The sequence below is a fragment of the Zeus faber genome (genome assembly GCF_960531495.2).
Source record: "Zeus faber genome assembly, chromosome: 2".
Taxonomy (NCBI): Eukaryota; Metazoa; Chordata; class Actinopteri; order Zeiformes; family Zeidae; genus Zeus; species Zeus faber.
In genome coordinates this window covers 27,899,169-28,043,347 of record NC_137189.1, presented here as the reverse complement: position 1 = coordinate 28,043,347, position 144,179 = coordinate 27,899,169, and the positions used below count along the sequence as shown (strand labels likewise).

Below are 144,179 nucleotides of genomic sequence, written 5' to 3'. Positions count from 1 at the left end.
CTGTTAAATAAAGGCTTTTTTTCAAAAACAAAATTAGTTGTGTGTTGTTGAGCTGTTCGTGATTGTCCCATTCAACATTATGTTAAGTAGCCATGAGGCTTTGTTTGTCCGCCAACCCCATTTGCATTGTGGGAGCTGGCTGAATGAAGCTGGTGTGGGTAAAACTTTTGAGGTGATTATCTCAGAAACAGGGTTTGCCACACCCTTGTCATTAACAAGTCATAGCTTTAAAAATATTAACTTGATTTGCACAAGTGACACCTTGTTTGGAAGCTTTGATTCTCCTCTTTTAAATGATGTAAAAAAAATCTCGAAAGCTAAAGCACGCGGTGGGTCACATACTGTACTTGGATAAATGAATGAATGAATGGATGAATGTTAACCTGAATGAATGAATGAATGCATGCACATGTGAATTAATGAATGAATGTTTGAATGAATGTTTGAATTAATGTATGAATTAATTCATTCATTAATGGACGGTGATCATGTGAATGAATGAATGGATGAATGTTTGCGTGAATGAATGGATGGATGGATGAATGAATGAATGCATGAATGAATGAATGAATGGATGACGGAATTAATTAATGGCCAAATGTTCATCTGAATGAATGGATGAAGGGTGAATTAATTATTTAATTCATTAATGCTCACCTGAATGGAGTACATGATGATGTGGAAGCAGCGAACAGCGAAGCGCTGTTCTTCCCAAAGACTGTGAGAGTCCAAGTGCCTGAACACAACACACAGTACACAATATACACACATTACAGAAAAATGTGTGTGTGTGTGTGTGTGTGTGTGTGTGTGTGTGTGTGTGTGTGTGTGTGTGTGTGTGTGTGTGTGTGTGTGTTACTTACATTAGCACAGGTCTGATGGCGTTGGTGATGTGTCCGTATGCAGCTCGACCCAGAAGTTCTCTAAAGCATCTTTCAGTCTGTTCCACAGGACTGTCCTTGTCACTGCCACACACACACACAGACGAACGCACACACGCACACACACACACACACACACACACACACACACACACACACACACACACACTGAAGTCCCCGAAAACCTATTACAAGGATCCTATATACATATATTGCTATACTTGTTTGTATTGCTATACTTGGGAGGACCAGTGTCAGTGGTCAGTGACCTTTTGTGACCATTGTGACCTTTTGAGTGAGGACATTCTGAGGAGATAGGACATGGGAATTTGGGTCCTTATACACAATCCTACACACACACATTGCTATACTTGTTTGTATTGCTATACCTGGCGAGTGATGGCATTGTGGGAAGTGAGGACATTTTGGAAAACTAGGACATTTTGGGTAGTGAGGACATTTTGGCCTGTCCTCACTTTTTTCATGAACAGTGTTATGATAATGTTCACCTTGTGTTCTTTGTAGAAAAGTTCTTCCTCTGTTTGAAGTAGTATACTTCCTACACACCGTTTGAAACACACTTCGTAACACGTCGTACAATGCCAGAGCCTTAACACACACAGACACACACACACACACACACACACACACACACACACACACACACACACACACACACACACACACACACACACACACACACACACACACACACACACACACACACACACACACACACACGTACACTGCTGACCTGTCAGTGTGTGTGTCGTCCAGCAAGTTGAAGAGTAGTGATGGGATGATCTGGTCCATGTGGGCCGCCTCCCAGATGTTGACCTGAAGCTCATCGTTCACCGTTTTCCTGACCACGCCCTGAAGTCCCCGAATTCCTGCCAGTCGGATCCTACACACACACACACACACACACACACACACACACACACAGACCCTAATGTCCCCGAATACCTGTTGAATCGATATTACTCACACACTCCTACACATGATTGTGATATATAGTTGTGTTGTGTGTGTGTGTGCGTGTGTGCGTGTGTGTATTTATGTGTGTGTGTGTATGTCTGCATGTGTGTTTGTTTACCTATACTTGTCCCAGAATTGAATCTTGTTTTGGTTTAGAAGTGTACCAGAAACATGGATCCTCAGTTACCAGGTGTATTTACTCAGACATCACTTTTATACACAAGAGTGTACAATAATGTGTGTGTGGATGTGTGTGTAGATGTGTGTGCTGTGTGTGGGCGTGTGTGTGCTCACTGCGTTCGCACGCTCAGCTCCTCGTGGTTCGACTGACACATCTGACTGAAGCGTGACACGAAGAAATCATAACTACGGTGATAAGACGCCGTGTCCTCCTCAATGTTGGCAAACTTCACAAACTAGACACACAGACACACACACAAACACAGAGAAACAACACAAACACACACACATATTAATTTCATAATAACAATTTGTTATTATTAAAATAATGAATAACAAATTAGTCACATTAGCCACGAATTACAGTTTTCCGAGTTGCCATGAAACACAGCATCACTTCTTATCCAGCTTAAATAGAATTTCCAAATAGAGTTTCCATGGAATACAGCATCAGTTCTAACTTATTTTCCGAGTTCCACGTCATCCCGACTCGGGGCAAATCCTGCAAGAAGCAACCACTACACACCAATAGGGTCTTCACCGTGCACCCCGTCCTGTGCCAAAGCTCCCCCAGAGCCACACTCTGCACATATACAGTCTAAAAAATTGGATGATGATGTCACAAAGTCCCCTGTTCGACCACCCCTGCCCGCCCCGCTCTGCAGGCTGGATCCCTCAAAATAATAATAGCTGCGATAAATAATATTATATCGACAGACATATACGTATATGTATATATTTTTATCTGTGTTCAGCTACTACTGACTGATGCTGGTATATATTGTATTGTGCGCGGCTCGTACTGACAGGGTGTTCGATGACACACTGTATCGGTGCTGGTTTAGTACTGACTGAGTTGGTCCCCAGGATCTGCAGGTTGGGGCGCTCGGACTCCAGCAGCTTTCGCACCATGGTGAGGAAGCTCTCCACGAACAGGTTGATGCTCTGGCAGTGACATGCCATCAGCAGCTGGTCCAGCGCTTCCATGGCGATACACACCGAGCTGCACACACACACACACACACACACACACACACACACACACACACACACACACACACACACACACACACACACACACACACACACACACACACACACACACACACACGTGCACAAATTATAACATTGTCCTTTAAACGTAAACCCACTAATCAACTGCAAATGAAATATGGTGTGTGTGTGTGTGTTTGTATTGTAATACTAGTGAGGACATTTGGGCTGGTCCTCACTTTCTTCTCATTTGTGTGTGTGTGTGTGGGGGGGGGGGGGTTTGATATACATCACTTGGGAGGACTATTGTGAGTTTTTAAACCGGTTGAGTGAGGACATTTTGGGCATTTTAACCAGTCCTCATTTTTTTTTCCATTTTATGTGTGTGTGTGTGTGTGTGTGTGTGTGTGTGTGTGTGTGTGTGTGTGTGTGTCTGTGTGTGTGTGTGTGTGTGTGTTGTGAGAGAAAAATGATTACGATCAACTATTTTGAATGAGGACAAAGGCCTCTACCTCCAAAAGGGGGTTTTAAAACATTTGTCTCTGTCTCCCCAGGAATCCCCCCAGAGTTCATGTGAAGAGAAATGTTTTTGCTCCTACAATCTCAATTCTAATATGAAAGAATCAGATGACACTTGGCCCTGTTTTGGAGATGAGGGACACTCAACAGGAGAGCCTAGAAGTGCATTGTCATGCAACCATCATTCTGCCAGGTCAAGTTTGCAAGTACTTGTCCCTTGTCTAGGGGGGGAACCCAGGAAGACAGTTGGAGGGGGGGCGCAGACTTTCTTTGAGACCTCTGACCCAAACCACACCCTGTTTTTCCTGTATAAAGCCTCCTGTCTTTTTTTGTGTTATCAGATTGATCCAAGCCCTGCTTTGGAGCAGTACTGAATCTTTCTCTTTATTCTGCAGAATAAATAATCTTGGATACTCTCAGTTTTGTTTGCTTGTAGCGGGCAGATTAACCTCACCGATCATTGCGGAAGAATTTCTTCCACAGTGTGTGTGTGTGTGTGTGTGTGTGTGTGTGTGTGTGTGTGTGTGTGTGTGTGTGTGTGTGTGTGTGTGTGTGTGTGTGTGTGTGTGTGTGTGTGTGTGTGTGTGTGTGTGTGTGTTTGTGTGTGCGCGGGTGTGTGCGTGTGTGTGTTTGTATTGCTTGTATTGCTATAATTGTGAGGACCAGTGTGAGGTTTATCCTCCTCAGGGAAGACATGATGAGCAGTGAGAACATTTTGGTCAGGCCTCACTTTTCTTTCGCATCTGTGCGTGTGTGTATGAGTGTGTGTGTTTGTAATGCTATAGTTTTGAGGATGAGTATGAGCTTTAAAGCTTTTAACATTTTATGAAGTGAGGCCATTGTGTATGTTTGTGTGTGCCTGCGTGCGTTTGTGTGTACATACTTGTAGCGGTGTCGCGCTACATCCCTCGCTAGCCGCTCAGAGAGGTACGCTCCGATTCTATCCAGTTTCTCTGGAGCAGACAGCGCGTAGAATGTTAGCTTCTCCATGTTGGACCTGACCAACCCCTCCTACACGCACAAACACGCACAAACACGCTCGCACGCACGCACACACACACACACACACACACACACACACACACACACACACACACACACACACACACACACACACACACACACAGGTAAAAGTGTTTTTTGGGGACATCTAGAACAAAATTTGAAAACAAGATGAGTTTGTATTATGTAGACTTAAAACAGCACTATAACATTTTAATTAACTAAATTAAACAAAATTATGAAGACACTAACTTATAAGATTAATAAATACATGTCTCCTGATGATCCAACTGTCCAATTGACAGGAAGTAATGTGTAGCTGACAAGAATGACTGTTTATTTGTATATATAGTTGATATAAATCCCCCATATTTTATTTTGTTTTCATTTATTTGACAACATTGTTATTTTATTATATTATATGTATGTATTCTGTAAAAGTTATTGTATGTTCTTAAATGTCTTCAATAACAAAAAAAAAAAACATGTGTCGCTGATAGGAAGTAATAAGTAGTTGACAGGAAGTGATGTGTACTGTATTGACAGGAAGTGATGTGTACTGACAGGAATTTGATGTGTGGCTGACAGGAAGTGATTTTAACTGACAGGAAGTTGATGTGTAGCTGACAGGAAGTGATTTGAACTGACAGGAAGTTGATGTGTAGCTGACAGGAAGGGATTTGTACTGACAGGAAGTTAATGAGTAGCTGATAGACACTTGATATGTAGCTGAGAGGAAGTGATTTGTACTGACAGAAAGTTGCTGTGTAGCTGACAGGAAGTGATTTGAACTGACAGGAAGTTGATGTGTAGCTGACAGGAAGTGATTTGTACTGACAGAAAGTTGCTGTGTAGCTGACAGAAATTGATGTGTGCTGACAGGAGTGATGTATACCTCTGGGTTTTCGGGGAAGATGTTGTCCACCAGCCTTTTGTAGCGAGGCCTGAAAGCCCCGCAACACCCACACAGAGCTGGAGTGAGGGAGGGAGACAAGAGAGACAAGAGGGAGATGAAGAGAGAGGGGAGAGAGGGAGACATGGTAAAATGTATAATTCGATGTTAAAACATCACAGTTATTAATCTATCCATCTATCCATCTATTCATCTCTCTCTCTCTCTCTCTCTCTCTCGCTCTCTCTCTCCCTCCCTCCCTAACCAAGTATATTTATTCTTTATCTCATCACCCTATCTCCCTCTCTCTTCCTCCCTCCATCTCTCCATGACAGGTGGTAGTTGTGGATTATGACCGGGGTTATGACTCCGTACCAGGAAATAAACATCCCATAATAAACACACACACACACACACATACATGCAGCGTTAAGCCCTGGCTGCGTTGGATGTGGATTTTATCAAAACATTTCTACTTCTGCCTCTGTTCTGCCACATTAATATGAATATAAATATAATATAAATATATATAATATAATATCAATGACATAAATTTAAACTAAATATATGTTCAATAATAATAATAATAATAAACTTTATTAATATATGACCTTTCAAAATAAAGTTTTAGAGTGCTTCACAAGGAATAAAATATAAAATGTGGACAACAATAATAAAAAACATATAAAGCAGTTTAAAGGTTATACAACACTGGGAAGGAAATATAGGAGCATTGGCGCTATATATGAGAAAGAGTATAAGTAAAATAAAACATTCAATAAAAATGTTTTATATAATTATTTAATGTTTTGCATATGTTTTAAAAAGTGGCTTAAAAGGTGAAAGTGAAATCACAGCACAAGCCCTGAGAAAGCACACGTATAAAAAGATGTGTTTAAGAGAGATTCAAAAGAGGATAAGGAGCTCACCGGTCTGTTCTCCGCAGGGAGGTTGTTCCAGAGAGTGGGGGCCCTAACAGAAGTGGCCCGGCCACCCTTGGTCCTCAGCCAAGATTGTGGAATGGCCAGCAGAGCCTTGGCAGAGGACCTCAGGTTGCGACCGTGCACAAGGCACTAACCCTAAAGTTTACCAGAAGCCAATGAATAGAAGCTAAAATTGGAGTAACGCGCTCTCTTTTCTTGGTTTTGGTGAGGAGTCTGGCTGCTGCATTTTGGACAAGCTGTAATTTTATGTAGACTCTATTGGCTCAGACATGTGTAGAGAGAGTTACAACAGTCCAAACGAGAGGAAATAAAAGCGTGTATGACAGTTAAAGATTTCTCCTGGATAAAATTGAACTGATCCTGGAGAGTCTCCTGAATTGAAAAAAAGGCTTTGACATGCTTGTTGAAGCTGAGGTGGTTATCAAAGTTGACACCGAGATTTTTTTGCAGTTTTGGCCTATGTTTTGGGACAGAGAGCCCAGATGTTTTGACGTATGACCCCTGGGTCACACCTGAAGCGACATGTCAGAGTCACAAAAGCGGCACGGCAACGCTTCAGATACGTTGCCATTTGAATCGAAGTGGAAGGTCACACTGAGCAGACGTGTCAGCATCGTGAAAGCGGCACGACGCGAGGCTCCTAAACCCCTCACATTTTTTCGGACTCAGCTCTACCTTTCCATGCGCAAAGCGTTAACTGGAGCGGAGATTCCCATAGAGGTCCATTCAAAACATGTATTTGGTGAAAATATTAAGTTACCAAGCCTAGTATGCACCAACTACACACACACACACACACACACACACACACACACACACATATACACACACACACACACACACACACACACACACACACACACACACAGACACAGACATATATCTATATATCTCGCTGATGTGCGGTTCATACATTTTCTCCCACAACAAATTAAACCTCACTTATTTAAATAAAATATTATCATTCCAGCAGGATAACAAATAACAGGCCCACGAATAGACTTGAGATTTTACTTGGGAAGTAGTCTCATAAACTAGTGGTCTGGTATACCGTACCCGTTGGCAACACTAAGGACAGTAGAAGTGAACGGTCTCCTTGCTGCTTGGAGTCACTACGCGTAATCTCTAGTCAAACTGACTTGTCAAGCAATAGATTGTTGTCGTAGAAAAATCTGTCAATTCATTTACAAGGTATTATAGAGCTTTTAATATGTTTTATCAAATGTCGCAGAATGTCTAGCCAAGATGGACCCGGATGAAGTTGACAAAACATAAAATGGCGCAACGTATTCGTGTTGCTGACGTGATGCTGACGGGGTCCCTTCTGGTATGGCCCGGGGGTAAGGATTAGCTGTTCCAGGGTCAGTAATAATTTACCTCAGCTTTATGAATTTTTAGAAGCAGAAATTCTGGGCCATCTAGCTTTTAAGGTCGAGGATGCAGTCCATGAGTGTGTTAATTTGATAAAAATCATTGGGGTTAAAAGAGAGGTACAATTGAGTGTCATCCACATAGGAATGGAAGCTCACATTATGCCTGTGGATGACATGCCCCAGGGGTAACATGTAGAGAGAGAGCAGTAATGGTCCAACGACAGAACCCTGAGGTACCCCGCAGGTCATCTTCACAGAGGATGACCGTGACTTGCCTATGGCTACACAAAAAAAAATCTATCTTGTAAATACGAATAAAACCATTTTAAAACCGAACCGGAGATGCCAACACAGTGTTGGAGACGTTTCAATAAAATAGAATGATCAACAGTGTCGAATGCAGCACTTAGATCTTGCAGAACTAAAACTGAAGATTTGCCCTAAATCCCGACTGAAATGTCTCAAATAGTCAGTTTCTGTTTAAGAAAGCAGTCAGTTGTTCAGCCACAACTAACTGTAAAACCTTGGAGAGAGAAGGCAGTTTGGAAATTGGTCTAACGTTTTCCAGGGAGTTAGCGTCTAAAGAGAGTTATTTCAGGAGGGTTGAACAATTGCATTCTTAAAATAAACAGGAACATCACCAGACAATAGAGATATGTTAATTATGGAGAGAATAAATGGGCTGACAGATCCATATACTTCTATTAGAAATTGCACATGCGGGATGTCAATATGTAAAATAATGTAAAAAATTATGTAATTCTAAATAATCATTCTGTCATAATAAATTTGAAATATGACATAAAACATTAAGATTTCTAAATCATAATGAATGTATTTAAAGATGAATAATATATAATAAAGAAATTATAATATATATAATACAGTATATCCTGTTATAATAATAAATTATCATAAAATATAATGAATATAATGAATATAAAAGTAATGAAGTTAAATATTTGTTTTATGTTGAAATATAATAAATAATAAATAAACAAATAATAAAACAAAAAATTACAACAACAACAACAACATAATAAATATAGCTGCAGGAAACAATACACAGGGTCCAGGATAGTCGGACCTTCGTTAAAGTTCTATGAACGAGTGTGCTTTGTGCCTGCAGGAGCTCATTTGTTCCAGCCTGGTTACAGTGTAATTTTATGATCAGGTGGTGTTTGTGGCTGTGGGTGGGTTTTCTATAGCGCAACTAACGGCTGTTATTATTCTGAAGTAAGGTTACATTATTATGGCTGAAATTGTGAATTCAAATCACATATACAATAAATACATATTCCTTGTATTATGTCATTGCTTGTCGTTATTGTTACCAGTAATTCTAATTCAGGAAGTTTGTATACATTGTTATCCATGGAATGTCTTTTAATTCTCACAGTGATGTTATAGAATCTGGTGCATGGCAGTTGTCCTCAGAAGGGATATATTTATGATGTATGTGTATGTATATATATTTATCTATGATTTATGATGTTTAATACACTGCGCTTTATTGAATCCAATTGTCTTCTGGTAAAACTTACTTACTTACTTACTGGTAAAAAACTGAATTTCTTCTAAACACAATAAAGGTTGATAGTAATTAAATAATACCTGTCACTTTGTATGGTTAAGAGTTAGTATCTTATATTGCTTTTGTTAAAGTCCAACCACGACTATATCTGTGTGTCACTACACTGCAGTATTATCACGTGGTTTATGTACTCCGTCTACTTGCGCATGCGCACTGTGCGTGGCGCCATCTTGGTGAGGTGGCAATTGTTGATCACAAAGTTCTTCCATGAACTGGAAGAACAACACCATGTTGGAACAGCCCCAAATACACATCTTATTCAGTTTGTCTATTGGTTCGTTGGATCCATGACATCTACAAAGTTCTGAGATGAGTGAGATCTGCACGTGCCGCTATCATGGTGATGCCCGATTGTTTCCGACGAATCACTAGACTGCAATGCTGTCATGTGACCTCTGTGCACTATCATTTACACATGCGCGCACGCTGCTGTGCTGATAAAAAATACAGTTTTTAACTAATTATTACACAATAATGGACCGATCTGGATCAAACTTGGACAACAGCATGTTGGGACTGCCCCAATACATATTTTATTCATCTTGTCTGTGAGTGCGGCGGATCCATGACATCCATAGACTACTGACGTCAGCTTTTCATTAACAAAAGCAATAGGGGGGGGTGCCCCGGTGGCTCACCAGGTAGAAAGTATCATATATAAGGTGGAATCCTTACTGCAGCCGCCTGGGTTCAATTCTGGCACAAGGCCATTTGCTGCATGTTATCCCTCTCTCTGCCCCCTGCCCTCCCTGCATTGTCTCTATCAAATAAAGCATGAAAATGCCCCAAAAAAATATATCTTATAAAAGCAATAATAAATGTTTTAGAGGCAAACACACAACAACACACTTCAACAGTCATGTGATTTAACATTTTTAACACACTTCTGGCTAACTGCGGTTAGTGATTATTGATCAGAAAATTATAATCTAATACTATTAATATAATATTATAATTTAACAACTTTTTTTCTAATCATATTTGTCAAAAATATTGATAGACTATTTTATAAAATAATTATGATGTTACACACATACACACAGATATTGCTCTTACCGTACATGGAGTCGTTCCAAACCAGCGCTAATCTACACACTGCAATACGTGCACACAAACACACACACGCACACACACACACACACACACACACACACACACACACCACACATACACCCCTTTTCGCTCACTGGCCGTGTGACCTTGACACGACAGAGGAAATCAATTAAACACAATCACACCAAAACAGAGGGATGAACCATAGACAGGGAGGGTGAGAGGGAGAGAGAAAGAGAGATTTTATTCCATGATCTCAATTTGTGTGGGGGGGGGGGTAGAGAGTGAGGAAGGTAGGATAGAGGGAGGGAGGGAGATGGCAGACACACAGTGGTATTTTATCCCATGATCTCAATGATGGGGGGGGGGGGGGGTGTAGACAGACCGGCATTTTATCCCATGATCTCAGTGAGAGAGCAAGGGAGAGAGGAGAGGGGGGGTATGAGACTGAGAGGGAGGGGGAGGGAGGGAGAGAGGAGCAAGAGGGAGGAAGGGAGAGAGAGGAGAGAGAGGGAGGGAGAGGGTAGAGAGAGGAGATAGAGAGGGAGAGCGTGAAAGATATTGTAGACTAGTATTTCCTCCCATGATCTCAATGAAAGAAAGGGACGGAGGTAGGGAGATGAAGGTAGGATGGATGGAGAGAGGGATGGAGAAAGAGATAGGGATGGTTCAAGACACATTGTGATATTTAATCCCATGATCTTAATGAGCGACAGAGAAGGAGCGAGGGAGAGAGAAAGTAAGAGAAGGAGGGGAAAGGAGAGAGAGAAAGAGGAAGAAGGGTGGGTGGCTGACAGACAATAAAGAGAGAGACATATATTGGACATCTCACAGAAAGAAAGAGATCTCTCATCCTTCCATCCATCATCCATCAATCCATTCATTCATCAACTCATCCATCTATCCCACCATTCATCTAACCATCCTCCCATCCATCCCCCCCTCCCTACATCATCTATCCATCTATCTATCTATCTATCTATCTATCTATCTATCTATCTATCTATCTATCTATCTATTCATCCATTTCTACCTCCATCAGATTAGGTCTACTTTAACGACAGCTCCAGTTTTTCCCATGTCTCTTCCTTCTGAATCTCAGCACATGAAAGACATTCTGGGTAATAATTACAACAATGTCTTCCTGTCACTGTCATCATAAACCATGCCGTACCATGCACGTGCATTTAGCAGCATGGATGTGTTCGTTCGTGCACACCGTGATCCGGTCCATGCGTCAGGGCTCAGCGCTCTAATCTGACCCCAGTGCAGATTAGAGGGATTAGCGTTGTCCGAACAGCAGGATTCGGTGTAAGGCACCAATATGCAGAGTGCAGCCACAACTTCTCTCCCTCTGATATGAATCCATATCTGGATCCATTAAGCACTCATAAATAGTGGGTTGTTATATAATTGCTGATATAATAAAGACCGTCAATAGCTGTAAATGTTTTTCTATCTATCTATCTATCTATCTATCTATCTATCTATCTATCCTAATCTGTCATTTTTGGATTATTGTTATTATTGGGGGTCCAGCCTGCAGGGCTCGAGGAAGAACACTCCTCCGTCAAGCCAGCACTCTCCGTCCGTGGGGAACTACCAATCCGGTTCCTTCGGGCAGATTTTTTCGGTCCCCTCTCCTCTGCTGCCGCCACGGATGCGGACCTGATGGAAGGCATGGGCGTGCGCACGTCAGGAGCAGACGGTGGAACCGATGGTTCCTGCTATGCCCTCCCTCGACCTCTACTGACCGACCCCTTGTGAGGTCTGCACTCTGGTGTCCTCCGACACCCACTACATCATGAACGTTGTGGTATTCCAGCAGCAGTGGATAGGCATCCCACGCCTCGAGGAGTCGCTGGTACACTATTTCCTTCCAACCTCAATGGAATCTTGGACATCCAAGAAACCACTGTTGCCACCAGCGAAGGATGAGTTCACGGCCTTGCTGGCCAATAGGATTAATAAGATGTATCTCTTAAGATATCTTATCAACCCAGCAGTGGTGGCAACGTCCAATAAAGCAACTCTGGCCACCAGCATCAAAGCGATGACGGCCTCCACGGTAATGGAAGTCCCCGAGGCCTGAACATGACGATGCGCGAGTCAGAAAAGACAGCTCCGCTCAACGTCCCTATCTTGGAGGTGGGACTCTTTGGCACCGCTTTAGCCGAAAACACTGAGCGCCTCAAGAGGAAGGAGGAGGAAAAACAACAGCTCTCCCTGCACCTGCCGCTCGCAGGAAGGAGTAAGAGTCTTGTTCTGCTGATGGTCAGGGCTTTTCCCTCTCTGCTTCTCTTCCGCACGCTGTGTATACATATCCAGGTGGGCCACTCGGTGATGGCACTGACTATCATGAAGCTGCTCCGGCTGTTGGCGGTAGCCCCAGGGTGGTGCCATTGTTCCTCTTACACATGCGCAATATCAAGCGATGGTTGGAGCACTCCACTTGGACCCGGTACACCACTAATTACGGGTTATGGTGGTACCATGGTCCCTCAGCAAGGATCTGGCCCTTTGGAAAAGTCTACTTTTAGGCACAGGTCTTCACGGACGCCTCCCTGACGAGATGGGGCAGGACTTGACACGGTCAGGCAGTAGGGGGCGTATGGTATGAATATTTACTGCCAGCTTTGGCTGATGGCAGTGAACTGAACTCACGTGAAGCCACAAAATCCTAAAATACTATCCACTCCACTCTAATTATGGAGGATGCATCCATCATTTTGTGGCCTTGGCTAACTTGGAATGGCCCACATATCCCAGCATGTATTTCAACAACAACACCACAATAAAGGGAAACCCAGCCAACCAAGTTCATCCTTCCCAAGAACAAACCTTAATTCCTTCATTTTAGATAGCACAAGAACCAATGGATAATCAATTAACTTTCTGTGGCGGACCAAGGGGGCATGGTCAAGCCGCCGCTGCAGACAGCGGCGCCATCCCGGGGCTGCTCAGCTGCTGCAGATCGGGCGAATCAACAGAGGGACTCTGCTGATTCGTCCGATCCCAAACACAGGAAATAATAAATGTTTGGTTGTCCCCGCAGTGAGGATCAGCATGCTTGCGGGACATCTGGGACTGGGTGAGTCAAGCCCGACACACAAGCCGCCAGACAAGACAGAGTGGGAGCTCACTAAAGCGCTGAAGCACATGGACTATTTTCATATTGGCCTGCGAGCCCATGAGTTACCATTTTGGCCCACGAGCCACATTTTTATTGCTTGGTCACAAAGACTGAGCAACAAATACACGCCAACTGGCGCTGTTTCGCCTTCGCCTGCCTCCTCTTCCTCATTCCCTGGCCCTGCACCAAAACACACCTCCACACTTTCTGTCAGGAGGCGGAGCTTAAGTCAAGGTGCCAAGTGCTCAAACACACTCACTAAAGAGATACAATGAAGGGAACCCAACCGACCAAATTTATCCTTCACAAGGGCAAACCTTAATTGCTTGATACCTAATTATTTGGGTCCATTCTACCAGAACTTGGTGTCAAAGAACAAACCCCCTCAGCATATATTTGTGTTCAAGGTCTGGAGGCGAAGCTCACCTCCAGGTGTCCGGTGCTCAAACACACTCATACAATCCCGGAGCAGCGCTGCAAAGTGAAACCCAACTCACCAAGTTTGTCCTTCCCAACAGCAAACCTTAATAAATGAATTGTTGATGGTATAAGAACAAGGGTTTGGACCTGTGCTACCAGAACTTGGTATTGATGCACAACCCAACTAGCTTATACTGTAGGTTTAGCTTTATAGGTCTGGAGGCAGAGCTTACCTCCAAGTGCCTGGTGATCAAACACACTCGTAAATCCCCGAAGCAGTCTCCGCGGACCCTCAGGCACTGTTGGCATGGTGATGCCCCTGGGTAAAGACAATTCCCTGGGCAGGTTCAGAACCCTGGGCAAGCTGGGCATGGTCAACCCCCTGGGAAGACTTGGGAAGGTCACCCCCCTGGGCAGGCTGGGTATGTTTATCGTCCTGGGGAGGTTGGGTCTTGGGAGTCTTGGAAGCGTTCCTGGCATTTTCACAGCAGACTGTGGAGCTCCGGTCACAACAGGAGAGGATGTATCTGAGGAGGAGGAGGATCTGAACATGAAGGACAGATGCAGCAGCAAAGAGAAGAGAGAAAGAGAGAGAGAGAGAGAGAGAGAGAGAGAGACTTCTGAGAGAGAGACCCTCTGTGGAGGGTTTGAGGTATTTGGCTCTGTTCACCTCCCTCCTCCTTATTTACCACATTCTTCTAACACTTAGTGACTTAATAGCCTCACAGCCTCTTGTTCTCTCTCTCTCTCTCCCTCCCTCTCCATTCTCTCCCTGTCCCTCTCCTCCTCTCTCCCTCTCTTCAGGCCTTACCTTCTTGGTCCCGTAGCCGTTGTTGTGTAGTTGGGACAAGACTCCCAGTCTGGAATCCCAGTGTTTATGTAACACCTGCTGTGCTCATTGAAAACACTCGTACTCTGCGGTGCAGTTAGCTTCTAATCAATAACTGATTGATCGGTCGCCTCTGACACAACACATTCTGCCGCTCTGTCGTCACTCTTGGAGCAAGGCACTAAGACTGCGTTAAGGGTTAGGGGGTCTATTACCTGGGTAGCATGGGTGGTAGCCTATGTCAATTTGATCCAAACACTCTTCGAAAAATATTTAAGAATGTTACAAATACAAGCTATGTATGCTGAGCCGTTTACTGGCTGGTAGATCACTATGACTCTGTGTTTTATAATAAAGTAGCTATGCCAATTGATATAGGAATTAAGAAATCACTGTTCAATATTAATGATGCTTGTTTATTAACTATTTCTGGTAGTACATGTGATATTTTCAAACAGGGGTCCTGATATGTAATTCTTGATTCACACCCAAGAAGCAGGGGCTGCATGACTATGCCTCACCGAGGAATTCTGTAGCTTACTACAACAACATTGAATCTGTCTGTTGTAATTTCTGGAGTAGTAATGATTCATTCTGCCAAACTATAATTGCTAATTGCAACCTCCAGACTACAGGCGGATGTTATTGACACACAACGATGACAACAAGTAAGTAAATACTGCAAAGCGTCCAATAGTAAAAACATAAAGACATGGATTCCACCCCACAGAATTGAAAGATAAACATCATAATTCAAGTGTTGTGCCAGAAACTGTGACAAAGACGTGCGACAATATAAGAAGTCACTCACTTACTGTCACTACCGAAAATGTTTTAGACAATGAAGAAATGCAGAATAAACATCAAAGTAAAGCTACTGAAATTAAATACAGTGTGTTATGAAGAACCACAACAACCAAATGATAATTTGAGAACAAATTCATAAATGTGTTAATACTTACAATATTGCTGACAGCACTGAAGATGAAACTAATTTAAATTCAACTGAGGTAATTTTAGTCAATGAATCTGACAGTACAAACTTACAATTCCTGCCTTTGACAATATATAAGCAAAAGAGACTTTGTTTAAAATGTAACATCTGTCATTCAAATAACAATTTTAGAATAGATAAAGTTATAGTTATGAGTGACCCTTGTGAAACAAAATTCAGTGTGGCCGATGGTAACTCCCTCTTTAGGGCTGAGATAAGACATAGAATTTGCAGAGAACTAAACTGACATGAAACTGCCAGTGGGGGAACTGTTAGAAATAGTGGACATAATAGTATCTAATAGTTTGAAAAACAAACATGGATGCATCAAGTGTGGGGGGAGTCATGAAAGTTTCAACACTGACCACGACAACCACACTTGCCAAGGTTGTAATAGATTCCAACTCAAGGGTAAATACAACTGCAACATTAGTGGCACTCTGGAAATTACAAATGATGCAGTGCAACCTAACCTGGATGTTACAGTAACTATTACAATGTCTGTCATACACCGTTTCTTGGTAAAATACACAATTTCCAACTTAATGACAGACATTTCAGCCACCCAACGACAATTTGTTACAGGTAGCTACTTCCGAGTCACCTACACCAACAACAATATGGTGCCCGATATTACCAAGTTAGAGAAAATGGTAAAAAAGTAAAATGAAAGTGAATCATTTCTTTATTTACCTTTGTTAAGATGGTTTCGTTTTTGTAATACATACATTATATTAAAAATGTCAAAAACCTCGTTATAAAAATGTGCTTCCCAAACATTGCCTTTTTTTGTTAAACGACTAAATATAACACAATGTTTATAAACACTGTTTTATTTGACAACTTAGTACAAGTTGTCTATTTTCTTTTTCTTTTTATATTTTTTATTTCTTCTTAATATTTCCATTTTAATAATATACAGCTGTTATTTGTCTTGTAATCTTTAGAAATACTGTGATATTAAGTTGGATTATTTTGTCCAATTTTTTAATAAAACAATTATTTGACCTGTCTTGTCATTTCTTGTTCAAATTTCCAAATGCAATCTATTTTACAAAATATAAACACAATAACAGCTGTTTGCTCAGTTCACAGCAGATTCAAGATTCAAGAGGTTATTTGTCACATACATATACAAACGGTCATACATATATATGCAGTGAAATGTCATGACACCTGATGATTACGCACAATAAGCTCTAAAGTTACTCATAATTGTTATTTATAACTGACCTATCTGAGATTTTCTGTCGTAAAAATTGTCATTGAAATGGGAACATTTCATATGTGTTGTCGTCCAAGTTTGATTCACACCAATCTACATTTGTATCAAGAAATATAAATAAAACTTAACAAACTCAGTGAAAATTTAAGAAAACTGTCATTATATTGAGAACACAGTCACTTTATAACATATGAACCAATGCTATATAAATCCACGGTTTGTCCCTGAGTGGTTGTAAAACTCAAGAAATTTTAACTCGTGCTACAATGCACGGAATCCAGAGAAATGTATTACGTATCTTAAACTGGACCCTGTGTATTGCAGCTCGAGACAGACCGCTTGAGTCGGGGTGTGTTTAAAGGAAACCCAGAAAACTGTAGCTCGCGCTGTTTTACCAAACCCCCGAAACTACAATCTTTCAAAGAAGATGTCACACCGCAGGATGTTCTAAGACCTTTGGAGGAACCGGCCCTTTTCTTTTTTGTCCACAACTCGTCATCCGATCGTTATTGTTAAAACACCGTTCTTGAGGGATATTTAATCTGAACGCCAGAAGAGCAACAAAAACTGTAACATGTATCTAAAACAACTTAACTGGACCCTGTGCATTGCCGCCTGCAGCTATATTTATTATAATAATAATAATAATAATAATAATAATAATAATAATAATAATAATAATAATAATTATTATTATTATTATTATTATTATTATTATTATTATTATTATTATTATTATGTCTTTTTTTTTATTACAGTATTTAAAAAAACATGGAATATTGATTAACGTTACCACAATTAACAATCGCATTAAACATGAAAAACAAAAATGAAATATTTATCGGAAAAAAATCTCATCGGGACGTTTGCTGTGAAAAGTGGTACCGGACGTGACGGTCGCGACCCGGAAGTGTTTTTCATACCCGCGGTGTGCGGCTTTCAAACCCTTCCTAATCCATTGTAGCACATTGTATGCGTGAAAAGACCATATTGACGGTAGTATTATGAATATATTTTGTTTTATTTGTGACTTGAAGTTAATGTCTTGTGTGTGAGATCAGTGGAATTATATATTAGTCGGGTTGAAATAGACAGTTTAGAAGTCTTTGACGAAGAGCTGCAGCTTTTTTTTTACTCGTCCTGTTAGTAGAGCCATAGTTTCAATGTTTTGAGTTTACTTTTTAATTTTAATTAATAACTATTATTGGTAATAGTAGTAGTATTAGTAATAGTGTTATTGTTATAAGTATTATTATTGATATTATTAAACAATAAAATAAAATAGCGCGCTCCGCCTCAATTAAATATGAGATATTTGAGAGTTTGTCCACGAGAGGATTATTTAGGATTTAGTTGTGTTCTTAGTTCCACATCACCGTAACCCTGGATGAACGACCTGCTGCCGACTCATCTGGACGTGGACGTGGACCTCCAGGGCCGACATGGCTCACATCACCATAAACCAGTATCTGCAGCAGGTACCACGCTTAAAGGACATTCACTCATGTATGTGTCGTCAGTGCTGGCTCTATTATGCTATAAAAGCTGTTATAAGCTAGTTGGAACATAGCAATAATTATTTTTTATAATTTAGACCCCATATACCTACCCCTACATACCATAACGATCATTTATCCTGTGCATAGCATAACATTTTGTATATTCTGTATATTTGTACATGTTATGTTATGTTTTAAGCTATTTGGAAAAATTAGGCTATTTTTTATTTCATTTCATTTCTTCATGTCTTTATTTTTTATGATAATGCCCTGGCGTAAAAAACTGATTCTGATTCAAAACACACAAAAATATTTGGCTTACGGGTGAAATTTTTGGAAAATGTAAAAAGTTCACGCTACAATGATATTATATCATGAAAGTAGGGCTTTCATGATATAATGAAAGTAGAAGCATGCAATGGAGATTTCCTCATCTCAAACAATTGATTGAAACAAAAGCCAACAACAGGGGTGGGTATACCACAACAAAGAATGTCTCAATAACTTGTCATGTGCCCTTGAGCATCAATTACAGCTTGACAACCACGTCTCATGCTGTTCACAAGTCGACTCATTGTCTGCTGAGGCCTGGCCCCCCACTCTTCTTGAAGGGCGGCCCTCAGGTCATTGAGGTTCTGGGGTACAGAGTTACGAGCCTCTACACGGCGACTCAGCTGATCCCATAGGTTTTCTGTGGGATTCAGGTCTGGAGAAAGTGCAGGCCACTATATTTGAGGTACTCCAGTCTCCAGCAGCCGTTCCCTAATGATGCGACCTCAATGAGCTGGAGCATTGTCGTCCATGAAGATGAACTTAGGCCTGTGTTGTTCATGCAGGGGCACAATGACTGGATTAATGATGTTATTCAGGTAGTATGGGCTTGTCACTGTACCATTCACAAAGTGTAGGGCAGTTCTGTATTGACTAGACACACCTGCCCACACTGTAACACCACCACCACCAAAGGCTCGTCTGGTGACAACAGTGGCTGATGTGTAGCGCCCTCCTTGACGTCTCCAACATCGTTAGCGGCCATCATTTCTGCTCAACGTGAATCGACATTCATTAGATAAGAGCACTGAGGCCACTGGTCCCTCGTTAAGCGAGGATTCCAGTTTTTAATCACTTACCTTCTATGTGACTTGAATAAAACTGTTCTAATAACGGTTCATAGAATAATCTAGTTCGTAACCTGCCCTGTTTTCGACAAAATACTTTCCTCTCTCTACCAAATATATAGTACTTAGATTTAGAACTACCAGCAAAACCTTGTCCACAACTCAGTCTTTACATTTAGAATTTGTCTTACAATGTCTTGCAAACAATGTCTTACAAATAATTCTGATAAATTATTGTTGTTGTCAATTTTATACCTTTTATAATAGAAGCAGAAAATAAAACTTGTGATAACACATTTCTACCTTTATTGGAATTGAAGATTGGAAAAGTTTGAAAATAGAAATGTGAGCAGACAGGTTAATTTTCGTCAACATAACTGATGGAAACTCAGGTCATTCACATTCAATTTATTGTGACGTTCCTAAAGTTGGCTTCAAGTTCCTCTTCGTATCGTAATGATTGTGGAATCTTAACGATTTTACAAAAAGATCGCAATCTGCTCAAATAATTGCAATCTGGCGATTTTGTGATATTTGTTACAGCTGTTCGTTTTTTTTTTTTGTTTTTTTTTTCTTCATTCCAGGTGTATGAGGCGATCGACAACCACGAGGGATCGTTCTGTGCCGAGCTGCTCTCCTTTAAACACCCCCACGTCGCAAACCCCCGTCTGCAGGTAGAGCCCACAGGAACAGCTGGGCGATATATCATTGTTTTATGGATATTGAATTATGAGACTAGATATTGTCTGGGATACTAGTTACTGTGATTGTAGTCAATATAGTATTAATATTACGATAATGCTTATGGTCTGTACTGGTGTGCCCCAAACATTGGTGCTTGAGACCAGATATTGGTCTCATATCACTATAATATCTATATTAAAACAATATATTGATATATTTGATACGATATTGATATAATATTGTTAGTCTCATATCACAGTCTCATCACAATATCGGTGTTGTGATATGAGACTAGATATTGCCTGGGATTCTGGTTATCATGATATGAACTTCATCTGAACTTTGTGTGTGTGTGTGTGTGTGTGTGTGTGTGTGTGTGTGTGTGTGTGTGTGTGTGTGTGTGTGTGTGTGTGTGTGTGTGTGTGTGTGTGTGTGTGTGTGTGTGTGTGTGTGTGTGTTAAGGAGCGTTACTGTAAACTGAGAACCAAAATCCCAGACAATATCTGGTCTCATGTTATCAATATCAATATTATGTTGATATCTTGCCTCATATCACAATATCCATATAATATCAATTGTGATATCGATTAAATATCGATATCGTGATATATTGTTACATCTTACTGATGTTGATTCTGCGATATTTCTTATGGATAACTATCTTATGGAAGCACCAATAGTCCTCCCCCAAAATATGGTCCAATTACCGGTTGTTCTTCGGGGTGTTTTCCAGTTGGCCAGTCCCGAGGAGAAATGCCAGCAGGTCCTGGAGCCTCCTTATGACGAGATGGTGGCAGCTCACCTCAGGTTAGACTCTGGTACCCTCTGCTGGCTCGTGCTGCAATTGTTGACTATCACGCAATGCACTGCAGTTCAATTAATACAGTGGGATTTTATGGTTATAATTTTAAAGTATAAAAACAGAACAAACATTGCAAAACGCTGTAAAAACACTGTATTACAAAATCCACTTATAATATTACTATATTACAAATCATTGTATTAGACTATTACTGCATGACAAAGTACTTTATTACAAATTACACTATTACTGCTGTTATCTTGAGAATTGTAATTTGGAAAATAAAGAATCGAGAACACTGTACAATGAATTATAAAAAGGTCAAATTATTTAAACTTTTGTGTGTGTGCAGGTGCACCTATGCAGTGGCCAATCACGACTTTGTGGAAGCCTACAAGTTCCAAACCCTTGTGGTCCAATATCCTTTTAGTTTTTACAAATCTAAGTATTTTCCTCCACTGTTATTATGTATTTAGTATTGATTGCTTGGTTGGTTGATTGATGTGTACTTGGTGGGTGGTTTGTCTTTAACCCGCCACATCGTTCCTGAGGGCATTCCAAGCTCATAAAGAGGAGAACTGGTAAGCTGTTGAATAATAATAATAATAATGATAATAATAATACAATTAGTTATTGTTATAATACTACTAATAATAGTAATTTATTTTTATATGAGAGTTTAATAAAACAAGTATTATTGTTAATAATAATACTAATAATAATTATTAATACATAATTATTATCATAATAGTTGTATTTGTCTAATTTAAAAATGAAATACTTTGACAACAATTAAATGAGTACTTGTACTCAGTACTTGTTTACCCTTTTGCAAGTTATTGCAAAATCTGGACATTATTATTACTAACAGTGAAATGTCTCACATTTAGGCAAATTATTACTAAATATTTACATTACATAATAAAAAATGTTGAATTGATATATATGTAGTGGCAAGTTATTACAAACTGGTTGTGTGCTTTTTTCAGGGCGCTTCCTGTGATGTTTGCCGTCACCTTGGACCTCCGAATATTCGCCAACAACGTAAGAACTTTAACACTGGACTTCTAATTGCATTTAAGGTGTTTCTGAGGCCCGTTCTTATGACAACTGCTGTCTCACGGTGACTTCTGACCTGTGGTGACCTCTGACCTGTGGTGCTCTGTGGTGACCTCTGACCATGTGGTGTGATGGATGGTCACCTGTGACCTGTGGTGACTGCTGACCTGTGGTGATGTTGACCTGTGGTGGCCTCTGGCCTGTGGTGACCCCTGATTACCTCTGACCTGTGGGGATTTCTGACCCCTGGTGACCTCTGACCCCCAGGCGGAGCAGCAGCACCAGAAGAGGAGTAAAGGTCAGCCTGGGGAGATGCTGGAGAAAGCAGCAGAGCAGCTGATGAGCTGCTTCAGAGTGTGCGCCAGCGACAAGTCAGTGCACGTGCACACACACACACACACACACACTGGATCACATGTTACACCAATTAATACTTAAACGCAAATAACACTGAACTACAAATGTGGTTCCTCTCTCTCCTCCCCTCGGTTCTCTCGCCTCTCTTCCACTCCTCTTCTTTCCCTCCTTTCGCTCTCGCTCTCCTCCAGTCGTGCAGGTATTGATGACTCTAAAAAGTGGGGGATGCTGTTTTTGATCAACCAGCTTTTTAAGATCTACTTTAAGGTAAAACGTATATTTAATTTGTTAAAGTCCCTGTAAAGCAAAAATAAATGTGTTCTGTGTTTGTCACCCCACAGAAAAATGTGTTATTAACCACACAGGCAAATTGGAATGGTTAAAAAAAATTAAAGTATATAAATTAGGTTTCAAAATTGTGAATAAACAAAAGGCAATTCCTTCTGCTCTAAGACAGAGTTTTGTTTGGGATGCGGTTTATCCAGTCATGTTCAGCAAAGCAAAGCAGTATTTCACCTATCAATGGTATGAGAGTAACCCAATTATTTTTTTATCCAATGAACAGCAAGCTACTTTCTATCACTATAGCGCTGATGTGGTGTAAGCATGCTACCTGCAGCATGGCTCATAAATGGCCACGCAGCTTATGAAACCTGGCAAAGATACGGCCTGAGCTGAGAAAGGATTCAAGGACAAATGGTGCTGGGCATGGATAGAGGAAACTGGGGAACACCGTTTGGCACTTGGTGCCACAAATGAAGGGAGCAGGACACTTGTTTCTGCACGGTGTGTTCCATGAAGCTATTGTACGGCAATAACGAAAAGAAAGTGCTCATTAGTCTCATTAGTGCTCATTAGATCGCTGTGCGATCCAAAAATATGTGTGTGCACGTTCATTGCAGTACCTGATGTTATTCTTCACAATTGCTCAGCCACTGATCAATCTGTAAAAAGCTATCCGAAGACAGAAATGTCCTTGAAAAAACTGTCCGTTTTAAATCAACATGCCAGCTATTTAAATACCCATGGCATTGCCCCAGAGTTCAGGCAATGTTTACCTGAGAAGCTCAAAAAAAGGAATGTTTTCACTGAATGCTGATGAAGCTACTAGCCTGAGCATGGGCAAAGTTCTCAATGTCCTCATTGGCTTTTATGATGATGATCCGGTGATCTGTCCCAAGTTTCAACACATCTAGCAACCAGGACAGTAAATATTGCCAGTGCATCAGCCCTTGTGCTGGAGCAAAAAGATATCCTGGAGTCTTAACAGTCTTGACTGGAAATAAGTCATCAGTATTCGGAAGCGGGGGCTTCTTCATCTCAGAATACAGTTAATGCCTTCAAAAGGAGGGGCTTGGATCAGTTGCAGGACTTTGTTAACAATCCCATCTCAATTTCACTAGTTTACCGGTCCTTTAAGGACATAAATGTTACTGTATTTATATCATTCTTCATTATTTATTTTCTAATATTTAATTATGTTTTTTTCCGAAGGAAGCACTTCAAAGTTGCTTATTGTTAACGTGTCACTTTAAAGTTACAGTATTGCAATATTGTATACCGTTTTAATTCAGTATGCAAAGCACATACTGTTGTAGGGAAATAAATCTGTGCATTTCTTCACCCCCCCCCCCCACATTTCCAGCAATGACTTTCTAACATGTATAATGTGTTTCGAAACAAATCACTGAATTCACTTTACAGGGACTTTGGTCAATTAGTCAAGTTATAATACAAAGTTTAATTTCATGTTGTGTGTTCCTCAGATCAATAAGCTGCACCTGTGCAAGCCGCTGATCAGAGCCATCGACAGCTCCAACCTGAAGAATGACTACAGCATGGCCCAGCGTGTCACCTACAAGTATTACGTGGGCCGCAAGGCCATGTTCGACAGCGACTTCAAGCCAGGTAGTCCCTGGATCATGTCCAGGTCTGACCAGGTCCACTGTTTAGACCAGATCCAGTTATATCAATCCAGAATAGGGATGTGACAGTACGAAATTTCACATTGCAGTACGGTATCTACCAAAATACCGCAGTATTAATTTTCCCCTTTACTTTCTGTGTAATAAATTCATAAATAGTTGATATTGACTAGAAAAACACACGGTAAAGCCTCTGACGCGGTGCAGCACGGGAAGGTGCTTGTCTTTCAAATTCACAGGAGAGGCAAAATAAGCGACATACAGTATACATCAAAATCTGACTTATTTGCAAAATTAAAGATGTAAACTTTAATTTACCTCAACTTATGTTACCGCCGCACAGTAGCAGATGGTTAAATGCTGTAATAATTCATACAATGAGTAATTTCCGGAAGCTCCGTTCCGTCATCTTCTTTCTGCTCTCATTTTCCCCCTCTCCACTCATTCATTCTCTCTCTCTCTCTCTCTCTCTCTCGCTCTCTCTCTAGCGGAGGAGTGCCTCTCCTTCTCCTTTGAGCACTGCCATCGTTCCAGTCAGAAGAACAAGAGGCTGATTCTCATCTACCTGCTTCCTGTCAAGATGCTGCTGGTCACTGACGCTTCTATATAGAGCTACACTTATTACCTCTTACCTATATAAAGTTTTACATACATTACCTCTATATAGTCACACATCCACAGTACCTCTATATAAGTACACACACCCTCTATATAGTTTCACACCTACATTATCTGTATGTATGCGTAAGACACCCCAAAATAACCCTTATATGAAGTTACAAACACCTACATTACCTCTAAGGATTTACACACCTACCACACCTTTATAACATAGATGCAAATGCACCTGGCGAAATAAAACCGATTCTGATTTATGGACTTACACACACCTACATTACCTGTTATAGTTACACACACTACATTACCCCAATATGGAGGTATACACCTACATTACCTCCATGTAGTTACATCTCTACATTACCTCTGTCAAGACTTAACCACCTTCATTACCTCTATATAGTTTCACACACATACATGCCCACTGCTCCTAGATACGTCAGTTACAAGGATGGGTAAAATGCAGAGAAATGCTTTTTGTTGCCTCACTCACCTCGTTGCCTCACTCTGTACAATGACAATTAGTTCACACAGCTATATTGCCTCTATTGTATACCAAGTAACAAGCACCTACATTACCTCTATATGGAGTTACACACACATTACTTCCATATACACACACTTACTCACCTACTCTACCTCTATATAGAGTTAAACACTCCTGAGTTACTGCTATACATATGTAGTTACACACCTAAATTGCCTCTACATGGAGTTAAACACATAATAATAATTAATAATAATAATAATAATAATAATAATAGTTGTGTATATGTAATGCAATGTGTCCTTGATGTGATGGGACAGGGCCACATGCCGACCCACCAGCTCCTCAGGAAGTACGACCTGGTGCAGTTTGCTGACATCACCAAGGCTGTCAGGTGAGATGAGAAATAATATACTATATTAATATAATAATACTATATTATATATATAATATACTATAATATAATATATTTAATGTCTTAGATGATATTGTGACTCTAATGTGCCTTTGTGTTGTGAATTCCTGCACTTCCTGTCCAGCGAGGGCAACTTCCTGCTGCTGAACGAGGCTCTTGCCAAGCATGAGACCTTCTTCATCCGCTACGGTATCTTCCTCATCCTGGAGAAGCTCAAGATCATCACCTACCGCAACCTCTTCAAGAAAGTGTGAGTTTTTTTGTCCCGCCGCCTACGTGCACTTTTAGGAGGCTGTGATGACGTGCTAATTTGAGCATAAATGCTACTGGAATACCAGGTATCACCTGCTGCGTACTCACCAGCTCCCCCTGGAGGCCTTCCTCGTCGCTCTGAGGATGATGAAGGTAGACGAATTGGACTTGGATGAAGTGCAGTGTATCCTGGCCAACCTCATCTACATGGTGAGTACCGTTTGAATTCCACGAGTTCTCTACAATATTATTATTATATTATCTTATTATTTTATTTATATATATATATATATATATATATAGATCGATATAGATATAGATAGATAGATATAGGTGTGTGTGTGTGTGTGTTTTTTTGGGGTTTTTTTTTGCTGGTTATTATATAGCACTTCCTGTTAACAAGGCTGGGTTGCTCGGTTATGGTGAAAATGCCATTAAATGCAATTTGATCTAGAGTATTTAAAGTTCTGTTCTCAGTAATCAAATCATATAACTCAGTAACACTGTGCACTGATTTTTGAATGGAAAAATATTTATTTGGGGTCAAATTTGCGTATATTTACAAATTGTGATTAATCGCAAATGTCATGCGCTTAATTGCGATTCATTATTTTAATCATTTGACAGCCCTAGCAGAAACCAAAGAGTTTTATTCTGACTAAATACGAAACATGAAGAAATAAGAATAAACAAGCTCTCTCTCCCCCTCCCCCAGGGCCATATTAAAGGTTACATTTCCCATCAGCACCAGAAGCTCGTGGTCAGTAAACAGAATCCCTTCCCCCCGCTCTCCTCTGTGTCCTGATTTCAAATACCGACACGCCCTCCTGCTGTCCTCCGGGTCCTAAACTACATTACCCACAATCCTCCTCACTCTCCTCCGTGTCCTGTAATTGTGATTTTTTTTTTTTTTTTTTTTTTAATTATTATTTTTATTTTTTTCAAATTTTTAATGCAGCAACTATGGAATAAAGTAAATAATGTTCCCAACAGTGTTGTAACTGATTTGTCAGAATTGAACCTCTTTTAATGCTTTAATGTTTTATTAGGAATGTGGAAAGTGAGAATTGATTAGATTAGCAGAACAGTCTGAAGTTCAGAAAACTGCATTACTTTTCCTTGCTCCAGCCCCATGCTACACCATGCTCCTTAAAGACAATATTTACAAATATTACTGTCATACCAGAACCAAAATCTCAGACATTATCTCGTCTCATATCATGTTATCGATGTAACAATATAAAAACTGTACTTTAGGTCTGATATCATACTTGAAATTAACCTACTGTTCAACGTGATTCTGAGCAATGATATCTAGAGGCAGATTTGGTGATTTATCCTTATTTTTTGATCATTGGGAGTTTACCAGCACGATCTGCATTGGAATCTTTTAAATTGATCCATTATGGATCAGTAAGGGTTAATGTGCAGCCAGTGGGCTTATTACACGGATACTTACTGAATAAAATAAGTTTGTAAATGAAATTAGTATGCCAAAGTATTTACTGTTATTAAGTTTAAATTGTATCCTCATTCATCTCTTCAAGTCTTCATTGTAGTTTCTATGTAGTGTCACCAGATAGTGCCACTAGTAAGCATTAGCATGTGGACCACTATTGCCCAATCAAGATAGAGTAGTCCACAGAGCTGTGGAATTATGCCATGCAATAGAGCAATCTTGACCATGTTCTATGGTGCTGGTTGAAGTTATTCAAACTGGATCAATGTAACAGATTCTGATGCCAATCACTCCCAATCATGAAATATAAGGTTCAAAAAATGCTCGTGTGACCCTGACAGAATACTGGGGTGTGTTGGGGGCAGGTCAGTGTACTGTCTGATCTGGAAGGTTATTTGGTGTACTGGGGTGGTCTAAGGTTACTGTGATCCAGGGGGTTATTTGGGGGTACGGGGGGCGGTCAGGGTACTGTCTGAACTGGGGGTTATTTGGGGTACTGGAGGGTCAGGGTACTCTATAATCTGGACAGTCATTTTGGGTACTGATGGGTCAGGGTACTGTCTCATCTGGGGGATTATTTTAAGTACTGGAGGTTCAGGGTACTCCATGACCTGGGCAGGTTTTTTGGGTACTGTTGGGTCAGGGTACTGTCTGAACTCGGGGATGAGATCGGGTACTGGAGGGTGGTTTTGGGGGTCAGGGTTCCTGGGGATATCAGGGTCTCTTTGGTCCTTCTTGGAGAGTGCCGCTCGCTGTCTGATCCAGGGAAGGTAGCGAGAAAGTTTGGTGAAGACCAGCGCTCCGCAGCGCCCCTGCTGGGAAGCCATCAGCCCTGTGAGGAATGCCGCCCCCTGCTGAATGGAGGCTGTGGGTGTCCCCCGCTGCAGGCCACACCCACCCACCAACCCTGTCTGCCCTCCGCCATGTTGGCTCTCTGTTCCAGGCACCCCCTCAATAATGGTCCTTATGCAGAACATCTTGTTGCTGATCAGGTGGGAGACGTTCAGCCGGCGGCAATCGTCCAGCGACAGGTGAGTGAAGCTCCGCCCTCCCCCCATAAGCCCGACCCTCCCAGCATGCATCAGGACGTTCTCACTGAAGTCCTTGGTGGGCAGGCAGAGATTAAAGAGGGTGGGGCCAAAAACCAATGGTTTGGCCAAGTGGAGGAGGGCCAGGTCGTTGTCGTAGCGACCGGTCTGAAAGCGGCCGTGGGTGGAGGCGGCCTGGACGGCTGTTTTCTGAGTGGAGGAGCGCTGGCCTTGGGAGGGAGGAGTACGGGGACAGGGTCAAAATTGAAACAAATAATAATAAATAAAATAATCTGATCTTGGGGTCCACAACATATAGAATATCAGATATTAAATAAAAGTGACGTGATTTCTCGTTTTTTTTAGTCGCTCCAGCAATTACCATTGCAATAAGCAACTGATCTCGCTGAGAGCTTCCAGCTTTGTCCAATTGTTGCATATTTACATATATACATTACGTGTGTATGTATGTATGTATGTGTGTGTGTGTGTGTGTGTGTATATACGTATATATATATACGTATATATATACACACACACACACACACACGTAATGTATATATGTGACTATTGCATCAAACACTTGTGTGATGGACTAAGTTTTCTGAACCAAGTCCTAATATTTTGTCAAAAATATGATTTTTAAATTTTATCATAAGTATTCTGCAAAACGCATTGCAAATTATGAGTAAATTCGCTGCAAATTCAGGCATTTTGGACAACGATCATCCCAAAGAAACTGCAAGATCCTGGTGGGATAATTAGGCTCCTGTTACTGATAGTATTCTTAGTTATTTGCTTGTGTTGGACCTGCAAGAACGTGAAGGCTGGAAGCCTGAATCTGAGTTCCGTTCGCCATAAACAGACACTGGGCGGAGGTCAAGACGGATCGATGGCTGAGGACCACGCCCTGACAGAGCTCCACCCCTCCACCGTCCACCAGCGACACCTAGAGGACCGCAACAAATGCACATGTTGGGTCTTTAACTTAAAATGTAAAATGGAACCAAAAAGTTGGTAAATAGAGGTTCTCGTCCCTCTGACATTTTGCCCATCTTTTCAGAGTTATTACATCACATTTAAGTGTAGACATTCTCAAGGTGCGTCTCAAAATGTATCAAGATTCAAGATGATAAGATCAATCAAGATTGATCTTATCAGTTACATAACTGATTAGACTGCCCGCCTATAAAGGTTGCCCAGTTGCTCCGTGTAGAGCCCCGATTAGGGCCATTGTCAACAATCCTGTGTGGTCTGTTTGCCTTATATTATGATTATTTTCACTCGATTATGAAGTGATTACACTTCGGCAACCGTTTTGGATCCACAGAGACTTGGATCAGTGGAAAAAACTCTTCTAACGCCTTCTAATCCTGACCTCGTTATCAACCCAAAACTCTTCATAATGTATGTTAGTCAAATTGTCTGTGGGTTGATTGCTGCTGACAGGGTTCTTAGATATGTACTTGTGCCTAAAATTGCTTTTCTTACTTCAGTCACCTATAGGTGGTGGTCATATGTCTTCACTTTACTTTATTTCAGGTTAATGTCAAAGACTTGATCGAAATTCCAGCAACGTACAGCTTTATGTTGGAAAACCACCTATTGACATCAGTACCCGGGTTCCTTTGAGCTTCAGCACCAACATTGAAGTGACATTGGGGGAGCCAGAGCTTCTTGTTGGACCGTAGTTCAAAGGGTTAAAACAAGTGGCAAACTTCCATCTGCAACATGTTGAGGTTCTAGGTTCAAACCTTGACTCGCAAGTTGGTTTTTTTCTTGGTTGCCTCCTGCGAAAGTCTCAAGGCTCAGAGGGTTTCCAGAGAAATGAGCTGCAGCTGCAGACAGATGAGAAGTATTGGAACTTCTCATGCAAGGAGACTCCACTGAAGATCACTTCAGAGAAGCTGTGACTCAGCAGGACTCTGTGGCGCGATGGGTTCAGAGACTGACTGTATAGAGCTTGTGCATAATCACCGGGTGTCATGACATTTCACTACATATATGTACGACCGTATGTGTATGCATGTGACAAATAATCTCTTGAACTTGTACTTGAACTAAATGTTCCTGTTTTAGTGTAAAATCCAGACTTTACAGACAGACCTTTAACCAGAGGACTGGAAGACTCCACCGCAGCTGAGATGACCTGGCGGCTCAGAGAGATGAACCGGTACAAGGTTAAAATCCTAGTCAGCGTTTAAAACGGTCCAAGGGCGTCTTAAAAAGCTCCTGGAAAACAGGGCCCTTCGCGAGGGACCTGGAGGCACGACAGAGTTGTTGGATATGTCTGCAGACATGGTTCTACTCTCTCTCTGCCCCAGCGGTCCGACCAACGAGAAAACCAAATCAGGCTCAGGGTGGTCGGGGGGGGCCCTTGACAAGCCAGTGTCTGAACCCATCACTCCACAGAGCCCTGCGGGGTCAGAGTTTCTCTGAGATGTTCTTCAGTGTCTTGTGACATGAGTCTTGAATTTTATTAAAAACAGTATGTTGTTCAGAGGTAGTTGAACCAGCCACCCCATGGCCAAAGACATATCCAACAACTCCTTCCGGCCACCAGGTCCTTCACACACAACCCTGTTCTCCTGGAGCTTTTAAAGACGACCTGAGACCGTTGGCTTCAAAACACTGACTAGGATTTAAACCTTGCACCCTCTGACTGAAGGAACCTTATTGCGCTTCATCTCTCTGAGCCACCACTGTGGTGTTGTCTTCCAGTCACCTGGTTAAAGGAACCGCGGAAGAGAATTTAAACTCTGGACAGGAACCTACAACAACAGTAATTTGAGTCACTCTCATCACTTTACAGAGTCCTGCTGGGTCGGGTCAGATGATCCTCAATGGAGTCTTCTTACATGAGATGTTGTACTACTTGGCATCCGTGTGCAGCTGATGTTCTGTACTTGTCACTATTGTAGTTTAAAATCCAGACTTGCTCTCGTAGAGTTTCCTGGAAGCCCTCTGAGCCTCAAGCCATTCTCAAGAGGAAATGGGAAAAAAAACAGGGAGTCAGGGTTCTAACCTACAACCTCAAAAGGTTGAAAATAGATGTTTTCCACTTGTTTCATCCATTTGAGGTGGTGTCCCACATGAAGCTCTGGCTCCTTTGGCCCCTCACTTGAAGGTTCGGTTCGTGCTGATGCTCAAAAGAAAAGGCAGCTATGGCCTCGAACATGAAACCAGTTTGGTGTTATATATAATTATATGTTTTTATATATACATGTATATGTGTGTGTGTGTATGTATATGTATATATATATATATGCATGTATGTATATGTACATACAGTATATATGTATATATATGAATATACAGATATATGTGTATATATATATATATATATATATATATATATTCAAGATTCAAGAGGTTTATTCGTCACATACATATACATACCTTCATAGATATATGCAGTGAAATGTCAATAATAATAAGTGAGACCCAAAACAGGAAGTAAACTTCTCTTTGTATGGGAACGTCTGGACTCTTTGTGATGGGTATTCCAGCCGTTCAATGCATGCTGGGAGGCTGGCGATAGAGTCAGGGTTGTGATTGGCTGGAAGGACAGGTCATTAACTGTGATTGGCCGGGACAGACATACTTGCCAGGGACAGAGTTCATCAGGACAGCGGTGCGGAGCTTGAGGGGTCTTGTTCAACGTTGCAGCGTCGGGCGATGGAGTCATCCATGTTCCACACGGAAAGTCCACTGAAAACACACACAACTGTCAAATTCACAATTTTATACATACATACAAGTCTACAGGGTTCACTACTCCCTATGTAGTAAAATCTATCTAGTTCACTACTCTCTACTTAATAAAATCTATAAGGTTGACTACTCCCTACTTAGTAAAATCAATATAGTTCACTACTCCCTACTTCGTAAAATTTATATGGTTCACTACTCCCTACTTAGTAAAATTTATATATATATATATATATATATATATATATATATATATATATATATATATATATATATATATATATATATATATATATATATATATATATATAATTCACTTCTCCCTGCATAGTCTATAAATCTATACATTTCACTGCTCCCTACTTAGTAAAATCGATATAGTTCACTACTCTCTATATGGTAAAATCTATATGGTTCACTATTCCCTACTGAGTAAAATCTATGTGGTTCACTACTCACTTCTTAATAAAATCTATATTGTTGTCTGGCACTTGTTTCCTACAGTGCATCAGTGGGCAAGAAACCACTGTTGCCAGGTGATTTTTTTTCAAGCAACTTTCCCAAAAGTAAAAAAAGGTGGAGCTTAAATTGCGTATTCCAAGCCCAGCATAACTGTATTGACCCCAGATATCCCAGCATGCATTTCAACAGCAGTCTGACCCTCAGGCTGACAGGAGCGTCCGTCCGGCTGTAGTTTGTATCCCTCAGCGCAGGAACAAACAAATGTGTTGGGAGAAACCGAACAGAAATGGTGGCACGCCGAGGGACCGTGCACGGCACACTGCACCTCAGCTGGAACACACACACACACACACACACACACACACACACACACACACACACACACACACACACACACACACACACACACACACACACAAGTTAATAATAATTGACTTTGTCGAGTTGGTTTACATGGTGCATTATGAATACACCTCCATTGTCATGTCTCCATATGTTCTCCTCCACCTCTCCTTATCTCCTGTCTTCCTTTTCCACCTCCACCTCTCCTCCCTGCTCCCCTCCCCCCTCCTCCTCCTCACTCTCCTCCCATCCTTTCTTTTTTTTGCCCTCTCCCCACCTCTCTCTCTCTCTCTCTCTCTCTCTCTCTCTCTCTCTCTCTCTCTCTCTCTCTCTCTCTCTCTCTCTCTCTCTCTCTCTCTCTCTCTCTCTCTCTCTCTCTCTCTCTCTCTCTCTCTCTCTCTCTCTCTCTCTCTCCACACACACACACACCTGGTTGATTGTTTAGTGGAGCCGTTGAGGGTCTCTCCCTCTTTCTCTCTGCTGTCCCCAGCTCACAGTTCAGTCCATAGTATGGAGCTCTGCAGCTACACAGGAAACCCCCAACCCGGTCGGTGCAGTTCCCATCATGAAGACAAGGATTGGTGAGACACTGGTCCCCATCTGAGGAGGGGAGAGAGGGAAAGAAAAGTGAGAGAGAGGGCGTTATTTACAGATAGACAGGCAGATATATGGGTGGGTAAAGCTTCTGATCATGGGCACTGCGTGGGAATGTGAGGGCATGTGGGCCTCGCCTGCATACTCGTTTGATGTGTGGCTCTAGTTGGGTGGGAGCATGATGGGTTGGTCCGTCATGGTACCAGGAGGGTATTCCTTAAAGGTTTCTTACACCGTAGGCGAGGCTAAATCCAGCACTTCCAGTATAAGAGGGTTCCTAAGATCCCGCTAGAAATGATCCTATGTTACTACAGCAACATATGCCTTGGAGTTAAAGTAGCCTGGTCAGGAGCAGGCTAGTGTCACTGTTCAGCGTCCGACATGAAACTGACGCTCGACTTAAGTTTCGCATTGTAATTATATTGTGAAAGTGAAAAAATACACATTAAATGTATATATTTTAATTACCTTGTTTAAACATATGCTATTATTGCTCCCTTCCTCACTGAAATTGCCAACATGCCTGTTTTCCCAGTCAATTGAGTATCAATCACATAAATAAGAAACAAATGAAAAGTATGAACGCAATGAAGTATATATATAAAATATATAAATAAATACATGTATATAAGAATATATATATATTATAATATATATATACTCTATATATGTTTTATATATATCTATGACTACAGTATATACTCTATCTATCTATGATTTTAGTGGGGATAAAAAAAAAGTCTGCACACACACAATATGTACACACACATAGAATTATTTTCCACAATTTGTCTCTTTTCTTAAAATGAGAACATGGTTTAAAAAAACAGTTTTAAATTGCAAATTAGTATAGGCTCTGTATCAGTTTCTTATTTTTTTGTATTTTAAGGGAACACAATTTACTGTAAATGGAACATGCAGATCATGTACTTTAGATCAGTTTAAAGGGGACCTATGGCAAATTCACTTTTTGAGTGCTTGTGCACATACTGCACATTTGGGTCTCTGATACTACTAACACACAAACTGTGAAATAACACAACCCAGTCAGGTTATTGTGAGCTGTGAGAAAACATGTTATTCAACAAGCCAGATTTGCAGCCCTTTCCTTTGTCACAGGGTGCCTCAGTAGAATTAAAACCGCCCCCGATGTGAGTAACTCCACACATGGCTGGAGAATAACAAGCATCACTGGAAACTGCTCTGGTGGTTTCACAAACCAGCGCAAATCTTTTAAAAGAAAGAGGAATTAATATCAATTGTCCGTGAAAAAACACAGACGGTGGAAATGTAATAAAAAATGATTCTGCTGTATGTTTCTTTCTAAAAAAATAAATAAAAGTATGCTGTAGATAGACTCTGACGCTGTGTGTTTTATCAAAACAAAACCAATAAAAACGCCATTGGCTCACAGAACCCTGAACTTGTGTTCAAACCCCATTGGCTAACGGAACTACGGGTCCCAGGAGGTTGGCGCCACCCACTACAACAGAGCATACTGGAACAGAACGGTTTAGAGGAAATTTACAATGGCTAGAATGCATAATCTGAGTGGTATTTTCAACAAAAAACTGTTCTGGGGACCTCACAGACCATATGTTAACTTGAAAAGGAGCATGATAGGTCACTTTTAAGTAACATTGTAAATTACGTGTTTATGCGTTTGGTCTGCAGCATCGCCCTTTTTAGTAATCATGGATTTAAATGTTTAAAAATTGTTTAAATATTGTTCCATCAGTAATTCTTGCTCTGTAGATGTGAAGGAAACGTCACGTTCTGTATTGATCCTACATTGAACTTCGTTGCACTGATTGGTTGATCCATCCCGTATTGTCTCCATCTGATCCAGATTTCACTGAGTTAGGCTGCTTTAGCTCCAAGTGGCGTTTAGGGAACCCACTGAGCTCAGACCATCAGTTGCCGCTTACGCAAGCGATGCTATCGTGGCTTACCGCTGCCTCATCCTAGCAACTTTTAGGGAATTCACCCCCAGTTCCAGGATTTCGGTCTTGTAGTTTTGCTGTTTAAGCTTCGGGGTTGCGAACCCATCTTCTGCAAGAGGGGACTGGTTTGTTCGTCTTGGGGGCATGCGTGGATGCTCTTTGGACTCTTGGCTTATTTGTGGATTCAAGGTTGTTCTGCGGCTGCAGCGCTTTGGGCTCAGAGTGTTCTTGCGGCTTCAAGGCTTCTGTGGCACTGCGGAGCCTTTGATTATTAAAGATGGTATAGCAGGTTGGGAATTTGAACTTCACTTGCAGATTAACTTCGTCTTGGATGCAAAGGCATCAAATTCCATTTGTTGTATGGAGCCTGCTGTTGGCATGGGTAAATAAAAAGACTCACCATAGTAGGTGGTCCAGAATGCAATCTGTAAGAGACAAACAGCTGATTACAGAACATCCTGTCCCACTGAGGACATCACTAAGACAACATGATGACTGGTACGCGTACAGTCATGGGAGTATTCTCAAAATACTCCCGAGCCTCCTCGTAGTTGCAGCGCTCCTCGTAGCACTCCCTCTCCAGGTTCCCCTGCAGCATTTCCTCCACGAAGAAAGAGTTTGCTCGTTTGGGTCGCAGGAAGACGCTTCCAGCCCGCCGTGGCACACGCAGCCCTGACAGGAAACAGGAGAAGTGACAGGAGGGAAACTTGAAGTGACAGGAAACAGGAAATGGTGGCTCAGGAAACCGGAAGTGACGGGACAGGAAGACGGAAAGCAGGAAATGATGGGACAGGAAACAGAAGTTAACGGACATGAAACAGGAAGTGAATGTGAGGAAACAGGAAGTGAACCGATAGGAAACAGAAAATTATAGAATTTTGACAGACTCCACACACAAGTTACCGATTGTCATAACAATAAAAAGAATCAACTTTAGAACATGTGTTTGAATGTTATGGCTGAAATACTGTATAAGCCATGCCCCTTTTTTCTCAAAGATTAAATGATAGGTTTATTATCTTTTTCACCCAGGTCTTACAATGTTTGTGAAATGTTAAAATCTTGGTTTCCATCATTTACGGGAGGCGTGCGCGCAATCATGAACCGATTGTCTACAGCCGTTTTGCCTGTGAAACTCGGTATGAGACGCTGGGGTTAAAAGACAGACGGAATTTTGTTGTTGCTGGGGAGCTGCGTCCGACCGTATCCTGTGGACTCACACACTCTTGGGGGAGGTGCATTATGTGCAACCTATCACGTGTGCTGTGCGGAATCTTAAGAGTGCGGTGCTGTTCCGACTGAGTTTGCAGTAGTTAAACTTACTTACTTACTTAAAGGCAGCTGATAGAAACGCCCATGTTAGGTGTCGTTGGGGAATCTATAATTCACATGGTATCCCTCTCATGAATTTTAGGCTTTCTATTGTAATAAAGACATATCTATTTTTCTGTAACATCGAGTTGTGTTGTGTGTTTGTTTGGTCTTCCACAGAGCCCAGAGGTTTATCACAACAGCAACCATCACTGAACACTTGAACACATCATTTCTACATTGCAATATTAAGAATCAGTGAGTACTAGAATTTCCTAACTAAACATTTTAATATATACACATTTTATTCGTGCAATAAATGAACTGTGTGGGAGGTTTAATTATAGATACATTCATACTATTTACATGTTTTATAGTCACTGCACATAAACCTAAAAATATTCACTAGATTTTAATCTAAAAGTATGGAGTGTTTGAAACAGCGCATCTCTGTGGATCTGCAATTGCAGATGCAAAACAAGGAAAAATTGCGTTAAGCAGCAAAACTTAATGGCGGTGTTTGCTCTGGCATATCATTAGCGAAATATATTTGTGGATCGGAAGCTAAGACGGTACAGATAGCGGACACAATTGATGTGCAATTCATGGTGCTATTAATGGCCGCATTTCATTCTTTGTGAATTTGTTCATATATCTTCTTTATGAAAACAAGGAACTCACATTATAGTCACTCAATGTCAGTTTATTTTGAATAACGATAATATAGCATTTAATTTAAAATAGCTTTTGTGTGCATCAAGAGCTTAACGTTGGCTATGGCAGCTTGTCCACAAGAAGCAACGCAGCTTCCTGTTCCTAGTCTCTTATGTCTCCAGTCGCTTAGCCTTAGCATGTAGCCAAAATAGTCAATAAATCCTGGAAAACCTGGTAAAATGCACAATTTGTGACCATTTTTCCTCCTAGTATAACATACTGTGTAATGACTGCCAGACTATAATGTGAATTTCCTGTTTTCTATGAGTAGATTTAATTTGTATTTTTAAGTCTTAATCGTGTGCCTCATTACACTGAGGAGAGCAAGAAAGCAACCACCACCAATTCCTTATTATTTGATATTTAACTTTACAGTTGAATTAGGATCTGAGACCTGAAACCTGGAACCCCCAGGTGAGATGAACGGACTTACCTGGTCCCTGGCTGAGGACCTGAAGGAAGCTTGCCACCACACAGAGGGTGAAAACCCATCTTCGGCTGCTGGACGCCATGGCACTTTGACAAACACACACTCCGGTGCACACACATGTGTACGGGCTCCACACCCACACACACACACACACACACACACACAGTCACAAATATACGCAACCCCAACTGAAACACACATATTGTATCACTTTGTTTCATAATATTTGTATTTTAAATATTATATTTTATTCAACTATGTTATATTATCTGTTATTTGACATCATCCTTTTATTTATTTATTTATTTATTATTATTATTATTATTATTTTTTTATTATTATACATTTTTCATTTTTTATACTTTATCGTATCACATACTTATTATGTTATACTATATTATATAGTATAACATACTATTATATAGTATGTTATATTATAATAATCTAATCTAATATTCCTTTGGGACGTTATTTCATAGTAGCTGCAGACACAGAATTCTGTGTCCTATCCAGTACACAGACACTCATGAACCAGGAAAGAGTCGATGGCTTCATTTTAACAGTTACAACACTACTAAACATCCAAAGTTGGGGTTTCAATGTAAAAGTCCTCTCATGACGCAACAAACAAAACAAACTGTAAACTGACCTTTAATCAGCAAACACACACACACACACACACACACACACACACACACACACACACACATACACACAGACACCAAAACCAACAGAACGCAGTGCACTTTGAAGTCAACAGGATAAATAACTAAAATATTAAATGATTTGTATTTTGATTCAATAATTTTGATATATATGATTATTTTTATATAGAATATATTTTCTACTTTGGTACTACATGTCCCCTGGCTTGTATGGTTTGATATCTCTGATTTTAGATTTTTTATTTATTAATGAAATACACTGGTAAAATATCTGGAAAATTCCATCTGCACATAATCCATTATCAATGTATCCACTGTAGAACCAGTGAACCAATGAAAATTATACTAATAGTCGCACAACAGCAAAGTCACTCAGAGAGTTCTCAGACCACAGGAGGCGGCTTATGCCCACCAAGTTAACGCCTGGATAGAGGACTTTTTCCTGAATAAAGTTTAATATGTTTACGAATTTTGAACAACACTTGCTACATTATATTCAGAACATTTCCAGAAACCTTCCAGCTCTCAAACTGGTGTTCCCTTTTATTCAGCATGACGATGAACACAATAAAATATAAAAATAAAAACATTAAAAAAAAGATAGGAAAACCTTTAAGAAGTTAAAATTAAAATGAAAGGAAGTGAACTCACTGCCCTGATATTTTATTAATTCTTTAATAAATCTTAAAATCTGACTCTTTGTTGACACGACACGAAAAAACATCCAATCAATCTTTTTGTTTTCTTTACTTCATTCCTGTTGAAGCGCTGAGATTTGATCCGGCTCAGACGGACTTAACCCCCAACACCGGGTTTCTGAGAGACCCTTCTGGTCTAGGAATCACATGTGGATGGTTTTGTGGCGGGCCGCGCCGCCGCTCCACCTCCTCTTCCTCCAGCCCGCTGCTGACTCCTGAGGGCCTTCCTTCAGGTCGCCCTTCCCTGCTTTGGGCATCAGTAGCCTCATGCCGTTGCGGATCCAGCGGATGTACTTGGACACCTGGGTGTAGATGCCGTACTTTTCGTCGCGGGCGCACCCCTCGCCCCAGCTGACTACGCCTGTCACAAAGTAAGTGTTGCGGTAGCGCGTCACGTGCGGCCCGCCACTGTCGCCATAGCAGGCATCTTTGCCGGCGGCGGCATAGCCCGCACAGAACATGTGGTTTGAGATTCGGAATTGACTGGAATCCATGCAGGCAGCGCGCTCCACGTAGGGCATGCTGAGCCGCTGCAGCACCGTGGACGGCTGGCGGGTCTCACCCAGCCGACCGAAGCCACTGACCAGACCGGAGGCCTGCTTCATCAGGACCTGGGGGGTTGGAGGGGGAGGGGGTTGAACAGGAAGTGGGAGGGTTGGTTAAAATGGGAAGTAGGCATGTTGACTAAAACGGGAATGTGTGTTTCAAACAGAAAACATTGGTTCAAACAGGAAGTGGAAGTAATTCTCCAGACAGGAAGCGGGAGTGTCGATACAGACCAACCTCGTGTAGCCACACCTCCATGTGAAACTAACGGAGGTGTTGAGAAATTCAAGCAGAATACTTGGTCAGAAAAGGGCGGAGACACTGAGGGTTGTCATCATGCTTCCAACCAATCAAATTGTGCCGGAGCCAGGCACTAGGGGGTGGAGCCTGGCACTGACGCTCACCTGTGTGTTTTCCTACTAGCAACAACCACGTTGCTCCATGCTATTTATTGTCTAGTGAACTGACTAGATAACGATATAATAACTCCTGCAAAATAATTGGATGTTTTGATTTGATTTTAATTGCTTATTTCTGGCAAAACCAAAGGAGGTGTTATGTCATTTTTTTTCGTTGGCATGGCGAAACCTTACATCGGAAAACTGTTTCTACCTGGACAGAAAAACAAACGAGAGGTGCAATTTCCGGGGCATGTGCTTTCAAACTCAGAGCCAATCTAATGGCTGCCTCTGGCTCCAGAAGGTCTCATTATTATTTATTTGGCGGGAAGTTCTCCAGACCTCCGATAGTTTGACTTCAGAGTTCTGGAGATTGGATGCGAACAGGAAGTGTCAATTTAAACAGGAAGTGGAAGGGCTGGTTAAAACTAATCTCCACATGGGAGTGTAGAGAATTTCAAGCATAATAGTTGGTGACAAACAGTTGGTTAACATTTTTTAACGAGAAGTTCTCCAGACCTCCATTAGTTTGACCGTTCAACAAACATTTCAACCATCTCTGTATTTCCTGCTCTGTGACGACGGCACAACACGCTCGGTTTTGTGCCGTCGGATGCAGAAGTTGGAAGACGAAAGGAGTGTCCTGCTTTAAAGAAAACGATGCGCTTGTGTACCTTTTTCAATACAGTGCCACCTAGTGTACAGAAGTGTAATGACACCAGGCTGTGCAGAGCCTTTGCAGACGTACAAATTGCAGGATGTTTTTTTTTTGCAGGCATGTTGTGTCCTTATCAGGTGCGTCAGTTCAGACAGAAAGTGGGTTTGTATTGATTGAAACAGGAAGTGGGTTTATCAGCTCGGACAGGGAGTGGGCGTGTCGGGTCCGGATTATAAATGGGAAGGGCCTCACATTCTCCGCGAATTGGCGCTGGGGCAGGCAGGCGGGCAGGATGTAGCGGCTGAAGGTGATGGGCGTCTGCAGCTTGACGATCGAGATGTCGTTGTGGTAGGTTTTGGGCCGGTAGTGCTTGTGGATCAGAACTGTATCCACGTTGTGGACCGCCTCGTTGCCTTCCTTCACCAGCAGGTCAAACTCACCTGTGGAGGATATGGTAGGAGACGCTCTAGGAGCTGGGAGACAGACTTGGAGGTGGGGACAAACTAGAAGTTAGTCTAGCAGCTAGGGTAGCTACAGTCTAGGAGCTAGGATATGGACTCTGAGCCAATCTAGGAGGAGCTACAGCGGGAGACCAGGTAGGAGCTAGGAGACAGTTTAGGGAACATTCTGGGAGCTAGGAGACAATCTACGGGGAGTCAGGGACCAACTGGTGGACGTACCCAGCACCACGTAGATGGACTGGGATTGGTTCATGCAGTGAGCGGCCGTCAGGATCAGATACTCGTTCAAGATGGTTCCCCCACAAAACCCCCGGTGCTCCTCGTTCATCAGGAGAGCCTGGAGAGAGAGAGAGCGAGAGAAGATGAGTGGAGAGGGGGAGAATGAGAGCAGAAAGAAGAGGGGGGAAGAGCCGAGTGAGGAGAGGAAAGAAAAAAGGATGGGAGGAGAGTGAGGAGGAGGAGAGGAGAGGGGAAAGAAAGCAGAGGAGGGAGGAGGAGGGAGAGAAGAGGGGGAGGAGGGAAGAGAAGAGATAAGGAGAGATGGAGGAGAAGAAAAGGGAGGACAGGGGGGCATGAGGGTGGGGGGAGGAAAAGGAAGGGCAAGGAAGGATGAAAAGAAAAGAGAGGGAGGCGCTTACCTGCCAGGGACACTCCCCCGGGGGACAGTCCTCTCCTCCCACGATGCGGGTGTCCCCCCGGACCTGGGCCAGGATAGGCTCCTCCCACACGGCGTCCTCGAGGTAGTCGGCGTCGTGCTGCCAGGTCATGTTTTCCCGGGGTGGGGGGAGGAGCCAGTCTAGCTCTGACTCCGCCTCCGTCCAGTTCACCGTCCTGTTGGAACGTTCGTAGTGGAACACCGTACGGGTGTCCTTGCTGTGGACCACCCCGCACCTGAAGGTCTCTGGGAAATACCATTTTAGACTAATTTAAGATTAATGTGTAACCTTCTAATGACTTTTAAAGACTAATATTTATACAAGTTGAATTTAAGACCTTTCAATAAATTTTAAGCACTAATAATTTATACAAAAAAAAAATTTAAGACATTTTAATTGGTTTTATGAACTGGTATTTGTTAAAAACTGAATTCAACACTTTTTAAAGGAGGATCTGGAGTTCTTGATATAAACGTTGATTTATCTTCATCCCTCTCGCTCTCACCGTTGGTGTTGCAGGACTTTTCGTCCGAGCCCAGGAAGTATCCGTCAGCGCAGGCGCATTCTACGTTGCCGCCCACCACCTCGCAGAAGTGCTCGCAGCCGCCATTCTTGTTCTCACACAGTTCTGGGATCACTGGAGATACACAACGCCACAGTGCAGGAACTCAGAACATTAAACCTGACCAGGCAGAATGTTCAGGAAAATAAACCAAAAACCACAAGTGCATGAACATTTAAATCCGTGGCGATGTGGCGATAGTGGCGCCGCCCCTAGCGGTCGCCTGCGCCGGCGCTCCGGTTACTTTCTTACTCTTTAGTATTTTTTTCCTTTTTTTATCACGATGTTCGCCAGAAAAACATCAACAATTAACTCATACGGCCGCGATGCACTCATGGATATAAAAATTTCCCTAAACGAACAACTTTGGGACTTTTTATCCGTGGGAGCAGAGTGGCCGGCGGAAATCCTACGCGGGAACACTCGCAACAACAACAAAAATGGAGTCGCTGTTCCACGAGCCGGCCCACGGAGGAAGCACCGAGGTAAACGAGGCGGCATTCGGGTCAGAATGAGGACGCAACCTTACCCTCCACCTCTGCCAAGCATCCTTCTTGCTAACGTCCAGTCCCTGGAGAACAAGATGGATGAACTTCGAGCGAGGATTCAATTCCAGCGTGACACGAGGAACTGTTGCGTCCTCTGCCTGACGGAAACATGGCTGAACCCACTGGTGCCGGATGAAGCCATACGTCCAGCCGAGGCCTTCTCCGTGTTCCGCGGCGACAGAATGGGAGAGTCGGGGAAATCCAAAGGTGGAGGCGTCTGCCTAATGGTAAACAACCGCTGGTGTGACGCCAACAACACCAAATTCCTCTCCCACTCCTGCTCGCCGAACCTGGAACAGCTGACCATACTATGCCGTCCATTTTATCTCCCCCGGGAATTCAGCACGGTCATCATTACAGCCGTTTATATCCCACCGCAAGCGGACACCGACGCAGCTCTGTCGGTTCTGCACGATGTGTTGTGCGGATTTCAGAACAGACATCCCGACGCGGCTGTGGTGGCGACTGGGGACTTTAACAGGGCCAACCTGAAAAAAGTTCTGCCGAATTTCCACCAACACATCACGTGTGCCACCAGGGGAGACAGAACTCTGGACCATTGTTACACTCCTTACAAGAACGGATACAAGCCCGTGTCGCTTCCTGCTTTCGGGAAATCAGATCACGCCGCGATCTCGCTGCTTCCTGTTTACAGGCCTCTGATCGCGCGGGATCTGGTGATGACGAGGGAAGTGAAGCGGTGGACGGACCAATCAGAGGCTGCGCTTCAGGACGCTCTGACTGACGTAGACTGGGACATGTTCCGAGCGAGTTCAAGTGACGTCAGCGAGTTTACGGAGGTTGTAGTGAGTTTTGTGGCTACGCTCGCGGATGAAATCGTTCCCACGGTGAAAGTTCGGATATTTCCAAACCAGAAACCATGGGTTGATAAATCCATCCGCTGCGCTCTGAATGCGCGCACGGCCGCTTACAACGACGGACTTGTATCTGGCAACATGGACAATTACAAAGCGGCGTCGTACAATCTGCGGAGGGCGGTGAGGGACGCCAAACGGACGTACAGAGACACCGGGGAGCTGCAGATGGAGCGGGGGGACACAAGACGCTTGTGGGAGGGGCTGCGAACAATAACAAACTACAAGAGCAGCTCCTCCCCAGCCACGAGTGCGGACGCCTCCCTGGCCAACCAACTGAACTCCTTTTATGCACGGTTCGAGTCTGGCAGCAGCACCGCTAGCTCGCCGGCTAATTGGAGTTACACCGCTGGGGACGAGCGCGCACTCTCAGTGTCCGTGCACGAGGTCAGGAGGGCTCTGATGCGGGTGAACACCAGGAAAGCTGCGGGCCCAGATGGCATATCTGGACGAGTACTGAAGACCTGTGCTAACCAGCTAGCTCCGGTGTTCACCACAATATTCAACATCTCCCTGGCTGAATCAGTGGTCCCATCCTGTTTCAAGAGGTCCACCGTCGTTCCTGTCCCGAAGATCGCCTCTCCAACCTGCCTGAATGACTACCGTCCGGTGGCCCTCACCTCGGTGGTCATGAAGTGTTTCGAGAGGCTGATTAAGGATTACATCTGCGCCTCCCTCCCCCGCACCTTGGACCCGTTGCAGTTCGCGTACCGGCAGAACAGATCCACCGATGACGCGGTCTCCCAGGTACTGCACACCACGCTCACGCACCTGGATGGCCAGAAGGAGGCCTATGTGAGAATGCTGTTCATCGATTATAGTTCAGCTTTCAACACCATAGTCCCCACCAGACTGGCTGTCAAGTTGTTGGAGCTAGGATTGAATGCTCCGCTGTGCACCTGGATCCTGGACTTCCTCACAGGCCGCCCCCAGGTGGTCAAGGTGGGGAAGTACATGTCAAGCTCCCTCACCCTGAATACAGGATCCCCCCAGGGCTGCGTCCTCAGCCCCCTACTGTACTCCCTGTACACACATGACTGTGTGGCCAGGTCCAGCTCCAACACCATCATCAAGTTTGCTGACGACACCGTGGTCGTGGGCCTGATCACCGACTGCGATGAGAAGGCCTACCGCGAGGAGGTGGCTGACCTGTCACTCTGGTGCCAGGACAACAGCCTCCACCTGAACGTCAGCAAAACCAAGGAGCTGATTGTGGACTTTAGGCGTGGATCACAATCGAGGACGCACGCGCCCTTGTGGATTAATGGGACTTCTGTCGATAGGGTGAGCAGCTTCAGATATCTGGGAGTCCACATCACAGAGGACTTAACATGGACTGTTCACACAGACACTCTGGTGAGAAAGGCGAGGCAGCGTCTCTACCACCTCAGGCAGCTGAGGAAATTCCGGGTCTCGGTGAGGATCCTCAAGTCCTTCTACTCTGGAGCAGTGGAGAGCATCCTGACAGGCAACATCACTGCCTGGTTTGGGAACTGTACTGCCCAGGACAGGCGGGCCCTGCAGAGGGTGGTGCGTTCAGCTGAACGTACCACTGGAACTACCCTCCCCCCCTTGCAGGAGTTATACACCAGGAGGTGTAGTAGCAGAGCCCGTAGGATCATGAAGGATCCTCATCACCCCAACAACGGACTGTTTCAGCTGCTGCGGTCAGGCAAGCGCCTCCGCAGTCACGCAGCGAGAACAGAGAGACTGAGACGGAGTTTCTTCCCTCAAGCCATCAGAACTGTCAACGCTGACCTCACCAGGGGTCCTAACTGAGCCATGCACTAGGCTCCACTACCTACTGTACTGTATGTAGCATACTGTACCGCATACTGTGTCACTGTTCAGGGTTGTTCGTGATGCCGTATTGCTGCGCCGTACTGTTGTATACTGTGCTGTATTATCCCAAACACTACCTCACACTATTCACATTCACATGCCACTTTAATTCACATGCCACTTTAAATGCACATATCTGTATATACATAGCCATATTCCTTCAACCTATTCCATTTTATTTCAATCTATTTTTTATTGTATTTTATTCTATATATTTTTTATCTTATTCTATAAGTATTCCACTTACTGTATTACGTTTTAGGAGTCAGTTAGTCGGTATATTAGAAAGGAATTTTCTACTTTTTATTTTATTTTTGTACTTTTTCCTAGGACTTATTGTGTGCTATCACCGGGTGCGTTGCATTACATTTCACTGCATATATGTATGGAAGTATGTATATGTATGTGACAAATAAAAAATCTTGAATCTTGAATCTTGAATCTTGAATCCTTGGCTTCCGGCACTGGAAGTTCCTTCTGTGGCTACGAAGCTACAGAAGCTTGAGATACACCAGTTATCTATACAGACAAACAGACAGACAGGGAGACAGACCTACAGAAATATAGACAGATATACAGACAGACCTACATATATACAGACATACAGTCAAGACCTACAGACATAGTCAGAACTACAGACAGACCTACAGACATACCCACAGAAATATAAACAGACCTACTGTATATCTGATACAGTCGCAACTATAGACAGTGATAGTCAGACCTACAGATATACAGTCAAGACAACAGACAGAACTGCAGATATGCCGATAGAAATACAGACAGACCTACAGATACAGACATCCCTACAGAAATACAGTCAGACCTACAAATATACAGTCAGAACTACAGACAGACAGTCATACCTACAGATATACAGTCAGAAACACAGACAGACCTACAGATACAGACATCCCTACAGAAATATAGACAGACCTACAAAAATACAGTCAGAACTACAGACAGACAGTCATGCCTACAGATATACAGTCAGAATCACAGAGAGACCTATAGATATACAGTCAGAATTACAGACAGACATACTGTACAGTCAGACCTACAGATATACAGTAGGAACTACAGACAGACATACAGTCAGACCCACAGAAATATAAACAGACCTACAGATATACAGTCGTAACTGCAGACAGTGATAGTCAGACCTACAGATATACAGTCAAGACAACAGACAGACCTGCAGATATACAGTCACAACTACAGACAGATATAGAGTCAGAACTATAGACAGACCTACACTTATACAGTCAGAACTACAGACAGACCTACAGATATACAGGCAGAAATGCAGACAGACAGGCAGATATACAGACAGACTTTCAGACAGGTAGACAATGAAAAGATTGAGCAGCACACATGTAACACAGATTCCCAGTCTCTTCTGCACGCACACATAACAGCCGCTGTCCTCGAGGAGCACAAATGTAAAGACGTAAAACAGACCGACGCAGTTTTGTGCTACTCTTGCACTCGCAAGAATGTTTTTTCTTGCAATATTTTGACACAAAAACAAGCATGGATGCCATACAGCGCGCCACCGTGGTTTGAGGCTCTGACACGCACACACCAAAGGATTTTGGAAAGACTGGCCCAAATTCAATCAAACACGATTGATGAATTCTTTACCTGGCCAATTGGGATCGTATTTGCTTCGTATTCACTCACACATATCGATGACGCCGACGACTCTACCATGGACTACCCTGGACGATTCTGGACTCCCACGACTCCACCCGATTTCAAATTGTTGCCAGAAGGGCCTTGAAAATCCCGTAATGTGGCCCTGGCTTGACAGAGCCACAGACAGTCAGTTACCTATCTCACAGTTGTATCCCTGGTAACCAGTAGTGCAGAAGCAGGTGTATCTTCCCAGTCCGTCCTTGCACACGCCGTTGTTAACGCACGGCCTGGCCTCACACGCATCCCCGTCTGCACACACACACACACACACACACACACACACACACACACACACACACACACACACACACACACACACACACACACACACACACACACACTAATTCACTTTGTTATGTAAGTGTAGGCTACTGAATCTTAGCACCAGACTGGATAGTTTCCTAACAACCTGATGTTGCTATGGTGATAAGTGAGGACAATAATTAGGACGTACATCAGATATAAGACTTCATCAAATCATGTCATTTAAATTGGTCAGTATGTTTTATTTATTATCATTATTATGTTTTTTTTTTTATTTATTGTCACCATGTGTTTATTCTTCTCTGTTAGTTTGTTTTTTTGTTGCAGGAAGGAAATCTCACCTTCATATTTGTTCCAGAATTCGGTCTGAAAAGGAAAAATGGAAGGAAAGATAGGAAGAGAAAAGGGAAAGAGAGTGTAATAGAGGCAGGAATCACAGTTATTAAAATATAAAAAATCAGCCGTTCAGTTTTGAAAACTGACCAATAACGTACCCGGTACGTCTTGTTGCAGCTCATTAAACAGTAGGATTATAAAACGTGGGGGCAGCAGATCATACAGGTGCCATTGTGTTGACCTGACAACTAGAGATAAACTTCTATCGACTGTAGTTCGGATTATGTTCTGTGAATAGTTCAAGTTTGATGGGGTTAGTCCAGTTCTGCATGTTAACTGTCTGAGCTCAATGCAGGGCTGCAGAGGAGATCAGCTAGTCCAGCGCCTCGATAATTAGGAAAACACATCCCCAAGAATTCCAATAGAGTAGAGGCTGAGTAGAAGGGGAGGAGTGTTAAGGTAGATTATAGGTGTGGTAAAGGTGGAGTAGAGTTAGAATTTAGTGAGAGTAGAAGTAGAGTAGAGTTACAGTAGAGGTAGAGTAGAAGAGCTGATGTAGAGGTGGAATAGAATTAGAGTAGGGGTGGGGTAAAGTTTGAGTAGAGGCGGCGTAAAGGTAGAATAGAAGAAGATGCTGAGTAGAGGGAGGTGGAGTAGAGGTGGAGGAGAGTTCAAGTAGAGGTAGAGTACAGTTACAGTAGAGGCAGGGTAGAGTAGAGGTAGAGTAGAGGCAGAGTAGAGGGAGGTGGAGTAGAGATTGAGTAGAGTTAGAGTAGAGGTGGAGTACAGTTACAGTAGAGGTGGAGTAGAGGTAGAGTCAGAGTAGAGAGAGGTGGAGTAGAGTTCAAGTATTGGCGGAGTAGAGGTAGAGTAGAGTAGAGTTGGAGTACAGGTAGAGTAGATGTGGAGTAGAGGTAGAGTAGAGTACAGCTAGAGGAAGAGGCAGAGTAGAGGGGGAGTAGAGGTGGAGTAGAGTTAGAATAAAGCGGGAGTAGAGTTAGAGTAGAGGTAGAATAGAGGTGGAGTAGAGGGAAAGTAATGGTGGAGTAGAGGTGGAGTAGAGTAGAGCTAGAGGTAGAGGCACAGTTGAATAGAGGTGGAGTAGAGTTAGGGTAGAAGCGGAGTAGAGGTAGAGATAAAGGTAGAGTACAGGTAGGGGTAGAGAAGAGATGGCATACAGTAGAGGTAGAATAGAGTGGAGGTAGATGCAAAGTAGAGTAGAGGTAGAGTAGTATAGAAGTTGAGGTAGAGGTGGAGTAGAGATTGCATACAGTAGATCTCTACTGTATGCCATCCTGAGTAGAGACAGATGCAGAGTAGAGTAGAGGTGGAGTAGATGTAGAGTGGAGGTTGAGTAGATGTAGTGTAGAGTAGAGGGGAAGGTAGAGTTGAGTTTAAGTAAAGTTGGAGAAGAGGTAGAGTCGAATCGAAGTGGAGTAGCGTAGAAGTAGACTTCAGGGGTAGTAAAGGAGAGCAGAGATGGAGTGGGGGTGTAGTAGTGGCAGAGTAGCACCGTCTGCTCCTCGTTCTCAAAGATCTCCCTGGCCTCCTCACGGTCGCAGCGCTCCTCCACACACTCCCTCTCCATGTTGCCCTTCCACAACTCCTCAAACGGGCTGTTAGCTCGCCTGCTGCGGGAGAGGAGCTGGGTGGCTGAGCGAGCATCCAGGAACACTGAGAGAGAGAGACACACACACACACACACACACACACACACACACACACACACACACACACACCCACACGCACGCCTTCATCATCATTCCCAGTCAGCACACTGAATCGTTTCGAGTTGGATGGGTTGTACGAATTGAATTTGCATTTTGGAGCAAAATCCCAGATATCAAGTTAGAAGTGGCATTCGATGGACCCGGTTCTGGGACACCGTGGGCGAGCCTTGGCCATCGTCAATCCCAGCCTGGCTTTGTGCCAAAGCGATGGGCCCAGATCTGGCAACTCAGAGGGTTGCCAGGTCAAAATCTGCCCGATCTAGCCGACCTGGGTTGCCAGATCTGGGCCCATCGATTCGGAAATAAGTAAAGAAAATCCAAACCAGGAAGTAAAGAACTCCTATCCGGGAACAAGTTTAGAAATAACAACAACAACAACAACAACAACAACAGGAAGTTGTCCTCACACAAAACAAAAACTCTAAGATTCCTGTTTTGTAATGGTAAGCTAATACCAGTTAGGGCTACGCTATGCATGCTCGGAAGCGTAACTATCCATCCTTCTCCAACTCCAAATCAGGAAGTAAACAACTCCAAACCAGGAAGTCAACAACTCCAAACAAGGAAGTGAACAACTCCAAACAAGGGAGTGGTCCGATACAACGAACAGCAAGTTGTACACAAGATAAAACCATAACATAACATTTTGTATTACCAAAGCGCTGCTAAGCATGCTGGGAAAGCGCATCCTAACCGACATAACGTACCCTCCGAGGACACCTGGTGGAGAAGAAGGACCCACAGGCAGGCCTGGGACAGCCCAAACATGGCAGGCGGGACCCCCTGGAGAGGACACTGCATCCAAAATGGAAGGATGGATGGAGGAAGAATAGATCCTAGCGATGAGAAAGAGTTCAGTGAGACAACAAGTCGAGCAGTGAGACAGGTTTTTACGCCAAGGGCTTGCTAACCTGTAGCAGGGAGACGGCTCTAGGTCTAGCTGTCTAGGTGGTTGTGTGGTCAATGAGCTCCGCCCCCTTCCCAGGAGGCCAAGCGGCGGCAGGGTCAGGCAAACGTCCAGTGAGTCCACCAGGCTGAACCAATATTTACCCTCAGATGGAGATGCACTTTGTCCCCATAACTTCCAAAACTTCCCAAAAAGAGAAGCTTCTCCACCTCCTGAACCAGCTGAGATCAGTAATCAATAATACAGGTAGGGGAGGATGAACCTTAACTTAAACTATAAAGACAGTTTTCACTTAAAGTGAAAATTCACAGAATTGATGACTGATGTAAACAACCCTTCCTCCCTCGCTTTTTTTTCTGATAAAAATGTTCTCTCCATCTTTCTACTATTCTGTTTTATGTCCACTTTGTAATTGTACATATCCACTTTGCTTATACTCTCTGTATCTATCTGACTGTGTGTGTTGTCTTTCCGCAGCAACTACAGACTCAAAGACATTCATAGGATTAGTTCGCTACGAACAAATCATTTGCGAGTCATGGGTCTCTGCCATGTAGGATGAACAATTTCAACAAACCTGAACAGTGTGGTACCTTCAAAATAAGAGTTTCATTCAGACTTAGCATGTGTTAGCAGTTAGCAGAATGCTAGTCGTGTGCTAGCAGAATGCTAATTGTGTCTTAGCAGTATGCTAGCTGTGCATGTCACGCAAATTTGTTCTTGGCTTAAATCCTGAAACATGAGAAAAACCACAAAAGAGTCACAATAAGTCTGACTCGCAAACATATTTTATTCAACTTGAAGTAGAAACAGAGTATAAACTAAGCATTTCTGAAGGGGATATTCTCTGACACATCTAAACTCAGACCCCAAATTAATTCTCCGACACCATCACCCTAATATAGCCTGGGTTAATCCAGCTAGCTTGGCATTGGGCGTGTCCCTCATGGTCTCCTGCACCCAGTCCACAAAGTGCTCCATGTTGGCATACACCCCGTAGTAGCCAGGCATCGGGCAGCCCTTCCCCCATCCTACCACACCCAGCAGAAAGGAAGTGGAGCCATAGCGTGTCACCAGCGGGGAGCCGTCGTCACCCGTGCACGCCCCCTGAAGTCCCCCCAGGTACCCCGCGCACAGCATCCGCTCGGTGAAATTGAAGCGGCTATACTGGGTGCATCGGGCGTTTTCGATCAGTGGGACCTGCATGGAGCGCAGTACGGGTGAGATCGGCCGAATGTTGGCGGTTGTGGCGGAGCCCAAGGTCAGGCCGCCGATTGTCCCCCACCCCCACCCCAACACGCTGTGGTAGCGCACGTGCATCAGCTCGTTGCGGGCGAACGCCGCTTGGGGGAGGCAGAGAGGCACGGCGTGGCGCCCCAAGGTGGCGGGTTGCAGCAGGCGGAGCAGGGCCACGTCGCTGTCGGCTGTCGTGGGCGAGTACCCCCAGTGGACGATGGCAGCCATTACAGGGAGAATCTGTTCCGTGCCCTCCTGCACGTTAAGATTGTGCTCCCCTAGAGACAGGAGGTGAGATAGGTGGTGAGACAGGTGTCAGGTTGTAAAGTAATGTTGTACAGTTGTAAAGTTATGTGTAGTGTGTACAAATGTAATGCCAAGTTTTATCATTGTTAAGTTGTAAGTTGTTCATAAAATTGTTTGTAAACTTATGTTATAAAGTTTTGAAAGTTGTGTTTTCAATCTACTCTCATCTTCTTTGATCTCGAAAGTGTGTTGTAAAGTTGTAACTTGTTGTAAAGGTGTGTTTTGTGATGAACTATGAGCTCATTGTTTTGGATGTAACTTTATTGTTTTTAGTCCTGTGTACCAGCCACCACTGTCAGGTCCTGGTGGTTCAGGTCCTGGACGCAGTGGGCTGCCGTCAGCACCCACTCTGCGTGGACCAGGACCCCGCCACAGTGAGGGGCGCCCCGGAGCCGGACCAGAACCTGGAGATGGAGAGAGCTGTGATAGCACTATGCTAGCTGTCTGTTAGCAGAGTATCAGCAGTATGCTAGGTGTGTGTTAGCAGTATGCTAGCAGCATGTTAGCAGTGTGCTAGCTGTGCTACCTGCCAGGGACAGTCTCCTTTGGAACAGTGGTCTCCGCCCACCAGCCGAGTCTCAGGCCGAATTGTCTGGTTCTGATTCTCAGGGACCAAACCACAGGGAAAATCAACTGCGAGAGTACAAATACCATTACTACTAATAGTATTGCAGCATTACACTAGTACTGTAGTAGTACCACTCACCCTGGGGCACACACTGTTTTCCGTCTACTCCCAGGCTGTATCCTGCTGAACAGGAACATTTACTTCCTGTTCCAGAACTTTCACAGAAGTGCTGACATCCACCATTCTGATAAAGACACTTCAGACTGTCCTTATACTCTGGAAGAAACAAATAGAATAAATACAATATAAGTCAGAAGAATAATAATCAATACAATTATTACCAGCCCAACATCCTGGATCAGATATCTGAAGAATCCGATCGGATCCTCCAAAGTGGACTCTATGGTGCAGAGATTTCTAGACACAAGTCTAGGGATGCGTTGACATTTTTCAGCGATAATTCAGTTTGTTGTTACAACCGGAATTGCCTGTTGCTGTGGCAACCAGTGGGATAGCGCTATTGGAACTGGAGCTAAAATATTTCCAATCAAATACAGACCAAGGGGCGGACTGAGGGGCTTGGTTGAGCTGCAGCTGCAGACGGCAAAATGGCTTCCTTCATGTGGCCGCCAGCCTCCCCGAGTCAGGTGAATCAGCACCCGCGCTGCGCTAATGGTCCAATCCAAGGCAGGGAGCCTTCTCAATATTTGCCCATCTTGCAGAGGGGGATCGGCACACAAGCTTGTCAGCCGACTAGGAGCCAGAGTGGAGCGTCATTCCTCCTGCTCCCAGATTAATTGTGATCACTGTTAACTAATCACTATTTATTCTGTGGGCCAGCAAGCCTTTGTTTATTGTTATAATAAAAACTATCGCCATGCTGGCAAACCAGTGCAAGAAAGACTCCATCTCCCTCCCTAAACCCGTACCTGTGGGCAGAGATTCCCACAAGTGGCGCCGGAACAGGGACACGGGAGGGGCAGGATGCCAGTGCCTCAGAGCCAATCCGCTGGCTGCAGAAGTGCCTCGAAAGAGGAAGGGGCGTACCAAGCAGCGGTAAGGCTATGAGGGGGTAGACATCAGACATCAGCAACGCCTGGTTCACCCTCGGGCTTTGGTGGAAGCGTCATGGGGAGAAATTTGTTGTGTACATAGCGTTATTCACATGTATCTGATGGTCCGGCTCCAAATTTGTTACAAGGGGAAAAAGCATAGGGTACAAGCTGTGGTTAGTTCCCGGCTGTCCCACTCCCTGATTTTGGGCACCGATGGCCGGTCACTTCAGTCACGATGAAAAGCAACAGCGGATAATGGCCTGGAAGGCTTTAATAAAAAACGGAAAAACATGATTCAAAAGTTTGTTCACGACAATGGCCATAATTGGCTCAAGTGGCTGGACCCCCTGTTTGCAGTGCGGGAGGTTCCCCCAGCCTCCACGGGATTTTCTCCCTTTGAACTCTTCTTTGGCAGGAGACCTGGGATGCTAGACCAAATTAAAGAAAACTGGGAGGAAGGTCCTAGCACCAGTAAGAATGTGACACACACTGATTTGGCTGTTATCACGGGACAATATGCACAGGGCTCAGGAACGTCAGTGCCTCTTATATGACAGGGGGGCTTGGCTCAGACAATTCACACCTGGAGACAAGGTGTTAGAGTTGCTTCCTATGTCCAGCTCTTATTGCTTGCAAAGTGGCAAGGGCCTTTTTTGTCATCACATAGCCAGTTGGAGAGCTAGATTATGCGGTAGAGCGGTCTGACAGGGATGAGGCGACAGATTCATCACCTGAAGTTCTTAAAAGAATGAAAGGAGGGGGCATCTGTGGCTCTGGCCTCATTGAACGGGACGAGTTGGGGCTGGAGGCTCCAAAGTGGCTGATCATACTGCGGCTCTGTTTAGTAACCATCTCTCTCCGTCCCAGAGGGTGGACGTGGCCGCACTTAAGCGTCGCTTCTGTTTTCTCCTCCAACCCCAGCTTGATAAAACCGCTGCGGTCACAAACACGCCAAGACCCAAGAAAAAGCTAGGCTATAAGAGGTTTGTACCCATCTTTTTGGAGCTAACTAGCCCCTTGTCTGACTTAACTGAAAAGGGTCGGGTACAGTGGTCAAAAGTGCCAGCAGACATTTGCGAAGGTAAAGTCAGCTCTCTGTGGGAAGCCAGTACTGTTTAATCCTAGATTTTCTCTCCCTTTTTGTCTCCAGACTGACACGTCAGTCAAAGGGCTGGGTGCGATCATGTCCCAGGAGGTGGAGGGAGCCGAGTGTCCGGTGCTGTACCTCAGCTGCAAGCTTTCAGAGCAGGAGTTGGTACAGCACAGTGGAGAAGGAGTGTCTGGTGGTCAAGTGGGCCATTAGTTCCCTCTACTATTACCTCATGGTGCGCGCTTTCACTCTCTTTTTGGGTCACATCATGCAGTGGCTCCACCGCATGAAGGACACTAACGCCCGGATCACCCGGTTGTACCTGGCTCTCTAGCCCTTCAACTTCCGGGTGGTCCATAGGCCGGCGGCACAGATGGTGGTCGCTGACTTTCTATCCTGTGGTTGGCTGTCGGCCGGATGGCTTCCCGGTCTAAGTCAGGTGGTGGGTGTATGTGGCGGACCAAGCTGTGGTTGCAGACAGCAGCATGGCTTCCTACCCGCAGCCGCCCAACTGCCCTGAGTCAGCCAAATGAGCACCGGCACAGCTCTGATTAGTCCGATCCGGGGCAGGGAGCTATCTCAATGTTTCTCTGTCTTGCAGTGGCTCGTCAGCCACACAGGTTGGTTCTATCATATGCAATCCCCAAAATATAAAATTAGCAATATGGAGATATTTTACCAATATCACAGTGTAATCCCTCGAAGCCCTCGGGACAGAGGCAGGTGTAAGACCCCACAGCCGGGACGCAGGTGCCATTGTTGCGACAGGCGTTGGCCTGGCAAGGGTCCTGGGCTGAATAGATACAAAATAGTTATCAATACAGCCTGATCAATACAGTGTAATCGAAACAGCCTCGTCAATAGTGTCATCATTACAGCTTAATCAATACAGTGTCATCAATACAACCTTCTCAATACAGTGTATTTAATACATCTAATCAAACAGTGTCCTTAGTCCATCCTAATCAATACAGTGTCTTCAATACAACCTCATCAATAGTTTCATCAATAAGGCCTTATCAATCACACAACCAATCAATCACGGATTCCTCACATCATTATAATTTCAAGATCAGTTATGACAATCATCGATCACAAACACATCAATGCACCCGATCAACATGTTTATTTAATCTGATGGGTTATTGGTCGTCGGTCATCCAGACCCACTTATTACATTACATTACATTACATTTAGCAGACGCTTTTATCCAAAGCGACTTACAATTATTCAAACACCGACGGACGCAGCCATCAGGAGCAATTAGGGGTTAAGTGTCTTGCTCAAGGACACTACAGCATGCTAGCAGGAGGAGCCTGGGATCGAACCAGCAACCTTTAGATTACTAGACGACCAGCTCTACCTCCTTAGCTACCATCCCTTATACTCTTATACATCCCTTTTACTTATAATTTTAATTCAAGTTTTTATATTGTAACATGTTATTTATGGTTTCCAGGTTTCATGTTTTCTTGTGTATTTGTCTATGTAAGGGATAATAGCGTCGAACCAGCCGGTCATTATTATCAAAATAACCTCAGACAGGGTGACCAGGTCTTGGCACTGTGAAGAGGGTTATTTGGTGATTATGACTGGCTGGCTGGCTGGCTGGACATTATCCTGGTTATTACACACTACTTACTAAATAAAATTCACTGAGATGGAATATTGATTAATCCTACGACTACTGTGTTCTGGTTAATTAACCCCCACATGACAAGAAACTGATTACATGTTATACTAAACGACCAATATTCAAGGTAATGTATTAAAAAACCTTTAAAAAATGTATGCTATAAAACCCAAGACTAATGTAAGTAATACAAAAACAGAACTTGGTCTTATGCAAAAGCAGGCCTATACAGAACACCAGCCAAATACAGCTGAAGCAAAGAAACAGGCCAAGGTCATGTCCGACACTAGGAAAAGGTAATATGCCCATACTGTATATGTTAAAATATGGCGCAGGTGTTCCAGGAACCGTGAAAGAAACTCTCTCCAGGAAAGGAAAAAACTCTCCCGTAATAAGACTGTGATTGGTTCACACCCCACAAGACTGATTGGTTCCTTGGGAGCCTGCCCCAAAAGGAGAGGCTCTCCAGTAACAGGACCGTGATTGGTTCACACCCCACAATTGGTTCCCTGCACTGAAAGGGGCAGGGAAGAACTCCCTAGTTACAAGACTATGATTGGTTCCCTGCACTGAAAGGGGCAGGAAAGAACTCCCTAGTTACAATACTATGATTGGTTCCCAGTGCTGAAAGGGGCAGGACATGTAATTGGAGGAGAGAACATCTTGGGTATATAACGAAGTCCGAAAGATCAGTTAGTTAGTCTGGCTCTGGAGCCCCACTCACTGTTTGTTGTTGTACTTGCCGCTCAGATACAAACTTTTTTACATCAGACTCTACTAGGCCAGAACAGATAGAAACGTCGTTCAGAGATCCAGACTAGATTTATTTTTATGACTGGCATGTCTAGTTTTATAACTAGACACATACAGTTCCATTACTAATATGACTAGTTCTATAACCAGTATGCATAGTTCTATATCTAGTATGTCTAGTTGTATAACTCATTTATAACTACTATGTCTGGTTCTATACCTGGTTTATCTAGTTCTACAACCCGTACGTCTGGTTCTACAACCTGTACGTCTGGTTCTATCACTAGCATGCCTGGTTCTATCACTAGCATGCCTGGTTCTATCATTAGCATGTATGGTTCTATGACTAGCATGTCTGGTTCTATAACAAGTGCATATAGTGCTATAACTAATATGTCTGGTTTTATAACTAGTGCATATAGTGCTATAACTAGTATGTCTGGTTCTATAACTAGTATGTCTGGTTCTATAACTAGTGCATATAGTGCTATAACTAGTATGTCTGGTTCTATAACTAGTATGTCTAGTTTTTATAACCAGTATGTATAGTTCTATATCTAGTATGTCTCTTCTATATCTAGTATGTCTGGTTCTATACCTTGTTTGTCTATAATTAGTACGATTTGTTCCATCACTAGAACGTCTAGTTCTATAACTGGTATGTCTAGTTCTATAACTGGTATGTCTAGTTTAAAAGTTTCCACTGAAAAAAAAAATTCCACACGATATCTAACTATTCATCCTAAAAATAAAACATTTACTGTTATTGTCTTCCATTTTGTTTGTATGAAGCATCACCAGATGGGGCCACTAGCATTAGCATGTAGGCGGAGTGAAACATGGGAAATTAAACCAGGTTGAGAAGTGATTTCCTGTGGCAATGGTCAATATTAACAAATCAAGGGTTTGTTCAGAATTAACTGACAGCTGACTGCTGCCATCAACCAATAAGAATACAGTATTCCACAGAGCCTTCTATTTCTATATAGCTTTCAAAAATAAAAAACTATAAGTTACTCACTGTGGTATGTCAGCCAAAACTGTCTCTGGAAAAACATGCACAGACACACAAAAAATGTTATTATAAATAGTTTTTCATTGCTTGCTGTAAGCAGCAAGGCTTATTTTGTTTTTGCAAAGATACAAATCAGGTATAAAACAAACTTCTCCATGACGTACAATAAATAAAACAAATAAAACTATATAACAAACAAGAAGGAAAAAAAGACAAGAAAACACTTTCAGTTTAATTTATGCTCCAATTTTTTATTTTTATTTTTTAATGTCCAATAGTAGCTGAATAAAAATTAAAAGCAGAATCTCAGGTGATATTTGAAAGAAAAAAATAATTTTATGCCAGAATAATGATCTCATGTATAATGATTCAAGATTCAAGAGGTTTATTCGTCACATACATATACATACTTTCATACATATATGCAGTGAAATGTCAAGTGTGTAACTTGGGTCACATATGGTGCTTTGCTAGCAGATAGGCTAATGACGGCGGGGTGTTATTCCTGCAATAACTCACGGTAAGATCGTCGTTCTCAAAGGCCTCTCGCGCCTCCTCGTAGTTGCACACCTCCTCAATGCATTCCCGCTCAATGTTCCCGGGCTTCAGCTCCTCCAGGAAGCCCGTGTTTGCCCGGCGACTGCGCCGCAGGACGCCATGAGCACCCTCTCTGGCCAGGAAGACTAGTGGCGGGGGGGGAAGGAGTCGCAGGGCAGGTGAGCCCCACTGAATCTGACTGAAAATGGGCGTGGGCCTCGAGGGAGGGCGGCCAGCCTCTGGGTCTCGTTTACTTCCCCAGGAGCCATGACCCAGGAGGCAGGCAAAGATGGCACAGAGATGGACGCTCGCTTGTTTGTTTCACTGCAACGTTCTTTACGGGTTATTTTAGCGCTATTTTTCCAGTAAATCTTAAATGTTATTGTTTGTCTTGGGGCTATTTGTATATTGACAAATTTCCCTACCGCTTGGTTAACTTCTAGGTTTACTTAAGTATCAAAAGTAATTATATGGTATTAAATGTATTAAGTATCAAGTAAAAACTAGTATTGTATTCTGTATTTTTCGGTAAGCATAAGAGACACTTAATTTCGTAAGACGCATCATTCTCTCTGACATAAAACATTTTTTGTAAATATGGCCATGGGTATTGGCCTCCATCAGTGGTAGCAGGTGGCAATGCAAGTGTGGCAGCATCACCGCTGGAGGAGGGCGTCGCTGTGGGCGTGGCTCTCCAACACGCCGCTCTAGTTGTGGCTCTCTGGGACACACCTGTGCTAGTTCAGTAGCAATGCCCCCAAAATGAAACTGAACAGGGTTGGAAACCCTGGCAGTGTTGCCCGGTCCCCATGACAAACCCAGAAATCCCCAACCCACACAGGGGGGCCGGGGGTGGACCCGCTTCAGCACTTTAGAAGTTGTCCAATTCCATGGGCAAACAACAGACCTGGCAACTCTAAACACGGGCTTGAGAGTGTTTATTTACACTCAGTTTGCCGCTGATATAACCCTTGATTGTTATATACTGTCATTATATTTTCCTGAGGAATTTCCTTTGCAGTGAAGTCTGAAGTTATTGCAGTGGCGTTTTTAAACCCCGTTCACGCTCAGCCCATTTGGGTTGCCAAGCGAATCGGGTTGCCAGCTTGGCACATAACCCGCCTCCATACAGTCAACATTCCCTTCACATTACAATTCAAATATCTATACATTTTACTCAATTACGTTTCAGATATCTATACTTTTTACTCTGTTACATTTCAAATATGTATATTTTTTATTCTGTTACATTTCAAATGTATATTTTTTACTGTTACATTTCAAATATCTGTATTTTTTACAGTTGAAACTATGCACTTACACTGTTGTATCAGGACGCTGGATACAACAAGTACTTTTACTACTTTATATACATTTAAGAACAAGTGTTTAAATACCTTTCCTTTGAATTCTGTAGGTACATTTATTCCATAGTAAGAAAGTTAAAGACTCACAGGCAGAAGAAACAAGGTTCAGCGAGATCCAGAGAAGGAAGGAAGCTCTGTGCAGCATGACGGAAGTACTGAAAAGCACCAAAAGGTACTTGTACACAGTACTCACAGTAGTAGTGTTCTGTACTACAATACTTCAGAGTGTATGTACAGTACCAGTGTTTCCAGAAGAATGAGGCTGGTTCCAAAAACTGTGCTTCCCTCCCCCTGGTGGGTCAGTGGTTCAGATAAGATCATTGACTATCTAGTTCACTATCCGAATGGAATTCGATCTATATTAGTCAACAATACATGCACGCTCACAAACACAGAGCATACACATACCTGAAAATCTCTACCCTGATTGATCGACTGATCACATAACAAAGGCTAATATTATTATCCTATAATATCCAGATTCTATGTACCTTGGAAGTACTAGGGTGATAATGACACCAAAAACAAAAGTATTCTGTTATCATTTATTTAGGGTCAAGCCCGCGGGGCTATTGAAATGTTTTCCTCAATTTTTTGGGCTAAAACTATCTGGAACAGAACAACGCCCGAGGAACACGGTTGACATCTTGTTTGAACTGATACGTTGCAAACATCACGTGGTTCAAGTTTCATCCAAATGGATCCACATACAGAACAGAAATTAGTGAGAAACCCACCAAATTTGACCCAAAGTATTCACGTGGTCGTGCTTCACCAACATGGCAACATTCGAAAACGAATGGAATGAGATTTAGTGTGAGACGTTTTATGACGTTATACTATTTACTATGAATGGGCAGGATGTGGTTCAGAATGTCCATTCGCATCGTGTCCAGTGTAGACTCCGTTGCTCTGTAGTGGTTAGAGATTACAAACTAGGCGTATGTGTGTATATGTACCATCTTACCTGATTGATCTGTGGATCTGTTCAACTGATATTTTATCTCTTTGGTTCCGATTGCTTTGCCAGATTGATGAAACACGAAAAAAAACATGAATCCACAGAAACTCGAGACCACGTCAAGTTAAGCGCACCCAACTGTGCGAATGAGTGATGTGTTCATGATCTGGGAAGGCGCCAAAAAAATAGAAGCCGTCAGATGATAATTAGTGACAGAAATACGACAACATTTTTGTATTTAATGGAAACATTCTTGAAAATGTAATCCAAGGAAAGGATTCACCACTAAAATTTTGTAAGTTTGATTGCCTTCATAAACCTCCGTAAATATATAAACCTGCGTAAAGATGTCATTGACACGAACAAAACCAAACATCACATGTCAGTCACTGAGACTGCACATGTACTTACATACCAGGTAAGTTATAACAATGACAAGGTTTGGTTTAAAGTCAAACAGGCGGTTGTTTTAAAGAAACTTCATGTTTAAACAGTTTCCTACAGCAAAACATAGCAGACCGGAGATTATGCACAACTTCTAAACTGAACACAATAGCCAACCTAATTACTACCTAGCTTACCTTCTGAACTAACTGATTCCTAAAACGTAAGGCAGTTAGTAAATAGAACATAAAATGAGGCTCAAAGGTAATACTGACTGGGGGAACAAAATAGAAATAAAGGGAATAGACTTATGTATATGGGATAGGCTATTTGTATATACAGATATGTGCAGTAAAGTGGCATGTGAATAAACTGAGGTAGTGTGTGGAGATACACAGTACACAACAGTACGGCACAACAATACAGTAACACCGAACAGACCAGCAATAAAGTGCAGTATGCAGTAACCCAGTGCAGTGATACAGTACAGTATGCCTCATACAGTACAGTAAGGCAGTGGGGCCTATGTGAGTGTCTCAGTGAGGACCCCTGGTGCGTTCAGCATTGACAGTTCTTATGGCTTGTGGGAAGAAACGCCAAGTGCCAAATTAATGTTAATGTTCCATAAATAGTCTGTATTACAATATCGACAAGTAATCTATTAAACTGAATTTTCCAACTGTAGATCGTTAACAGAAAAACACCATGAAATACTAATTAAAACTTACATCGATTAATTAAGTTTATGAAATAACATGTATTTATTATTATGTAAAGTCATTGCAAAGCTTGTGTTTATAATTGTTCGAGATGCCAGAAAATAGCACCAAGTCTATGATAAAGAAGCAATTGTCCAGAAATCCAGCCCTTGAGGTCAGTCATTATATTCTAAAATAAAATACTGAAGAAAAATACTGTGAAAAAACCTTTCAAATTAAAATGAATAATAACAAAAAAATAAACAGATATTGAAATTATGTCTATGAATAAAGTTAATGAAAAAACTTGAAATTTAAGTGTTAATTCACCATACGCCTCAGTGTTAAAAGACTAATTTCATCAGACTGATTCACAGTTTGGAGACTCCAGGATTTAACAATAGTTCTTAAAAACAAGATCCAGATTGTTTGAACATGGACACAAAATGACTTAGACGATGTTTTAATTAAAGGAAATAATCTTTACCATGATATGAAAAAGTCTGGGACAATAATGTTGTCGGAAGAGATAATATTGTAATAACAGAATTGCCAACAAGACAAACTATGTTTGAGCCATTTACTGGCTGTGTCAGGGTTCGCCCGGGTCCTACCAGCATCAGCCACTAGATGCCGCCAGTACTGCCTTTTCAAGGTTGCTCTGCTTCACCTATTTCTGTTCCTGATTACCCTGCCTCATTAGATGATATGTTTCACCTGTGTCTCGTTTGGTCGTCCCTATTTAGACCCTGTCGTTTGTGTCCTCGGGCGCTCAGTCTTGAGTTTGTCTAACCTCATGACAACGCGCTTGTCCCAAGCTCCCGAGACGTCTTATTTGTTTTTGCCCAGTTTTTGTACTTGTTTTGCGTAAACCTCTATTTTTGCCACCTCGCCTCTGCCTTGTTCTCTGCACCTGGGTTCACTCAGCACACCTCCTAACAGGCTGCATTGGTGGAGATCACTTTGACACTGCGTTGTATAATACAGTGGTACCTCGACTTACGACTGTAATTGGTTCTATAAGAATGGTCGTATGTTAAAACAGTCGTATGTCGAAGCAATTTTTCCCATATAAATTATGAAATCATGAAGGGTGAAAATAAACAAAATACACAGCACAAACACAGTTAATATGAAAAAAATATCGATAAGCCACGAACTACGTGCACACGCGATGTAGGTCGCCTGCTGACTGGCCGCCGACGTGCCAACTGCAAATTTCCACAGTTGTATCTTGGAGCAGTCGATCGCAAGTCAATACAAATTTTTCGCGACTATAGCTACTCGTATCTTGGATTAGTCTTAAGTAGATGCAGTCGAAATTCGAGGTACCACTGTATAGCTATGCCAATTGATAGAGCAATTGGGAAATCACTGTTAAATAATAATGATGCATGTTAAACTATTTCTGGTTATACATGTGCAATTATCAAGAGACTATGGATTTGTTTCACGTCACAGGAAAATTATTTTAGGTAAAGCTCCATAGGAAAGTACTGTAAACAATTTGACTTTAGATCCTATTCCACCTGAAATAAAAGACTTAAACTCAGTAAACAGTGTTTATTCATATCTGTTGGGTCCAGGCTACACGCACTCTAGGCTAATGGCACTCATGACTCTTCCCAGGTCAAGCCGGGGCCCTGTATGAAGGTGGCTTCCTCAATTGCTGTCTTGATAAGAAACAGAAAATGAATGGAGCCAACCCATTCAGTAAATTTAGCATCCATTCCTCATCAGCCACAGTGTGTCCCACAAAATTGGGCAGTTAATGCTTTTAACACACTAAATCTAGCTTTATTAAATTAGGTCTTCAGCAGGAATACACTTTTAATGATTTTGTTATCAAGTACAACCTTGATTTGTGGCTGGAACGGGCTAGACCTCGGGAGAGGCGGCCGGGGCTCGGGGACTGGAACGGGCTGGACCTCGAGAGAGGCGGCCGGAGGCTCAGGGACTGGAACGGGCTGGACCTCTGGAGAGGCGGCCCAGGCTCGGGACTGGAATGGGCTAGACCTCGGGAGAGGCGGCCGGAGGCTCGGGGACTGGAACGATAGACTCCGGAGAAAGGGGAGGCAAAGGGACATGGAATTTCTACCGGTTGAATGCCAACATCCGGCATAAGTCAGAATCCTGTCCCCAGAAGACCGCAAGTAGCTGGAGGAATGTGGCTCCTCCCCTTCCAACATCTCCTTCGACACTCACACACACTCACACAAAGTCCTGGCAGGAGAAAGGCAAGGGGGGCAGCGGAGACTGGGGAGCGCCGGGCCGCGGAGACTGGGGAGCGCTGAGCTGCGGAGAGCCGGGGAGCTGGAAACGTGGCAGGCCTCGGGGATCCTTAGGACCGTGTCCTTCCTGGGGGATTTCTGAGTTCCCGAGAAAAAAAAACGCAATGCACGACTCCCAGAAGGGGGACTGCTTGGGATCCTCAGGGGCAGGAACGGGGCAGGCGAGTAACGGCCTAGCCGGCTCGGGCCTGGGGGCTAGGCCAAGGCTCGGCTCCAGGGCCGCAACCCTGTATCTGATTGCCGGGAGTGGGGTCAGGGGGCGAGCAGTCCAGGGTGCCTGGTGGGGACCTCCAGGCTAGGAAGCATGCTGGCGACCAGCAGGCCTACAGCTACCCAGCGAGGCCAGAGATTTGCCCCGGGTGAGGAACCCAATGAACGACATAAAAACCGAGTCCGCTGGGTTCATGTTTGGTCGGATCGTACTGTTAGGGATGTGGTCAGATGAACCCAAACACAGGACACACACGATTTTAGGAGTTCATACAGGGGTTTAATGTGTAGACAGAGAGGGGATCAGGAACAGGCAACAGATGGGGGATCAGGACAGGCAGGGACTTGTGACAGGGAGGCAGGGACTCACAAACAGGCAGGGACTCAGGAACCAGGAACCGGCATGGAATTGGGGCGCAGGGGCCAGCAGGGAGCTAGGGAGGGCTAGAGGGAGACAGAGACAGATAGGCCTAGAGCAGACAGAGGGAGCCAGAGAGGGACAGAGGGAGCCAGAGACAGGGAGACAGGGAATCAAGGCAGGGCAGGATCCTGACACACACATATTATGACGCATGTTAGAAAGAGCTTATCAACGGCAAACAGTTCTCCATTATCAGCCAGGACCTATGCATCGGGCCCCAAGGCATGGCAGCAGCTGTAACACTGCCACCAGAACTACAGGAGTGGTTTCAGGTCCAAAGCGCTTACCCCCACATCACGCTAGTGAATGCCGGGGGACACGAGTCTCACTAGACCCAATGGTAAATGCAGCACTACAGGTGCACGACTGGAAGCCCACTAGCAATAGGGAGATCCATGTCTCTGCTGACAACCAATTCATCAGCATATCAGGGCCAGTCTATGACATAGGACAGGCAGACAGCGTTCCAATGAATGGGCGCGTTCCCATCAGACAGCTTATGGCAGCTGCGTGTTGTGCCTGCACCTGGAGTTTGGTTGTATGTGTGCGTCCCTGGGGTGCGGGGTCTCTTCGTGCTCCCTGGGACTGGGAAATGCTCCTCGGGGCTGGCCGTGGGGGTTGCTCCACGGCCCTCTGGCTTCTCTGGGGGCCCGGGGGTGCTTGGGGCTTTCCTGCAGCCTGCAGTCTACAAGGCTATGGAATTCGGGGAGCTTCGGGGCCCTTTCCACTGCTTGGAGCGCCACGACATAATACCGACCTTCTACAATGGGGATAAGTCATGTACACTCACTGGTGGACATCTTACACACATACACACACACACACACACACACACACATACACACACACACACACGAAAAAAAAAACACAGAAAAAAAAAACTCTCCTTCCAGGAAAAGGAAAGGCCCCCGGTAATAGGACTGTGATTAGTTCCTGTGATTGGTTCACACCCCGCAAGACTGTGATTGGTTCTTTAAGAACCACCCCCAAAAGGAGAAGCTACACAGTAACAGGACTGTGATTGGTTCACACCCCACAAGACTGTGATTCGTTCCCTGGGACACACCCCCAAGACTATGATTGGTTCCCTGCACTGAAAGGAGCAGGGAGGAACTCACTAGTAACAGGACTATGATTAGTTCCCGGCGCTGAAAGGGGCAGGACATGTAATGGGAGGATAGAACTTCTTGGGATATAAGGAGGTTCAAAGGATCAGTTTGTTAGTTGGGCTCTGGAGTCCCTCTCACTGTTTATTGCGGTACATGACTCTCAGATACACCATTAACTTCTTCGCATCAGACTCTCCTCGGTTCTAGTGTTGTTTCATCCAAGTTTTTGAGGCCAAGCAGATAGAAACGTCGTCCAGAGATCCAGACTTTTTACTGGCCCAGTCTGGACCTTTTTGGTCACGACACCGTCTGCAGCTGGCCTCATCAACAAGTCCCAGGACTCCCACTGAAACGGACCCTCCCCCCTCCCCCCATATACACTACACAGGCCGGTACTCCTTGAATTTAATTTATATGTCAATGTGTTACATTAACACATTCTTCATTCTTCTGGACTATTATCCTTGCACACTACACATACTGTTATACTTCATACTCTGAAAATTTGCATATTCCTGCACAAACTGTACAGCTCTTTATTTAAAAAAAAGCCTTATTTTACCTATTCTTTTATATTTACAGATTGTTTTCCTATTGTTCTATTTTACATTAATGTTTACTTTATGCACCGAACACCAAGACAAATTCCTTGAATGTGTTTGATTCTATACTATATGATATACTAGACTTTTACACTATTAATAGATAGTGAACTATTAATCCCTTTGCCATAATTTAATCAATATTCCTCTATAAGATTAATTTTCTACCAAGATTTATTATTACCTTTCAGCTTAATAGTAATACAGTATTGTAGAGTTGCGGGGTAACTGAACGGATCGAAAAGAACGGTGAGGAGACAATGATGCATTCGATAGCTCAACCGAGCCTGGTTTTATTTCCCTACCGCAGCAACAGCTAACCTGAGGTTGAGGTGTCCCCGGTAACAACATGAAACTCGCTGGCTCTCTCCTTGTGTCTCGTCTCTACCCAACTTCCTCCCTCTCATCTCCCTTCTTCCGCCCAGACACACTTCTACTTAATCCCAATTATCCCGTCCCAGAAGAACTTCCAAGGCCATTACCCACTATGGTGAACACCTCCCTCAATAACACATTGCAAAACAACAATAGAAAAACAGGAACTTATACCCAGCGTGACAGTTGTTCCCCGGTACTTGCGTCGTATTGGGTGAGATACTGTTCTTAGCCAGGTACTGCGATGGCCCAGGTAGCGCTGCGGGGTCCTAGCGCCAGTTATGTGCATGCAGGGTTACGTCAGAAGTGGTTGCACCGCAGCTGCATATCCCTCATGTCCTGAGAATGCGTTTGTGAAGAAAGTAAGTGATTAATATGGAACGTATATTTACCATTGTTTATGTGGGATAAAGGTTGTTGGTAGTCTGCATTGTGTTGTATAGAGTATAGTGGCCATGACTTAGGTGTGTTTTCTGAGCTGCCCTGTTGTGTAGGCTGTTGCACTGTGTTTACGTGTGTGTGTATAGGAAGTTAGTTAAGTTAGTTAGTTAAGCTATTCTATTAGCCATTTATGTTTATATATCTCTTTAATAATTATTTTTATATCTTTATTCCGTCTTACATAAACCATTCATTAATGGATACAACTATTCATTCATTCATTGAATCATTCAACTTTACATAAATAACAAGAAGTATTCCCTGTGTCTGCGTCTTCTCTCTGACCAGAGTTGCTGTACTGGATAAAGTGGTCCCAGCATAATATCACAAACTCATTAATTGCAATATTGGTCCTTCAAACCGAAATATACTTCACCCACGACGGTGCCACGGACGCACAGGGAATAGCAGCAACCGAAAGGTGAACACAAGGATGAGGAAGGCTACGACAGCTTCCAGCACACCTGCAAGGCTATAAGGTCAGCTTACAACAGTCCCTCATGCCTTATACTGTCCCCCTCAACGACGACTGCGAGAGCGCCAGTGCACAGGAGCTGCGTTCACTCAGCCTGCAGACCGAGTTTGCCATTACAGGTGACGAGCCAGTTAAATGTGTGTGTGGGGCCCCAATCACCAGCCCCCTCAGAGCAGAGCTGTTACAGTCTGACAGGGCTGAAAGGGCCCAACGGGACAGAATTGATGTTGACCGGCCATTGTAGATTGGTTCCCTAAGCAATTGAGAGACGGCTTCGTGGAACACCCGTAGCCGTCCACACAGCGCTTGGCTGGCCACTTCAGGGTCCAGGTGGTCTCGTGTCTCATGCTACTTCTTGCTACTTCACGTTTCTCAAACTAGCACCAGATGACCTCTACCAACATGGGAGTGAAGGTTGGCGACATACTGCGGTATACCACGCCTAAGGATGCGCCACCACTGAAAGCCACTGCCGAATAATGCCACTGCTCTGAAGCACAGAGCAACCACTGGTAAAAGACCCAGCTAAGGCTAAAGTCTCAGCGTGGAGATCCCTAGGCTCAGTAATGGAAAGTGTGCTACAAAGCTTGGTGCGGAAGAGGTGAATAAGTCCAGCAAGTCACCATCTCGTCTATCACAATGACAAGATTCTCCTGGTTTTCATTGCTCCCTCACTTACTGAAGTCTCTCCCTCTATGAGCAACTCCTCCAACCCTCGTCCAACCCTCGGACCATCGCTCATCGGAGTCCTCCTGCAATTCTGGCAGTACGCTGTCGCCATCAGTGGGGAAATCCAGGCGATGTTCCATCAGGTTCGTCTCATACCTGAGGACCGGCCATTGCTAAGGTTCATCTCGAGAACCGTGCAAAGAGAAGTGTGACCTGACGTCTACCAATGGCAGGTCTTGCCATTCGGTACAACAAGAAGCCCATGCTGGGCAACGCAGAAGCACATCAAAGACAACGTGGAGGAAAACAAAGACATCCTGCAGTCCATGGAACAGTCGTTCTACATGGACAACTGTCTCCAGAGTCTTTTGAAACCCGAGTTCCCACCTCCACAGGAAGACGTTGCTAAACTCAAGCAAAGAATTTTCTGTGGTCTCATACAGACAAGTCTGGCACCTTAAACACCAGACATCACACCGTTTAACAGCTAGACAGACCTGGTCAAAGTCACCCAGCAGCTCTTTCACGCTACGGCTGCTGACCCCTCCTTAACTCAGCCTGACCTTTGTGACGACAAAGTCCTCCTGCTGAAGGCCAGCCAAGTGGACTGTTTCCCAGAAGAAATTAAGCATCTCAGGGCCAGCAAACCAGTACCACCCAGCAGTAAGCTCAGTACGCTCTCACCTGGGATGGATCCTACAATGGGTCTTAACCGTGTTGATGGACACTTTCGTCATCCCATATTTCTCAACCCTTGCCACGCGGTGACAAGACTCCTTATCAAGGACATGGATGCACGCCTACTCCACCTGATAGGGTCTTCTACGAGATCAGGCGCCAGTACTGGGCCCTGGGTGGGAGACAGACCATCAAGCATCATTAGAGGACTTACACTGAATGCAGGAAGTGGAGACAGAAGCTAATAGTTCCAGTGAAGGCTGACCTGCCTCCTGCTCATCTGTGGCTCCTCAGGCCTCTGTTTTTCTCGACAGGAGTGGACTGCTACAGGCCATTACATTACATTACATTTAGTCATTTAGCAGACGCTTTTATCCAAAGCGACTTACAAGGGAGAATAACATTCAAGCTACATTGCGACAGAGATTAGTGTAACAACAACATTCGTGTAACAATAAATACTGCAAGGTGGTGCTAAGTGATTGTAGGTTAGGACAGGAGGTACTCACTGAAGAGCTGGGTCTTCAAGTGCTTCTTAAAGACAGAGAGGGAGGTCTCCGCTCTGGTCATTTTTGGCAGCTCGTTCCACCAACGTGGAACTACAAATGAGAATAGCCTGGATTGCCGTGGCTGTATGGCCGGCAGAGCCAGGCGACGCTCATTTGACAAGCGCAGCATCCGGGGGGCAACATGTGCTCTTACAAGAGCATTTAAGTAGGCGGGAGCATTCCCAGCAATCACTCTGTAGGCCAGCATAAGAGACTTGAACTTGATGCGGGCGGCTACAGGTAACCAGTGGAGCTCGATGAGCAGCGGAGTGACATGTGCCCTCTTTGGCTGGTTGAACACCAGTCGCGCCGCCGCATTCTGTATCATCTGTAGTGGCTTCACCGCACAGGCCGGCAAGCCTGTTAAGAGGGCGTTGCAGTAGTCGAGACGGGACATCACCAAGGTTTGTACCAGCAGTTGAGTGGCATATTGGGTCAGGTACGGCCTGACTTTTCGGATGTTGAGTAGTGCGAAGCGGCAGGACCGGGAGACGGCGGCAACATGGTCCGAGAATGTCAGTTGGTCATTAATAATGACACCAAGATTCCTTGCAGCCTTGGTAGGAACAAGAGATAGAGAGTCAATTTTAATATCAATGTTGTGATAAATACCTTGTTTGGCCGGGAAAACCAGCAGTTCCGTTTTCGCCAGATTGAGTTGAAGATGATAATCCTTCATCCATGTGGATATGTCAGCGAGACAATCCGAGATCCGCGTCGAGACAGTAGGGTCGTCGGGCGGGAAGGACAGATAGAGTTGAGTATCATCCGCATAGCAGTGATATGAAAAGCCATGTGAGCGGATGATCGGGCCCAGTGAGGTGGTGTATATGGCAAAGAGGAGGGGTCCTAGCACCGAGCCTTGGGGCACCCCTGTGGTGAGTTTGTGAGGCACAGACAGCTGGCCTCGCCATGTCACACTGAACGAGCACCCAGTAAGGTAAGATTCGAACCAGGAAAGTGCACTGCCCGTTATGCCCATACTTGAGAGTATGGACAGGAGTATGCAATGATTGACAGTGTCAAAAGCAGCTGATAAGTCTAGCAGAATGAGAACCGAGGATTTGGCAGCAGCTCCAGCAGTTTTTAAGGCCTCTGTCACAGACAACAGGGCTGTTTCGGTGGAGTGACCACTTTTGAAGCCAGATTGAAGTGTATCAAGAAGGTTGTTTCTTGACAGGTACTCTGTAACCTGTCTAGACACCGCCCTCTCTAAGGTTTTGGAAAGGAATGGGAGGAGAGAGACCGGCCGATAGTTTTCTACTTGATTGGGATCGAGTGAGGGTTTTTTGAGCAGTGGTGCGACCCGAGCCGCTTTGAAAGCGGAAGGGAAAGTGCCAGAGTTAGGGAAGAATTAATCACACGTGTGATTGCCGGGGTGATAGTCGGTGATATGGCTTGAAGGAGGTTAGATGGGATCGGATCTAGCGGACAGGCAGTAGGACGGCTACATGTTAGTAGTTTAGATACCTCACTTTCGGCGAGGGGGGTGAAACCAGGGAACGATGAGCCTAGGGCTGGAGAAGACAGGTTGTGAGTAAGTTGTTTAGTGAATTGGCTGCTGATGGCTTCCACTTTGTTAGTAAAAAAGGAGGCAAGGCAGTCAGCAGTGAGGTTAGTAGCTGGGGGAGGTGGTGGAGGGTAAAGCAGAGACTTGAAGGTGGCGAATAACTTACGTGTGTCTGTGGCACCGTTGATCCTATCGTTGAAGAAGGCCTTCTTGGCAGCAGTGATGCTGGAAGAGAAGGAGGACAGCAGTGTCTGGTAGCTTGCAAGATCCTCAATTGTTTTGGATTTGTGCCATTTCCTCTCAGCTGCTCTGAGGTCAGTGCGCGTTGTCCGGAGGGTGTCAGTCAGCCAAGGGTGCGACTGGGTTGATCGATCAGGTCTGGTGGATAGTGGACACAGGCTATCCAGACATGAGCTCAAGGTGGAGCAGAGGGAGTCAGTGGCATCATTAACCTGCAGAGAGGAGAAAGTGCCGTGGGGTGGAAGAGAAGATGAGAGCACAGAGGAGAAGTGGGTGGGAGACAAGTTGCGGAGATTGCTGCGGATAGTAACCATGGGTGGGGAGGTGGGTGGTTGTTTTGGTAGCTGGACATTGAAGTGGATGAAGAAGTGGTCAGAGAGATGAAGAGGAGTGACCCATAGGTTGTCCGCGGTACAGCTCCGAGCAAGAATGAGATCAAGCTCTTTGCCAGCCTTGTGAGTCGGTGGAGTCGGGACCTGTCTTAGGTCGAACGAGCGAACCAAAGACAGGAAGTCAGCCGAGCTCGCACTGTCCAAGTGGATGTTCATGTCTCAGAGGACGAGCATGGGACACTCATGCTCAGGAATTGATGACAGCAGGGTGTCAAGCTCATGTAGGAAGTCACCTAGTTGTCCTGGTGGACGGTAGATGACGACCACATAGGCTTTCACCGGAGCAGTCACAAAGACGGCGTGATATTCAAAGGAGGTATAGTTGTTTAAAGGCAGCAGTGGATTAAATTTCCATGTGTTGGAAATTAGCAGGCCAGTCCCACCACCACGGCCAGATGGTCTGGATGTGTGGGAGAATGTGTAGTTAGTGGAGAGTGCAGCCGGGGTTGCGCTATCTTCCGGTTTAATCCATGTCTCAGTGAGAGCAAGGAGCTCCAAGGAGAGGTGGCTGGCATGACCAGAAATGAAGTCTGCCTTGTTAACTGCAGATCGACAATTCCACAAGCCAACAGAGAAGGAGGTCTTTGCATCGGCGTATGGTATAACGAGGCTTTCTGGGTGACCTTGAAGTTGTAGGGATGCGGTAGTAGCACATTTTGTATGGAGAGAGAAAGAAGGCAGGTTTGCCTTGTTCAGTGTCCTTGCTTCGGTTGACGTGCAGAGGTAGACGTGCGTCTTCACACGAGAGCGACTACAAATGGGCCGCTTGAAGCTAACGTTCAAGGGCAGGACCATAAATAGGTGATAGAATACAGCTGCTCATGTGATTAGGGTTGCACCTGGCTAAGAGCACGCCCACATAAGAGAGGACTTACCTGAATAGGGGGTGTGTCTGGAACACAAGCTTGTTGGCAGATCAGCAAATAGCAGTGAAATGTGCAGAGTCAATCCAGTAGTCCAAGTTGCAATACTACAATACGAGCAGTGATACACTACACAGCAACCTCAGCACTAGAGCTCGACTCAGAGTTCAGTTTGTAGTGCAGGGTATTTATCCCTGAATAGGTGCGTCGTCAAGGTCGGGCGGCGTTGTGAGAAACATTGGGGAGTCATATTTAAATGTCTTACCACTTACGTCTTATGTCTTACGTCCACTTAGATCTGTAGAGTAGCATCGATGGCGGTGCCTTCCTCTTAGCATTGAGGCGATTCATCACCAGGAGAGGCACTCCTTCAGATGTTCTCTTTGATCAGGGAACAAACTTCAGAGGCGCGGAGAGAGTGCTGAAGGAGGTGTTCGCTGCAAACACCTCCATGCCACAAGTGTCCTACGCTCCGGACGCCCTCACCAGGAGACAGTGGGGTCCTTGTCAAATGACGGTGGATCACTTCTGGGTGCAATTCCTCAGAAGCTACTTATTGTCTCTTCAAGTCCTCCAGAAGTGGCGGCAACACACAGATGATCTCCCCCAGAACTCCGTTGTGATGATCGTCAATCCTAAGCTGCCACGCCCTCACTGGCCCCTCAGGAAGGTTGCCAAGCTGAACACGAGTGCTGATAGATGCATTTGGTCAGTTGAGGTCAAAATTGGGGATAAGACTTACCTGCGACCGGTAGCATGCCCTCTCCCGCTGCCCGCTGTTCCGGACGGCGATGCGATCCAGGGACTTCTCTAGCACCTTAGGGAATTTATTTTGTTTACATAATAGCCATGCTATTCACAGGGTGGCTGTTGTAAATTCCCTGTTACTTGCGTTATATTGGGTGAGATACTGTTTTTAGTCAGGCACTTTGGACAGCCCAGGTAACACTGTCCTATCTCTGGTTAGGTGCATGCAGGGTTACATTAGAACCGGTTGCACCGTGGCTGCCTATCCATCACGTACTGAGAATGCGTTTGTGAAGAAAGTAAGTGATTAATATGGAACGTATATTTACCGTTGTTTATTTGGGATAAAGGTTGTAGGTAGCTATTCATTCATTCATTGAATCATTCAACTTTACATAAAAACAGTAAGTATTCCCTGTGTCTGCGTCAGGCTCTCTGACCGGAGTTGCCATACTGGATAAAGTGGTCCCATTATAATATCACAAACTCTGTGATATATATATACATACATACAGTATATATAGTATACTGTCATTACATTTCACTGCATATATGTATGAAAGTATGTATATGTATGTGACGAATAAACATCTTGAATCTTGAATCTAGTAATATAGTAATTTATATATATATATATGAACATATATAACTAAACACTGATGGAAATTGCAATGGAAGGAATATTTACTGAATACAGAAAAAGTAACAGTGAAATATAAAGTCCCTGTATAGCAACACCACAGGAAAATGTGTTATTAACTACCCAGCCAAATTTGAATGATTTAAAAAATTGCAAAGTGTATAAAATAAGGCTTCAAAATCATGGAGAAAAAAGCCCTGCTCACATGCAGCTAATGCTAGCATAAACAAACCCCACACGGTCAAACTAATGGGACGGCTATTTTTTGTTCTGGGCATCCGTGGCAGGAGTTCATGGTCTCCTTGAAGACGTCTTTTACTCCAGGTGTTCCAAAACAGTGATTTATCCCAAACTCCGGGCTGTTAGCTTAGCTTATTTCAGCACTGATGCTCCATTTCCGAACTGGTGTTTATATATTGTCACAGAGTCGTGATTTAGCCCTGCCCAAAAAATCTGAACACAAAAATGGTGAGAAACAGTTTAACGGTCCAACTCCACTTCAGTATTACATCCTCCACAGTCTTTTCGCATGTTTTCAGCAACTACTTTCTAACATTGATAATGTGTTTTGAAACAAATCACTGAATTCACTTTACAGAGACTTTAACTATTCCTCATTTTGCTTGAAACGGGGACCTCTGGAAGGACCACAGGGAGGTCCTGGTCCCCACATTGAGAACCAATTGCTCCATTCAATGCAAAGAAAATTTTTTAATCGTCTACAATCACATCATTGCAACCCACAACCCAAGGATGGCGACCAAACAATGTCAACCCAAGGTCCAACCTACGGACCCAAGGATGGCAACCTGAAGACGCAAGGATGGCAAACCAAGGATGGCAACCAAAGGACCCAAGGATTGCAACTCGAAGACCCAAGGATGGCAACTCGAGGACCCAAGGATTGCAGCTATCCGGGAAGACCTAAGAGTAGAATTGCTATTGAGCAACTTGAGATGGTTCGGTCGTCTGGTGGTCTCCCTTTGAAGGTGCACTGGGCACAGCTAATTGAGAGGAGACCCCACGACCAACCATGAGCCGCTCAAAGAATTATATCTCCCTGCTGGCAAGGGAATGCCTCGAAATTCCCCAGGAAACACTGGAGGAAGTTACTCTGGAAAATGACATCTCGGACCCTGACATGGATAAGCAGCAATATTTTTATGGATTTTTAACCAATTTTAGAAATGTCACAATGAATGTAACATGAATTAGGTTTCCATCAGTTGGGTTGAGGCAAATTAAAGTTCTCCACATTGTGATTTTCCAATGTTTCATGTCAATAAATTTCTCTTTTTCATTAGGTGCTACTGTTATAGGCTTATACTATTACAGTAGCATAAAACAAAGATAATTTGTGTGTTAATCACAATTATTGGTATGACAATTAATCAGCAACTACAATTTGATAATCATGACATTCATACTCAATATAAAACTGATCAGGCAGTCTAGTTCTCCACCATATTTTCAGTCTGGTTCTCCATCACAGTCTCATTAAGGTTCTCCACCAGAGGCCCAGTCTGGTTCTCCATCAGAGTCGCATTAAGGTTCACAATCAGAGACCCAGTCTGCTTTTCCATCAAAGTCGAATTAAGGTTCATCACCAGAGGCCCAGTCTGGTTCTCCACCAGAGTCGCATTCAGGTTCGCCAGCAGAGACCCAGTCTGGTTTTCCATCAGAGTTGCATTAAGGTTTACCACCAGAGGCCCAGTCTGGTTTTCCATCAGAGTCGCATTAAGGTTCGCCACCAGAAGCCCAGTCTGGTTCTCCATCAGCGTCGCATTCAGGTTCTCCACCAGAGGTCCAGTCTGGTTCTCAATCACAGTCTCATACACATTCTCTGTCAGAGGCCGAGTCTGGTTCTTCAACCCATTCTTCAGAATCCCATTGGCCTCCGGTATCTCCACTACTGGCTCGGTCAGTTTCTGGATCCACTCCAGGTAGTTGGAAACCCGGGTGTAAATACCGTAGTTGCCCGGCTGTGCGCAGCCGCGGCCCCAGCTGACGATGCCCAGCAGGAAGGTGGTCTTGCGGTAGTGGGTGACCAGCGGCCCCCCACTGTCACCCTTGCAGGAGTCCTGCAGACCTTCAATGTAGCCAGCGCAGAACATGTTGGGGCTGAGCTGCACGCCGCTCTGCTCCTGGCACTCGGCGGTGCGGATGCGCGGCACCTGCAGCCACCGCAGAAGATGCGATGTGGGGCCGTACTCGGAGCGGCGCCCCCAGCCACTCACTGTGTGCATGTGCACGGCCCACAGGACGCGCTCGGCCTGAGGGCGCGTGGGCAGGCACACAGGCACGGCGTAGGGCGTCAGGGCAATGGGTGTTGCCAGGCGCAGCAGTGCGATGTCGTTGTCTGCCGTGCTTGACTCATAGTGCTCGTGCATGTAGATCTGGGCGACCTGCAGGACCTGCTCAGTGCCCTCCTCCAGCTCAATGTTGTGTTCACCTGAGGAAGAGAGAGAGAAGGTGAGAAAGTGGGGAAAGGAAGAGAGACAATGAGAGAGAGAGGGAGACATTGTGTACCTGCCACCACCTGCAAGTGCTTGGCCTGGGTGTCCTCCAGGCAGTGGGAGGCTGTCAACACCCAGCTGGGCCTGTAGATCACGCCTCCACAGTAACCCTTCCCCTTGGACTTTAGAAGGACCTGAAGGCACAGAGAACACACACACCTGTCAACCCATTCATCCAACTGTTCACCCATTACTCCATTCCCCCGTTCAAACATTAATTCAGACACCTGTTCACCCATTCACCTGTTGACTCAACTGTTTACCTGATCATCCACCAGTTAACCCATTCACCCGTTCACCATTCATCCACCAGTTCACCTGTGGATCAAACCTGCACAGAAACCCTTTCCTTTGGACCTCAGACGGACCTGGCGGGACACAGGGCACACCTACCTGTTCACCTAATTACCAGTTCATCCACCAAACCACTTGTTCACCCGTTCATACCTGCCAGGGACAGTGGCCTTTAGGACACACGGTTCCTCCAACTATCCGGACTTGAGCACTTGGTTCAGTGATTTGCAGGTCCGGTTGAACAGGAACCGTGCCGCAGGAAATTAGTTCTGCAGGAGATAAAATCAAGATTCTTCACTATCTGGTGTATGAGTAGCATTGAGGAGATTCTCTATTGATAGTTGATGTTGTTGCTAGATATCGGAGACCAAGCTCTTTCCAAAACCTCCAAGAACCTTCTGGAACCGCCTGAAACAAACATACTCCACTAGTCAGCATAGTGCTACTCCACTAGTCAGCATAGTGCTACTCCACTAGTCAGCGGAGTCCTACTACGCTAGTCAGCATATTGCCAATCCACTAGTCAGTGTAGAGCTATTCCACGAGTCGGCCTAGTGCCACTCCACTAGTCGGCCTAGTGCCACTCCACTAGTCGGCCTAGTGCCACTACACTAGTCACATACATATACATACGTTCATACATATATGCAGTGAAATGTCTTTGCAACGCACCCAGAGATTATGCACAATAGTTACAAAACTAAACATTATAGCTAACCTAATTCCTACCTAGCTAACTAACTGAAACTAACTGATTACTAAAACGGAATGCAGTTAGTGAATAGAATTATATAAATAAAATAAAATAAAAATAAAATAAGACTCAAAAAGATAATACAGGGTAAGTGAAAAAATGAAAAAATAAGTGAAGAGAATAGAGTTATCTATATGAGATAGGCTATTTGTGTATACAGATATGTGCAGTAAAGTGCATGTGAATAATATGGATGAGATATACAGTACAGTATACAACAGTACGACACAACAATACAGTAACACCGAACAGAATACCAATACAGAGCAGTATGCAGTAACCCAGAACAGTGATACAGTATGCAGTGCAGTATGCTACATACAGTACAGTAAGGCAGTGGGGCCTGTGTGAGTGTCTCAGTGCTTTTTGTGAGGACCCCTGGTGAGTTCAGCATCGACAGTCTTTATGGCTTGCGGGAAGAAACTCCGTCTCACTCTCTCTGTCCTCGCTGTGTGACTGCGCAGGCCCTAGCCCGACCGCAGCAGCTGGAACAATACGTTGTTGGGGTGGTGAGGATCCTTCATGATCCTGCGAGCTCTGCCACTACAGCTCTTGGTGTATAAGTCCTGCAGGGAGGGGAGGGTAGTTCCAGTGGTACGTTCAGCTGAACGCACCACCCTCTGCAGGGCCTGCCTGTCCTGAGCAGTACAGTTCCCAAACCAGGCAGTGATGTTGCCTGTCAGGATGCTCCTCACTGCTCCAGAGTAGAGGGACTTGAGGATCCTCATCGAGACCCTGAATTTCTTCAGCTGCCTGAGGTGGTAAGGACGCTGCCTCGCCTTTCTCACCAGAGTGTCTGTGTGTGTAGTCCACGTTAAATCCTCCGTGATGTGAACTCCCAGGTACTTGGGGGTGGTAGCTCAGGCGGTAGAGCTGGTGGTCTAGTAATCTAAAGGTTGCTGGTTCGATCCCAGGCTCCTCCTGCTAGCATGCTGTAGTGTCCTTGAGCAAGACACTTAACCCCTAATTGCTCCTGATGGCTGCGTCCGTCGGTGTTTGAATAATTGTAAGTCGCTTTGGATAAAAGCGTCTGCTAAATGACTAAATGTAAATGTACTTGATGCTGCTCACCCTGCCAACAGAAGTCCCATTAATCACCAACAGCGCGTGCATCCTTGGTTGTAATCCCCTCCTAAAATCCACAATCAGTTCCTTAGTTTTGCTGACGTTCAGGAGGAGGCTGTTGTCCTGGCACCAGAGTGACAGGTCAGCCACCTCCTCACAGTAGGCCTTATCATCGTCGTCAGTGATCAGGCCCGCCACGACGGTGTCGTTGGCAAACTTGATGATGGTGTTAGAGCTGGACCCAGCCACACAGTCATGTGTGTACAGGGAGTACAGTAGGGGGCTGAAGACGCAGCCCTGGGGGGATCCTGTGTTCAGGGTGAGGGTGCTGAAGGTGTGCCTCCCACCCTAAAGACCTGGGTCCAGGATCCAGGCACACAGCAGAGTGCTCAGTCCTAGCTCCCGCAGCTTGACAGCCAGTCTGGTGGGGACTATGGTATTGAAAGCTGAACTATAGTCGATGAACAGCAATCTCACATAGGCCCCCTTCCGGCCATCCAGGTGCGTGAGCATGGTGTGCAGTACCTGGGAGTGCCGCATCATCCCTGGATCTGTTAGGCTTGTACGCAAACTGCAGTGGGTCCAATGTGCAGGGGGAGGGAGGCGCAGATGTAATCCTTAATCAAGCTCTCGAAGAATTTTATGACCACCGAGGTGAAGGCCACCGTACCGTAGATCAGGTGTAGCTGTAGGTAGTCAGCGTAGAGCTATTCCACTAGTCAGCGTAGTCCCACTCCACTAGTCAGTTTAGAGCTATTCCACTAGTCAGCGTAGTCCCACTCCACTAGTCAGTTTAGAGCTATTCCACTAGTCAGCATACTGCTACTCCACTAGTCGGCGTAGTCCTACTCCACTAGTTGGTGTAGTGCTACACCAATAGTTGCCGTAGTTCTACTCCACTAGTCGACGTAATGCCACTCCACTAGTCGGTTGAGTGCTACTCCAATAGTCGGCGTAGTGCAACTCCTCTAGTCGGCGTGGTGCTACTCCACTAGTCGGCATGGTGCTACTCCACTAGTCGGCATCGTGCTACTCCACTAGTCTGCGTAGTGCTACTCCATAAGTCGGCGTAGTGATACTCCACTAGTCGGCGTAGTGCTACTCCACTAGTCAGCTAGTAGTACTACTCCATGTTAACTTTGTTGATAGATCTTATCTTGTATAGCGTCACACATGAAAATATTGAAGCTGAATAATATAATAATCACACAGATAATTATCCTGAACAAACACATCAGATTTTATTAGTTACTAACATTCATATTGATCTTAATATTGACCTTTTGCCACGCAGCTGTATCCGTCCTCAGACAGAAAGTAGTCGTCTGCACACGAGCACGTCCGACTTCCTGTCGCTTCGTTGCAGAAGTGCTCGCATCCCCCATTGTCATCGAGACAGGTCTGCGGGACCGCCATCTTCTCTGGAAGGGAGAGGACATAGGAGTGTAATATATAATATCAAAACAAATTATAATATAATGGATTACAATATGATTGAGTTGAAAATATTATTAAGTTTTTTCTTATATTTTATTGTTTATCGTTAGGTTTATTGTATATTGCAAATTTTCATTGTTTTTTTTTAGCTTTATTTGATTATTTCCTGTTAACTTTCATTGTTTTTATCTTATTTTTTGTCTATTTATCTATATGTTCTATCTAAATATCTGTTGTTCTATCTATCTAATTCTAATGTATAGTATGTATTTGTGGCGGACAAACAGCCCGCACGGCGCTGATTGGTCTGACTCGAGGCAGCTTGGTGGCCGCGGGAAAGGGGAACCATGCTGTTGTCTGCAGCCGGTGCTTGAGCACGCCCATTTTATAGCATTGTTACTATAGTGCACTATTTTTATAGTATTCATATATGTATTATTCTATTATTTCCATATGTATTACTATAGTTTTTACGTATGTATTATTCTAATATCTAAGTATAGTATTCTCACCCAGATGGCAGAAGGTTCCGCTGAAGGGAGGATTACAGTAGCAGATGAAGGTTGAACCCTGACCAGAGCACATCCCTCCGTTCTGGCATGGAGCAGAGGCACATACATCCGCTGCTGATTACACATATAAACACATCATACACAATCATAATACATTTTTATATATACACAACTGCTGTGTGTGTGCTGGGAACTCACCATTGTACCCTTTCCAGAACTCCTCCTGAGATTAAAAAATAAATAAATAAAAAATAAAAAAAAGGTCACATGTGCAAGAGAAATTATTTTAATAAACGTAAAAAATAGTATTATAGAACCAATATATGGAAATATGAAAGTAGTTGTATATATTTTAATAGTTAGTAGTATATGTTTGCTGGTATTGTACGAATGGTAGCCTTGTAGACCTCAAACACCTCCCTGACCTCCTCATAGGAACACTTCTCTTAGCTAGTAGTATATACTACGACATAATACCGACCTCATACACCAAAACCAATTGGGATAATTGCTGTACACTCACCACCAACACCTGCTTTGAACGCACCTGAGCACCCTCCTAGTTGCATCCCTCTCCTTTCCTCCCTCATTTACTGCCATAACTATGACATGAAGAGGCCACGTTCCCAATTGCTGTTCCAGTGGACCTGATTAACTCTGTTTTTCAATACATGTTGTTGTCCAATGTTTATGTTTTCCGTGTAAATGTTGTTTGGTTCTATGTGTAATTGTTTCAACCGTGGTGAATCTCCCCCTCTTGGAGTAGTGATTAGTTGTTTATAGACCCAAACATGGTAAAATAATTCTCCAAAGAGGGAGATTGGCGGCGGCTCTGTATAACAAAAAACTGTGCTCTTGTCATTCTATATGTCATCCACAGGACAGAGTTATTGCAGCAGTTGTTGATGATTTATGAATTAATGAAGAGTTGCATTGCAGGTTGAGAACTTGAATTCCACTTGCAGACTAACTATGTCCTAGATGCAATAGCATACAAATGCTCTGTGTTGTATGCCTAGAATGCTGACAGCACAGGTTAAATAAATCAATAAAAATAAAGTAGTATATACTTAATAGTAGTATCACTATAGTAGTAGTATAATTGGTGGTGTACTAACAGTGGCCTCAGCGTGCTCGAACACCTCCCTGACCTCCTCGTGGGAGCACTTCTCCTCCAGACACTCCCTCTCAAGATCTCCTTTTTGCAGCTCCTCAAACCAGCCAGAGTTGAACCGACGCCTCCTGATCAGGAGCCCATGAGCCTGGCGGGGCTCCACAAACACTGTAGGAGCATAATACACAAACAATATATATAACAATTAAGCTGCAGGTAGCAATACATGGGGTCCAGGGTAGTCTGCCCTTCATTGAAGTTTAAGGCATGAGTGTGCTTTGGCTCTATGTTTCGGTGTGTTTTGTGACTGCAGAAGTTCATTTGTTCCAGCCTGTTACAGTGTAGTTCTATGTTTGCGGCCGTGGGCGGGTTTCCCACGTCACAACTAACGGCGGATATCATTCTGAAGTAGGGCTGCATGATTATGGCTGAAATGATATACACGATTATTAGTTATTGTGATCACAATTATTTATCACGATTATTAATCCATTTTGGGGAACAGAATTATTTTATGCCACTTTGTAAATCAATGGAAAACTGTCTTCCAATAGTAATGTATTATATAAGCCTATAAATAAATAAACTAAGGTAAGTGGTTTAACTGACTTAAATTGTGGAGGATATATAATAAAATTAATTGTGTGTAGTGGGCCACACCAAAAACACAAAATGAATGAAAATATTTCAAAATACATACACAATAAATACATATTATTGTATTGTGTATTTGATTATGGTAATTGTTACCAGTAATTATAATTCAGAAAGTTTCAGTTTTGCTGTCACTCCCTTCCCTTCACCTGGTGTCTCCTGCCTGCAGCTCATTCCCCCGTTAGTCCCTCAGAATAAATACCAGTCCACTTCCCTTCTGGCTGAATTCTCTAATCTCTATTCTAATTCTCTCCCTCCCTCTCTCCCTTTGCCCTCTCCGACTGATCTCCTGGTTTTGACCCCTTCCTGTTTTTTGGTATAAACCTTGTGGACTTTAAATTCTTACCTGATTGTTTTTGTGTCGTCCTTATGTGTTCACATCCATGAGTCAGTGACCTTAACAAACCTGGTCTGATGAATCTCCATTTCTACTGAGGCTCACAGATGGTAGGGTCCAAATTTGGCGCCAACAGCATCAATTCCATGTACCCAACCTGCCTCGTGTCAACATCCACTCTGGTGGTGGCGGTGTAATGGTGTGGGGAATTTTTTTCTTGGCACACTTTTTATACCAATCGTTTATACCAATCAATCATCGCTTGGATGCCGCAGCCTTTTCAGTATTGTTGCTGACCATGTGCATCCCTTCATTCTCCCAGGTACTGCACACCACGCTCACTGGATCCCGTACTGTTGTATACTGTGCTGTATATCTCAACACACACTACCTCACTTTATTCACATGCCACTTTACTGCACATATCTGTATATACACAATTGTCTATTCCTTTCATTTAAATTGTGTATTTCCACTGAGTATATTACCTTTTTAAAGTCTTGTTTTATTCTATTTAATAACTGAATTACATTTTAGGAATCAGTTTAGTTTAGTAAGTTAGGTAATTAGTTAGTAATTGTGCCAGTTAGTACTTATTGTGCATAATCTCCAGGTGTGTTGCAATGTAATTTCACTATATATATGCATGCTCGTATGTGTATATGTATGTGACAAATATACATCTTGAATCTTGAATCTCGTCTAATGGCTCCTTTGAGCATGATAATGCACCATGTCAAAAAGAAAAAGTTGTCTCAAACTAGTTTCATGAACATGACAATGAGTTCAATGTTCTTCAGTGGCCCTCCCAGTCACCAGATCTGAATCCAATAGCATACCTTTGGAATGTGATAGAACGGGAGATTCGCAGCATCAATGTGCAGCTGACAAATCTGCAGGAATTGCGTGACACAATCATGTCAACATGGACCAGAATCTCAAAGGAGTGTTTCCAACATCTTGTGGAATCCATGCCAAGAACTGAGGCTGTTTTGAGAGCAATGGGAGGCCCTACCCAGTATTAGTATAGTGTTCCTAATAAAGTGCTCAGTGAGTGTGTGTATACAATATATACGTACAAAGACACTGAATAAATACTTGCACAGCCTGAGGCAGGTTGACAGCGGTAAACGTAAGTAAAAAACACAAACACACACACACACACATACAACCACACACACTCACACACACAATAACTTGTACTACCTGAAGCTGGTTGACAGCTGTAGATGCAGTATAAAAGTAGTGCAAAGACTTTTAGCCACATGGTGTCCGATGAACGGTTTAGACACTATGGACAGAAACAGTTTCTGTCCATAGGGTCCGAAGTCTGTTACTGACCCGTCACATGACCAACCCAAAACGCTCACTGATCAAATTGACATCACGCCCCAAAGACAGCAAATAGAGCAAAATATACATAAATATGCCAGACGAACCTCTAACGTCACCACAGGCTGCACTAGGACGATCCTCTAAGACAAGCAGACAACAGTCATCTGCAAATTAAATTACTTTTACAGTGAAATAATACGCTAAACCACTTCCTGTTAACAGGTAAAAAATACTACAAAGCTAAAGAGCTGTGCTTTTCACTTGCCACATTCCATAATGTTATTCTTATGTGAGTGTTTCTTGTGGGAACACTCACAGATTACTACCGACATTCCAGAATTGTATTTTTTTTATTAATTTTATTAATTTCAACCTGTGCTGTCAGCATGCTGGGCATACAGCACAGAGTATTTGTATGCTATTGCATATAGGACAGAGTTAGTCTGCAAGTGGAGTTCAACTACTCAACCTGTAATGCAACTTTTCATTCATTCTTTAATCATCAAGAACTGCTGCAATAACTCTGTCCTGTGGAGGACCTGTAGGATGCCAAGAGAACAGCTTTTTGTTGTACAGAACCACAACCAATCCCTCTCTTTGGAGAACTATCTTACCATGTTTTGGTTTATAAACAACTAATCACTACTCCAAGAGAGGGAGATTCACCACAGGTGAGTCCCGAGCGCCCATCCGGTGTGCTCACCGTGGGGCACCCGGATGTTAGCCGCCCTCCCGCCGATGCCAGCAGGCAGCGAATTATATGGGCCCTCCACCACCCCCGGCCAACCAGGCCCTCACACCGACCCGCCAATGACCCGCCATCCCAGAAACCCCAGTGCTCAATGTGTGCTATTGGCAATTTCAGTTCAAATTGAGGGGTGCGGGGCTGCGAGTATACCCACCATCATCTCTGCTGGACCCTGAGTCTACCAGCGCTAAGCCGTGCACTCCCTCCACTCGGACAGGAACATACCAGCAGTCTCCCACTCAAGGGCACTCGCTTCTTGCTTCTGGGTAGTGTGAGAGAAAAATGCAGATGATAAATTCTTTGAATGATGTTTTACATGTTTTATATAGGCAATAGCCTTTTTGTATGTTATGTAGCTTTAAAACCACATTGCCCTGGGTTTTTTTGATGACCACGGCCATAATCTTGTAAATGGCACCTCACCAATGGCACGCAACCTTTCATCGGTATAAAGCCCTCTTTGACAGAAGCAGAGGTAGATTGATTAAGACCACTGCTTTGAAGCAGCTCTGAATATTTCTCTTAATTCTGCAGAATAAATATATTTAATACTCTGTTTGTTTTCCTGTAGCGAGCAGATTAACCTCACCGACTACGCAGGGAGAATTTCTCCAACAGTAGTGTGTGGACTGTTCATTTTCCTTGTGGAAGTGGTCTCTCTGGCGGGGTAGCGCAACTTGCGACACAGTGTTGGAGGTCCGCAGCCTCCCTTCTAGGTGGACCCCAGGCCGTTTCCCTGAGGCCTGGTCGACTTCGGGCATTGCCTGAGGAGATGGCCAGGCTGGCCACATCCCCAGCAGACTCTTGGACGCAGGCTCCGCCCCCCTTGTGGGGTAATAGCTCGAACAAGTTGAATCCATTCCTCTGCTCAATAAGGTTTTGTTGCGCCTTCTAGTCTGCCTACGGTGGTACCGGACCGGACCAGCTCCCTCTCTATGGCCACTTCTAGAGCTTCCTGCAAGGTTTTTGGGTGGGCCAACTGGGTCTGGGCACGTAGGTCGGCAGGAGACAGTGCTTGGAGGAATTGGTCCCTGGTGAGCTCCCTTTGTATGTCAGGAGGCATGTGTGCGTACGCCCGAGAGCCCGAGTCCCTCAATTTCATTTGCCAATGTCCCTCATCGTGTATTTGGTTGTCTGTGCCGGTTGTTCAGTTCGGAGCGCAGCAGACCCTGTCCCACATATTGGCCAAAATGTCAGCGCAGAGCCCCAACTAAGCCTCATAGTTGTGTCTCTCTTCTGGGCTGAGTAACAGCAGGCACGATAAAGCATCATCAGTTAAGCACATCACCAGCTGAAGTGCTCTCTGTTCATTATTCCACCCCCATGCATGTGCTAACAGTTCAAACTGGGCATGGAAGGCTTCCCAGATGGCTCTACCCGAATAGTTGGGGGTCTTTACTGTTTGTGGGACACTGATGTGGGCAACCTGTGTCCTGGAAGTGCTGAATCCTGCCACAGCCGCCATCTTTGCAGTCATCTTTCTTACTCTCGCTTAATGTTCCCATGGTCCCCCAGGTGTGGCTCTGGGTAGCCGGCCGCTGAATGCTCTGCTCTCACCGTAGCCCCCTGTCTCCTCCTCCTTCGTTACTTTGGGAAAGTCTTCCAAAAACATTTGCCATTCTCTATCTGCACGCACACGGTCCGGCGACAATGGTTTGCAGTTCGCGATCACCACTCAGTACTAAAACTCAAAGGCATTACACTCTTTTTCTTTTTCTTCTGACACCAATATTATGTTCCGGCCGGCAGAAAAAGCCACACGGTGGTTATCACTCACTGGGGTTTGTTCCTTCCAGGTCTTGGCCATAACATGCCCATAGAAACGTACACAGTACTGTACTGTACAGTACTGTACACCTCCAACACTTCTCCCTCTCCCCTCTCTGTCCCCCTTTCTCACGAGATTTGGAACCACCCGCCATAGAAACATTCTAACAACAGTAAGCATATGCAGGGTCATTACAGTCCTCACATAACTTTGGAAACAGTGGAAGGAGACCGACCAAGCAGCTTCAGCTTCAACCTTTATTAACTACCCCCAGGAAGTGATTCCATCATTAAGTATAGTTAACAGACAACGTTAACATTTTATTAGATTGGAGATCCTATTAATCTGCTGAGACAAAACATAATTAATGTTCTGCAAGTTGTTCCTTAAATCCTGAAATCCTGAATTTCCTCTTTGGGATTAATGAAGTTTAAAGTCTGACAGAATTTTATCTTGTCTTGTCTTGTATCTTTAAAAGAACATCTCTCAGCAGCTCTGGGCTGTTGTCGATTAAATCTGATCAAAATGTTTTAAATCACATAAAGCACAACACAGTTACACAGGCAATATGATCTCAGTTTTTTATTAATTCAGAACTCTTATTGTGAAACTTTGATTAATTAATTAATTAATTGGTTTATTTAGTTATTTGTTTGTTTATTTATTTATTTATTTATTTATTTAGATAACAAAATTGTCTTGCACGATAATATGACAAGGCCGGGTTAAAATTTTTATTAATATGTTATAAAAAGTATCGATTCTCTTATACAATTCAATTTTATTGTTTTCATCTTAAATTAAATGCTGCCAGTCAGAAATTAATGTAAATATTTCATTTAATTTCATTAGAATCTGTCCTGTGAAACTGGATAATTTGGAGTAACTCTGCTCTACCTCAGCTCTTCTCCACCTCTACTCCACCTCTAATCTACCTTTACATCACTCAGTTTGTTTTGGTGAAAGCCTGCAGGTTCTGTGTCTCCCTATCCCCCCAAGTCCTCAGCTGGACATGATGCGCTCTATCCAGTCTAGGAACTTGTTGACCCGGGTGTAGACTCCATACAGGTCTTGCTGGGCGCAGCCCTTCCCCCAGCTCACCACCCCGGTCAGGAACCAGGTCCTCTTATAGCGGGTGACCAGCGGACCCCCGCTGTCCCCCTGGCAGGCGTCCTGGCCCCCCGCCCGGAGCCCAGCGCACACCATGTTCCGGGTCAGCGGCAGCTGGGAGTGGTCAGCGCACTCCTGCAGCGGGACCCGGGGGATCTCCAGCCTCTGGAGGAAGCGTGCGGCCGAGCCTGACTGGGAGAGGCGTCCCCAGCCACTGACAGTGGAGAGGCGCACCGTGGCCAGGGTCCGGCTGAAGGTGCCATTGGAGGCAGGCAGGCACACAGGCACCACGAGGGGTCCTAGCACCACAGGCTGCTTTAGCCGCAGCAGGGCCAAGTCCACGTCACTGTTGGTGTGGTTGTACTGCGGGTGGATCAGGACCCGGGAGACCTTTTGGGTCTGCTCGGAACCTTCCTTCACCTCACGGTCATGTTCACCTGCAGATAACACAAATTGACAAAGCCCAGAAAGACAGAATGTTGGAGGGATGACAGATGAGTGACTAGGAAACATGAAGGCAGAGGATTGTTGGAGCCAAATAATTTATGAAGAATACTTTAAGTTTGCTTCATGAATTATGAAGACTTCCTATTCATGAGTTATAGTTGAGAAATATAATGCCTGGTTTGATCACTGTGAGTTGGCTCCCAATTATCAGGGGACACGGAAGAATTCAAGGAAGTGGTTTTTAGTTTGAACTCAATTCGTAGCAGATGTGGGGAGAGATATTGTTTACTAACCACACACAAACAAAGAGTAATTGGTTGATAGAAAGTAGAGAGTGTACACTTTATTGATTGCAGCAGTGACAACATGTGGATACTTTTTTTGTTCATCAAATCTCCAGAATACTACCGCAAACAGCTGATCACCCAAAACAACATGATACAGATGTTTTAAAACTTTATGACTCCACTCATGCTCGTTTTAAACAAGGAACTTTTGATAGCCACTATAGGGACGATGAAACAGAAAGACGAAGAGGTGAAAGTCGCGTTACAGAATGATGGAGAGATGATGGAGGAGTTACAGGGAAAGACATGATGATAAAGGGATTCAAGCGAAGTGACAGAATGATGGAGGGATAATGTTCTCCTACCCACGGTGACCTCCATCAGCCTGATGTTCCTCCTCCACACACAGTGAGCTGCAGTGAGGATCCAGCGAGGGGAGAGGACGATGGCTCCACATTTATACACTGGACCTTCAGAGAGCAGAGCCTGACAAGCAGAGTACAACATGTGAGTAACTCTACTACACCGCTACTCCACCTCTCCTCCACCTCTACTACACTTCCACTCCATACATGGAAAAACACAAACATAGAAACGTAGACAACATGCATCGGCAAAACAGAGTAAATTAAGTCCAGGAAAACTTGAACAGCAATTCGGTACGTGGCCTCTTCAATTAGTTTTGGTGTATGAGGTCAGACAGAATGAAATCGTAGCGCCTCCAAACAACGGGTAAAGGCCCCCCAGCCACCCGAGATGGTTGAAGTCCACCGGACGCGTTGCAGCAGCATATGGGCACAGCTCACAGCGTGGTTTTCCATTGGCTTCACCGCCTACGTGGTGAAGCGTAGCCGGTGAAGCCGGCTCAACATTTATACACTGGACCTTCAGAGAGCAGAGCCTGGCAACCAGAGGACAACGTGTGAGTAACTCTGCTGCACTTCTACTCCACTCGACCTTGACTATACTCAACCTTTACTCTACCTCGATTCTACTTCTAATTCACCTCTCTACTTTACCTCCGCTTCACTCTCTCTCTACTCTAACTCTCCCTCTTTTAATATGAATTTTTTATTTTTATTTTGTTGATATCAGGATCAGAATCTGTTCATTTCCATGTGAGAAATGGAGCTGTTGCGGTTGGGATAATGGAAGTAGGATTGTATGTCATATCGCCACAACACATCCTCATTAAAATACTTGACTAACACTGCTTCTATTACTTTAGTTCCCAGAGTTCCCATTTCATATTGGTGTATTGGTGTAACATTCTACCTGCCATGGACACTGCCCTGGAGGACAGATATGTCCTCTGACGATCCTGGGCTGAAACCGGTCCACTGGTCTGCCACAGGGATACTGCACTGGAGACAGTCAGACGGGAAACAGGAAACAGCCAGATAGGAGACTGTCAAACGACAGTCTCCTATCTGGCAGACAGACAGAGAGGAAATGGTCAGACAGGAAACAGTCAGACAGGAAACAGGAGACAGTCATACAGGAAACAGGAGACAGTCAGACAGGTAACAGGAAGCAGTCAGACAAAACACCAACAAGAAACAGTCAGATGGGAAACAGGAAGAAGTCAGGAGAAAGAAAGGAAACAGTCGGGAGACAAACAGAAGACAGTCAGACAGGAAACAGGAAGGAGAAAGTTAGGAAATTTGAAAAAGTAGGACAGCAGACAGACTGGAAGCACTAAGACAGGTGACAGCAGTTAGATGGGAAACAGGAAACAGTCAGACAGGAGCCCATCAGACAGGAAACAAGAAAAAGTTAGGAAACTGTAAGACAGGAGACTTTGAAACAGGAAACAGTCAGGCAGGAAACAGGAAGTTGTAGTCATGGAACCTTGGGGCAGGCAGCTGGTGTTGTCGGCTGCCAGGCGGTAACCATGGGAACAGTGACAAGTATGAGACAGATCTGGAAACTCTGAACAGAACTGTTCACATCCTCCATTTCGATAGAGACAGCCATACGACAGCAGTGTCTCTGCAGAAAAATAAACAAATAAATCATAACTTAAATAGACTGTGATGAATCATACCTTTAATAAATCATACTTTAAATGCATAATAACAAATTAATAAATTATTCTCTCAGATGAGTCTCAGATTTAGCTACTACAAAGTTAAGTAAGGGATAATGTAAAGCCACCTGGTCATTATCGCAAAATAACCTGAGGGGTCTTGTATCACTTATCACAGGGGTCTTTATGTATATATGTACATACACATATATACATATATACATACACACACATAATGTGTGTATGTATATATGTGTGTGTATATATATATATATATATATATATATATATATATATATATACACACACACAGACACACACACATATATATATATATACATACATACACACACACACACACACACACACACACACACACACACACACACACACACCTATATGTACAAGCACACACATATATATAAATACATATACATATATATATATATATACACACACACACACATACACACACCATTTCAGACACAAAGTTTTATTAAATTAATTGTATGAAATTAGTTGTTGTTAAACGCACTCTTGTCACAGTTGCGTCCTTGGAAACCCTGCGGGCAGATGCAGATGTAGTTGTTGTTTTGGGAGATGCACGTTGCTCCATTAGTGCACGGACCCGACTCGCACTGGTCCCCCTCTGGAGAGCAGACTGTATTGATTAATTTCCACCCAGACTGATCAGGATATTGAATTCATCAACAGCAACAACAACAGTGAAAAAAGTATTGAAATGTTTCCAGTTTTCTTATCGTTACATACATAACTGAGTGGTCAGCTTATAGAATTAATGACCGTTCAAAGGAAACAGTTATTGTTAATTTTAACAGCAAAAACATAGATAGATGGATAGATGGATAGATAGATAGATTCATACAAAAATGTTTCAACTGAATGCCTGATTCTATTTTTTTAATTTGGGGTTTTAATCCTACAAATAGTCTTTATCTTGAGTCTAAATTTGGTTAAAAAAAATGTTGAGCACTGTGAGCAGTTGAATTTTGTTGTTATTGTTGTTGTTGGTGAATATGTTTAAAATCAAACAACCCTTGCAAAATCCACTGTAATTAAATTATGAAAATTAAAATGAAATGATTAGTTATACTTTGTTTGTGAGTGCAACAGACTACAGAGAGCATTTTATTTTGTATTTAGTATAAAATGAAATGTCTTTATGTGGCGTTTAGCCTCAATGGATTATTGAAAACTGATACAGTTATATTGAAACCAGGCCGGGGCTTGCTGTACCTGAATACACCTTCCAGAAGGCTTCCTGAGAGAGAGAGAGAGAGAGAGAGAGAGAGAGAGAACTGTAGAACAAATTCCTGAAAAAGTTGATGCTGCTATGATAGAAAGGTGTCAGAACACACAGTGCATCACAGCTTGCTGCGTATGGAGCTGTGTAGCCGCAGACTGGTCAAAGTGCCCATGCTGACCCCTGTCCACCGCCTACAATGGGCATGTGAGCTTCAGAACTGGACCATGGAGTAATGGAAGAAGGTGGCCTGGTCTGATGAATCAAGTTTTCCCTTACATCATGTGAATGGCCAGGTGCATGCGCGTCGTTTACCTGGGGAAGAGATGGCTGCCGGCGGAGGCAGTGTGACGCTCTGGGCAATGTTCTGCTGGGAAACCTCGGGTCCTGGCATTCTCGGGATGTTCATTTGACACGTACCACCTAACTTAACATTGTTGCAGACCAAGTACACACCTTGGCAGTGACCTCTTTCAGCAGGATAATGAGCCCTGCCACACTGCAAAAAAATGTTTCAGGAATGGTTTGGAGAACATGACAAAGACTTCAAGGTGTTTGACTTGGCCTCCAAATTCCCCAGATTTCAATCTGATCCAGCATCTGTGGAATGCGCTGGGACAACGAGCCCGATCCATGGAGGCCCCACCTCACAACCAACAGGACTTAAAGGATCTGCTGCTAACGTCTTGGTGCCAGATACCACAAGACACCTTCAGAGGTCTTGTGGAGTCCATGCCTCAACGGGTCAGAGCTGTTTTAACAGCACGACGGGGAGCTACACAATATTAAGCAGGTAGTTATAATGTTGTGGCTGATCGGTGTACATGTGTGTGTGTGTAAATATATATATATATGTATATATATATATTTATAAATATACACATACATGTACATATAAACATACTACATACTACATATGTATGTACCAGGTGTTGTGGGATGGGGAAGATTTCCCGCGCCTCCTCGTAGGAGCAGCGCTCCTCCAGACACTCCCTCTCCTGGTCGCCCTTCTTCAACTCCTCCAGGAAGGAGTTCGCTCGGCGGCTTCGCTGGAGCAGAGCGCTGGCATCCGCCCTGCTGGAAAACACCCTCTCTGGGAGAGGAGGAGGGGGATGAAGTGGAGACGGGTGGAGGAGAGCAGAGGAGATGGCTACCATCCATCCTCCTCTCCCACCACAAATACTGAACGGGCCTCCCAGTGACCAACTCCGACTGGCAACGTTAATGCATGCTCAGGGCGTCCTATCCATCCTTAACGCCCCGCCACTGGTTCCGTGCAGGACCCCTCAGTGGCTGCCATACATCCCCAACTACCACCACTGGTTTAGCCACACAAACCACATTTAACTATTGATTTTATGTGGGGTTTTTTTTATCTGTGTGAAACTGTATGAATGTAAACAGGAAATTGCTGTGAAACACCAAACCTAACCCGTATCCATAAAGGTTAAAATAAACAAATATTTATATATTTATATATATTTATTTTTATGTAACAGGTACAATTTGTAATTTCTGCCGCCAGGGGTCTCTCAATCAAAACCATAACAAAAAACAGAGTTTGATGACGTCTTAAAGCAGCGTGGGATCATGGGAGTTGCTGTCTTCACCCGTACCCTTCGGCAACAGAGCTCACAGCAAATGGCATTAGATAATGGTGCTCCATCAAACAATGGTTAGTCTAGCAGTCGAGGGGTTAAAGGGATGTGCCGCCGTGACAGACCTAAAGAAACAGACCGTTACCTATATTAAAATGGCACATTTCTCTGGGTTTGACTCAACAAAATATATAACATGGGTCTAGTTGTTTTTGGACATTTGAATGCGGAAAAGTTACATATTGTACCTTTACAAGCTCAGGATGCTCTTATTTCTCTCATGTCTCCCAACAATGCTGTGACAGTAGGAAGGAAGGAAGAAAGGAAGGAAGGAAGGAAGGAAAGAGGGAGGGAAGGAAGGAAGGAGGAAAGAAGGTAGGAGGGGAGCAAAGAAGGAAGAAAGAGAGGAGGGAAGAAAGAAGGAAGGAGGGAGGGCAAGGATGAAGACTCACCCGGGGGGAGCCCGCTGCATGCTGGGACGGCGAGCAGCAGCAGTATGAGGCTCCAGAGTTGCCATCGCTCCGAGCTGCGGGTCGACGCCATGACAGAGAGCAGATCTGAGCGAAGGTCAAACACTGCTGGAAATACACACTGCACAAGACACACACTGACACACACACTACATAAACACACTGATATACAGACACCAATACACTGATATACGTAGTATAGACACGCAAATGCACACACACACACACACACACACACACTAATATGTATGCACACACCTACCACTCTTATAGACACACACAAACATACACACACATATACCAAACACAGTATTGCACACACAGGAATATATACACACTAACACACACCCACATACCAATATTGCACACAGGCACTCATATAGACACTGATGTACACACACTGGTACACATTACGATAGACACTAAATACAATAATAAACATACTTGTGAAACACGAAACACAAACACTAGATGAAGATTGGGAACAGAACTGGACAATCATCCATTTGCTTTTTCCGAGGTTTTGAGCAGCCTTGAACGCAGTGTGGGCCCAAAGAACCACATCACATCCTGCTTCTTTCACTAAAACACTAAGGCACAGTATGTTATATTATGTTTTATTTTTATTTTATTGAATTCTTAAATGTATGTAGCTATCCATCCATCCATTTATCCTCATCCATCTATCCATCTAGACCCCGTTTACACCTGGCATTAACATGTGTCTTTGGCAATTCAATGACAAGTGGACAGCTCTAATGCCAGATGTAAACACAACCACTCCGTCCTCAACGCGGCTTGGGATCCATCCCTCACACAATGTTCTGAGGTGGTGTGGGCCACATGTGGCCACATTCTTTAAGCACTGTAAACGCAAATGTATCCCGGTCCAAATTGAAGGACCGTCTACTCAACCAAAGGACATACTCATCACACGCCCACGGCGTCATATTAATGTCTGGTGGGGAAAGTTTCCCCACTGCAGAAGTGCAGAATTTAATATTGACAAAGTTTTCACACAAAAATGGTCACTTTTACTAAATAAAGTCCCATAGCAACAGAAAGCTACAGGGGGACGTGTGTGACACTGCACAAAAGTTGTTTTTTTGGAACAGGACGGAACAGTACCTTAACTCAGTTGATAAAAAATGTTGTTTAATACAAGTAGCAACTAACAAGAACAAATAGATCCAAACTAAAAACACAAAAAAAACGGCACCAGAACTGTCTGGAGGACAAAAAATAAAACTCCACTCCAATTTTCTGAGATAGGTTTACGTTTTTCAATTTCCATACAAGGAAGAAACTAACAAAGCGAAATAAATCTGATTTGCATACAGAGCGGGGAAGTGATATGTCAATACTTGAGACGCATGTGGAGACGCGTTCTAATGCCAGGTGTGAACAGACGTACTTAGAGCTGTCCATCTGCGTTCAGATCACCCAAGACGTATGTAAATGGTGGGTGTAAAAGGTCAGTGTTTCAGATAGAAGTCAGATTCAGGTGAAGCCTTCTCCCTAGTGACCCCACGGGTACTGCAACTGGACCACCAAATTATTGGCAAAACTGGATTAAAACCCATTTCATGCTATTTTTTTAAATGTTAAAAAAATGTATTAAAGTGGAAAAATAAATATTTCTTTGTTTGGTAAAATAATAATATTAACTTGTAAATGTGATTGCGAAAAAAAACAAAACACGACAAAATCGTCAATTATCATATTGATATTTTATTCAAATGGTGATGTGAACAAACTGTAAACTAAAATCAATATAGCCTATTATTTGAATTTAAAATGATTTTTTTCTATTATCGTGAAGTAGGAAGTAGGTTGTGGTAGAACCTTTTCAATTGCACGTAAATATCAATGGTGGACAGAAATATCTGTCGTTTCTCACCACATGCCACCACCACCCTTCCAAATTATCAACAAAACATTCATAATAAATCACAATAAATACAAATAAATCATTGCATCTGCTTTTTCCCCGATCAGATCAAGGTAATGCTGTGTTCATGGGCTCCACCAGGGGACGATGTCAGTTCCTCCAGATCGGGGCCGACCCTCAGGCCGTCCTTCCACTCCTGGGGAATGGAACCCGCGGTGTACCCTGCCCGCGCCCCCAGCAGCGCCCCCAGCGCCGCCCCGCGGTTGCAGTTCTCTCCTGCGGGGTGCGATAAAAATGTACATGTTTAAGAGCCTCAATTCAGGGAAACGTCATTTAACCAAATCATTTGACTGACAAATATCAGAAAAAAATCTGCATTGTTACTGGAGTTGAGTAAATATACACTGTATAACAAAAACATATCCTTTTAAATGTTTTATCCTCTAAATATCCCATGTTTTATATAATCTGTGAAGAAATATTTTAAAATATGTAAAACAAACAAATAAACTATATATGCTTAAAAAACCTAAACATAAAAATAATTTAAAATAATAATAATAATTCTGCCACCACCTGCCGACCACTAGGGGGCAGTGAACTCAATTTTGGGAACCCCTGTTTCTATAGTTTCATTTGATCCACACAGAACTACTCAGTGCAGATAAACACATTAGGGTCGAGCTCCGTGAGCAACGTACGTCGCTTTGGTCACTGTGGTGGTGGCTTGGCCGGCTGCTTTTCGTCGTTGGGTTGGCTGTGGTCACTCAAAGTCTGTGGGTGGTGCCAAATCAGTGAATTTGCATTTCCAAAATATGTTACGCCTTCCCTCCGCTCAAATTTTTTGCGACAGTTCAAGTACCAGAAAGCCATAAGCTCTGGCAAAACCTACAGCTGTTTATAGCATATATTATTTTAATATTTAAAACACCATAAATTATAAACTGTATTAAACCATACTATAATGCTAAATAAAAGAGGGCAATTCCATCAGTAAATTGGACTACAATAGCCAAAATCAAACACATCTGAGGAATCTAACTCAGGATATCTGGTTGAGGGGCACCCTCACTACTGCTCCCCCAATGCTCCCATATTGATGTTTAGAGTGAGAGTGTATTTACTTTGCACTTAGGATATTTTATTACTTGACATTTAACACAACAAATAAGCCTTATACTTAGACAATACAATTACAATAGGCAATGTTCTGGGTTAGAAAATGCCACTGTGACTACTCAAAATAAGGACATATAATACAACCCAGCATTCTCAATAAACAAAACAGGTGTTAATAAGTATTTAAATATTATTAGCTATAAACAGCTGTACATTTAGCAAGAGCTTATGGCTTTCTGATACTCCAATCGCTACAAAAACTTGAGCGGAAGGGAAGGCGTAAAATATTTTGGAAATGCAAATTCACTGACCCCCCCCTTGCCTCTCTCCTGTAAAGCGACCTTGGGTTCTTTGAAAGGCCCTATATAAATTGAAGTTATTATTATTATTATTATTATTATTATTATTATATGGCACCACCCACAGACTTCCTGTTTTGTTCTTTGGGATTTGCGATTATAATTTTGGAGATGATAATTAAGGGATCATACTCTTTGGATTATTATTTGGGGGATATAAATGTGGGATTATAATTTAAGGATTATAATTCAAGGATTATAATTATGGTATTATAATTTTGGGATTATAAATCAAGGTTTATGATTTTGGGACTATAGTTGTGGGATCATCATTTTGGGATTGTAGGCTCGTACCTCCACAGTTGGTGTTGGCGAGTAAACCTCCTCGAGGGTCGTCGTGGAACTCGTGGGCCAAGTAGAACAGACTGCTGAGAGCCCCTGGTGGTTACCATAGAAACCGAGTCAGACAGACAGGCAGACAGGTAAACAGACAAACCAGTAGACAGACATGCAGAAAGATAGATGGACAGAGAGATACAGAAAGACAGTCAGGCAGATAGATACACAGACCTTTAGTGTAGCAGGCCAGTCCCAGCGTCTCCACAGCGCTTTGATGGACTCTCAGACGTTCATCCGACGCAACTGGCAACCTAAGACAGACAGACACAAGTATGCATCCATCTTCCATTGTAGTTTCTATGTGATGTCACCAGATGGCACCACCAGCTAGCATTAGCATTAGCATTAGCATTAGCATGAAGGCGAGTGATACGAGCGACGTGAAAGCAGGCCCAGTGAATAGTCGAATATTCGCATTTTACAGCCGAATCCCAAACGACCCAGACAAAATCTCCCACAGCGGGTTAATCGAAAATGGAGCTATGTACAATTGCTTTCATTTCTATTCTCTGGTTGATATACCAGTGTTTGGTAAATGAACAACATATTCAATTTGAGTGAGCATCAAGGCTACATGTGTATGTGTGTCCGTTCCCCCTGCTGCGCTCCTCGCACTCCGCAGAACGTGTGGCAGCGAGCAGGGCGCGCGGCGACTCCCCGTGTCTCCCTCTGTGCGTGCATGTGTGTGTGCACGCAAGACCCAAGTTTCCTCAAATTCTCAGTTCCTACCTTCTCTTAATTCCAATTAGACTGGCAAAATCTTCTACTTTCCCTCTCTGTCATATCTGATTATTTACGCACGGAGAAGTCCGGGTGACTACAGGTCCGAGCGGTCGGCCACATGGGGGCACGTACCGTTAACAGTAATCAACCTTCCCTTTGTAAAGATTATAAGCCGTATTATCAGCCGACTTGGCAACTCTGGTGCTTAGCTGCTGTTGGGAACTTTGACATAATTAAAGGAGTACATTTGACTCATAATAATATATATTATAAAAAAGAATAGTAATAAAATTTAAATATAATTCATTAACGAAAGGGCCCCGTTGTGCATTGCAAATACAGTACAGCAAGTGAGTTGCATTCTCACTGCAAACAAACCGCTCCCTGGTGCGATTGCAACAGCACCGAGACCCCTTCTAGGTGGTCTCGGTGCAGAGGATTTGGTCTGCAACAGAGTGCAATTGCTGTGTTCACATATTCCCAAATGAACCGATCTACAAGGGAAAACGCTCCAGGAATCGGAACAAATGCTTCAAATGAGCTAGGTGTTAATACACACTAAAAAATGTGTTCACTATGAACTAATAGTGATGCAAGATTAGCAAACTAACTATCAATAAGCCATGATAATAATAAGCACAGTTCTACATGTTTGTGACATTTTCAGTGGTTAACAGGAAGTGGTGTCGCTGTAGGATTATTTCATTGTAAAAGTGTGACGTAGAAGGAAAACAAAAGGTTGGGAAATGCTGGTTTAGAGGTTAGTCTAATTTCACAGCCAGCAACGTAGAAATCTGAATTTGCCAAGCAAAGTCCCTGCTGGCTTCCCGTACCTGGCAGCCCTCTGGCTGAAGTGCCTGCAGGTGTCCCAGGCGTCCAGCTGGGGGCAGCAGAGTGCCTGCTGGGCCTGCTGCCTCAAGCTGGCCCCGTTCAGCACCGCATGCAGCGCCCGGGCGTACACCCCCACGTACTGGGGGACGCGAGGGTGAGGGTGGGTGAGACGCCCAAACTCCTCCGCAGCAGAAACCTGGGGGTGAGGGGGGAAGGGTTACCGGGTCAGGGTGATTATCACATCCAAAACAGGGTAGAATCGAGGTGGGGGGGGAGTAGTGCCTATACCTTTAGGTGGAGGTACACTTTAGGTGGAGGTTCACTTAAAAATAAGTAGATGTTTTGGACCAAAAATACATTACATTACATTACATTTCGTCATTTAGCAGACGCTTTTATCCAAAGCGACTTACAATTATTCAAACACCGACAGACGCAGCCATCAGGAGCAATGAGGGGTTAAGTGTCTTGCTCAAGGACACTACAGCATGCTAGCAGGAGGAGCCTGGGATCGAACCAGCAACCAGCAACCTTTAGATTACTAGACGACCAGCTCTACCTCCTGAGCTACCGTCCCCAGACGTGTTTAGAAGAAGATAAGAACAAATTGACGCGATGATCTGGGTTCTTGCTGTGTTCTCTGCGCAAGCCCCAGAGGCAAACTTTGTCTTTCGTCTTTCTCTCGTTCTGAGAGCTCCCCTCGTCCCGATTGGTCCAAATGCCGTTGCGTCACGGCAGGGGACGGACCTCAACCTCCCTTACCAGGTCCAGATTCAAGATTCAAGAGGTCACTCAACCTCCTTCTTTTCCCAGGTCAACAAACTTGTTTTTTCCGGAGCTGCAATATTCGGAGTATGTATTATAGATACCTCATCTCCTCAAATATTAACCAGTACACAAATAAAAATCGGTAAACAGGGCGGAATCTGAGTCAGTGTGTGTGTGTTTTTTTTCTCCTCCAGCGCTGCACCACACTCCGAGCGCACCGCACATCCCGTGCGGATCCTGTGTTCCGCCTGTGTTTTTGTTTCATATCTATTGTTTTCGTAAGTTTCTACTTGTGTGATACGAACATTTCAAACCAAGAGACGTTGCGCCTTGAATCAGGACAGTGGATTGCGTAGTGGAGAGAGAGTGATCTCCGATCCACTATGGGTCCCGGCCGTTCCCGTGTCTCCGAACAAAAAGAAAAAAAAAAAAAAAAAAAAAAAAATCGATGTATTTATTTCGAGGAGCATGGCACCTGGTCGACAGTTGAGGTGAATAAAAGCTCCTGTCACTATTTGAGAAAATATTGGTACTGTCAATAAATGACATTGAGTTTGATTTCACAAATTTTTTTTTTTTGCCTCTTTATGTGAAGCAAAGCCACTTCCAACTCCTCCCGCTGTTGAGTACGTGCTTCTTTCACCGCCCACAGAGTATCCTGCTGAGGGTGTTCTGGGACAAGCTCTGTGGTGGTTCTCACGTCTCTTGTACCAGTGTCCTTTTAAGTGAACCTCCGCCTTAAAGGTTGCATTTTGAAATCAGCTGTGATCTCTGATTGGCTACAGTGTGAAGTGGGCGTGTCCTCACCGCTTGCCCCTCATTGGCTGAGGCAGAGAGCAGCAGAAAGGGGAGGAGCATGGGCAGGCAGCCAATGGCGTCCAGCTGGCTGTCATGGGCGGAGCCAGCCAGCTTCCTCCTGGAGCGCTGCTCGGCGAACTCTAGGACCTGGAGCCAGGAAGTTTTATCAGAAATAAAAAACTATTTTATAATACGGTATATTAAAGACAGGCAGGCAGACAGACATCCTTTTATAATAATGAACATATTTTAAATTGACAAAATAAAACAAAAACTACAAGGTAAGTCATATAATCTAAAACTAAGTGAAACACTATTAAAAATTAACCAAATGAACATTTAACATTTTTGTCTTTCTATTTTTCGGTTAACAAAACTGAGCTAAAAGTCTAAAATTAAAAAAACAACAATAATAAACAAAAATATTTTAATAATTCAGGAAAAAATTAAGATAAATGTATACATCGAGCTCATTAAAATAACTCAAAGTTAAAGTCAAGTGAATTTAGTGATTAGTTTCTAACCACATTATACGTGTTAGAAAGTCTTTGCTGAAAACATGAAAAGACTGAAGGATGTAGTACTGAATTGTGGAGTTAGACCCTTTCTAGACTGTTTTTCACCATTTTTGTGTTCCAGATTTTTTGGGCGGGGCTAAATCATGACTTGATGATGTGGAACGTCATACTTGGCATGGCCCCTCTCCTTACACTATATAAACACCAGGTCGGAAACTGAGCATCAGTGTTGAAATAAGCTGAGCTAACGGCCCAGAGTTTGGGATAAAACGCTGTTTTAGGAATAAACACCTGGAGTAAAAGGCATCTTCTGAGAGACTGAACTGAAAGAACCGTCCCGTCGGTTTGACCACACAGGGGTTGGTTACATTAGCATTAGCTGCATGCTAGCAGGCCGCGGAGCCCCGACCTGACTTATGGAGGAGCCAGCAGAGGGCACCGGGGAGCAGGGCGTCCTGTAGCCAGACAGCGGCGCTTTGAGGTGAGAAACTAGATCCACAGAACTGGGTTCAGCAGAATATTTGAACATGGAATTTATTCCAATTTAAAATGCTTAACGTGATTGGACGTGGTTTCAGCATCTTCAGCCGACACGCCCCCAGCGTCTCAGAACAGAGGGAACTGCCCTTTTTCATGATTTTGAAACCTAATTTTATATACTTGGTGATTATCGATCATTCAAATATGGCTGGGTGGTTAATAACACTTTTTTCCGTGATGTGAAAAACTCAGAACACATTTATTTTTGCTTTACAGGGAGTTAAACAGAAAATACAATTATTTAAGTGTTTCTGGGCCACCAGTAGCAGACTGTAGTTGTACTGGGCAGTTCCCTGTAGAACCAGTACCATACTGGTTTGGCTGGGTACCTCACTGGGAGTGCTGGGCCTGGTGTCTTGCCAGTCGCAGAAGAAGCTGCGGTGGAAGGACTCAGCGTAGGTGTCGTTGTGTGTGCACGCCGTCGTCAGGAAGTGCACATAGTTGGCCATCACGGCCGCCCGCGCCACGCACCCCCCGACGTCTGCAAATTGGCCTCGCACCAGGGTTTGGGCCACTTTGAGCGCACACAGTACGTTCAGGGTGTTGTCACCCGCCTGCATGCCTGGGCAGACCAGAGCAGCAGAGCACAGAGAAGATCAGGCCAGAGAAGTGGAGCAGAGAAGATACAAAGACGATCAGGCCCGAGCAGCGGAGCACAGAGAAGATATAGGGATGATTGGACGAGAGCTGAGGAGCACATAAGTTACAGAGATGATCAGGCCAGAGCAGTGGAGCACAGAGAAGATAAAGAGATGATCAGATGAGAGCAGTTGAGCACAGAGAAGACACAGATGTACAAACCGGAGCAGTGGAACACAGAGAGGATACAGAGATGACCAGACCAAAGCGGTGGAGCACAAAGAACATAAAGAGTTGAGGCCAGAGTAATGGAGCACAGAGGCGATCAGACCAGAGAAATGGAACAGAGAGAAGAACACAACAGAGCAGTGGAGCACTAAGGTGATAAGACCAGAGCACTGGAACGCAGGGATGAGACAAGGATCAGACAAGAGCAGCAGAACACAGACACGATCAGACCAGAACAATGGAACACCAAGACGATCAGACCAAAGAAATGGAACACAGAGAAGGCAACGTAATGTACCCTGGTGGTAGTGGACGGATCCTCCGGCAGCCTTCCAGCAGTCCAGCTTGTCATGGAGGATGACGTGCCCCACCACGTCTTGACGGACCGGACCAGAGGACCAGGCGGTGCGTCCACTCCCGGCTGGAGGACACAACCATCAAAACACACTGAGATCTGGACATATCTGGACAGCTACTGTCTCTATTATGACCGTCTCTGTCTCGAGTTAGCATTTATGAAAGGACTCTCCCGCTGTGGAATCTGAAAATTACCAATCCAAGACAAGACTGCACCCCCCCCCCCAAACATTTATCGCAGATTAGATGGAAAAATAGTAGCCTGGGAACCAGACAAATCTACAAACTCATGTTTTATTTGCTCTGGCAAATAATCTGCAAACTCATGTTTAATTTGGTCTGGCAGATTGTCTGGTCTGGTCCTCCCGTTCAGATAGACTTCCACCCGACTTGCCCCGGTCGAGGCACCTTACAGTACCAAGATGGCTGCCGCTGATGTGGAACTGCTGAATCCGCTATTGCGACAGTATTAAACTAATTGGACGGTATATTTTCTCTAAAAATTGAACTAACAACTGCACTTAAAGCTTTTGTTGAAAAGAAAGATGTGTTTGCCATACTTCCAACAGGATTTGGTAAAAGTTTAATTTACCGACTTGCCCCACTGGTTGGCAAAAAGATGGGGTACAGTGAAAACCCTGTGGCTATTCTTGTTTCTCCGTTGGTCGCTCTCATGGAGCAACAGATCAGGGAAGCCACTAAACTGGGAATCACTGCTTTGCAGCTAAGTCCAAGATGACTCCCCAGCAGACGTTGGCAACTTTTATTTGGTAGCCCAGAGTCATGGCTGCTGATTAGCAAGTGGCGAGACATGATGGTGGCGTCCACAGTTTTGCTCGAAAACCTTAAGGGGATGGTAGTGGATGAAGTTTAAGTTACCCACAAATGGTAAGTTTAACGGACGACCGTAGACTTTAAAGGAGACACGCTCCATTTAATCTGAACCCCTGTGACACGACGAGGACATTAAGACAACAGATGTCAAAAGATCAAGGCAATTACTAGACAATGCCAAGAAAGATCGGAACAGACGCATTCAACCCTTTTCTTTGCTTCCTGGACACCCCGCTGGTACAGAACAGCAGGAATCTGCAAATGGCTGGCTCATTGAGTGAGGGTCATTCACACAAGAGGGGGGAGTAGGCTTCGACCAGGAATTCTTCCTGGCCTCAGTTTGGTTTTGGGGGTGTGTGGTGTGGGGCTGGGATGGTTTGAGCAGCCACACCTGACCTGGATCTAAGTGACTGGGTTAGGGTGGCTGCATACCTGTTGCTGGGTGGTTGGGCTAACGAGCAACAGGTTAAAACCCCCATTCCTACACATACTCTGTATGGGAGCCCTGTCATGACATGTTTGATATGCTCCTGGCTAATTCCACCTAGCCTTCTCTCTACAATAAACTGATGTCTACAACCCATTGCCGTCTGTGTCTATGTGCCGGATAGGTCCTATAGGTCCTAATCACACTACACAAGTATTGGCTACTGAATCATGTCATACCAAACGTATGTGTTTTATGTTGAGCCAGAAGTCATATGAATTGGATCTTGGAACTACCACAGCTGCCTCGCCTAGTAGCCTTCATGTAGTTACGGAAGCTAGCTTGCTAGTATTTCTGAGTTGACGAAATTATAACAACACCAATACAAAAAAAGCAGAGGCCGTGATTCACGTTGCTCTTTGTACTAATTTTAGTAGAAGCTAGCTAGCTTCCCTAAACCATGATTCAGTGGGCGCTAACGAGCTTACATTTCATGTGCTTTGACCTGTGCATGTTCTGCACATTGACTTTATGTGCCAGCGAGCAAAATAATAATTATTATGAACTTTGTTATCTCTAATAGGGGAGAGGTTGTAAAAGGACAGTCGGACTTCAGAGAGAGCTTTGCGAAGTTGGGAGAAGTTCAGTCGATCCTCAAAGAGGGTGAGTATCCCTAAAAAACAATAGCCTACTTTCAGGGGTAGAAGAGGTACTCAGATCTTTTACTTAAGTCAAAGTAGAAATAACACAGTGGAGAAATACTCTGTAACAAGTAAAAGTCCTGCATTTAATATATCACTTTAGTAAAACCACAAAAGCACTAGGATCCAAATATACTTAAAGCACCAAAAGTAAAAGTACTCATTATGCAGAATGGCCAATTTCAGAATAATAAATATTACAAGTCAAGTCAAACTTTGTCATTCCAGCCATATACAGTGCAGTGAACAAAATTGTGTTTCTCTTGGATGCAGTGTTTCACCTTGGTGCAATATATAAAAACTATACACAAGACATACAAGACAAGGATGGGGGCTGTATGCCCAAGACTATACATATTGCAAACAGCAAGACAGTGCAAGCCATGACAGTGCAGCTGAATCAATACAATAAAAACGGTAAAAATAAATAGAGAAAAGAACTCAAGACAACGTTAGACAGAACAGTGATTACACAAACGAAATAGAATACTTTTAAAAGTACGTTATAAAAAGAATAAAAGTGTGAAGCAGCATGGTATAGGCAGCAGGGTGTTGAGGCTCCTGACAGCTTGGGGGAATAAGCTGTTGCAGAGTTGTGGCACATCTGGCCTGTATGCTGCGGTACCTTTTGCCAGACGGTGAGATGGAAAAATGTGTCCATGGGAGGCGTGTGGGATCCGTCACTATGCTGCAGGCCTTGCGTGTGCAGCGTTTGGTATAGAGGTCCAGAATAGAAGGGAGAGAGGCGCCAATGATCCTTTCAGCTCCAATACCAGGTACTGAAACAGCTGGTCAGGACGCTCTCGATGGTGCCTGCTTAGAACGCGGTCGGGATGATTGGTGGGGGGGGGGGGGGTGCGCGCACCAATGTGCACACCAAGGAACTGGATGCTTTTGACCTTCGAGCTGTGGAGAACTGATGTGCGAACAGAGAGTGGTAGGCCCGGGCCCTCCTGAAGTCAACAACCATCTCTTTTGTTTTGTCAACATTAAGAAATAGGTTGTTATAGGTACGCCAGAATTCTAGCCGCTCCACTTACTTTCTGTGTACTGACTCATCATTGTTGCTGATGTAACCTACCACTGTCATGTCATCAGCAAACTTGATATGGTTTGAGCTGTACTTGGCAGAACATTCATGGGTCAACAGTGTGAACAGCAGTGGACTGAGCATACAACCCTGGGGGGTGCCAGTGCTCAATGTAGTTCTGCCTGAGGTGTTGACTGAGGTCTCTCTGTCAGAAAGTCCAAGATCCAATTACAGAGGGAGGTGTCCAAGCCCAGCAGCCCTAGCTTTCCTATCAGCTTCTGGAGGATGATCATATTGAAAGCTCAACTGAACTTAAGTCTATGAACAGCATTCTCACATAAAAATTTGTATTGTCCAGGTGTGAAAGGGCCAGGTGGAGGGTGCAGGATGTAACATACTCAGTGGACCGGTTGGCGTGGTATGCAAACTGGCGGGGGTCAAGTGAGGTGGCGAGCCTGGTTTTCATATGGCCCATGACTAGGCCATCGCAGCACACCCTTGTGATTGGAGTGAGTGCTACAGGGTAATAGTCATTGAGGCAGGACACAGTAAATTTCTTCAACACTGGTATGATGGTGGTGGCCTTGAAGCATGCTGGGATGACTGCCTGGCTGAGGGAGATGTTGTAGATGTCTGTCAGGACCTCTGCTTGTTGGTCTGCACATTCCCTGAGCGACCAAGTATGTTGTCAGGTCCAGCAGCCTTGCGTGGGTTGACTCTCGAGTCTTTCTCACATCGGCTGTAGACAGGCACAATCATTGATCATCTAGAGGAGGAGTGGTCTGCCGTGCAGGGACATCATTCCATGATTCAAACCTCATGTAGAAATCATTAAGAACATCCGGGAGGGAGGCATCGCTGTCACAGGCAAGAGGTGCCATCTTGTCAGTGATGACCTGGATTGGCACACTCTGATCGGCTTCAGAACCCATTGGCTGTATTAGCAGTGGTCTGTATGCTGGAATTAGTATAATAGAGATGTGTTCTGAAGAGCCGAAGTGGGGTGGGGGGCAGCCTTGAATGCATTGTGAAGGTTTGTGTAACCAAGGTCCAAAATGTTAGCAGACGCTTTTATCCAAAGCGACTTACAAGGGAGAATAACATTCAAGCTACATTGCAACAGAGACATTAGTGTACAATAAATAGTAGTGCTAAGTAATTGTAAGTTAGGAGAGGAGGTGCTCTCTGAAGAGCTGGGTCTTCAAGTGCTTCTTAAAGACAGAGAGGGAGGTCCCTGCTCTGGTCGTTTTTGGCAGCTCGATGATACAAATGAGAATAACCTGGATTGCCGTGGTTGTACGGCCGGCAGAGCCAGGCGACGCTCATTTGATGAGCGCAGCATCCTGGGGGTAACATGTGCTTTTACAAGAGCATTTAAGTAGGTGGGAGCGTTCCTAACAAGCACTCTGTAGGAAAGCATAAGAGACTTGAACTTGATGCGAGCAGCTACAGGTAACCAGTGGAGCTCGATGAGCAGCGGAGTGACGTGTGCCCTCTTTGGCTGGTTGAACACCAGTCGCGCCGCCGCATTCTGTATCATCTGCAGTAGCTTCACCGCACAGGCCGGCAAGCCTGTTAAGAGAGCGTTGCAGTAGTCGAGACGGGACATCACCAAGGTTTGTACCAGCAGTTGAGTGGCATATTGGGTCAGGTACGGCCTGACTTTTCGGATGAATACAATAATTAAATACAATAATTATCTTGGGTAAATACACACTTTTAATAGATGTTGTCAACTTCCCTTCACAATAGCTTTTCTCTGCCAGATATGGATTACTCGGGTTACGCCGAGTTCAGACTACGTGATTCTAGACTGATTTTCCCCTCCCCAACAGGTTTTTGGAGATTGCTGAGCAAAACAACAAATTGCGCACGTGACGTGTATGTGGTTTCAACTGCTCACAACACAATCTGACCGCTTGCCGATGGCTGACAGATGCTAGCGAGATATCAAGCAGGTTCAATATCTGGTCGTGTAGGAATCAAGTCGGGAGTGACGCAATGAGCTTCGGCCATTGAGCGCAGACACAATGGGACGGAGGGAGGGGAGGAGTCGAGAAGGGGCGATGGGCGTGCATGGAGCAGCAGCCAGAAAGACACAACATACCTATTTAACTTTTCTTCTCTAGGTTTTTAATATATTTCTTATTTAAATTCAGCTTTAATCACTGTTTTAGAGTGATCAAATATTAGATAAAAAATAAATAATCCTGTCCCCACATGGTATCGTGTCATTACTGGTGTCACTTCTCGCATGTGTTTTTGTGACAAAACATTGTTTGGAGACCCAACAGACTCGTCGGAGATTGGTGAAAGACCTTGTAGTAATGTGTTACCCCCCTGTCACCAATCTGTCATGTAGTGTGCAACCAAAATGACTTCAAGATTCGATACAGCGATCTGACAACTTTGAATGTCAGGTAGTGTGTCCATGGCTGGAGTGGCAGCAATGTAACAAACAGGTGGGTGTTGAATAAACATAAAGGCAGATAAAGCTCGAGTCTCTGGATGTTATGTCTAACTTGCTGAAGTCATTAAGTACTCCCGTCATATGGAACTATAACAGCAACGGTTGTTAATAGATCAGAGGTCCTTATACAGAAATAACTGACGGCTGATTGCAGCTATCGACCAAATCAGAATCCAGTATTCCACAGAGCTGTGTTATAAAACCCCGATTTGGTACCTGGGTTGGACAGGGTGAGGATGCTGGACGGGTGTCTGCTTTTGGGCGCGTTGAAGCCGGATATCCACCCTCCAAAGTCTGTCTTGATGTCCTGCACGTTGTAGTACCAGTGCACGGGCATGGACAGGGCGTCGGCCGTGCACATGCCCCACAGCGCCTCGCTCACCGACCTTCGCCGGCTCATCTCACACGGACAGGAAGCGGTGCTGACACAGAAGTACATAATGCTTCAGTCACAACGGGCAAATTTAATGCAATGCCACAAATAATAAGAGTAAGAATGAAAAGAATAATAATCATGATAATAACAAATAATACTTCTAATACCAATAAATAATAAATTATTAATAACATAAGACAGGATAGTACTTAATTGATACGCCATAAGGGAAATTCTGGACATATTATAATTCATAATTAAATAATGATACAAAATAAAAATAAAAAATAGATCTATTTAGAAAGTTACTCAGTGTGTATGGATAGATAGATAGATAGATACGTTTATTAATTGCACTTGAAAATACAGGATAGAGATTGAGAACAAAAACTTTAAGAGATAACAGAAGTAGAGTAACATGTTGAAACAAAAACGTGAATATTTAAAATGCTAATTGACCCAATATTACATATAAAATGAAATAACATCAACACAAAAAAAAAAAACACCTCACCAGACCTGCGTGTGTGCGTGTGTGTGTGTGTGTTTGTCCTCACCTCCAGCTCCTTCTTGTCCAAATGCTGTTGCTCCGGGCTCAAGTTGCATAAATCAATCTGAAGGTTACAAAACCAAAAGTAAACCGGGAACGTCGAACGTTTTTCAGAGCCACACAGAACCAGCTACGATACGGGTGTTATAAAACCGCACGGACGGGGAGGGAGGGAGGGAGGGAACTCACCAGGTCACCTGTCCCAATGCCCTGACGCCGACGACAACGTCTCTTCCATCAGGTTTAAGTTCGGAAAGCAGCGCGTCGTTTCAGAGACATTTCATAACGCGCGGGTAAGCCACGCCCACCGGAACGGCAGCCGACGTGGGACAAAAAGGAATACCCCTTTCTCAACGTGTGTCTCACTCCCTGGGACTGTATCCTGCTGCACCCGCACCTGCACACCCTGTGTTAGGATCTTTGGTCCCGTCTGTGAATATAATCTGGACTACGCACCATACTGGAAGTCGCTCTGACATGTCCTTCAGGTGTAGTAGCAGAGCCCGTAGGATCATGAAGGATCCTCATCACCCCAACAACGGACTGTTTCAGCTGCTGCGGTCAGGCAAGCGCCTCCGCAGTCACGCAGCGAGAACAGAGAGACTGAGACGGAGTTTCTTCCCTCAAGCCATCAGAACTGTCAACGCTGACCTCACCAGGGGTCCTAACTGAGCCATGCACTAGGCTCCACTACCTACTGTACTGTATGTAGCATACTGTACCGCATACTGTATCACTGTTCAGGGTTGTTCGTGATGCCGTATTGCTGCGCCGTACTGTTGTATACTGTGCTGTATTATCCCAAACACTACCTCACACTATTCACATTCACATGCCACTTTAATTCACATGCCACTTTAAATGCACATATCTGTACATACATAGGCATAATCCTTCTATCTATTCCATTTTATTTCAATTTATTTTTATTGTATTTTATTCTATATATTTTTTATCTTATTCTATAAGTATTCCACTTACTGTATTACGTTTTAGGAGTCAGTTAGTCGGTCTATTAGAAAGGAATTTTCTACTTTTTATTTTATTTTATTTTTGTACTTTTTCCTAGGACTTATTGTGTGCTATCACCGGGTGCGTTGCATTACATTTCACTGCATATATGTATGGAAGTATGTATATGTATGTGACAAATAAAAATAAACATCTTGAAAAATCTTCAGTTCCGGCTGTGTGTTGAGGTCTATACTCGGCAAAGGGAGGAAAGGGAGAAGGAAATTCAAACTGTGGGACTGGACTGTGATTCACGTAATCATATGCTTTCTGCCTGTGGATCACCGATCCACCCAAACTGGTGTCGTTATGTTCCCAGCAATCTGTTAAAACACTCTTGGCAGGAACTGTATCACACTGCCCCTGGAGATGAACCCCAGTATGTGCCAGCCTTACCGTCACTCTTCTGATCCTTAAAAGCATTCCTCACATTTCCCCCTCCATCGCTGATACTGGAGATGTTTTGAATGAACCACTGCAGATTCTCAGGGCCTGAGCTTGTCATACATACATTGTCATATTGATGACCTTTTTACATTTGTTCTTAGCTTTATCCAAATGCACACTCCATGTGAGTTTTTCCTCAAACCAAACCCCAAGAAATCAAAAGCTTTTGCTTGTTCAAGAGGTTGTTGATACAGTTTTAATGATATGGGAGTGATCTTGTGCCGTCTTGAGAAACAAATTACTTGTGTTTTTGCTACAGATAGTTTGAATCCCCATTTACTTGCCCATTTTTTCCTCTTAAATTATTGCAGCTTGCATTTTCCTATTGACGTATTGCTGCGTTCCATTTGAAATGGGAAGTCGGAATTCAACTGGAACGTCCCCTGAAGTCGGAACGTTCCCTGAAGTCGGAGTTCCGACTCGGAAAGTGGGAAGACCCTTCCCAACCCCGACCAAAAGAATCCAAGATGGCTGCTCTGGAAATAAACAATGGCCGTTTCTCAATACCAAGTAGGCGAAGTCCGGATTTGCGGACTTGGTAGATCAGACTTGGCAAGTTCTACTCGGGAGTACAGACTCCCGGAGACGGGAGGACGCAGGACGGTCATTCTGCGAGATGCATTCTGGGATACTTGGCTGTCCCAAGTCCACACAAGTCACCACCGATGAATCCTTGATAAAATGGGCGGAGCAAGTCCACATCCGGGCATTTGGACTGGACTTGGCTTGATGCGTACTTTGAATTGGAACAGTACTTGGGCTGCGACTGATGACGTTTCACAAGTCCACAAGAGCACAAGTACAGACTAGAACGTAGATTGAGAAAGGGCCAATAAGTGAAAGTTGTGGCTGTGATGATAACAAAGTTTTAGTCTATTTGGATGTGAACATGTGCATGTCCTTGGACCCCCAGAGGAGCACTCCATTCCCTGCTCCCATATTTGTTCTGTAGTTGTCTGTATTCTGAAAGAGCAAGCACAACAGTGGAGGCGTCCGTCTGGGTTTTCCGACTTGTTGTATCCGAGGGGTCTTCTCCTGGTTTTACAACGGGAACTAGCATTGCTTGTTTCCACACCTAGGGATGTTGTCCGAAAAAGGAAAACGTTTCGGTTTTACCGTTTTACTATAATGAAAAAGGTTTTGGAACTACCATTTTTATGTATACCATATGTATCAACAGGAAACACAACCGCATATGTGTTTCCTGTTAATGCGGTTGTGTTTCCTGTCAATGTGGTAGTGTTTCCTGTCAATGTGGTAGTGTTTCCTGCTCATACGGTTGTGTTTCTTGTTGATGCGGTTGTGTTTCCTGTTGATGTGGTTGTCTCCTGTTGATGTGGTTGTGTTTCCTGTTAATGTGGTTTTGTTTCCTGTTAATGCGGTTGTGTTTCCTGTCAATGTGGTTGTGTTTCCGGTCCATACGGTAGTGTTTCCTGTTCATATGGTTGTGTTTCCTGTTGATGCGGTTGTGTTTCCTGTTAATGTGGTTGTTTCCTGTTGATGTGGTTGTGTTTTCTGTTAATGCGATTGTGTTTCCTGTCAATGTGGTAGTGTTTCCTGTTCATACGGTAGTGTTTCCTGTTCATACAGTAGTGTTTCCTGTTCATACGGTTGTGTTTCCTGTTGATGCGGTTGTGTTTCCTGTTGATGCGGTTGTCTCCTGTTGATGCGGTTGTGTTTTCAGTTAATGCGGTTGTGTTTCCTGTTAATGCCGTTGTGTTTCCTGTCAATGTGGTAGTGTTTCCGGTTCATGCGGTAGTGTTTCCTGTTCATACGGTTGTGTTTCCTGTTAATACAGTTGTGTTTTCTATTAATGTGGTTGTGTTTCCTGTTAATGTGTTTTTTTTCCCTGTTAATGTGGTTGTGTTTCCTGTTGATGCGGTTGTGTTTTCTCTATCTAGCTATTATGGCCACTGTAGGTTTTGCTATTAAAAATGTATTACATATATTACAAAACCCAAACCATTCAATCATATTTTCTGTTCATATGTCATCATCATCATCATCATCCTCATATATTCATATGTCATATACTCAATTCTTACCTCTTTTTTAAATATACAATTAATTCCATAAAATGCGACTTAAACCAATTTTAACTCGCCCACCTGGACAGCAGCTGATTTAAGTCAAAAAGAAAAACATCTTTCCGAAATTTGTTTTAAAATCAACTGCGAATGTTTTACCGCAAGGTTAGGTTATTTAAACTATGTTCAACGTTTATTTTATTTGATATTTGTTTGCGACGTTTCGTTTCAATTTTGCATATAAACTATTTCACCACTGTTGTCAGGTTCCGGTTTTGCTGAACACCACAACAGTGCGGTGCATTGTGGGTAGGAAAGAATGGATGAATGGAGCTAGCAAAATGTGTCTCTCGGACGTCATTTTGCAATTATTGATCATTACTTTTTGAAGTAATTATTGTTTCAAGTTTTTTTTTTTTACTTAAACGTCGACATAGATTTGGCCTTCTGGCCCGTGGTTTGGTAACCTGTTGCTATCAGCCTCTTTGCTGTAGCTGTAGTTAGCACTGTGGCTAACAGCTAACGTTTAGGCGAGGATGGAAGTGGAAGAACTAACTCCTTCAGATGTGGGTAAGATGGAAACTTTTTAATGATGTCATTTAATTATAAGATAATACTATATTATTTTTCCGGTCCCTTTCTAAGTAAAATACATTATTTTTGTTGCCAATATCCCACCAGAGAAAAATAATATCTATCTATCTATCTATCTATCTATCTATCTATCTATCTATCTATCTATCTCGTCTATCACTGTCTCTCTATATCGTTATACGGTATCTACTGTTCTATCTAATCAATCAACAGTATTTATCTATATCTCTCAATCTAAATTTGCTTGCACTATTACATGCAGTTATACTCAAGATTCTTTTCTTCCACTACCATGGTTTAGTACTGCCAAATCATAGTTAATTATTCAGCAAACTCTAATGATTATATACTAATATACGACACATCTAAGTATTTCATCATTTGATGTTGGTCAGAGTTGTTCAAAATACTCCCCACATGAACTTAATATGAAGTAAACACTGTACACTGAATTGCATATTGAGGTAAAAGGATAAACAATGTAGCATAATTGAATAAAGCCAGAATAAATATCACACTCTACTTTGTCACTATTTATGAACAGTTTAAGCTATTGTGGACTAAATGCATGACCAGTCTTTCTGTTTTCCTGTGGCGTTGCGTTAGTCCGAGCCAGGGCATTCTGGGCTGAGGCTGATGTGGACGCCGTATTCAGCGAGATCTGTGAATACATGAACCACCTGCAGTATGCCTTCAAGAACAACACAGCCACAGACCAGGGTACCTGCCTGCCTGCCTGCCTGTCTGTCTATGTCTATTTCTTTATTGTTATGTTCCGATGTGAGCTGCTGTGACACTGCAATTTTCCCTGGGAAAAGAAATCAAGAGAGGAATAAAGTATCTATCTATCTATCCATCTATCTATCTATCTGTAGTAATTAAAAAGACTCAGGCGGGGGCCTGTGAATTTTCGTGGTCAAAAAGAAAGCCTGGATCTTGGGCTCGGCGTTGTTATCTTATTCTCATCTTCAAAACATTGGAAAAAAAACACTGGAACAGAATAAAATCTGATGCGTACAAATTTTATTGTGTATCGGAAAAACAAACACAACAACAAACTCGGAGTAGGCTTCGCGAAAACCCACTACTTATCTTCCCTTGTTCTCATATCTTTATAGTCGGGGAGAAGCTCTGTTTTATTTGCAAATCCCTCCTTTTTTTTATGTCACAAAATCCTCAAAAATCTGATTCAAAAGTCATCGTCCTAATCCTTTGTTTACCTGTCTTCTGATGTCACTTCTCAGCCAGCCAATTGCAGCCTTCATAGCTTAACACCCTCCCTCTCTCGGAGAGGGTGTTACTTGTAAGTCTCCAAAAACAGCTGGCTTCCAAAAAAACCCAAAAAGACTGATTCTGCTGACTCTGCAGTCCTGGCTGCCCCGTATCTAACCTTGGGCGATAATATTATAATCTTTCTGTATTGAGGAAGGTTTTTGCTTCCTCCACTGGACATAGGATGTACTAGATTTTGGCTCTCTCTCTCTCAATTTGTTTTTTATCGCATTGGACATAGTATAACATAGTAGGTTTCTTTATGTGGGGTAACTATTTTAACCATAACAGGTTTCGAATTAACCTCTATCTATCTATCTATGATTAAATTAGCAAAACAGCAATTCCCAAGCGTTGTCGGGACATTCTGTAACATTCTGAATTATTTTCCCTTGTGGAAGCAAATAGCTGTGCCCTGGGTGACCCCAGATGAAACAATGGTGGGAATGGAAGATGAGCTGCCTACTTAGACAGGACCTTGTATCCCTAACTTACAGTACTTCCTGTTTTCCCTGGTGAGGGGAGAGGCTGATGGGCTCTTTGTGATGTGTTTGTCAGAGTTCGTTCAGGGGATGAAGATTGTCACCTTGCTGGAGTCAGCGCTGACGCCCCCTCCGTCCGACTCCTTCATCCAGTTGGTCATCGGAGCAGGTAGGTCCAGATCCAACACTTTACACCTGCGGACTCAAATGCAAAGGACCTGGGGGCCACTGGGCCAGGGTATCTTCTCCTCGTAGGGAAAAACAAACTGTCCTGCTTTAGTGAATTGTCTGGAAATACATCTGTTAAAAACAGACACGTTATCATAAAAATGTGTTATATTTTATTCAGCAACATTCCTGTGTATTGCAGAGCTGCTGTCTGACCCCCCGGACCCTCTCCTGCAGGACAAGCCCTCCTCCCCCAGCTCCCCCCAGCCCTCCAACGGCCTGTCGCCTCCACCGTCGCCCCCTGCTGCCCAGGAGCTGCTGCTGCCTCCACTTGTCGCCATCCAGGCCCAGTACAAGCCCCACCACTGCACTACGGTATTCCAAAATTAACTTTACTACAGTACTACTATAGAACACTAGTACCGTACATATACACTGAATACACTAACACAGCTTATGACTGTATATGTACACTCAATACACTAACTGAACTCTTAACTTTTAGAAGTGGTTGCCGAGTTGGTAACCATGCATCAGCTGTTTGGTGCCAAGACTGACAAAATGTTCACTGGTCCCCACCCCAGACCTGCCTGCCCGGCCTCCCCAGGACCAGCCAACCCTTCTGGGGTCAGAACCCACTGAAGGTCCCCCTGCTGTGCGGGTTCCAGCGGCAAGAGGGGCTGCCCGCCGAATGCTGGGAGGATGGGGATGCCTCTGAGGTAGAGCAAGTAACATCAGAGGGGACGGGGCTTGATGTTGTTTACAAAGCGCCCTGTGGTCTGAGCCTGCGCAGCTACGAGGACGTGATGCGTTTCCTGTTTGCCACGGAGAGCTGCGATGTTCTGCAGGTGAGTTCCATGGCCACAGCCATTTGGCTGGTGACTCTGCCTCTTTGCAAGTCCATCCAGAAAGCAGCAAGCTTGTAGTTACTTTTAATAATGGCATGGTCCACCACTAACTCTTAGAAGTGGTTGCTAAGTTGCAAAGACTGACAAAATGGTCTTTGCAACATGCTAACTGTCTACCAGGTGGAGTTCTTCAGCTTTAACCCGGAGGTTCGGCTAGACCCGCCCCGGCCGGTTGGACCAAACGTCCCAGAGCAGGACCTGAGCCGTGGCTTGGAAGCCTCCCCCGTGCAGCTGTGTCCCGGGGAGGACCGCAGTCGTCCCCCGGACTTCCGCTACCGTAAGGACCGCTGGCCGCCCGGCTGCTTCCTGACCCGCGACTCAGCGCTGTTCGACACCTGCTGTGACTGTACCGATGGCTGCACCGACCCCGAACGCTGTGCCTGCTTGGCTCTGACCAGCAGGGGGTGCCACTACAGCCACCACAGGCTGAGAGAGCCGCTGGCATCAGGGTGAGAGACATAGCCGTACAATACAATGCGAATAACACGTTAACACAATGCTAAATACAGTACTAATAAAATGCTTATACAAAGCTCATAAAACATTTGATATAGCATTAATTGTTCTCTCTCTCTCTACCTATCTCTCCCTGCCTGTCTGCCTACCTTGGCCCTCTCTCCCTGCCTGTCACCCTACCTGTCTCTTCCTGCCCGCCTCTCTCCCTACCTGTCACACTCTCTCTCCACCTGTCTCTCTCTCTCCACCTACCTGTCTCTCTCGCCATCTGTCTCTCTCTCTCTCTCAGGCTGTATGAGTGTGGTCCGTGGTGTGGCTGTAGTCGCTCTCTGTGCCAGATCCGTCTGGTTCAGCAGGGGATTCGGATCCGGCTCCAGGTCTTCCAGACACCTGGCAGGGGCTGGGGTGTGCGTTGCCGTGACGACCTGGATCAGGGTACCTTTGTGTGCACATTCTCAGGTAATGTCACAAATATCAGTATAAATACCCAACATCTATATCCCCGTGTGTCCAGTTCCGAGAAAGCACAGGGCTGCATGCTAACTGTGTTAGCTCAGTGAATAGCTGCAGAGGGGATCTAGCCTAGCTCCTGTGAAATACACCTTCGAGCATGAAAAATAAAACAAAAAAAAAATTGAGTTATCGAAAGTGACAATCCATCACATGGTTTGTGTTGGGTGCCACCAACAATAGAAACTGCAAATGCACAGCGCTGTTACTGTGAAATTACACTATAGACACTATACAGTATATACTATATACACTATATATACCTGCCACACCCCCTTACAGTGAAATAACACGGGTCCTTTTCTATCGACTAATTCACCTTAACGACCTTTATGAAGGAACGGAACGCATCATTAAGTGAGGAGTACCTGTACATGAAACAATATATGAACTGGAAAAAAAATTAACAATAATTAGAATTAATTAATAAAATAAAAAAGTTATACTTATTACTAAAAAATGTTTCTTTCTAACAGGAATAGTCCTGACTCGGTGGCGAGGTTTGGACGAGGCTCCGCCCACCAAGCGGTCGAAGGCAGAGTCTCAGTCCGATGATGAAGTGGAGGTCGTCACTGAGTGGTTGTCGCCGTCGGTAACGGTGATCCAGAGAGCCAGTGACTCCGCCCACAGCCTGCAGGACAACGCAGGGGTGAGTTCCACGTCCTGGGAGTGTATATCATCTTCCTGTAGTCTGATATCCACTTCCTGTTTGGACTTCTTAATGTCAATCAGCCCATCAGAGCGTGACGGGGTCTCCTTGTTCCTCAGATCCAGACTGTGGTGCTGGGGGGTCCGGAGCCAGAGCAGCTCCCCCCAGTGGCGCTGTCGCCCCAAAGTCCCAATGGTAAGTACAACATTTAGATTTATGCATCCAAATCAGTGATATGTCATAAATGCATTCAATTTAGTACTTTATCATTTAAAATCCAGTGAATTTTAAACCAGGCTGCTGTACTGGCAATAAAATTTGGAATATGAATGAAATTAAAACAGATGAAGGAATAGAATGATTAAAACTTATAATAAAATAAAAACCTCTCTTAATTATGATTTAGTTAGTTGAAATTATCACTTAGGAAATTAAAATGATGACTATGCATCTCTTAATTATAACTTGGTCAATTAGAATTATGACTTAGCATCTGTTAATCATGATTTATTACATCATAATTATGACTTTGAAAAACTTTCCATCTCATATTTATGACTAGGCATGATAATCATGACTTATTATCTCATAATCATTACTTAGTATCTCATAATCATGACTTAGTATCCAATGATTAAGAGATACTACCTGGCGATGTCACTGTAAAATAAAATTAAAATAAAAATTGACACCAAACTGGCAACCCGTCTAGGCTACTCCCTCTCTGTAGTCACATGACTTCTACCGGTGCAGTCTGTGGGTCGATCACTCCCCTCCCTCCCTTTCCCTCCCTGTGCAGACGGAACGACAGACCAATCAGGAAGCCCAGATCAGGTGGTTGGCGCAGATACGGAGGATGGTGAGCCGGTAGCGGAGGAGGAGGAGCAGGAGGAGGAACAACAGAACCACAAGGAGGTGACAGAGGAGAGGAAGGCGAGGATGAGGAGGGAGGAGGAAGACGGATACTTCCTGGACGCCTCCAAGGAGGGGAACGTCGCCCGCTTCATCAACGTAAGTTGTGTGTGTGTGTGTGTGTGTGTGTGTGTGTGTGTGTGTGTGTGTGTGTGTGTGTGTGTGTGTGTGTGTGTGTGTGTGTGTGTGTGTGTGTGTGTGTGTGTGTGTGTGTGTGTGTGTGTGGCTTTTTGATTGGTCTAACAAGCAACAGGTAAAACCCCTATCCCCACACACTCAGGAGAGGAGCCCTTGTTATGGCATGTGTCCATCTGCTCCTGGGCAACTGCAGACTGCGTATCTTTCGCTGTCACTACAGCGGAGCGTACGCTCTGGTTCTTCATACTCTTATTGTACGTCAAGAGCTCCGTTCGTGATCAAAGGATTGACTCCTTTTGAGACTCGGTTCTTGACGAGTTACTCAGTAAAACGAGTCGTTCAATTTCATTCAGTTGGTTTAACGCAGTGAGTGAAGGAGGACTTCCAGTGAACGAGGGCGAGAGTTGGCCATTATTATTTTTGCAATGATTGCAATTTATTTTGGAATGGTACCATAGTACAATATAAATCGAATATAAAGGTATATTTGCACTTAAAAGTGAAAGGGACTTTCACTGAAGTTTGAACTGGTTATTTCCATGTTATATATGTTGGGTCCTACTAAAAGTTAGGTAAGTTACAGGTTGAATTATACTGGAATTTGATGACAGTCCCATATTCTATTATATTGGACCTCAGTGACCGTTCCATGTTGTATTTTATTTAATTGTAACTCAGTGACAGTTTCATGTTATTTTATTGTTCCATAGTAAATACTGAACAATAAAAACACACAGAGTCAAAATCAGCAATCTCACTATTGTGGTAACGGAAAATTGCAGCATCAGATGATGTAATGTGTTTGTCACTGATGTTCAGCAGATACCCCCAATGAGACCAAATTTTAAGAAAACTTGATTACTCCGATAACTGATATAAACTCGAAATTTTCGGAGGACAATGTAAATATATTTAATAGTCAATGGTTTATTATGAACATACAGTTAAATGAAAATCGGAATCTGCCAAAATCAGAATAGGCAGGTCAGACTAAAAAAAATCAGGGATCGGAATTGGCCAAGAAAATTGCATTCGGTGCATCTCTAGTTGGTAAACATGTTTGATAACTTTGCGAGGTGATGCATTTCAAGGGGTACATCCTAATGAGATAAGTTTGTATACTGTATATAGTTAACTGTAGTAGCCAGCATACAATGTGATGAGCCTTGTGACGAGACGCTACGATGCTAATAACTGATGGAGTCATTCAGTCATTTCAAATGCCACTGTGACTCCCCCTTACACTATTACGCTATACTCAAAATATTTTCCCAATGTTGGCAGGTCTGTGGATGAGCTGTGGTGATTACAAAGTCGTTTTGTCATATAACTGTTATTCAAAACATGTTGAAAAATACAGGATAATGTGTAATGTTATACACATAAAGATAATGTGTTTTATCTAATTTAAATTTTCTTTGTTGGCATGAAAATAATTATTACATTGCCAAAATATACACATATACTGTATATTAATATAGATATAGTAATTATGATATTAACCATAACATAGTGAAGTAAAAACATTGTGACAATAATAAAATAAATGAATAAATAATAGTTGTAATATCAACAACATGAATAATGAGAAAAAAAGACAATAAAAATATGAATTGAAAAATAAATAAAATTATCATTAAAAAACAAATAATAATGATAATAATCAATATAGCCGCAGGCAGCAATACTCAGGTCCAGTTTATTTCTTTTAGGTACATATTCGTTTTTTGCTTTCTGTGAAATGCATCACAAGTTACGAAAGTTACAAACACCATGGCCTTACGTCTGGACCAATCAACGTGCACTTACGTCACTGCATTTGCTCTTCCGGCGTTCAATTTAAATATCCCTGAAGAACGGCGTTTTAAGAATTACGATCGTTCCTGAGTGACGCAGCGTGGACACGGTCACTAAGTAATTTTGGTGGTTAGTTTTTTTTCCTTGAATCACATTTTCAATAAATTACGTTTTGATGAAATATGAAAAATGTTGTGGTATTTCTGTCTGTATTTACCAATGCACGGCTTCTATTTTTCTGACGCCGTCATTGGTAGCTTCTGCCGTTCTTCTGTTTCAAATAGTTTTAGATTTCAAAATTCTGCGAATTTTCCCCAAACAATATCGATAAGGGATACAGCCCTGCAGACTGGACCCCTAATAATGATGATGATGATGATGATAAATTTAATTTAAATAAATTGAAAAAGAAATACCGGTACAATAACATGATTAATAATAATAAAAACAATAATAAATGATATCTCCTTCTCTCCAGTCCAGCTGCCAGCCGAACCTCTTGGTTCAGAACGTATTCACGGACTCTCAGGATCGCTGCTTCCCAGTCATCGCCTTCTTCACCAACAGGTGATGCACTTCCTGTTGCTGCAGGAAGTTGTGACGCAGGAGGGAGAGACGTGCTATATACTGTATTATATATATTTTAGGTATTGCACAGATATTGTGTAATACATTTTCTCTATTATGTCTCTAACTCCACCTCTCTCTTTCCTCCCTCCCTCCCTCCCTCCCTCCTCCCCTACAGAGTGATCAAAGCTGGTACAGAGTTGACCTGGAGCGGTTTCCCTGAAACAGAAAATGCTTTGTGTAGCTGTGGGGCCGACGGTTGCCGCGGCCACACGCTCCCGCCTCCGATGACGTGCACGCCCCCGACGATGTGCACACCTCTGACAAAGTGCACGCCCCCGACGTGCACCAGCAGCAGATCAGCTGACCCCGAACCCTGACCTCTGTTCCTGTTCGTTTCATTTTTTATACCTGTAGTTTGTAATAAAACGGTTTGGAAACTTTGTGTCTGCTGTGAACAATCTGGTATCATTTATGTCCAGTATACTATATACATTATATCACTACAGTAGCAATAGCAATAGGCTGTTATAATTAAGTTATTGATTGAGTGATAAGGTAATGGAAATAGAAAAATGTAGAAACCCAAAAAATACACTATAGACTTATGCCCCCATGGTCAACCTAATACAACCGTTATCATAATATATTGTATCAGTCCTTTATTCCTATTCCTTATGTTTAGGCATAAATATAGTATCATACCGTGTGTGTGTGTGTGTGTGAGAGAATAGGTAAGGTATATAAATATCTAATATAAATAAAAAATACTAGGAGAAATTCCCTATATTAAAGATAAAGGTAAAAACAAACACACCTGCGTTTATTTTAAAACAAATCAAAACTTTTTTTGTTCGTTTTTAATATAATGAAAACTGAAACAAAGCTCAATTCTAACTATTTAAAAAAAAAATCGGAGGAAAACACTGAACCTGGCAACCCGGCTGCGCGTCTCCCTTTTTCTGGTCACATGACCCCGCACCACATGGTCACATGACCCAATCCATGCGGTCACATGACCTCTCCTCAGCGTCCACTCTGCGCTTACGCTCCGTCCTGCGGCACCGATCAGATTCGGAAACGTTCCCCGGCCATGAGCGCTCTCCTCTCCGCCTGGTGCCTGCTGCTGCTCGGCCTCGTCGGCGGCTCCTCCGCGCTCCACATCCCGCCGCACCAGGACGTGGCCCGGGTGGCCCGCTTCGTGGCCAACCAGTGTGACTGGGCTTCCATGGCCACGGTGTCCACGCACGACCCGGTGCGGGGACAGCCCTTCTCCAACGCCTTCTCCGTGAGCGACGGACGCCTGGGCTCCGGCTGCGGGGTCCCCTACCTCTACCTGACCCGCATGGAGGTGTCCGTTCAGGACCTGCAAGTACTGAACAGTATTTATAATGACTCAAAATAACTTGTTTGTATGATACCACTAACATGATGTAACTATAGGTCAATAACTTATTATTACCTTAATAACTCTTTTTTTTTTTTTAACACGCTATAACTATATAGAATAACTCTAATTCTTTTAACGGGCGTAGTTTATTTCGTATACTATTTCTATTCTATTTCTATTAATAAATGCATTTTTTATGTATTTCTTTTTGGTAACTTCTTTTCAAGATTCAAGATGTTTATTTGTCACATACATATACATACGATCATACATATACGCACTGGAATGTCATATTTTATTATTTTATTATTACTGTTATATTCTTATTACAGCCTACATTTTAGAAAAATTATAATTGCAAAGATTATAATTATAATTGTATATTAAATTTTTGTATATATATATTTTATCTCAAAATGTGAAAACGCAGTCTGACATGAAGCCATCCTATTTTACTTTTCTGTAATTAAAAATTTGGTATTGGTACTTCATGTGTAATCTGATATTTATACTTTTTTTTCTTCAAAATGTCAATTCTATTCTCAAAATCTATTGAGAGACTTAAATCCATAATATTTATAAAATATTCATATGCTGCTTTGCTGCTGCAATTTATGTGTTGCTACTTGCAATTTTGTGTGTTTATATTATTATTATTATTATTATTATTATTATTATATTTATTTAAGTGAGTGGTACCATGACTCATGGGATTTTCTTTCTGCAGAATGACTCAACAGTTTCTCAAACTGAAGCTTTTCAGTCACAGATGAAACTTTGAGATAAAAACTTATCAGCCACAGAAAAAAGTGAAGATTTACTGTATCGTCTTCTTCTTCTTCTTCTTCTTCTTCTTTTTCGGCTGCTATATCTAAATTAAATATATTGGTATGTATATCTAAACATGAGAAAAAACGTTATTGGATTATGAAGTTAAATTCATTATATTTTACTAAGTAATCTGTTTAGTTATTATATTAAAGTCTTTTCTCATGCATGGTATTCATAGCTTCGCCAAAATGAGTATTTATTGTTGTTCCAGGTTATGAATTAAGAGTTCTGTTTTAATCTCAAACTATTTCCAGATGAATGTTTAACGTTAAATCATTTCTTGGAACGAGGGTCATTTTTTAAAGTGAGATTAAATATTTTTACATTTAAAATGTCCTCTCTCTCTCTCTCTCTCTCTCCCTCTCCCCTTTCCCCCCTCTCCACTTCTCTCTCTCTCACCCCTTGTCTCCCCCCTGTCTCTTCCTTTCCCCTTTTCTCTCTCGCTCCCTCCCTCCCCCTCCCCTTTTCTTTCTCCCTCTCTCTCTCTCTCTCTCTCTCTCTCTCTCCCTCCCTCCCTCCCTCCCTCTCTCCCGCTCCCCTTTTCTTCCTTCTCTCTCCCCCTCACTCTGTCTCCCGCCCTCTCCTATTTTCTCCCTTCCCCCTCTCCCCCATCCCTGCCCATCTCTCCCCCCACCCCCTCCAGGTGAACCCCCAGGCCTCTCTCTCTATGTCTCTCGCCCAGACAGATTACTGTCGACAGGAAGGATATGACCCTCAGAGTCCCCTGTGCGCGCACATCATCCTGTCCGGCTCGGTGGTGGAGGTGAGTACGACACCCTGTGAACTACATCCCGCTGTCTGTAAACTATACCTTAAACTACTACCTGCAATCTATAAACTACACCCTAAAGCCTATAAACTACACGTACAGTCCGTAAAAGACACCCTACATTTTCTAAACCACACCCTAATGCCTGTAAACCACAACTTACAGCCTATTGACTCCACCCTACAGTCTGTAACTACACCCTGCAATCCGTAACCTTCCCCGTTCAGAGTGTAACCTACACCCTGTAATCTACATAGTGAAATCTCTGTCACCAAGGAACAACTGGAGAATAAAAATCTTTACTATTCTTGTGTGTCAGCTTGAAAGAGCCAAAACAAAATGACTGCCGACCTTTGACCCTCTGTCCCCTCGGCGATGGCAGGTGAACGGGACGGAGGCGGACTTCGCCAAGGACGCGCTGTTCACCCGACACCCAGAGATGGTCGGCTGGCCGGCGGACCACGACTGGTTCTTCGCCAAGTTCAACATCTCCATGGTGTGTGTGTGTGTGTGTGTGTGTGTGTGTGTGTGTGTGTGGTAGAGTGTGTGTAGAAACGTACAAACCTCTTCTTCTTCTTCCAGGTGTGGGTGCTGGACTACTTCGGCGGGGTGAAGACAGTCACCCCCGAGGAGTACTTCAAGGCTTCTCCTGACACGAAGTGACAGCCCAGAGGGAGTGGCATCAGCGTCTGACCTCTGACCTCTGGGTGCCTTCAGACGGAAGTTTGTTGCGAAAGAACTGCATTTTCAAAACCAGCATTTACAATTCTGGCGGCTTTCAACTCGAGCTGTTTTGTTTCTATTCATGATAGGAAAACAAACACATTGACAATTGATGAAATCCTGTTGTGTTTATATCTTATTCAGATTTATTTAAAATTGTGTTATGAAGATTTGAGAAAATATTTTTTTGTGAAAAGTTATTTTTATATTATTTTAATTTTTTTAGCCGGGGCACTTGTAACAACATTCTTAGGCAACCACAATTGCCCCATGGCTGCCAAGCTGTTCTCTCAAATCTGGATCATTTTAAAGGATTTTGATCCTTCTTTTAATTGAATCATTCTGTTCGACACCAAATGATGGAATAATAAGGTTTAGGTTTTAAAAAATATATGAAAAAATAGTTTTGCTTTAAAACCCTCACCTGCACTGACGCTGCTCCACCAGCAGAGGGCAGTATTCACAACAAAACACTAGAACAGAAATGACGCAGAACCTCAAAATACATTTAAATAAATGTAATTATATAGCTAGTTAATTAATATATATATATTTTTACTTAATGCCCAGCTTGCATATCATAACATATGATAGTTAAAAGATCCATAAATATAATTTTATAACTAAAGAAAAATAAAGTAAATAAGCTTTACATGAGATTAAAATAGGTTAGTAAAGTTAAAAATACCTCACTCTTTATTTTTCTTTTACAAAAATGAAAGTTGGAAATTTGGAGTTTTCCATTCTGAGAAGGGATGACAACCGTCAGACTTTTTTTTATCATTAAACTAAACATATAATGCAACACGAAATTCATGAGAACCTTGATTTAAATTCAAATTTCATATAGAAGGGAAAGTGATTCATTCATAGAAAATTTTATCTGAAATGTTGTTATTGATTATTATCAATTCGTCAGAAATTGTATGAAAGAAAGTGATTTTACTCTGCAGAGTATGATAACTATGATAGACGCCGAAAGCCTTAGTCTTCTGATTTGAAAATATTGTTTCTTCTCTTCTTCTATTTCTATACAACTTTGATATAAAACTTTACCGATCACATTTATTACAGGGAATGATTTCTTAGAGATTTGCTTGAATAAAGTTTCAGTTTAAATATACTTTTGACTGATTTCTGGCATTGAGTTGTGGATATAGAATATGCTTACAGTTGGGTGAGAGCAACTACTATTAACTACTAAATTATAATTAGTGGTCTATTGTAACATGATCGAAACAAACCAAGAATAACCAGAATTATGAGTGAATAAAAAATATATATAGTGTTCTAAAGGTGAAAACAATATAATTAGCAAGTTACAATTACGATTGTGTACTTTTCCACCACCAGACGGAGCACTAGTCTATCATAACCCGATCCAAATAAACCAAGAATAACAAGAATCCAACAGTAGGACTAAAAAAGTAGAGTCTAAAATTGGATTATATAAATGGATTTATTGATACTGAATAATGTTAACAGCAAAATTACTGATGTCATTATGATACTGTACCACACACTCTGCAAACTACACCATACAGTCTGTAAACTACCGGTGTTAACTATATCCACAGTCATGGATGGATTACCCGACGGGCCAACCAGGCACAGGCCCAGGGGCCCAAAAGCTCAGGGGGCCTGATGCATGATGATGCACTAACGTGATGTCACCACAACGCTACATTTATTGCCCCGCGGTCGAAGGGAGTAGTCATTCATATCAACAAAGCCTGAAATTCCCACTGGAATAGCCTAAACATGTACTTTGAGGCTGTCACCATGGCCCTGTCAAAATGACTGCTCCCTTCAGTTAATCTGTAGGACTTCAGCGCTGAAGCACTGCATTATTGTCTCAGGCCTCTAATGTAAAGTCATGGTTTAAGAAGACCCCAAAATGTTGTTTTCCACTCCAGATCAGTCTGAATAGGACCCCCTGAGTAATATAACATGGGCCTCCCTCCAGACCAGCAACTGTGACCATTAAGTTGATTTTGGGGCAGTGCAGGCTATTAGGTCATGGCTGGTGAAGCATTTAGAATTTTTTGATATGTTTTTGTAGGCAAAACAAGCTATGTGGTGATCTATCTTCAGGGGAAAGCTGGAATTCGATTTGGCAAACTGCCGTGGACAAACAGACGATGCCAAGTAATATGCTTGAAAATATATTATATAGGAAACTAAAGAAAATGAAGTTATATAGAGCTTCATGCTGCAGTTAGGACATTCAAACCCTTACATGATTGTGGCTGTGCAGACAGACTTTTTTGACAGCTTTGACGGACGCTTTCAGTATACCCAGGGTTAGCCAGACTTACAGACATGATGACTATCGGAGAAAGAAATGCTGAACATTTGCTGATGAGGTTGGAGAGCAGGATGTTGAGCTTTACTGAAGACAAAAGTTTCAAAATAGAGACGCTTGATGTTGCCATTGGGGCATGGGGCCTGTGGCAGTTCTCCTACCACACGCCACCGAGTGGTGTTTTCAGGGCCCTCCAGCACAGAGACACAGAAGAGGGTGGGTTGTAAACACCAGTTTATTATAGAGAGTGGGCCCGTCGGAATTAGCCAGGAGCACATGTCATGACACGGGCTCCTTTCCTGAGTGTGTGTGGGGATGGGGGTTTTAACCTGTTGCTAATAAGGCCAACCAACGAGCAACAGGTATGCAGCCACTCCAATCCCAATCACCTCGATCCAGGTCAGGTGTGGCTGCTCAGCCACAACATCCCCACACCTTAGGGCCCTTAGAAGGGCGTCTGTGCCCATTGTGTCATAATCTGCCTAGGCCTGCAGTCTGTAAACTACACCCTGTAAAATATGCCTTACCGTCTGTTAACGACACCTTGTTGTCTGGAAACTCTAAGCTGTAAACTACACCCTGTAAAATATGCCTTACCGTCTGTTAACGACACCTTGTTGTCTGGAAACTCTAAGCTGTAAACTACACCCTGTAAAATACGCCTTACCGTCTGTTAATTAAACCTTGTCTGCAAACTCTAAGCTGTAAACTACACCCTACATTCTGTAAACCACACCCTGTCGTTTGTAAACTACACCTCCCAGTCTGCAAACTACACCCTAGAGTTTGTGGACTACACCTTACAGTCTATTAACTGCACTGTAGAGTTTGTAATCTACTGTACATCCTGTTAACCACCCTAGAGATCATAAACTATAAACCGTGTAAACCACACCTTACAATCAGTAAACGACGCCCTCCACTCTGTAAACTACATGCATACTTAACTCATTTAACATATATCTAAGCTGTTGTCTACGCTTTGTGACATTCCAGGACTTCTACTCTGTGAGGTAAGTACTGGAGGTAAGTCAAGGTAAGTTTCATTTAGGAGGATTTAAAGATTCAAGATTCAATATAATGTATATATAATACAACAGACAATTAATCCCATTATATAATTATAGAACCCAGAATCGCGATTGTGGCGCCGCCCCTTGTGGCCGCCTGCGTGAGCACCTCGTGTCGGTTACACGCATTCTATTATTTTTTGTATTTTTAGAGCTTATTGTGCGTAATCACCAGGTGTCATGACATTTCACTGCATATATGTATGACCGTATGTATATGTATGTGACAAATAATCTCTTGAATCTTTAGGCAACATTTATCCTCCACGTTAAGGTTAAAATGATTACATTTAATTCAATTTAATTCAATTTAATTAAATACGCCAAATCATCCTTTTCACACATTGTTATTACATAATAACGCACAGAGTGGAAACACGTTGAAACAACAAACATCACTTTCCAGATCAGCCATTTTACCGTCTTCATAGAGCCTTTATCTATCTACACACACATGCGAAAAGCTGTGTGTGTGTGTGTGTGTGTGTGTGTGTGTGACCTTATACACCGGCGCTACACCACATCCTGTCTCTTGAGTGAAGAGAGCGAGAGAGAGAGACGGAGATACAGAGAGAAAGAAACAGAGACTCAGTTTGGTTGTGAACGTCAAGATGGCCGCCGGTCGAGGAATGGTCGCAGTTCTGGTTCTGATCTGCTTGGTTCCTTGCTCAGGTAGGGCGCAACACACACACACACACACACACACACACTGCTCTTGACCCCAGCTCAATTCTCAGGACATCAGTCTCCGTTGACAAATCCAGAGGGAAGAAGAGTGCTTTTACTCACCAAATATAGTCATTCATTATTAATTAAAAGTATTGATGGGACTGGAGTTTCTATTTGGTTTGATTTAACTTTTAGGTTTGTACATTGTTTAGTTAAATCAAGAATATTTACTTCAACTCATTGAGACACGGTTCCAGGATTTTTCTGGAATTTCCTGATGATTAAAAATGTTGTCGTTTGGGAACCTATCATGTAAGAGCTTAGGTATGAGTAAAAATACTCTGAAAGTACTCGGAGTAGTAGTTACTTTTGACACAGGTGCAACCCTTCATTGTACATTAGACATTAGAGTCACAGTCTTACTCAGAGTAATTTGTTACTTTTGAAACTGCTGTAATTGTTGACATTCAAATCCATGCAATTGCCTCTAATTACGCTTTCAATTGCAATTACTTTTTTTTTAGCTAACTCAGAGACAGGCTGTGGCTGTGGTAACCACGTGTCGGATTTGAACCATAGTCTAGTCTGATTGGGATGAAATAATATTTAAAAAACATTTTTGAAAGTGTTTTCTCGACAGTGTTCGTAGACTGCACTCACGGATAATTTACGATAAATATGAGTTTGTCGTCATATTTATTGTAAATAAGTGATAAAAATATTTAACCATAAATCACAATGTGACTCATAACTCACAATTATTAAAAGTCTGTTTTAATTCTAAAAAGATTATTTTTTACTTTATGATATACGTAAATATGATGAACCTCAGCTGGATTCTCTAACATTGGGACTTTGAGTAGTAAATAAAATATTGTGTTTTATATCCATACACAGTATATTTGTTATTTATATTTTGAATTGAATTCCCTGTGGTTATTACGACAAGACATTTCTGTATCGAGCAGCATATGTGTTGGACGAGGTTCTCGTTTTGCTGTGACGGCAGCGGGTCGCTGGTTCGATTCCTGCTGCCGCAGAAACGCCCTTCCCTGCTGGGCTGCCATCTTTGATAGATAGATAGATAGATGGATGTAAAGAGAGATCAAGGAGAGAACACAGCAAACTCCCTTTACACCAGGTGTTCAACCACACACCCACACACCCACACACACTACACACACATACACACACATGCACACGCAAACGCACACACACACACACACACACACACACACACATGCACACCCTCCTCTGTGTGTTAACCTAAAAAGATCATTTTTTTGTACTACTTATTTTGAGAATGTAAACAAACAGTTGAAGCAGCTGATTTGAAAGCTAATGCTTCACTAGAGTAGAGGCAGAGCAGAGTTACAGGTGATGTCGAGGCAGGTACAGGTAGAGCAGAGGGAGGTAGACTAGAGGTAGAGTATGGGTAGAGTGGAAGGAGGTAGAGGTAGAGTAGAGGAGAGACAAGTGGAGCTAGAGTAACAGAACAGGTAGAACAGAGGTAGAGTAGAAGGAGGTAGATTAGAGGTAGCATTGAGGTAGAGTAGAGGTAGAGTAGTGGTAGATGTAAAGTAGAGTAAAATAGAGGTAGAGTAGAGGTAGAGTAGTGGTAGATGTAAAGTAGAGTAAAATAGAGGTAGAGTAGAGGTAGAGTGGAAGGAGGTAGTGTATAGGTAGAGTAGAGACAAGTGGAGCTAGAGTAGCAGAACAGGTAGAGTAGAAGGAGTAGAGATAGCGGAAGAGTAGAGCGCGGATAGAGTAGAAGTAGAGGTAGAGTAGAAAGAAGAAGAAGAAGAAGAAACAGTCTTTATTTGTCACGCAACACACCACACTACAACACATGCTTGCACACACACACACACACACACACATGCACATGCTTTGGATGGTGGCCGGTGAAATGGATCCTCTGAATTTGACCCATCCTGGCTTGTCCTTCCTCCGGGGGCACAGCCAGGAGCAGTGGGCAGCATACGTGGACGCGCCCGGGGACCAGGTGATAAGTGTCCATCGCTGGTCAGACGATGATGGGTGCATGTTTTTGGGGGGGGTCCTTACTGACGTGAGGTGGAGGAAACCCCATGTGAGCACGGGGAGAACATGCAAACTCCACACAGAAAGGCTCCTATTAGTGGTAGCGCAGAGGTAGAGAAGAGTAAAATAGAGGTAGAGTAGAATAGAGGTAGAGTAGATGTAGAGTACAGTAGAGGTAGAGTACAGGTAGAGTAGATATAGAGGTAGAGAAGAGTAGAGGTAGGTTCAGTAAGAACCTCTTTCTCTTCCTCTATCTCTACCTCTCTACTGTACCAGGCTCTCTTCCTCTATCTCTGGTAGAGATGGAATAGAGGTAGAGTTGAGGTAGAGGGATGTAACAAAAGCTCATATTAAAAACACATAGGAAATTAAAAAAAGTAATAAGAATAAAAAATATAAATAAATTGACAATATCCAATGAACCTTAAAAACAAATTACAAAAGTAGAATAATTGGCAAAATGCAATCAACCTAAAGGTTTTACAGAAAACAAGAACATTTTCCTTAAAATAGAGAACGAACCAGAAAATTAATCCTGAAATAAGCAATCAATAAAATCCCAAAAAACAATAAACAAGAAAGATAATGATAAAACAAACAAAAAACAGTAGATAGATAGAGTAGATAGAAGGTAGGGTACAGGTAGAGGTAGAGCAGATGTAGAGGTAGATGTGGAGATAGAGTAGATGTAGAGTACAGTAGAGGTAGAGTACAAGTAGAGTACAAGTAGAGTAGAGATAGAGAAGAGTAGAGTTAGAGTAGAAATTGAGGCAGAGTAGAGGTAGTGTAGATGTAGAGGTAGAGATAGAAGTAGAGAAAAAGGTACAGTAACTCTACTGTACCTCATTCTCTTCCTCTATCTCTGGTAGAGATGGAGTAGAAGTAGAGGTAGAGTAGAGGTATACATAGAGGTAGGGTAGAGAAGAGGTAGAGTAGGGATACAGTAGAGGTAAAGGTAGAGTACAGTAAAGGTAGAGTAGAGGTAGCATAGAAGTATAGGTAGAGTAGAAGTAGAGGTAGAGTAGAGGTGAACTAGAGTAGTAGTAGAGGTAGAGTAGAGTTAAATAGAGGTAGAGTAGAGGTAGAGTGGAAGGAGGTAGTTTAGAGGTAGAGTACAGTAGAGGTAGATAAGAGATAGAAGTATAGTAGAGGTAGAGGTACAATACAGTAGAGGTAGAGTAGATATAAAGGTAGAGTAGAGGTAGAATAGAGGAAGAGTAGAGGTAGAGGTGGAGTACAGTAGAGGTTGAGTGGAGATAGAGGTATAGTAGAGTAGAAGTAGAGTAGAGGAAGAGTGTAGGTAAAGTAGAGGTAGAGTAGAGTAGAGGTACAATAGAGGCCTAGTAGAGGTATAGTACAGTAGAGGTAGAGTAGAGGAAGAGTAGAAGTAGAGGTAGAGGTGGAGTACAGTAGAAGGAGATGTAGAGTAGAATAGAGGTAGAGTAGAGGTGCGGTGCAGTAGTAGTAGAGTAAAATAGAGTAAAGGTAGAGTGAAAGGAGGGAGTTTAGAGGTAGAAAGGAGGTAGAGTAGAGGTAGAGTACAGTCGAGGTAAATTAGCGGTAAAGGTCGTTTAGGGGTACAGGTAGAGTAGAAGTAAAGAAGAGGTATAGTAGAGGTAGAATAGAGGTATAGTAGAGGTAGAGTACAGTAGAGCAAGAGTAGAAGTAGAGGTGGAGTACAGTAGAGGTAGTGGTAGAGTAGAGATAGAGGTAGATATAGAGTAGAGGTACAGTAGAGGAAGAGTAGAAGTAGAGGTAGAGGTGGAGTACAGTAAAAGTAGAGGTAGAGTAGATATAACGGTAGAGAAGGGTAGATGAAGGGTAGCAGTAGAGTAGAGGTAGAGATCGAGTAGAGGTAGAGGTACAGTACAGTTCAGTAGAGGTAATGTAGAAGTAGAAGTAGAGTAGAGGTAGATATAGAGGTAGAGTGGAGTAGAGGTAGAATAGAGGTAGAACAGAGGTATAGTAGAGGTAGAGTACAGTAGAAGTAGAGTAGAGGTAGAGTAGAGGAAGAGTAGAAGTAGAGGTAGAGTACAGTAGAAGTAGAGGTAGAGTAGATATAAAGATAGAGAAGGGTAGATGAAGGGTAGCAGTAGAGTAGAGGGAGAGTAGAATAGAGGTAGAGTAGAAGAATCTATTGTCTTAATTTGTTCCATTGACACTGTCAAAAATCCTGTATCTGTGGGTGTTTGGGTAAATGTATGTCTTATGACACCTGACGTCATAAAGATTCATAAAAATGTTTTATGTCGCAGTTATGAAACTTAATGTTACATGACACTTTATGGTGCTTCATAAGCAACTCTTCAATGAGAGCATTATAAAGTTGAAGTGAAACACGTAAAGACAGTTTTCAAAGTACAGTAACTCTTTGACTACAGTACTCTTTAACCAACAATCAAATTACAAATGTTTAAATATGAAAGGCTTCATGTAACCCTGACGCAGCAAAATTATTCATACATATTTTATATCTATGATAGTAAACATGATTCTCAGATGTTTAGTATGTCTATATGTACATACTGTAATGTACACATATACATAATATACATACTGTATATCTATGTGTGTGTATATATACAAATCTGAGACTATTATGTTTACTATCATCAATACCTGTTGTTAACTATTAGATAAAAAATGTATAATATCATTTGAAAATACAGGCTTATATTACTGTAGCAGTGGTATTAGTTGTAACATTGCTACATGGTTGTAGTAGCAGCAGTACTACTTCTAATCATATTAGTACTTGTACTTGTAGTTTTGCTAGAAATGATGCTCTGAGTCGTAACAAGTTTGGTGCCATTTTAAGATGGTATTAGTAGGATTTTTTACAGACTCAAAGCAGATGGAAGTGAAGATGTAAAACACAGATTAACTATATTTTATGTTGTTAAACTCCGGTAAAAAAAATCTGATGGATTTCAAAAACTTGTGCAAATGAGTGGAAAAACCACCGTTCAAACTCTAACCACGTTCTGGTGGAGATTGGATGTTTCCTGTTGTTGCGGATTAAAGCAGATGGAACTCTATTGGAAGTGGATATAAGCATAAGTATATGTAACAAGATGGGATGTAACAGAAGCTCATATTAAAAAACAAATAGGAAATAAAAAAGTAATAAGAATAAAAAATATAAATAAATTGGCAATATCCAATAAACACTAAAAATAAGTTACAAAAGTAGAATAATTGGCAATACACAATCAACCTGAGAATTAACAAAAAAATTGACAATATGCAATAAACCTCAAGGTTTTACAGAAAACAAGAAAAATAGACCTAAAAATAGAGAATGAACCAGAAAAAGAATCCTGAAACAAGCAATCAACAAAATCCCAAAAAACAATAGACAAGATAATCATAAAACCAAACAAAAGAAAAAAAAATCCTACAATTAACAGAAAAGAAAACAGAAGAACCCTAAAATAAATAGAAACATACAATAACACCCCCCCCCCCCCCAAAAAAAACCCCACAATAAACCAGAAAAATAAAGCTTAACCTAAAAAAAACCTGAAAATAATCCCCCAAAAAACGAAACAAAACAAGAAAAATCTGGCAATATACAAATTGAATTAACAGTAAACAAGAGAAAATAAGCCTAAAAATAAACAGTAAACAGGGAAACAATCCTGAAATAAAGAACAAGAAAAGAAGAAAGAGCAACCCACGGGGATAAACACTGTAGTGCTTCAAAGAATGATGTGAATAAATGAAAACAGATGAGAGCAGTGCGTTGTGGAGGTGAAGACTCCCACTCGTCCATCTGTGGTGCCTGGAAACACTCATCTGCTGATCAGAAAACGACGTCAGATGTTACAGTAAACATTTACACATGATCACATTTCCTAAAAAAAAACAAAATAAAACTCTCAAACTCAACCTCTGATACATTATTATTCCACTGTGGCTCTGATTGGTCGATACCTGATCTGTTAACAATGAAGATACTAGCTATAAAATCATTTCACATCAATATTCCGTCTCGGTTTAATATTGTGTTTCGTAAGTAGTGTGTAATAAACAGGATAACGTCCAGCCAGACGCTCATCATCACTAAATTACCTCCTTAGGTGCCACAAGACCTGGTCACCCTGTCCGGAGTTCTTTTACGATAATGGGTGGGTGTTATCCCCTGCTTATCTACGCAGATATACGTATATACTTTTTTACAGATAGCAATAATACAAAATACTCTGTGAAAGTAAGTTACTGTCTACTTGATAGACCATCATTTAGGTCATCTTTAGAAATAAAGCAGATTAGGCCAAATAATTTGAGTTTGGCTGTTGGGCAACGAACTGAAATGAGAACAAAGAGTTATCAATTAATGTCATTGATCCATAATATTTTACTTAGGGTTACATAACGTTACATTAAATGACTGTATTTCCCAATTACAGCTAACCCTTCTATAGGAATAAATAGCATTACTGCACTGTGGCTCCACGGAATACTGGATTTTGATTGGTCGATAGCTGCAGCCAGCCGTCAGTTATTTCTGAACAACCACAGCTGATCTGTTAATAACAACCGTTGCCACAGGAAACTTCTTCCCCGCCTGGTTTTGACATCGCTCGCAACCCTCCGCCTAAATTCTAACGCTAGCACCAGCTAGTGGCGCCATCTGGTGGCACTTCATAGAAACTACAATGGAAGACTTAAGGGGGATGAACGAGGAAATGTCCTGTTTAATATTAATAACCGTAAATAGGTTTGTTAAAAGTAGGTGAATAGTTCACCACGTTGTTGGCTACATTATTAGTTATGTTGTTGTGACTAGACATATTAGTTATAAAAACATTTCAAATCAATATTCTGTCTCAGTGTATTCTTTTATTTACTAAGTAGACGTGTAATAAGCACATTAATGTGCAGCCAGTTGTTATCTCTCAATAATAGTCAGGGGTTATATTGTGATTATGACCGCCTGGCTGTACATTATCCCTTTCTTAACAGATTTACAAATAAAATTCTCATATAAAAATGGATAAATATAACATTTTCCTTCATGTAATGGGTTACTTTAAACTAAGGCTTTGCATGTTGCGTTTGTGTGTTAGCGAGTTAATAGTTAGACATAGCTATTTTCTTTTTACTTTATTAGCTTTTTTTTTATCACATTATTGGTTTATGTACTTTATATCATTATTGATGGTATGTTATTATTATATTTTTTGGTTATTACTTTATTGTTTTTGATCACATCATTGGATTAATGAAATGTGGCAGTGTATATCAGAACCTAGGCGTGTGTGTGTGTGTGTGTGTGTGTGTGTGTGTGTGTGTGTGTGTGTGTGTGTGTGTGTGTGTGTGTGTGTGTGTGTGTGTGTGTGTGTGTGTGTGTGTGTGTGTGTGTGTGTGTTATAGGAAACCATGACTTCCTGTCAGATCAAACCTTCAAACCACAGAGTCCAGAAGATAAAAGCTCCACACAGTGATGCTTTAGACTTCAGAGCAGTGTTGTTTAACCACTGTGCATTAGTGTGCTGCCAGTGCTTGCCAGGTGTTTTTTACTTTCTTTCTGTTTCTTTTACTGATTTTACATTGATGAAAACGAGTGCATTGGGTAATTGGGAGAAGAGGTGACAAGACAGATAATTGTTTTATGAAACAGTTGTCCAAAACATCCGGACAAAACAATCAAACTAAATATCACAGTGTTTATAAAGATCACACAACATTTAACAAAAGTGTGTTATTAAAATGGCAATCTTCAGTCATTTCGAAATAAAGAGTAAACAAATGTACAACTTGTATTACATTTTCAAATAAAACTGTGTTTATAAACATTGTGTTATTTGTAGAGATTAACACAAAAAGACAATGTTTGGGGACCTAATTTTTACAAAAACAGCGCGACATTTGTAATATATGTAATACAAAAACAAGGCCATCTGAACAAAGGTAAAAAAAGAAAAGAAATTATTCACCTCAATTTTCTGTTTTTACCATTTTTTTACTTTTGTAATATCAGTCACCATATTGTTGTTGGTGTAGGTGACTCGGAAGTAGCCACCTGGAACAAATTGTCGTTGGGTGGCTGAAATGTCTGTCATTAAGTTGGTAATTGTGTATTTTACCAGGTAACGGTGTATGACAGACATTGTAATAGTTACTGTAACATCCAGGTTAGGGTGCACTGCATCATTTGTAATTTCCAGAGTGCCACTAATGTTGCAGTTGTATTTACCCTTGAGTTGGAATCTATTACGACCTTGGCAAGTGTGGTTGTCGTGGTCAGTGTTGAACCTTTCCTGACTCCCCCCACACTTGAGGCATACATGTTTGTTTGTCAAACTAGTCGATGTTATTATGTCCACTATCTCTAACAGTTCCTCCTCTCGGAGTTTCATGTCAGTTTCATTATCTATGACTTGTATGTTTGATCTCTTGGATATGTTCCAGAAAAAGGTGTAGGAAACTGCATGTATGTGAAGTTTCTTTAAAACAACCATCTGTTTTTGACAAACCTTGGCAATGTTAGAACTCACCATGTTGTTTGTGTATTTAACTGTGGAGTCTGAGTGACGGAAGTTGTCGTGTGGTGCAATAATGACTTACTTAGGGAAGCTTACGAAGCAAAGCAAATTTACATTAAATTAATGGTGACGCCTTTCTGTGGATTACATTTCCGATAGGTTGCGGTTCCACTAAATCCGAAAAAAGTTGACGTCTTTCTGTGAGTAATCACAATTTTCTGGGTTTTAGTTTTCCGACGTGTTCCTCGTACATGAACGCATCATTCTTTCCCACGATCGGGCGATGCAGACCTTCTGTGGATTCATGCTTCCTCGTCTTTTTTCGCAAATCCGGCAAAGTAAGGAGGACCACAACACCACACCCAACACGGGGTTATGTCGGAATACATTTGTCTACATTTACAAAAAGACCAAAGAGAAAATATAAATCGAACGGCCTTACCGACATCAACCAGATAAGACGGTACACACACACACGCACACACACACACACACACACACACACACACACACACACACACACACACACACACACACACACACACACACACACACACACACACACACACACACACACACACATCTAGTTTGTGATCTCTAACTGCTACAGAGTGATGGAGTCTACACTATACACCACGCACGACGTGAATAGACATTCTGACCCATAACTTGCACATTTATAGTAAATAGTATGATGATGTCACAAAGCGCCTTATTCCAAAACTCATCTCGTTCCATTACTGGATCGATACTTTTTGAACGTTCTGCTACTTTGGGTCAAATTCCGCTCTGTATGTGGATCGATTCGGATGAAACTTGAACCGCGAGATGTTGGCGCCGTCCCGGTTCTAACGACACCTCATCCATGTCCATAGCGTCTGCGGTGGTTCTGATCCAGACAGTTTTAGCCCAAAAAATTCAGAGGAAAATTATAAAAATCCAAACGATAACAATTGGGTTATTAATTATTATTAGAGGTCCAACATGCTGCTGGCACCAATATGGGAACTCAGGTCCAGGGTAATCAGCCCTTTAAAGTTCAATGGATGGGTGTGCTTTGGTTCTCCGTTTTGTGACTGCAGAAGTTCATTCGTTGCAGCATGGTATGCCACTTTGTAAGTCAACAGAAAACTGCCTTCACAATAATGTATTTTATAAACCAATAAATAAATAAATTAAGGTAACTGACTTTGATTGTGGAGGATATATAATTAAATAAATTGTGTATAATGGGTTGCACGTAAAGCACAAAAATAATGAAAAGTAGTCACAAAATACATAAACAATAAATACATGTTCCTTGTATTACATTTTTATATAAAAGTTTGTATTTTTTCTTTTGTTTCACAATGGTCACCCATTAAAATTGCTTTATGTATGTGACTGCTCTTATTGGAATGAATTATATTCAAAATTGTTTTTATTGAGTTAAAGGGAGGAATTGGTAAGATAAGATAAGATAAGATAAACCTTTATTAGTCCTACCACGGGGAAATTTGCATAGTTACAGCAGCAAAAAGTGACAGCGGAAAATATAGAGCATATCAGAGTAAGCACTATAAACAATATATAGAAAAAAACACCATAAATAGGAATCAGAGTACTGAGCTTATTGCACATATTTCGACAGATTGCACATCAGGGATTGTACTTTTTTTCTTTTTTCTTTTGATAAAATAATTGATTCATTGATAGTTTGTATTTTCCAATGTATTGACTGCAATAACATCAGATATATTAGAATTTGTTATATGGCTAATTCTATCAGCAACATTTAGCACATATTGAGATTTCTCATCTTGGCCTTTGAAATCCATGGGGTGGTGTGGTTGTCCTTGGCAGATTTATTTTCTACTGGATTGCTGTACATTATCCACTCACTTGCTGGTGTCGTTTTATGTCAAAAATATGTGCTTTTAGTCCAGTGATTTCAAATAGTGGTTGGCTTCCATTAAATGAATGTGCAGCATTACAGAAATGCCTGTAAACAGAGTCCATGATGTTGTAATAAGCTACAAAGCTGCTGGCTGAGTCATACTGCAAATTTCCAACTGTGCTGCATGTGTGTCAATCTATTACTGTATACCATGATCCTTGCTCAATTATTTCACATGTATTGCCAATTATTGTTAATAAGCATGTGTCATCATTTACCAGTGATCTCTGAATGGCTTTACCAATTGGCATGGCTTTATTCCCTAATGCAAAGTCCTAATTTTCAACGTCAATACAGCCAGACACCGCTTCAGCATACATAAATGCAAATGTTGTCTGACAGAAGGTATGGAATATAATCTCTTCCTAAAAGATTGTCTTTTATTCTACCAGACATGACCTGATCGAGGCTAGTTCCTTCCATCAAAACACCATCCAGGTCACGTACTGTCCATGTCAAAACATTTTGGGTCTTGCTCTTAAGTACAGTACTGGTGTCAAACTGATAGCTGCATCCTGCTTGTTCCTGGAGTCCAAACCGTGCATCATCCTGATGAAATGAGCCTCCTAACACCGAGATGTGTGGAGAATCAACAGGTTTATTTAAAGGAACTTTAAATCTGTATTAAATGTTGTCCGATTTTGCAGCATCTTCTGTAGGCGTTTTTCCAGTGGTGTTTTCAGAGTTTTTTGCAGTCCTTACTTGAGAGTTATGTCCAGAGTTTTGTTCAGTGGTTTCAGAAAGTATTTTAGTTTTTTAAGAGGAGAGTGGCTGACCTCCAAAGCACCACGTTCTGTCCATCATTTCTTTGCTGCCTTGGAATTTGGGCTTCTTTGAGACACCTGGAACGGAACTCAAAAACACAAAAATAATGAAAATATTTCAAAACACATACACAATAAATACATATTCCTTGTATTATGTAATTGCTTATGGTTATTGTTACCAGTAATTATAATTCTGGAGGTTTGTAAACATTGATATCACTGGAATGTCTATAAATTCCGACAGTTGTGTTATTGGGTTTTTATTTTGTAGAACTTAATCTGGTGCGTGTCAGTTGTCCTCAGAAGCGTATATATTCATGACGTTTAATACGCTGCGCTTTGTTTAATCCAATTGTCTTCTGGTAATACTTTAACATCGTTTTTTCAAACATAATAAAGTTTAATAGTAATAAAATAATACCTGTCACTTTGTCACTTCATATGGTTAAGAGTTTGTATCCTGTATTCCTTTAGTTAAAGTCCAGTCGCGATTAGATCTGTATGTCACTGGAATGCAGTGCTATCCTGTGATCTGTGAACTCCCTGAACGTGCGCATGTGTGCTGTGCGTGGTGCCATCTTGTTGACCATTCACTAGACTGCAATGCTATCATGTGACCAATACATGTCGTCATTTGCACATGTGTGCACGTTGTGCCTTAATAAAATATACAGTTTTTACTAAATTATTCCACAATAACGGACCAAACTGGATCAAACTTGGACTACGGCATGTCGGGACTACCCTAAATACACATTTTATTAATCTTGTCTGTGAGTGTGGCAGATCCATGACATCCATCCACACACCACTGACGTCAGTCTTTCATTGACAAAAGCCCCCTATTGCTGTGCAATAGGGCTCCTGTACACTTTTACATGTTTCTGATGTTTTGCACACTTCTAAATTATTGCACACTTCTGCATGTTTCTGAGGTTTTGCACACTTCTATATTTTTGCACACTTCTACATATTCCTGAGGTTTTGCACACTTCTACTGTACATGTTTCTGATGTTTTGCAAAGCGAGACACTGGTTAAAAGTAATGCTTACGTGTAGCCCTGGTGATAATGGCAAAATCAATTGTCACAACACAATTTTTGACATATTTTGTGGGTTGTCGATTTTAAGTATATCGCAATATCACGGCAACCAAAATCCCAGACGAAATATTGTCTCTATCTTTCTTTTATTAATAGTTATAGTTTATCTTTTCTTTATTTAACTTTTATTTATCTTTTCTTAACACACATGTCTGTGTGTTTGGTGCCGTTGGAGGCAGAAATGCATCATGGGAGTTTCATCTCTTACCACAAGTCAGACCACAGGTGTCAATGTTGAGAACAAAAAAACAAGGTGTCTCTCTCGCTCAGCGTGGCTAAGAGAGCGATGAGAATTACAGAGTGGACGAGGTAAAGGCAGAAAGTCCAGATTCCATTTATAGTTGGATTTACGAAAGGAATAATTGAAATGCTTTTAAAAAGTGTTTGTAAAACAATTAATTAAATGGACGATTAAAACAGTAAAATATTGTTTTCAATACTCGCAAAACAAAAAAACATTAAATAATCCCCTTTGTTTGTTCTCTTCCTTATTCATTTCCCTATTGGTTTTCATTTTGAAATATTATTTTAAGCCCACAGACCCAGTGATGAAAAGTTTGGCTCTCTTTGAAGATTCGGCTCTTTAGGAGTCACCCAGGAATACGTTTTGTTGAACTCTTTGTTCGTTTAAATCAGTTGGTGTGTTTTGCGCGTTTCGTGTTCCGCGTCTCACGGATCCTCGTTGGCGATGCGCTTCGGGAGTCATTGCCTCTGGTTGGGGAGGATGCGTGACTCAGGGCTCTTGGGTCTTTTCGTTTCGAGATTCGAGTCCCAGTTCACCGCTCAGCCTGTGAGTCACTGCAGTTACCGAGTGGCAAACATCAACGCTTTTATCAGAGTGACTCACGACGCCCGAAAACGCATCTTTGGCGAGTCTTGCACCACTACATGGACTTGAACCTCGAGAATATACAGAGAGCTTATTGAGATTGTATAGAAAATACGGAGGTTGAGAGCTGTGACGGAGTAAAGGTTGCTGGAGACGAACGAGGCTATCCTTAGATTATAAAACAATAAAGAGGTTAATACCCAGCCCTCTGAGTACGGCCTTATTTATTATTTGGGGGCAGTAGCTCAGTAAGCGGAAGCTTGCCGGTTTGATCCCCAGCTCCTCCTGGTAGCGTGCTGATGTTCAAGTTCAAGTTCAAGAGATTATTTGTCACAATCATATACATACGGTCATACATATATGCAGTGAAAGGTCATGACACCTGCTGATTACGCACAATAAGCTCTATAAGCTCAAAAAATACAAAAAAAAAAAAAAAAGTGCGTAATCGACATAAGGTGCTCGCGCAGGCAGCCGCAAGGGGAGGCGCCATGAGAAAGACACGCGGCCCGTGTTTGACGAGCTCGTCGGCTGTAAACCATGTCATGCTAGTTCGCTGGGAAGCGGGCGTAACATAGCTCCAAATCGGCGATCTTTTCTGACAAAAGTAAATGAGCATGACCGTTTTCAAACGGGTCCCTTGACCTCTCGCAGATATCTGAATAAAATTGGATGTCATGTTGGCTTCATACAACAAAAAATACATAAAATACATGAAATCAGCATTTAATGTACAATTAAATCCTGCTTTATGATAAAAAAACAACAACATCGTGTATCATATTTAAAATCTTGTTTAAAATGCTGAATTTGCTGACGGATATCAGTCAGTAAGTCTCTGTTTTGGTCATAATACTAGTAATAATTAAATAAAATATGACCATCTGGAGAACAAACTTACCACCTTCGGTCAACATTCAATATAATATTTGTCATTTATTATCATGGAATGTTACATATCTTGAACAGTTTTCACACTTAGGTTCTCTGACGTTTGATCAGAATCAGTTCAGTTGGAACCGATTTTGTTTTGCCGCGGTAATGAATGGACCTGACCGTTTCGACCTCTGACCCCTCCTCCTCCAGCACAGGTAATCAACGTGTACGACCCCAAGCTGTGCTTCATCCTGGACGGCTTCCTGGCGCTCTACGGCGTCATCGTCACCGGTCTCTTCATCAAGGAGAAGGTTCGGTTTCTGTTTCTGTCAAAATGTGTTTGGGTCGGAGTGTGTCGAGCGCTTCATCGGGGAGGAATCGTC

General features: G+C 43.1%; 10 protein-coding genes across 10 annotated transcripts in view; 4 read left to right on the top strand and 6 right to left on the bottom strand.

Moving 5' to 3' along the window:
• LOC307247703 (protein EFR3 homolog B-like) overlaps positions 1–5,517 on the bottom strand; it is a gene marked incomplete at its 3' end in the record, with an annotated part of 22,075 nt that extends 16,558 nt beyond the window's left edge. Inside the window, exons 1-7 of the mRNA XM_080023826.1 lie at positions 5,449–5,517; positions 4,435–4,562; positions 2,892–3,042; positions 2,154–2,275; positions 1,636–1,785; positions 864–965; positions 658–736 (exon numbers count right to left, since the gene is read on the bottom strand). Coding sequence (XP_079879952.1) covers positions 658–736; positions 864–965; positions 1,636–1,785; positions 2,154–2,275; positions 2,892–3,042; positions 4,435–4,541 — 711 coding nt within the window. The 5' untranslated portion in view covers positions 4,542–4,562; positions 5,449–5,517. The remainder of the gene's footprint in view (positions 1–657; positions 737–863; positions 966–1,635; positions 1,786–2,153; positions 2,276–2,891; positions 3,043–4,434; positions 4,563–5,448) is intronic.
• A 12,755-nt stretch (positions 5,518–18,272) lies between these two features.
• On the top strand, positions 18,273–27,118 carry pcid2 (PCI domain containing 2). Its single transcript, XM_080022249.1, has 14 exons — positions 18,273–18,488; positions 20,212–20,301; positions 21,045–21,118; positions 21,466–21,558; positions 21,665–21,694; positions 22,103–22,157; positions 22,440–22,543; positions 22,721–22,796; positions 24,296–24,437; positions 24,943–25,043; positions 25,880–25,953; positions 26,099–26,224; positions 26,313–26,436; positions 26,942–27,118. The coding sequence occupies exons 1-14, from the start codon at positions 18,453–18,455 to the stop codon at positions 27,029–27,031; spliced, it is 1,215 nt and encodes a 404-aa protein (XP_079878375.1). The 5' UTR covers positions 18,273–18,452; the 3' UTR covers positions 27,032–27,118.
• A 1,004-nt stretch (positions 27,119–28,122) lies between these two features.
• Positions 28,123–38,302, bottom strand: prozb (protein Z, vitamin K-dependent plasma glycoprotein b; the record flags this gene model as incomplete). Its single annotated transcript, XM_080023825.1, has 7 exons — positions 28,123–28,943; positions 29,524–29,662; positions 32,318–32,424; positions 33,658–33,828; positions 36,166–36,190; positions 36,274–36,437; positions 38,224–38,302. 7 exons carry the CDS (start codon positions 38,300–38,302, stop codon positions 28,123–28,125), a joined length of 1,506 nt encoding a protein of 501 aa, XP_079879951.1.
• A 1,424-nt stretch (positions 38,303–39,726) lies between these two features.
• Positions 39,727–50,925, bottom strand: LOC307247701 (coagulation factor X-like; the record flags this gene model as incomplete). The annotated part of the gene is made up of 9 exons (XM_080023824.1): positions 39,727–40,194; positions 41,438–41,625; positions 41,866–41,983; positions 42,285–42,547; positions 42,808–42,939; positions 47,963–48,076; positions 48,433–48,457; positions 49,941–50,080; positions 50,865–50,925. 9 exons carry the CDS (start codon positions 50,923–50,925, stop codon positions 39,727–39,729), a joined length of 1,509 nt encoding a protein of 502 aa, XP_079879950.1.
• A 25,405-nt stretch (positions 50,926–76,330) lies between these two features.
• LOC307247700 (coagulation factor VII-like) lies at positions 76,331–86,708 on the bottom strand (the record flags this gene model as incomplete). Its single annotated transcript, XM_080023823.1, has 8 exons — positions 76,331–77,331; positions 77,409–77,529; positions 77,843–77,958; positions 80,789–80,929; positions 81,458–81,571; positions 81,656–81,680; positions 82,576–82,739; positions 86,558–86,708. 8 exons carry the CDS (start codon positions 86,706–86,708, stop codon positions 76,331–76,333), a joined length of 1,833 nt encoding a protein of 610 aa, XP_079879949.1.
• A 1,707-nt stretch (positions 86,709–88,415) lies between these two features.
• On the bottom strand, positions 88,416–94,691 carry f7l (coagulation factor VII, like; the record flags this gene model as incomplete). The annotated part of the gene is made up of 5 exons (XM_080023822.1): positions 88,416–88,960; positions 89,623–89,743; positions 90,533–90,616; positions 93,477–93,643; positions 94,601–94,691. 5 exons carry the CDS (start codon positions 94,689–94,691, stop codon positions 88,416–88,418), a joined length of 1,008 nt encoding a protein of 335 aa, XP_079879948.1.
• A 1,677-nt stretch (positions 94,692–96,368) lies between these two features.
• Positions 96,369–110,302, bottom strand: LOC307248161 (uncharacterized protein). Its single transcript, XM_080024428.1, has 10 exons — positions 110,246–110,302; positions 110,064–110,120; positions 109,347–109,552; positions 103,610–103,732; positions 102,834–103,066; positions 101,456–101,593; positions 99,883–100,076; positions 98,498–98,577; positions 98,282–98,365; positions 96,369–96,785 (listed from the first exon to the last, which is right to left on the bottom strand). The coding sequence occupies exons 3-10, from the start codon at positions 109,528–109,530 to the stop codon at positions 96,613–96,615; spliced, it is 1,209 nt and encodes a 402-aa protein (XP_079880554.1). The 5' UTR covers positions 109,531–109,552; positions 110,064–110,120; positions 110,246–110,302; the 3' UTR covers positions 96,369–96,612.
• Positions 110,303–113,967: 3,665 nt separating this feature from the next.
• setdb2 (SET domain bifurcated histone lysine methyltransferase 2) lies at positions 113,968–122,374 on the top strand (the record flags this gene model as incomplete). The annotated part of the gene is made up of 12 exons (XM_080023821.1): positions 113,968–114,111; positions 114,742–114,855; positions 115,966–116,058; positions 116,260–116,432; positions 116,642–116,905; positions 117,086–117,414; positions 117,711–117,880; positions 118,408–118,580; positions 118,700–118,775; positions 119,380–119,591; positions 121,906–121,994; positions 122,173–122,374. The coding sequence occupies exons 1-12, from the start codon at positions 114,078–114,080 to the stop codon at positions 122,372–122,374; spliced, it is 1,929 nt and encodes a 642-aa protein (XP_079879947.1). The 5' UTR covers positions 113,968–114,077.
• Positions 122,375–123,048: 674 nt separating this feature from the next.
• creg1 (cellular repressor of E1A-stimulated genes 1) lies at positions 123,049–126,830 on the top strand. The gene is made up of 4 exons (XM_080024431.1): positions 123,049–123,366; positions 124,859–124,978; positions 125,367–125,480; positions 125,567–126,830. The coding sequence occupies exons 1-4, from the start codon at positions 123,088–123,090 to the stop codon at positions 125,645–125,647; spliced, it is 594 nt and encodes a 197-aa protein (XP_079880557.1). The 5' UTR covers positions 123,049–123,087; the 3' UTR covers positions 125,648–126,830.
• Positions 126,831–129,664: 2,834 nt separating this feature from the next.
• cd247 (CD247 molecule) overlaps positions 129,665–144,179 on the top strand; it is a 20,218-nt gene continuing 5,703 nt past the window's right edge. The window contains exons 1-2 of the mRNA XM_080024432.1: positions 129,665–129,754; positions 144,007–144,107. Coding sequence (XP_079880558.1) covers positions 129,694–129,754; positions 144,007–144,107 — 162 coding nt within the window. The 5' untranslated portion in view covers positions 129,665–129,693. The remainder of the gene's footprint in view (positions 129,755–144,006; positions 144,108–144,179) is intronic.

Excerpts from the sequence above, each read along its gene's own strand:
- creg1 (XM_080024431.1), top strand. The coding sequence starts at position 123,088 with ATGAGCGCTCTCCTCTCCGCCTGGTGCCTGCTGCTGCTCGGCCTCGTC. Across the intron at positions 123,367-124,858 it reads TGTCCGTTCAGGACCTGCAA|GTGAACCCCCAGGCCTCTCT; the intron begins GTACTGAACAGT and ends CACCCCCTCCAG. Across the intron at positions 124,979-125,366 it reads TGTCCGGCTCGGTGGTGGAG|GTGAACGGGACGGAGGCGGA; the intron begins GTGAGTACGACA and ends CGGCGATGGCAG.
- LOC307248161 (XM_080024428.1), bottom strand. The coding sequence starts at position 109,530 with ATGAGCCGGCGAAGGTCGGTGAGCGAGGCGCTGTGGGGCATGTGCACG. Across the intron at positions 103,067-103,609 it reads ATCCGTCCACTACCACCAGG|GCATGCAGGCGGGTGACAAC; the intron begins GTACATTACGTT and ends TGGTCTGCCCAG. Across the intron at positions 98,578-99,882 it reads TTCAGCCAGAGGGCTGCCAG|GTTGCCAGTTGCGTCGGATG; the intron begins GTACGGGAAGCC and ends TGTCTGTCTTAG.
- pcid2 (XM_080022249.1), top strand. The coding sequence starts at position 18,453 with ATGGCTCACATCACCATAAACCAGTATCTGCAGCAG. Across the intron at positions 21,559-21,664 it reads TTTAGTTTTTACAAATCTAA|GGCATTCCAAGCTCATAAAG; the intron begins GTATTTTCCTCC and ends ATCGTTCCTGAG. Across the intron at positions 24,438-24,942 it reads CGACAGCGACTTCAAGCCAG|CGGAGGAGTGCCTCTCCTTC; the intron begins GTAGTCCCTGGA and ends CTCTCTCTCTAG.